General features: G+C 40.8%; 3 protein-coding genes across 8 annotated transcripts; 2 read left to right on the forward strand and 1 right to left on the reverse strand.

Annotated features, from left to right (window-relative positions):
- Positions 1-33,351: 33,351 nt before the first annotated feature.
- AKIRIN2 (akirin 2) lies at positions 33,352-50,282 on the forward strand. Its single transcript, XM_030944576.1, has 5 exons — positions 33,352-34,014; positions 44,542-44,685; positions 45,385-45,534; positions 49,215-49,286; positions 49,599-50,282. Exons 1-5 carry the CDS (start codon positions 33,810-33,812, stop codon positions 49,607-49,609), a joined length of 582 nt encoding a protein of 193 aa, XP_030800436.1. The 5' UTR covers positions 33,352-33,809; the 3' UTR covers positions 49,610-50,282.
- A 4,254-nt stretch (positions 50,283-54,536) lies between these two features.
- On the reverse strand, positions 54,537-90,400 carry ORC3 (origin recognition complex subunit 3). 5 transcript variants are annotated; one of them, XM_030944568.1, is made up of 21 exons: positions 90,320-90,398; positions 89,472-89,589; positions 87,880-87,934; positions 85,447-85,544; positions 81,826-81,970; positions 80,470-80,574; positions 79,566-79,720; positions 78,490-78,626; positions 76,666-76,825; positions 75,749-75,862; positions 74,205-74,338; positions 73,650-73,713; positions 70,595-70,711; positions 69,606-69,685; positions 65,743-65,876; positions 63,248-63,333; positions 62,679-62,776; positions 61,662-61,803; positions 57,369-57,485; positions 56,232-56,311; positions 54,537-55,101 (listed from the first exon to the last, which is right to left on the reverse strand). In XM_030944568.1, the coding sequence occupies exons 5-21, from the start codon at positions 81,863-81,865 to the stop codon at positions 54,996-54,998; spliced, it is 1,869 nt and encodes a 622-aa protein (XP_030800428.1). In that variant the 5' UTR covers positions 81,866-81,970; positions 85,447-85,544; positions 87,880-87,934; positions 89,472-89,589; positions 90,320-90,398; the 3' UTR covers positions 54,537-54,995. The 5 variants fall into 5 exon arrangements, with proteins under 5 accessions (XP_030800428.1, XP_030800427.1, XP_030800426.1 ...); XM_030944567.1 differs by having other exon boundaries at positions 89,435-89,589; XM_030944566.1 differs by lacking the exon at positions 89,472-89,589 and having other exon boundaries at positions 63,248-63,330; positions 90,320-90,400.
- Positions 90,401-90,568: 168 nt separating this feature from the next.
- Positions 90,569-120,467, forward strand: RARS2 (arginyl-tRNA synthetase 2, mitochondrial). Of its 2 annotated transcripts, XM_030944572.1 has the most exons (20): positions 90,569-90,706; positions 91,359-91,432; positions 92,049-92,154; positions 94,973-95,056; positions 96,376-96,473; positions 97,593-97,648; positions 99,196-99,279; positions 102,678-102,754; positions 104,221-104,376; positions 105,823-105,929; positions 106,536-106,631; positions 108,508-108,568; positions 111,983-112,059; positions 113,361-113,485; positions 114,767-114,834; positions 114,930-115,039; positions 116,045-116,140; positions 117,931-118,005; positions 118,913-118,976; positions 120,295-120,467. In XM_030944572.1, the coding sequence occupies exons 1-20, from the start codon at positions 90,668-90,670 to the stop codon at positions 120,379-120,381; spliced, it is 1,740 nt and encodes a 579-aa protein (XP_030800432.1). In that variant the 5' UTR covers positions 90,569-90,667; the 3' UTR covers positions 120,382-120,467. The 2 variants fall into 2 exon arrangements, with proteins under 2 accessions (XP_030800432.1, XP_030800433.1); XM_030944573.1 differs by lacking the exon at positions 99,196-99,279 and having other exon boundaries at positions 120,295-120,433.
- The last annotated feature ends 979 nt before the right edge of the window (positions 120,468-121,446 follow it).

The following is a 121,446-nucleotide window of genomic DNA, read 5'->3' on the forward strand; positions in this document are numbered from 1 at the left end:
GAAGATGGGTCTCGGTGCTTGGCCACAATGCTAGACTGTGTCTCTTAACTGTCCTGTTCCTCATGGTCAGGAAATCCTCTTTTGCAGCTAAAACCAGAAAGAGAGTGCTGTGGTTATCCAGTCTGGTCTCCATAACCTGGTTCATTTGGCCTCCCAGCACTGAACCCTCTTTGAACAAAGATATTATCTTTGAGAAGTATCTTGTTTGAGAAGTGCAGTGTAATAAAGAAAGTCTATCCCTGACACCAAGCACCATAGATGGTAAAATCTCACCAATAGAGCAGAAATTCTATATACAATTGTTGTATTTTGATCTTGAAACAAACAATGCATACTCATTTACAGAACAAAACCACCCACACCTTAGTCATATTTCCTCATTACTGTATTGCAGCATTTCAGATTTTTTTTTTAATTTGAAGTTAGTGATACTTCAGATGGAAAATGCAGAAGCAGATTTACAAATAATTTCTGAGTTTAATCAGACTCTTGGAGATAAGGAAGTGACTACATTAGTTTCTAGGGCTGTCTTTGGCTACAGCATCATTTCCTATTATGAGCTAATCCAGAGTGGCACAATATCAGTGGGAAACAGACTCAGGTTTTGGGGCTCTTTGCAAATCCCTAACCTTCCCAGTAACCATATTTTACAACCCAGCCCTGGAGGCAAGGGTAACTGAGGTTCTTGTTAAGAGATCCCTTGGGGCCGATTAGGGTTAAATGACACTGAATGACCGGTGTTCATATATATGTATATTTGTCGGGTTTATTTTAGAACAATTTAGTTTCAATTGAAAGAAGTTATGTAGCTATTTTCGTTACTATCTGTAAAAATGCAACAATATCAACGTATAAAGATATCACTTGAAAACATTTTTAAGGAAAAGAAAGAACACGAATAAGAGGATAAGAGTAGCAGTGGACAGGAATGATCAGTGGATCAAGCAACAGGACTCAGTTGTTGCAATTGGTCCAAGTGACCATTGGTCATTGATTGCTCAAATCAGTGAGGGTTTTGCAGAGTTAACCCTGGGCAGGAGCAGAGCTAGGGCACGTAGCACTAGCGATCCTCCAGCCAAACATTGGTCCAAGTGATGGTCGCAGTCTTGATCCGTCGGGACATGGGGGAAGCCCACAGAACGTTAAGTTCAAGGGGTTAATTAAAGCTCAGCTTCAGATAGGAACGGCCATGTATCTCCCCTGGAGGGAGGAGTTTTACACTGCGTTGAAACACTGGATAGTGACCAGTCCTCTCCCAAGAGCCCGCCAGAAGTGAGCCTGGGGGCGCCTCGGGCGTCTTTGATGGTTCACGAGTCCCCCCAAGACCTGACTGCTGTTTCTCAGGCCAGCATAGTTCAGCCAGTTGTGCCCCATCAGAAGGGATGAAAACCCTCAGGCCCATGGGAATGTGAATGTCTCTATACTTCCTGGCAGGGCAGATTTACACCTGAACTGCTTGTGTAAGAGAGGACATTGTCATGATAAAAAGCATTATCCCACCTCTGCAGGATGTGTTTCTTATCAGCCTTCCCCTTCATCTGGCTCAAAACCCAGCTCGTTCCTAAACAAAGGTCGGTTCATCTTGGTCATCCTCTGGCGGCGGGAGCGCACCCTCTCCCCACCTGGGCTGTTCTGATGCAGATCAGAGCTTTTGCCACCACACACACAAAAAAATCTCTTCTTCCCCTCGGCTGGGGTGTGCAAACCTGGCCTCAGCAAAGCACCCTGCTGCTTTTGCAACTGCCCGTTGTTCGAGTCATCAACTCCTAACACTTCAGTCCCTCACACCATCATCCTCTTCAAAGCTCCTCCAGCACCGCCTGCCACAGTGTGCTGTCTGTACGCACCATCAGCTGGGCCACACTGAGCTACTTCAGAGGAAGGTTATTAATCCGGCTCAGAAGAGACTATGAAACCCTTCCACTAATACAAGGCAGCAATGGAGATAAATTCATGACCAGACCAAATAAACTGGGACTGGTAGAACAAGAGACTCTCCCTCTTGGGAGGTCTCCAAGGAGGCCCGAAGAACAGGAAGATGTGTATCTGCAAATATTAGAGCCCTTAAAGGATGTGGATGTACTGTATATTCCCCTTTCTTCCCATGAGTCCTTCCAAGACTGAGCCTACCAGACTGGCCATGATATTGGACTACCTTCTCCACTGCTCTGCTCTTCATGCAGCAGGCTCTAGCACCAGAAAGGTACCACTGTGATTATCTTTCCTGATCTCCCTCATAACCTTGTTCAGTGGGCCTTCTGAAGACATCTATCTTTAAGAAAACCACCACAAATGTTAAGTTTCTTAGGAGGGAAAAAACACTTCAACCTTGTTTGAAGTCATTAAAGTCCAATTACTATTATACTTACAATTAAAAAGTGCATCTTATTTTTGCCTGAGTTTCCTTACTTTCAGCTTCCACCCAGTTTTTCCATTCACCTAGAACAAAAAGCATTCGGCCATCAAGTATATGTCCTCATCCAGGCAATGGTAAGCAGTGACCAGTCTTGTTCTCAGGGGTCTAATGAGACCAGATTCTTTCCAATGAACCAGACAGGACCTGGAGACCTTCTTGTGTTCTGCCTCTTCTGTTCCTAGATCTGTGACTTCATGTGAGACACACATTGAAGCGCATGTGGTTTGCCTACACCCAGCTAAACCACTGATCCTCCTGTGACCACAAGCGTTCCCTGTCATCGTCTCCACATGTCATCAGCAGTGGGTCCTTCTTCCATGGCACCAATAATACATTCAGTAAAAAAACAGCTTGTAGATAATGATGTGTACCTGTACTTACAGATTAACCCCCAGCATTATTGAAGAACAATCTAATGATGCTTAGGCAGATGAGAACCAAGAAAATAGATCTTAGATACAGTATGTGTTTGTTGTTTGGAAAGCAGTGATCCCAGAAAAGACATGAGACAAGGAAGGAGGTTGAACACCAGGTCACGGTATGCTGTGACCTTTGCTGGCCCATCTGATCCCTGTCATGATGAGAAATGGAAGATCTTGCTTCCTATGGAGGTAGAAATCTGCTGGGGCCAAGCCTGAAACATGCTTCCCAAACAGCTTTTCCTCAGGACCTTTCCAACAGATTGTAGACCAACTTGCGTGAGGAGACTGTGCCTGGTGAGCTCTCCCCTGGTTTCTGAGGCTGGACACACCATTCCAGATGGATGGCAAGATCATCCAAGTTGCTGAGATGTCTCTCCTTCACCTTGCAGCATGTGGGGAGGCAGGCAGAAAGGGCAAGCAAATCGTGAGGGATGGGGGGAACATAGCAGTGCAACATGATAGGAGTAGAAATCACATTGCACCAAGCTTTGATGTCTCCACTAATAAGCTCTCAGAAAGAGTTTTATGGATTTCCTTCCCAGTACTGTCACACAACTAGACTGGATTTTGCTTACAATCAATCTGACCCAAGGCTTCACCAAAACCAAAGACTCCGAGCAGGATATGCTGGAAGTCTGTTAGTGTGAGTTGCACTTCAGCAAAGCTGAATGTTGCATAAAGCAGCTTTTTTTTTTGACCAGCACTGAATCTGAATGAACTCCTCTTTTGACTGAGTTTTCATTCCCTGGAAACTAAGACCTTTCGCCTGTTTTTTTTAAAGGAACTTATTTCCCATGTCACTGAAAGTGAAATCAGAGCTGATTCTTTCTGCTGACTTGGGTGCTGTGCCGTGAACAGGACATGTCTTTTAATGTAACTCAAACTTCTTTTAAAAGTGTATCTAAGGAATAAAAGTGAATAATGAGATTGTTCTTATGTAGTCTTAGTGTTGCCATGGAAACCATTTCCTGCCTGTATTTATCCCAATTCATCTCTGTTTTTCCAACAAGAGGAGGTAAAACTTCCAAAATAAATAGACAATACTCTGAAATGAAGGTACTTATTAATGAGACAGGGTATCCCCAAGATACACACACAGCATGGGATCTGGTACTCTTCCAGTCAAGGTCACTAGTTGAAATACATCTCAAATCAAGAGCTTCTGGGGAAAAAAAAAATTATATCATGGAGGGACAGTCTGTATGGCGGGTGGTCTCTGTTTAACCCATCTTGGACAGGGCTGTGTCTGGAGGGAAAAAAATGCATTAGTCAGTATCCTGTGCAGCTGGCCCCTGAATTGTATTCACACTTCATAATCCTCTGGGATCTGCTGTTCAGCCAGGTCTTAATCCACCTCACCATCCATTCATCTAATCTCCACTTCTCAAGTTTGCCTATGAGGATATCATGCCATTGTCTTGGTGAGGTTGGCTGCACTTGAGAAAGGGCACCCATCTCATCTTCTTCCCTTTTACCAAGGAGGAGTCCAATACTGAAGGCGGATGGTTAGACCCTAAAGCTCAGCTTCTCACTTTTCTCATCCTCTGTGATTTCAGCCCAAGAGAAATGGGTAATAGCACTTATCTATCTCACAGAGAATTAAAAGACAGAGCATAAAAGAGAGTGTCAAGGAAATACCATCTCTTTGAAGACTAAATGCACACTTTTAGTGGCATGTTGCCCTATGCTATCAAAAATGACAACATTGTAATTATCCTCTTGCCTTCTGCCCCTAACAGACAACACATCACTCCTCTTGCACCTTGTAAATCCCTGGCAGCAAGCAACTCCTTCAAATGGGATCCCCCTTTATGGAGGTCTGGAGATCCACCTGGTCCTGGATTAAAAAAATACCTTGGTCAGCGATTTGAATGCAAGCTCCATGCAAATGTGATGGGCTGGTGCCTGACATTCAGCACATCACAATGTACAGTGAGAAAGAAGAAGCATGAGGACCAGAATGCTGCTGCCCATACTTGTCACACATGCTCCTTAGGACCACTGTGGGACAATTCTGGAAGCCAACACCCATGGTAATGGGGCCAGCAGGAGAGAAAAGGTTGCCCTCTTTGTTCAGGTATTCATATCTCCCTAGTGTCTTCCATTTTGCTGTTTTAAACATTCCTCATCATGTCAGAACAAGAGTTTAGTGGGAAAACCCTCATTGATACGATTATATGCAAATACTTTGAAATTGGAGCATATTGCTAGACATATATGGTGTGGATCCTGTGGGTGTGCTTGGCCTGTAGCTGTTCAACTGGAGAGTGCTGGTTAGGCTGAAACCTAACCCTGTGAAAGCGGGAGGCTTTCATTCTTCCAGTGGGGTGGGGATGAGGCTCCTCAAGTTCAGTGCGTGAGCATCTCCACTGACATGTGAAGGAGGTGACTGGCACGGCAGGCACTGTGCCTGGCTGATGGCTTTTGCAGGACCCTGGGGACAGGGAGTGATAAGGGCAGTGTATGCCATGAAAGTTTGGGTAGGAACTCTGCCACACAGAACATCCTTCCTCCTGGGAAGACAACTGAAGGGGTGTTCTGAAAGACTGGCTCGCTTTGGCAGGAGCTTTATCTGTTTCTGGGAGGGTTTATTTCCTTTGTCTCAATTACCAGCTAACTTAAGACTACTCCTCCTTAGCTAAAAAATGAGTGTCAATGAGGGCATCAAATGGACAGATATTAAACCAACCCAAATGAAGGAGCCCGCTGGAGACAGGCTATCCATCTGTGGGATGTCACAGACTGGGTTAAATTATGCAGCCTCACCACACCCCTGCATCTGAGATAGATCTGAGAGATAGCTAAGCAGATATTTAAACCCAAAACAAAAGCAAACACCTGAAGCTGCTCTAAATTCTGGGCAGAGTAGATGGGCCAAGGGTGGAGTTGCCTACGCATTTTCCAGGAGGATGAGAGTCCCTTTCCATGCCCTTGGCTGGTAATGGTTGCCTCTGTGGCATCAGCCTGGAGGTTTGCCCTGGGAATGAGCTGCCAGGAACAAGGGTGGCAAAGGAATTTCTGGTTCAGACTTCCTACAAAGGCAACATGCAGTGTGCTGAACCCCGCACCTCACCTCGAGTACAGGCAGCAGAAGGGGAAGGAACAGGGAGGCAAGACATGGAAGCAGATCTGTTGGATTCAGATCAGAAAATGGAACAGTCTAGACAGCTGCAATGGCCCAGGGTGACAAAAAAAATCAAGCTTCTCAGTCCACGAAGCCACCTGGGTCAAAACATGGTGAGGATTCAGCAACTTCATCTTATTCTGAAGGAGATAATTGTTGATAGCTACATCACAGCCACCACTTTCGGAGCCCTCAGCTGCACTGCCAGCAAATCACTTCTGCTTAATGCCTAGTACCTGAGGGCAGACCAGAAGTACTTGTCTCCTGGAATGCAGGCTACATGTCAGGCTTACATTCTGAAATGTAAGCAGGGAATGGGGCATGGAGGCATGCCAGCCTGGGCTGCCTCAGCACTACTTGGTGAATTGCAGGCAAGTGCCTCCACAGGTGTCTAGGGGCTTAAGGCCAGGCTGGGACCCTGAGCCAGGCCTAACATCAAGCCAGCATCAGGAGATACACAGGCAGAGAGCAGCAGGGCTCCTGGGGCTGAGTGAGAGGCAGCAAAACACAGGCAGGAGGAGGGCTGGGGGCTGGAGCTGGAGCCAGGCATGTACCAAACATTGCCAGACAGAAGAAAAGCTGCCTCCAAGGATGCATGCAATCCTTGGAGAGGAAGCCTGACACATCCTGAACCCTCACTGTGTCTTAAGCAAAGCCAAGTATTTTTTCATAAGTAAACACAACTGACCAAACTTAATGATAGTTTGCACCTCTTACCTACAACCAGCTGTACAACATCCAGGGCTCTTATCTATTTGGATTCAAAACACTGTTTGTAAAGCTAGGTTTGATCCAGCTATAACACTGATTTTGGTCCCAGCTGTTTACACTAAGGAACTCATTACAGCATAAGCATTTTGAGGATGTAATATTGAACTATTAAAAGGGATTTTGTTTTGTGGTATTTAGAGTAGTTCTTAAATCAAGACCTAGTCTGTCTCTTGACAGTATGATCACTGCAACTTTCTGATGTTCGGTCGATGGAAGGATGGAAGGTTCATTACAGCTTCTTGGCAACATGAAGTATGACACAGTTAATTAAAGAAACATAAAGTTCATATGCAATGCCAAAGATCACCTCTGTGCCTCTGAATGCACACTGGCATTATATCAGTTGAGTAATGATGGGATAATTTAGTTCCCTATTTTAGCTGAGGTTTATACAGTCCATTATAGGATGGAAATGTCATCTTGTGATTTAGCTGAAGGTGATGTCAGACTGTACGGTCTATAATTTATATCAGATTTCCAATAATATTTTGATTACTCTGAAGTATGAACTTGAATAGTCAGACTTCTGGGCGTCCTTAAACTCAGGGTGCTTAAAAAGCCAGAGATGCCAGAGGAGAGGCTCACAATCTTGCTGTCCCTTTGCTGCTCTGGGGAGCATCTGCATCTCTCCAGGGGGACATCTGCACAGGTCCTCAAGACAGCCTCACGCAAGCAAGAACTGAGGAATATAAGACAGGAAGACTTAGAATGGGTGTGTCTCCTGCTCACTTCCATGATGCTGAGAAAACCATCAGGAAAACTGTGGCATTTAAATGAGCAAAGGCACTGTGTTGGTTAGCTCTGATAAACACACATCTACAGAGAGACAGGTGACTATATACAGAGCATCAGTGGCTAAATACAAAATGTTGTAAGAAACAATAAAAAAATGTTCTCTTTTCTTCAGTACAGCAAATGTGAAGTTCTCTCTGAATAATAAGACAACAAAACTCTTTAGATTTCATGTTTACCAGATTTTGTATAATAACAGCAGGAAAGATCAAAACCTGGGCAAGCAAGGCCATGACTGGCTGCCGGATGCTGTGTCAGAGCAAGAATCATTGAAAATGGGAGTGTTTCCAAAAAGGGAATGGGCTGCATCATTCATTCCTGACAGAGTTATGCAGCTGTAACTTAAGCCAGTCCTTGTCATGCCACAGTTCCCTGATAGTATCAGGAACTACATGGACATTTGTCAAAACAGGATGACATCTAAAGATAGCATTGAACTTAAAGGAAAGGAATTTAAAAGAAAACAAATCACCATGGTTACCGTGTAGGGTGAGAAAAGTTCCCTGTGAGTGGAAACATGACTTGGGTGACCTTTGCTGAGACAGACTCCCGAGAGAGCACTAAGCTGTGCAGAGCCAGCAAGAGGAGAACAAGGGAGTCTGAACAACAAGTGAAGATATTTCAGCGTTCAAAGTGGTACAGTGCAGCTGCTGCAGGTCACAGCCCCCTGCAGAGCCCAAGGGCTTGACCCAGGGGGCTCAGTGATTTGTAGCTAAAGCAGTTGGAGCCTACATGCTGCTGTAGCACTGGCTGCAAAGGTGAACATGCCAAAACCTCCACAGCACAGCCAAGCACCACTACCAAGCCATCCAAACACCCTGGCTAAGCCACAGGCCAGAGCTGTGAGCCAGCAACACACTGAAACCAGCACTAAGTTACCTAAAGCCAAATGCCACATGTTGCAAAGCTTTGATTAATCAACTCTGGCTACTCAGGCTTGTTTAAAATCGTTGCTGGGTGAACCTTGTACAAGCTGCTGGGTGCTGGATGAGGCACTGACCGCTCATGCTGCTCTGCCTCTGTGCTGCATCACATCCTCCCAGGAGCCTGAAAAGACAGCATAAGGTCAGTGGCTAATCCAATAGCTAATCTGAGAGCGTGCCTGCTCTCACCCTGCACCTGTGGAATTGCAGCCTGGGTTTATAAAAGAGCTTAGGGCTTCCTGTGGCTTGATCTGAGAAGATGACAAAGGCCAGAGCCTGCTTATGTGTGCACCTGGATGGTGACAAAGAAACTGGGGTAAATTACAACCTCTCTACACCTCTTGAAGCAGCAGCTGGGGTAACCATCTCAACTCTTGTCAAATCCCATGCATTGGCCAGTCTCTATGGAAGAGTGCTGAGCCTTTGCAACAGCTGCACAACAGCCTGTCACTCAGCCCCTGGCTGGCAGAGAGCATTATGGCAGGAGCATGTCATGCCCTTTCACAGAGCACTGTGAAAAGAGCATATCATGCCTTGCACAGTTGCTCTGCTTCCTCCTGCTGCCCCCAGTACCGCAGAGCTGCTCTGGTTTGTGCCTTCTGTGGTGTTTTGCTAACCCCAGGTCTAGCCTGGAGGAGAGTTCCTGCTCCACTGCTCAGCCCGAGAAAAGATGAACATCTTCCTACAGCCCTTTGAGCATCTCAGCTGCCACTAGGCAAACAGCCAGCGCATAAAGGTTTCTGGCACAGGTGCAAGCTGGCGGTGCTATAGGCATAGAAAAAACATAAACCCCTGATTTGTCTACCAAGGCAATCCAAAAGAAGTTCTTGGTCTTCTCTTCCCTTTTCTTGCATGTCTCTGTTTCAAACCTCACAAGCACTCAGGTATTCAGGTATTCACCTTCCTCCACTGTGTGAAATGCTGAGACCCAAACCACGATATTGATGTGGAAACTACTGGTAACACATGTTCCTGAAATTCTTCTGACCAACAAGGCTAAGAAATTGCTGCTTTGGTGACTTCAAAGAGAAAGTGTGCACGAATCCTCTAGCTCCTAAAGTTTTTATCTGATATTTTTGAGTGGAGTGGCCTTCTCTCTCCTAGACACTTTGTGCCAAGCTGTAGTAATATAGAATGGAGTTTCTGACAGTGTTTGAAATACTCAGGAAGGGACAAATTTCCATGAAAGCATCACTTCCCTGCTGAGCTCAAAATAGCGTGACATAAGCAAACCATGATGAAAGTTTGTTCTGATGACGTAATCCCAACAGTGTTAGGCAACACTGAAGGTTGGCAATGCCATGAACACACAGATTTTGCAATCATCCCTCTTCTAGATTACTCGTGTGCTTTAAAGTAAATGCAGCTAAACTGGTCTTTTAATTTTAATTAAAGTCTCATCTTTGTCCACCTACTACAAAGTAACAGTATGTCCTGAAAGTTTCAGTTTTCCTATACTTAGATAACAGATGCAAGAGCAGGATGAATATACAGCAGAGTGATAAAATTACTATATGGCCTAGCAAAGTTTACAATTGTCCCTCACACTCCAGCCAGTAGTGGGTTTTCCTGTGATGTGGAGGAAGATAGCAGAGGTGCTTTAGCCCTCTAAAAAGTACCTCTGTTAACACCAGTCAGTGCTGTGACTTCTCTGGTGTCCCATATTCTTTCATCCAAATACAAAATCAGCATTTCAGCTGATGTAGTCATTAACTCTATTTTTTTTAAATCAACAGTTCAAAGCATCTGCTAAAATTCCCTTCAGCTTTCATTTCCCATTCTTCTGACATCATCCTTTCAGTATCTCTCCAGCCATCACAGAGTCCAGCCAGAGAAGAAAACTGAACAAATGCAGAAGCAGGCAATTAATTTTCCCAGAATCTCATCATCTGTTTCAAATAAATCAGACAGTAAAATGCAATGGGAAAGGACATTTTAAATTCACTACACACCTTCAAGACATGAGTTAAAACTGCAAATGGTTATATTGTGTAGCAGAACCAAATGCATGATTGAGGTTACAAACAGATTTTATTGTTTACATTGGCCACTGTGTAACCTAAAGCAGCTGACTGTTTATTTCCCCGAACCAGTTTACATCAATACATCATAAAGCACTGGGTATTTTGCAGTTGGCTTTCCTTTTTTTTTTTTAGAACTGTGTTGCAATACAGTTTTTAGCATGGAAATTTATCAAAAGTATTTACAGTTGTTTGGGAGTTCAAAGGGGCAAGATAGGAATTCAGATTAACTGGAAATCTAAACAAATGTAAAGGAAAATGAGGATCAGATTCCAAAAACCTACTACTCCACAGTGCAAGCCTAACAAATGGTCTTGATTTGTGTTGGTTGTTAAAGAAGTGTAAATTCCATGATAAATTGATGTAGCTCCTGGGATGAATAAAATCAATAATGTAATAACACTGAGTTAATACCAAGCTGACGTTGATTGAGAATGAGTACACAGAATTTGAGGTCTCCTTCCATGCACAAGGAGATATTAGTAAATCAGAACCAGATTGCCAATTAAACCTTGTTATTTTAGGGCAGATGAATAAAATAATGTGTGATGAATGGAGCAGGCTGAGGGTAAAGCTAGTCAGTTCAAAACTGAGTGTTCAGAAGTCTATGATTCCTGAATGGGAGCATGTGAAGAAGTTAATAATGCCCCCAGAAGGATAGCAGAAGCTGATGGTTTGTGTTGTATTTTTCCATAGTTGTTTCTATACGGACAAAGGCAGGGGAGGCAAAAGATATTTACTCCAATGAATGGCACTCCAGCTCACAAATGAGTTTTTGCAATTTGTCTCCAATTTAGACATGTATTATTGTGTTCCCTTAGCATATAGTGAAAATGGTCAATGAATGGGCCTTCTCCAGCTCCTAACAGACTTGTTCCCTTTGCATGTCCAGTTCCCTGCTACTTAAATTCTACCCCTGTCATGGGTGGAGAGTCAGCACCAGGTGAGCATTAGCCCTTTCCAGATACAATGCAGAGATCAACTGAGGGCTCACTGGAGCAATATTTGATTACTAATATACTAATTTACACTTCAAATCACAAGTAAGGTTCAGGGAATGATGAGTCATGAGAAAGCTAACAGAAGACCCAAAATAAAATGATTATGTGCAACAGAATGAGAAAATGAAGCCTTGTTTCTTATGTCTTTTTCTCTGTCCCTCCATCCCTTTTCCTCTTGGACATCAGGTAAAATTTCTCTCTCAGCAGAAGTGACATTTGAATTAATTCTCCCAATTTCATGAAACTTAATGTAACTTTGATACCACTGAGGCCTCTATACTTATCTGGAGCTGGGTATTAGGGTTGAAGAGGCATATGCACATATGAAGGGTACAAAATGTCATCTAGGTTTAAAAGAAAATATTTCTTTTATTATGATAAATGGAGTGCATTTGTTTTGAAGATGGGAGGGAGGAATGACTGCAGAAGCTCAGGGTGCTGCTGGGTCTCAGCAGTTATCTCTTGGAGTAGATGTGGAGAGACTTCAGGAGCAGAATGGCAGCTGGAGTGACTTGCCCACAGTTATGCAGGACATTACAGAGCCAGATCACAGATTTTTCATTTCCACCCTCCACCCTGAAAAAAATGAAAACAGAAGTGTCCTCTTGTTATGAGACTTATGTATCAGTAGGGTAAATCCTCTGATACAGTATTCAAACATCTGTTCATACAGATCACAATCTCACCTTCTAAACAAAATCTGTTCTGGGCAAAGACTGCGTTGCTGCTGCAATGTGCAATTCCTTTGTTCCTGGGGTTTGCATCAGCCTTGGACTCTCCATAATGGCTGTGCTGGGATCTGTGCTGAATGCACCACTGGTGGTAAATAATTACTTGACCAGTTAGCAGACTCCTCAGACTGTCTTCTGTGCATTTACAGCCTCCCCAGATGTATTAGACCAGAGGATTTCACAGGATGACCACCTGAGCTTGCTTCCACTTGATCCACTGCAAATTTGGTCACCAGCTTTAGAAGAAATGGGAGATGAATCCTACATGTTCCCCAGGGTTTCTGTCAGATACCAGTGTCTCCTAAACCTCCATATATAACTAAAGAGGCTGATAAGTAATGAGGAGGGGAATGTCAGACAGGAATGCCCTTGAAATAAGCTATTCTAACAATACTATTTAAAGATAAGCACATCATCTTCAACTCTGTGTGAATGAACTGGGGCTATTTAGAAGCTCCATAACTCATTCAGCTTTTTTTTTCTTCAAGTAAAGCACCAAGCTCATTCATTATAGTTGGCTTCAGGGCTCTTGGGAATCACCCTGAAAGCTCTCCATCTTCAGGATGGACAGCTAATCTGGACAAATAATTTCAAATAGTTTAAGAAACAGTTTGACCCCCGATGCAATATAACTAAAGGTTAAAGGGACATCTTGGTGTGTATCTTTAGAGAATATAAATGGAGCTGTTTATTCCTTGTCTCTGGAGCCTGTGCAAGGTTCAAATTCAGTTTAAAAGCTTATCACAAAATTCATTTTATAGAGTACCTTAAACTCCCACTCAGTCGGATCAAAGCTTTTCCGACATAAAGTGAATGAGCTACAATGAGTTCCCTTGTTCAGTCAGCCAAGTCAATGTTCTTAATCAGTATAAAAACATCAGGAGTCAAATGGTGGTTTTTATTAAAATGTGTTTGATCAGCTTCCAAGGAGGTGACAGAGGTCTATGGAAAGAAACATTCCTGCCTGCTCGTAGAAATGCATGTGAGCCCTGTAAAGCACTGGGCTCTGAGAGGACCCTGTGGCTTGCTCATGACTGACCTCATTATCCTGGGAGCTGGGCGCACCCTCCCACCCTTCACTCTAATCCTCCTCCAGCCTGACCTCTTTTGAGTTGCCTACTCCTGAAAACTCATTTATCTCAGCTCCTTCCACTGGATAATAATCAAGCCCCTGGGCTTTGCCAGGGATCAAAGAATGATTGCTCCAGTTGGCTCAAAATCTATTGCTTCTTTAGATGCTGTTGCTGCTTATTCCGACAAAGCGACATTATACTGAAAGTCCACAGCAGCTGTGGATTAGACAGGGCAATGCTCAGGAAGTGATGTGTGGGGCACAGCATCCATCTGACTTTCTGGGCACTCACTCAGTTGCTCAAGAGAGAGTGGATGTACACCCAAGAACACCACACAGACATGGCTGGCCCCAAGAGCTGCTTGTTGGTAGCACTCCTACGAGTCTTTTCCAAACACAGGCCCATAAGTGACAGCCTTTGCTCAGCTGTCATACCACATACACCCAGACAGACCCCACATATCAGAACATCTGTCTAGAGGCCAAGTTCCTCTTTTGAACTTAGTGAACATAAAGTTGATTCTTCCAGCAGTAGGGAAGGAGCTCCCTGAAGCTCACATGCCTACAAAGCAGACAGGGAGAAATGCCACATCCTGGGCTGTCTGGTCCAGAGCACTGATCACCATGAGCACACTGGAAAATCAGTTATTTTGCCCAAGGGTTCACTGTGACTTGGGGCTGTCAAACAGCTGGATCTCCCCACATTACAAATTGGAAGAATCAGGACAATACTATCTTGCTATCAGATCCCTGATGGGCTCAAATCTTTCCTAATGTTTCTCTGCTACAAATGATGTTATTTCAAAAATCTCCATGCACTGATTGCCAGAAACCATTTACTACCAAGAATAGCTCAGACATGGACTGAAAGCTCAGACTCTGGCTGAAATAGGGATGATCAAGACATACTCATGACAGCAAGGCTATTATGAAATAGAATTATTCTCCAGAATAGCTCTAGACTTCAAATATTTAGGGCCAGAACATGAATGCTAACTAAATTCTGATCCATGCAATCAAACAACAGCAACAAGGCAGCAGGGCCATTTTAGATCCACGTGCTGGGAAAAAGAAAATGACCTAACTAATGGAGATGCTCTTCTGCATTCGATGTCCTCTCCTCCCTCCAAAAGCCCTCAATAGAAGTTGGCAATAAGACAAATATAACTGAGAAGTTTGAGAAGATAGCTCATCAACAAGACCTATTACACATTCAAGTCATCAACAAACATTTCAGCTGGCAAAACTAACCAAATTTGGCAGGTGAAGCCTTTTTTGCCCTTGGGACTATGCTTGAAACTAATCATTTGCAGTCATAAACCCAGTTGGACACATAACTACCTCAAAAAGTTTAATCAGTGAAGACATAATCTCTGTTTAGGACTATTTGGACAGATTTTTCTCCCCCCAGTGAGCCATTAGGAGGCAGGAAGTATGTGTCCACACACTGACTGGTGTAGGGATCTGACTGATAGGAAGGAAGCTCCAACCAGGAGGTGGGAGCGGAAAGGCATTTAACAGAAAATGTTCATTTTAATTTATTTACATATTGATAGCTTGTGCCTATGCAGAGATTTGATAATTTTAAAGAACTTCAAATAAAGGACAGGAAAAGTAGCTGATTCATCTTATGGTCTCTTATGGATATTCTTCTCTGTGGTGACCAGTGACAGGACCAGAAGGAATGGCCTGTGGAAGTTGAGTCAGGGGAGGTTTAGGTTGCATATCAGGGAAAGGTTCTTCACCCAGACTGTGGCTGGGCACTGGAACAGGCTCCCTGGGGAATTGATCACAGCACCAGGTATGACAGAGTTCAGGAAGCATTTTGACAACACTCAGGCACATGGTGTGATTTTGGGGTGATCCTGTGCAGAGACAGGAATTAGATTTCAGTGATCCTTGTAGGTCCCTCCCTAATCAGATATTCCATTTGATGGTCCTTGTGGGTCCCTTTCCCATGCAGGATAGTCTATGATTGTATCATTATCAATTCAGGGAAGTAGAAAAACTTGCACAAGCCCTGAACAACTGAGCTCTATTTCATTCACAAAATAAAAGCATGAAGAAGAGAGCAAGAGAGCAGCTGAAGTTGTCCATGATTACACACTTTTGAAAATACAAGCAGCTCCAATGGTTCCTAAACACAGACTTATGATAAAAATATTACATCCATTTGCTAAAATTTTTATCTGATGCCCTAGCAACATCCTGTGAGTAATTCCTATCTTCAGGAACTACATGGGTCTTATATTTTTGTCCTGATTTAACTATTTTTTTATAAATGGAGCACAGTCACAGGTTGGTGGGGCTTTTTTCCCCCAAAGCAGGCTGGGTTGGATTTGAGGAGATGAACATGGGAGCACACAAATCTTAAGAAACTCCCCCCAGGCTTCTGGCTACCTGTTGATAGCCCATGCTCTTTCCAATCATATCACACAATGTCTGTAATAGTACACTAACCATAGTGTAAACACACTGTTTCAATGCTGCAGTCATTACTCTCTCTTGCACAAAGTACTCAATCTAAAGGACAAAATAAGCAAATTACTAGTTAAAGAAATAGAAATAAAGCATTGTTTTCTCTCCTTTTTGCCTTGTTAGGTGCCCCCCCAGCTTACCATCCTCCTTTCTTATCACAACACAGTTACAGGTAATTCAGATTTTCCCTCTGCAACCCTGACCACCTTACCCAAATCTCACAGCAATCTCACAGCCCTGATCAGGTGTGACCACCCACCTTGGTACGCACAGAGCCCAAAGCCATCTTGGTGCTGCTGCACAGCTTCTTCCTGTTTACTAGCAGAGGTATGTGTGTGCTCAGTTATAACTGCCATGCTACTGAATCACTGAACGATACAGGACAGTAGTTGAGAGTGGAGATTTCTAGGAATAAGACATCTTTCTTGTGCTGCTGAACTCTCTTTCTGAAATGCTTCTGGATTAGTGATTTGAAGAACACATTTTTTACTGTATTCACTAAGCTAGATGCATGCTGGTTCTGGGTAATGAGATTTCTTCATTCAAATTCCTAAAAGTGTAAAACAAACTACATGTTATTGCATTTTTTTGTAATATAATCAGTTACATATCTGTGTGTGTAAAATATTGTTCACCTGCATTTTTTACCTGTAGTATGCAGTGATAGAAGATGGTTATTCAGAGTAGTTGGAAGATGGTTATTCAGAGTAGTTGCTGCACTCTCATTGAAGAAGGCAGTTGACAACCTGGTTCAGTTCACATCAAGCATGCCAATGAGACTTACAGATGATCATTGTTGACACACTGTTAATGCTTAGTCACGATATTTACTGTGCTCTGTGTGAGATAATGACAGGTTTGAAGCTACACCTTTGCTAATAATATGGGGTTCATCACCTATTTCAGAAGGAACAGGATGAGGAGGGTATCATTCTTTGCTCATTATTGTTTCAGCTAAGTGAGAGGAATCATGTAGGGCATTGACTGGAACAGTTCAGCGTAAAGCCTTCACCCTTCCCAACTCATGATGGTGACTAGTTGTTGACATGATTAACTAGTGACCTAGATATTGTAGGATGACAAGAAATGTCCATGCTGCATGGAAAAATCTTTGTTTTACTACAGCATTTCTTGCATCTCCTCTGGCAGCCAGTGTTCATTATTGTCTGAAGTGGGATACCAGACTTAATCAGCTTGGCTTTGCACAGCAACCTCCATGTTACCACAAACATGGAAAGTACATTTTAGCTTCTCCCTACCAGACTGGATGCAGTGTCTGTGAATACTCACCAGACTGCTCCCTTCTTGCAGCCTCCACAAAACTAATTCCATGCTTCCCATACTTGCAGCACAGTGCTGCAGTCTGTCACCTTCTCCATGATCCCAGGCTTCCAGCAGAGTTGACTGGGCAATCTTCAACCGGCAAAGTGAGTGGCCTGGAAAAGCAGAGTGGTGGAAGTGTGAAAAGAAGTCAAGGAGGTGTAGGGGTTGTCTTATGGAACCAGCTGCAGGATGGCTGTTTATCTCTGCTCTGTCATCCACGAGGCTCAGTGTGGTGTCCCTCCCATCCTGCATGAAGAATGAGTTCTCTAATGCATCAGAGCCAAATAAACTTTGTGTGCCTGTATTTAACATGAACAAAGAGTGACAGTGTCACTTTTGATTGCAGGCTGAAACACAGCTGTTTTCACTAAAGCCCAAATAATTACGTAAGGAGTGAGAGTCACAAGACCTCTGATGAAAAAAGGAAACGGAGGCATAGTCTGAGAATATAAGGCTCAGATCCTAAGAACAGGATGGGGTTGTGTTTATGCATGTAGATAGGTAGTGAGAAATGTGTGATTCAGATGTTTTTATAAGGCAGATCCATATAACTACAAACTGGGTAAAGCTGCCAGATTCCTGTGCGATTCCATTGTGGTTTTGGGAATTATCACACCCCAGATGCTGTACTGGAGAGGAAGAAGTTGACTTCCCTCTCAGGGGAAGTCCAGCTTGTCATGCAACAGCACCCATATTTTCCCAACCAAAAGCTGCACCAGTCACTTTACCAGGAATGGGAGAGCCACACCCCATTTGCAGAAAATAGAGGGTATTGCAACAAACACCTCTTAAAAAATGCACAGCTCATAATGGCTGCAGGCCGCAGCAGGCCAGTCTCTATCCTTCAATTAGTGATCTTCCAAATGACTCACCAGTAAGCATTGCATCAAAGACCTGCAATCTGCAAGGGCCATATCTAAGTATTCATTGACAGGACTGGTAGCACCACTTTTTTGAAGGTTGCCCAACTTCTCTTTATAAGGTCCCATTTTCTGTTTCTCACATCTCTGCCAACCCTTTATCACTTCCAGCTCACAAGTTTCAAGCTTAGTCCTGCCAACAGCTCATTGTCTGCTGGTTGGGTTTGATGATTTGGTTTGGTTGAGTTTGGGGCAGATATCTTATTTTGTGTTTAATCACTTTAGCTGTTTCCAACAGATATTTGTCAAAAATAAAGAAACCAAGAAAGACAGAAGCAAACAAAAACAACAGAAAAAAACGTTATGGATTTCCACCTATAAGTGCTCCTTGTGGCAGACAACTGAAATTTGTCAGGCAGACAGCCCTCAGGTCATGAATCTGCGAGGAAAGCCCATGCTAATGATGTTTTAGCTAATCAGATTGAAAACGTCCTGAAGCTTGGTCTTTCCATACAGCTACTGACTGACTGTGTCACTGACTGTGACAACATCATCAGGAACAGCATTTGACCATCTCAAGAAGGGAGAACTAAACTGAACAGGGCACAAGCATCAGGTATGGGGAAGCAGGCTTGCAGGCAAGAACCTGCTATCAGTGTGTAGTTGCAGTCATTGAGTGATCCACTCATTCCCTGACAAACTAAAAACTACTTGGACCAAATCAAGAGAACAACCTGTGAGTGAGCCTGTTGTTGCTGTCTGTTTCTGTTATCAGTTTTCTGTAAGTACAGCAAAATGAGCCCTGCCAATTTGTACAAACTAATTTAGAAAAGGCCCTAAGAAATTTCTGGAGATTAATACATTATGGATGCTCCAGGTAAATATGTGGAAAGGATAGGTGTGTGGCTGTTGCTTGGGCTTGGGAGACTGTTTAACCAAAGAGCCACCATCAATCAACCAATCAATCAATCAATTAGCATTGATTAATTAAAGGGAAGAAGAATGACAGCAAAGATACTGTAATCCTGTTTTCTGAACAATAAAACTGAGCATGTGTAAACTCCAATCATTACTGAGGCATGGGCACTGCAGTATGAGGTGTCTGGAGCGGGATCAGTGTGTGATGGGAGTAGCCAGGCGGAAGAGAAGCTGTACCTTGGAGGAGGAAGATACAGCAGTGAGACCAGGCAACTATGTGAAGGTAACAGTAATAAAAGAGTATGGATGATAGAAGTTAGAGGCTAAAGCAAGGGAAAGGGAGTAAAGCAAGGGGGATATGCTTGGAAGGGGACCAATCCAAGTGTACAGGGGGATCCTGTACACTTCCCACTCTCCTCCTTCAAGGACAGACATAGGGATAGAGAAGCTTTTTCCTATTTCCCAGGCCTATCCTTCTTGCCCCAAGGCATAATAGAGTGCCCTTGCCACTTCCAGACTGCAGTGGGGAAAAGCCTGGATCCCCATTGGTGTACAGGCTGGCTCCCACAGCTGCGCACGGGTGCAATGGGACGTAGCCTAGACAGGTACTTGCAGCACCAGAGGGCACCAGACAGCAAGGAGCAAGTGTTTACTGGGTCCTTGGGGCTGCAGAGTTACAGGGGTAGGAACAGCGGGCTGAGTTGAAAAAGCAGACAGGAGGGGCCATACATCATGAGTGTATGATGCCAGAGTGGCGATCTCAAAAAGCTTATCTACTTTTTTAATTCACTCTCTGTAACTGACTTGGAGTAAATCTCAAAATACATGGCTTCTGGGATTTCTCTCTCTGCTCTGTCAAATCAAGAAAGTAAGATTACAATATAAATTCAACCTACCCCCCGTACTAACTCTACCTCACTGAACTGGACATGTCCATACCATTTATATCCCAAACGTGGCTTTGCAAAACACTTTAGAGAAGAGGGAACCACCAGAGTTTTTAACTTTGCAAGTGTGGTGAAACTTGTCCTGTTGGTCCGTATGGTCAGCACTGACTTACACCCCTAGAAGCAACGAGACACAGGATAAACTTTTCAGCCATTGCACCACCAGTTGTAGCCCCCTCAGCCTAATGCCAAAGATACCACCTCTACTCCCCTGGCAGCTGTCACTGAAGTCATTGGTCTCAGTTGATTTCCTGCCCTCTGTTAACAACCCTGGTGGCAAGAAGGCCCAGAGGCATTCCCTGTGACACAAATCTCTGCACTAATATGATCATTTGAACCTTGGAAAAATCAGGCTTCCTTTTTTCCTCTGTGTCCTTGTGCTCTGAAATTAGATTTCTTTAGATGTAGGGTAATTAATGTGAGTCCTCTCCTCAAAAAAGGCACACCAGGCTACACACTTGACTCTTCAGCTGCAAGCTGAGAGAAGTATTACAGCCTTCCTACACAGCTGGCTCAAAACCAGTCTCAGGACTCTAATGGACTGTTGAAGAGAAGCAGCTGTGGCCAAAGCAAACTCCCAGCCTGGGAAATACTTGAAGGAAGGGAAAATACCCTACCTGGCATGATGATTTATGGATGTGTTCAGAGTAACACTTTCAATTGTTCCCCAGCTACATAGATATCTTCCTCTTTCTACCCTACAAATTAGATCCTTTAAATCTCCCATGTAAGTTCTTTCCCACTAAACATTTTAGTCAGGCTAAGTGGGGTTTTATCCTTGGGTTTTGTCACAGTAACTGCTCAGAGCAATAGTGGCCTCCTTTGCAAAGGTCATTGCAGGGCCTTCCAGTTAAATTAGCTGCTTTAGGTCTGACAGTCCCTCACGTAAACTCACTTTCCTACTGCTCAGCTTGAGTTTCACAGCAAACTGGGCCACCAAGAGTGAAAGGATGTTATCTACCAATCACACCAGAGATTAGAAACACCTTGCTCTGGAAAGAAAACTAAAAAAAAATATGAGGATGCATATGAATAGAAAAAAGTATTCAGAAAACCTTGATGTGTCATCCTAATCCTCTTCCTATTCATGAATGTACTTGAAGCCTCTTACAAGGTTATGATAAGGAGTTGTTCACCAGTGTTACAAGAAGACAAAACGTTCTGTTTTTTTCCAAGCAGCAAGTTACAACATGAAAGTGAACGTGGTGTGCAGAACACTTTTCACCTCCACGTTCCCATCCAGAACTGTATTTTCCCTTGATAAATGATGAACCACGTCCTAAAGCTGTGCTACATATTTCAGACTAACAAGGGCAGAAGTAAGGTCACACCAATTCTAGAGCACTGTCTATTGAGACAAAGGGGCTCAGGCTTGTGTCATGTGCTCTGTGTTTCATGCAGCATAGATTTAGACTATTTCCCTAATCCCTTGTTTTCCTGAGGACCTGGCAACAGTTTATGTAAGTTAGAGACATGGCCAGCTTATGCATTTTTCCCTTCCTCTACCAAACATTATCTTGTTCCTTTAAACCCAGCTTAACCTTACTTTGCTTCCTGTTTCTTCAGGGCACATACACCAACAAGAGAAGTGAGAGCAGCTATTTCTGTTTCTTTCCACTGCTCTGAGTAGTTCCTGAATGCTTGAAAGTGAATAAGAGCCAGAGACACCTCCAAGAAGATGAGTGAATCTCTAGTTCCAGTTCAAAACAAAAGGGATCCTTGAATTAAACCTGTGGTGCAAAATTTCTCGTCCTCATCTAGTAACAGGAGTTTGATCTGCTGCCAGCAACATATGGCAAGAGCTGAACAGTAAACTTGGGAATCATGTCACTGATCACCTGCTGTCTAAAAAATTCAGATGGTCATCTAGCCCTCCTTAGCATACAATGCAGACAGACAGACAAAGAGAGTACATCATATCCCTTTTATTCCTACTTTGGGCTGGTACAGATTGTTCCTGGAAGGCGTCTCTTTGTCTCCATAGGGCTGTCAAGACTGGTATGAGCTAGATGCTGAGCTATCAGGCTGGGGTTAGGTGAGAGGCACTGAAATCATCTTAACAGCTATGTTTATCTGGGTCTTTTGTCCATCGGGGCATTTATATCTAGGATCTCCTGATGCTGTCAATTCCAAGGCATTCAGAGGACTGATAGTGGTGTCTCCAGTGATCTCATGTCTCTGTTGCTTTCTGCCTGTTTTTGTTTTCAGGAAGTTACTTCCCTTCAACCATGAACATGACTCTAGACTTACAAAGAAGATGGAAGATGATGGAAGAAAAAAAGGGGAGGTTACCTCTCCCCCACTCTTAATGGCATCTGAAAAATGTCCAAAAGCTGCTCTTAAATGAGTAGCTCTATGAGCAATATAACTGGTGACTCCTGATTTCCTATGGATTCCTGTTTACAGTTAAATTCTCTGGCGCTGAATAATGTACAAATGCCAATTACAGCTTCTCTGGCACTTGGAGAGGTCATAATGATCCACTCCCACGTAAAGTGACTGGTGTCACATCTGAGTTCTGCCTGGGGCTTTCCTCCAGTGAAGGCACACACATGATATGTCTCTTCTAGAGAGAGATCTATTTTCCTGACTGGAATTGGGTGTGAGTTCAAAGACCTGAGTGGAATAACAGCAAAACAGACCCAGTCTTCCAGCAAGCAGCAAGCCTCTTGAAAACTCAAAGAGAATCCATTTATACTGTAAGGAAGTAAACTGAGAATGGAAATACTTTTCCCTCTGTACAACTTTCAGTGAAAACTTCTCTTCACCTCTGCCTCTTTTCGTGTTACATCACACCTCTGAAGGCACAGACCTGGCAGATGGCAAAAAAAGAGTAGTTGATTTTGTTATTATTTAGATATAGAGCACCTTCATGTATGCTAGTAACTGCTAAGCTGGGTGGAGAAGCTTCCTGATAGAAAATTGTACCCCGCTTTGGGAAAAAAAAAGAAAGAAAAGAGGTGGTACTTGGAAAGATAAAGGGCAATTCAGTCCTTTGAATGCTCATATCATAAAACTGAATACGAAATAATTACCATAAATGAGGCAACTAGTTCCTACACCCTCTGCAACCTGGATAACATCCTTCTGTGTCATCAAAATTAAAGTTACTTGCAGAAAACACATCACTTACTGCCTTATCTCAGTTACCCAAGCTCACACATGCAAGAGAAGAAGACCAAAGTCTTCTAAATTGGTTCTCTCTACAAAGAAATTTAACTCTGTAAGGATTTTAAGTCTATTTTTTCCTCCAAAACTACTGGCACTAGGAAAGGCGTGATTTTATCCCTAAACAGGGTGTTCCTTAGGCTCTTTGCCAATTTAATTGGCTTATTCATATCCTTCCCTTCCAGATTACCTCAGGGTGATTTACATGTTGGAGGCCTATAAACACTGATGAATCAGTACATGAAAACCAAAAACATTGTTCAGTGTCTGACAGGGTCCTCACTGATTTTTGCCCCCAAATTATTTGTTCTCACTGGAACAACTTAATATATTGTCATCAACCTCTGACATCATTCTATATGCTATACAGAATGCTATACAGAAAAAGTTGCTAAAATACAATGGCACTACTGTAATTTGTTTTTTACCAGTGTTTTCCAGGTACTCTGTAGGAGCAAGCAACAGGTGAGGTTTTCAAATGGGAAGATACAGATGTTCCCAGGCTGGCTTCTTCAGTTGACTGGCCATTTTGAAGACTGTCTCCTTCTCATTTTCCATCAATAAATCGCTGTGACTGAGCTCTAAAGAAATGCAAATACAAAGACAATTTAATTTCCTTTCTCTGAGAAACATAATTTTTGTTGTAGCACTTCAACATCTACATTAACATGGTTTTATTTAGAAAGAGCTGGTGGACTTCCAGTGAATTCAAAACAATTTCCTTCACATGTTAAACATGAGCTACATCTCTAGGAAATATTTTGCAGGCCAATTAAGGACAACTTTACCTCTACCAAATACAGAAACAAGCAAAGATTCGTATTCATGAATAAAGAAAGAGGTGAAAGAGGTTCATTTTGCCTTTTTGTCGATTAAAGTCTTAGACTTGCATGTATCTCCTTTTTGTGACATGAACTCTTTCATAGAATCATAGAATGGTTTGGGTCAGAAGTCACCTTAAAGATCATCTAGTTCCAACTCCACTAGACCCCATCCAACCTGGCCTTGATAAAATGATTTTGATAAAATGCACTAGAAAGCTTTACAGAACATACTTTTCTACAACGTTGGTAACAATTTAATATATTTTGCCTCAGTATTCTCACAAAAAGCAGTCACTCCATCACCCTCTAGGGAATTACTACACCCCATATTCAAACACATTACTTTTCCTCCTTACATTATATGTCCCTGCAGTGCCTCTCCTGAGCAAGCTCCTTGCTTCTAGACCAGGGCTATGACTGACTATACAGCCACTCATGGAAATACAGAACCCTTCCAATAAGTTCCTATTTTGCTGTCGAAAAAAATCTCCACGCCTAACACCATCTCCCTAAGATCATCAACCAGCACTTTTTAATCCATTTTGCAGTAACATTTCCATAATGTCTTTAAAAGCCACAGATTGCTTCATAAGGCAGCCCTCACCATTCTGGTACTTGTTTTCACAAGGACTTTCACATATCAGATGCTAATAAACTCAGTACTCCTAATAACACAGTCCATACACTTAAATACCTGCTGGAGGATGAACACTTCACAACCATTACAGCTGAAATATTTCAAAGCCCAGTACTTTTAAGACAGTGCAAATGCCTTAAAACTAGTTTCCCTGTTTGCACTGGCAGTTGTGGTTACAGGTGTCATGCACTTATTAGCTCTGCTTAGATATTAAAACTTGCACACAAATTCACTCATATTTGCATTCACTGTCTGTGTTTATCTACAAAAAATCTAAAATGCATTTGTCATGCCCACATTGACTCTATACAACATGTTCATACAGAATTTCCAAGCAACATCACAGAATTATTACAGTCCTTATATGTAAATGCAAGTGAGCCACTGCATGAAGCTTTTAATATATAATACAGGAAAGCAAATGTGTAATGAAATGGTGGGAAGAATGAGGGGTGAACTCCCTAGAATTAAAGCACATATATACATAATTTTTATAAATAGCTGGAATGTTTCATTCCTACTGAGTACTTGAAAAACACAAACCAGTAAATAGAATTCAGATCTCACAAGAAGTCCATTTCAGGACTGGATCATCTAGAGTAATAGAGAAGCATTGCCTAATGCGAGGGAAATAAACGGAGCCCACACTCTAGACTCACTGCAGGAAAGTGGAGACCTGGCAGCCCTTTGAATTCCTCCTCTTTGATCCACAATGAAAAAGGATAACGAGGGTGTTCGTACTCCCCCTTGTCTAGTTTTCACTTTCTTCAAGAAAAGGAGCTACGCTGATTCAGGGCTCTAGCTGTGGACCGGGAGAATTTTTGTCCTTATACTCCCCACACATTAAAACCACTTTTTAAAAGTTCTCAAGATTTTCTCTCCCTTTCCTTAATTCAATCAATTCTAGTAACAGACGTTTCTTTGTTGCTTGCCACCAAAGTATTTTAAGCACTTTTGAATCCTGTCTCATTTTAGACTTGTTTCTAAAGGAGTCAGATCTGGCTTTTAGCTCTTTGTTTTTCTTTCAAAACCTTATTGAACCAGTTGTGCTCCTCTGCGTTCACTTCAAGGATACCACATTTTCTTTTGTCATGATAACTCTCACACTGGAATGCCTCAAACAATCAAATGGAAAAATAAAACTATCTTTTCTATTTATTATTTTTAATAGCATCCCTGTGGCTGTCAGTTTCAGATAACCACTCAAAAGGACATGCTGGGGGTCACAATGCAGAAAATGGGGCTAAACCCTTGCAAATTGTAGCCCAGGAAAGAAAAGCAGTGCCTTTTATTCGGGAATGTTCAGTTTATTACTCTCTATTTTACACCTTATGTTGCAACAGGAATTGACAGCTGCAGTAGGTCTGGCCTGCTCATCCACAGTAAGCTCTCTTCCCTATAATATTAAATGTAAGCTTGTGTTTTGTGAGCATGGTTATTGTAGAGAAAACCTGCTCCTGCTTCCACCCAAGCCAACAGGAAAACAAAACAGACTAGGAGTCAGAGCTTTCCTTTCTTTACTTTTATTTAAATGTCAGTGTTTTATGTGGTTGTTTATTAAATAATAATAATACAATAATGCCCAGAGGCTCCAATTAAGACTGGGAAGTCGCTGCAGTGGGATTGTGCAAAGGCGGAGGAAGGGACGGCGGGCTGGGAATTGACGGCTCCCCGGCGGCGGGAGCAGGGGCCGGGAGCCGGGACTGCTCCCAACACTGCCCGCCACCGGCAGCACCCAAGCCTTTTGTTTGCGTGGGAGTTTGATGCTGCTTTGGCTTTGGGGTTTTATTCGTTTGGGGTTTTTTTAATGTCAATACACAGAGCAACCAGGAAGACATACAAAGGGGTTTTCTTCAAAGTAGCTGAGGGAAAAAGAAGAGTGTATGTAGCTGTATATGCTAATTTTTATTAATTAAAACCAGAGTGCTGTGCTGGAGTTGTGCACAGGCTTTATTAGCTAATATTAAAACAAAGGGATGATCGCCTTCCACAGAAATTTCACCTTGGCATAGCTCTGTTTGCTGCAGCAGAGCTACTCCTCACTTCACACCAGTGTGAGCACAGGATCAGGCCAGGAGCCCTCAGGAAGGAATCAAAAGCTGAAAACAAAAGGACAAACAAAAGGCACACGGGGAGAACAATCCAAAGGAGTGGGATAAGAACAAGCATGTTGCTCTTGGCAGAAAGCAACTGCCAAAAATTAGTTGTGTAGTAAGTCTCTTGCTCAGTTCTTTTTGTTTTGTTATGAAACAGGATTTGTTTTTATTACAGAGGAACAGGATATATTTCAGGAGAAGAATCTGAGCTGGATAGGTGTTATGGTAAAAGTACATTTTATGGGGAGATTTGAATGAAGGCAGTGTGGATTTGGCTCACAAGATGGGTGCAGTTGTTTCAGGCTTAAAGAAAAAAGGGCAGCACAAGTTAAAGTCCTCTGAGGAAAGCTGGAGGAGGGAATGAAGAAGGGAAGGAAGTTATTAGAGGAAAGCTGGACTGGACCAGAATGTGTGGGATTGACATAAACCCCAAATTAATGCATCAGCAGAGGAATGCCAGGCCCCAAAGGTGAAGCCTGAAACCGAAGGGATGAATAACCCAAGAACATCCAAGAAGGGGTGCAAAGGTTATAAGATGCTCCTGATTAGTAAGGAAAAAGGGTGAGGAGGGCAGTGAAAACTTTGTCTCCTGAAATGGTGAACAGAGAGACCCTGAACTGTGGGTGGAAAGGAGAAACTAAAGATTCCCTGGGAGAAAGTTCTAGAAAGCTGGTAATTTATGAGCATCTGCAGGCTAGATGTGACCTAAGTCTGGGGAAGAATTTTGGAAACAAGGTCTGAGGTGGGGAAACAGGTCATTGGAAATACTTCACAGAAGAGCAGCCATGACCTAAAATTAGCTTTTATATGAGAGGGAAAAAGGAGCAGATCAGCTTGAAGGATGACAGAATTAGTGGCGGTGGAGAAAGGACAAGGAGTGGGTTTGCCAGCAGAAGATGGGTGCTATCTTTTGTTTTATGAATAGAAAAGATTTGCCAAATGAGAAGTACTGTACAGGATTGGCAGAGGGGAACAGAGGAGTGATTGATCAGAGGTGGAGAAGTAGGTTAAGCCATAGGTGTGTATAGATGGTAGAGCACACATACATAGCACCTTGCCTGGGAGACCAAGGAGCATCCTGGAGGTCAGCTGCAGCAGGCAGGAAGAAGTTTTTGAGAATAAAATGTAGCCAGGTACTATCTGTAAAGAACAGAAGGATGGATAAGACAAGCAAGATAGTGACAGAGAAGTTGAACACTTAGTAAACAACTTGGAAAAATAGGAGTTTTAACTCAAGTCCCCAGTTCTTCATTGCTCGATGCAGAAAATTGAGCTTAATACTAGCAAAATTTCCAAGGAGGCAACAGGGGAAAGTACCTGACCATTTCTTATGTGTTGCAAGTGAACAGAATGAACAGTGTCTCACACCTCCTCCTAGTTCTGAGGAAGTCAATAGGAGATAGTTAATAGATAGCTTAGTTGTCACTATGTCCCATGCTGGCTTGTACACTAACATACTGGTGCAGAAGAAAAACTGACCTTTACCATATCTCAGCTTGACACAGCTGTGTAAGCTCACAGAGGATCCAGGCTCCAGTCCACTGAAAAAGTGGAGAGATGTTCACAGCTCAGCATACTTGACTTCAATGGCTCTTAATTTACATGTTCAGTATTACATTATTAATCCTTGGCCTGTAGTTTTTTTTACCATTCCAGCTCTGTATTTTCAGTTGACTCAATTCTACACTCCAATTAATATGCAATACCATGCTGCTCCTTTACCCTTAGAATCAATTATGAAAAGTTCTTTACAAAGATGTAAGAGAACATTTTTGAAAAAAAAATCTTTTCATAAGAAGTACAGTTTTCCTTTCTGCTAAAGCACTGTACCAGTTTTTGTGGTTTTTTTTTTATTTTAAGATCAATAGCAAAGCAGAGTTTGGTGCAGTGTTTGTCCAAAATCCAGGCAGGGAAAATTATACGTGAAGTTTAAAAATGTGAATTCTTAACAATAGTAAAAGGGAGGTAGAAAACCGATAGGCACAATGTAAAACGTTTGTGTATAAAAATATTTGAAACTGGGGTGTAAGGGTATTCGGGACATGGTGATGTAAGGCAATCTTTCTTTATGTTGCAGCAGCATTTCCAGTACCTTATGACACTGCCCTCCTTTTTTTGGTGATCCTACACAAGGTTGTGACTAACAACAGATAGAAAAGATTACTGATCCATGCTTTGCTAGTTGATGCTTTCCTGAAATCATTGAGGTAATTGCAGTAGTCAGAGCTGCAAAACTTTACTCAGTGCTTCCTAATTATTCTGTATCCAGGTCTGTTAGCACAATTCATGCATATACACCAGTGAGTTTAGCAATTTTCTTTTTATAGCTTCAATATATTATTCTGAATATAGGTGAACTGACTCAAATGGGTTATTCCTGCTTCATATCCTTTCAAACTGTCAAATTTTAACTCCAGCCAGCAACTAAGCACCACACAGCCACTCCCCTGGTGGGATGGGGGAGAGAATTGAAAAGGTAAAAGTGAGAAAACTCATAAGAGTTTTCTGAGATAAAGACACTTTAATAGGGAAAGCAGAAACTGTGCACACACACAATGCAAAGCAAGAAGTCATTCACAGCTTTCCGTGGGCAGGCAGGTGTTCAGACACCCCCAGGAAAACAGGGCCCCATCACACCCAACAGTAACTTGGGAAGGCAAATAGCACAGCCATGAATTTCCACCCCCCACCTCTTGCCCAGCTTTATGTGCTGAGCATGATGCCATGTGATGTGGAATGCCCCTTTCAGCTGTCCTGGCTGTGTCCTCTCCCAGGTCCCTAAGCACCCCCAGCCTCCTCATTGGTGGGATAAGAAGCAGAAAAGACCTTGATGCTATGCGAGCACTGCCTAGCAAAAATGAAAATATCCCTGTACTCTCCACGCTGTTTTGGTCACAAATCCGAAACTTATCCCACATCAGCTACTGAAAAGAAAATCAACTCCATCCCAGCCAAAACCAGCACACCTGTAAAATGTTTAATTCCACTTTGATTTTGTTGCAGTCATTTTGTATTACAAAACTTCCTGGGTTATTCTTAGTAGTGTCACTGAAAACATCAATACCATAGAATCCCTTTTTGTAAAAATACTAAGCCTTACCTAAAGCTCACCCAACCCACAACTAAAGACTGGGATTTATTTTCACCCATTCTGGTGGTACTGGAATAGCCTTCTGGAAACTCATTCCTCTGGCACCTATAAATCTTCCTCTTATTTCCAGTTTGGGTGAGGTAACTGACAGTTCCTGTATCACAACACAGTCTTCATCACTGAAACAGATCTCCTGAACTTATTTTTTCCTTATGCTTTTAGGCAAAAATCACAGATTTCAACAATTAATAGGGGCAATAACATTTAAATAACAACACTTTAATTTCCTGGGGCTAATTTTTTTCCTATACAGATTCTGGTTTTAATTAATCTTTTCTGAATACGTGTAAGTATATACAGTATTTAGAGGAAATAGGTGTTTTGAATGTCTTTTATATTGGGAAATATACTTCTGTACTTCTGTTGGCAATTCCTTGGTAGCTCAGGCCTGAGAAACAGATTTGTCCTATTGAAAGTCATTGCATATTACAGGTTCAAGTCATAATTTTTGGTACCGTTTATCAGCATAAATAAGCATCTAAAGGAGCAGAGCTGAACTTCACTGGTCTCAGGCTTTCATTCCTGTTCCTGTGAATCCTTTCCGTTTGGCCAGCACCATCAACATTCCTATATAGCAAAGCAGACTGAGAAATTTATTCCAGTTTTCTTTCAGCTGTTTTTTCCACCTTACAATTCCTGTACTAACCTCCATTTTTTTTTCAACTTAACTAATCCCTTCTCACTTGGCACCATACAAACACTTCACTGACATAATGGCAGATAACCACCACTGTAATTTGTCTACAAAATTTGCAACCACAGCACGTGCCTAATACATAAGTAAGAAACCTTTGGTACCCATGCCCAAATTCAAGCGGCATGACACCACTTAAAGTGAATTTTGTTCACTTGTGGTGAAATGAACGAGCCCTAAAAACTGTTCAGCCAATCCGTGGTCCTGTGTTGGCAAGCACGACTTGAGGAGAAATGAGCCACAGGTGAAGTGAGAAGATCATGGTTAGATGGTGTAGAAGAAGAGGCCTGTGATGTGGATCCTGCATCAAATGAATAGGATAGCTCAAGAAAAAGGAATAGGAAGCAAAGTCAAAATGGTATAGAAAGAGAATGAGAGGAAGAGATGAAAAAAAAAGGAGAAATGAAGCAATGGAAGGAAGGGGAAGAAAAGAAGAAAATAGACTGCACAAAGCCTAATATTTGGTCACTATAATATTTCCATCACCATCCCAAAGCAATACACTGAAAAGGTTACTTTCCCACCTCAGTCAGGGCTGTACGGAGGTCAAAATACTGTCTTGAGTCAGGACTTGCCTTTTTAACAGGTGTCATGCTCGAAGTACATATTCAATAAAATCTAGCACAATGCCAGTTATGAATCAGCTCTCCCACTCCCAGTATTAATAAAATTTGTGGGTACAATTTATTTTAAAAAGATGCTTATAATACATAATTTTAAAGGCACCCGATGTAGCACATAATGGGGCGCTGCAAATTGGTTATATAATAACTAAGTAGAAGAAAGAACAATATAAACAGTGGTTTGCAGCCCTGACCCTATGGTGTTTCCTGCCACAATGAAAGTAAAAACACATGTTCCCTGACAACCATCAAGCACTTTGTCACTGCTCTTGGACATTTTGACGCCTTAGGGCTTGTCTACATGCAAAGCTATGGTGGTTTGTCTGGGTTTAATTTGCTGCAAAGGGCTATGTGAATTCTTATTTTGACCTAAATCAGACTTGCTTCAGTTTAGTTCAACAAATTAAAGGTCAGATAAAAGCCAAATAACTCTGATTAGGACAATCACTGTTCTAATCAATTGCTTACAATTATAGTGCTGCCTGTGCTGGCAAAAGCTGACTTTCTAGAACCTTATCTTGATGAAGTCTCACCTGATGCCTCAGACTGTCTTAACTGAGTTAAATTGTGCCTGAATGGTCCTTACGATCTAGTGCCACACGGTTATTGTCACCAAGTCTTTGCTTCTGCTGCTAAATGCAGAATATATATCAAAAATAATAATTTCAGTGAGGAAGTACTGGTTACTCTGAAACTTAACTTTTTTTTTTCCACTCCCACACCCAAACACAGGCACTTCTCAGCATACAAATGATGGCAGAAGCAGGGCACAGAGCACTCCAAACTAAACAGGTACACCATACACACACTAAGAAACACTTGGGGTTCCCTTAATTCAAAGCCTGCAAGAGCAATTTTGCCTTAGTCTTGCTGGGTTAAGTGCTTGGTAAGAATATTTAACACTGGTGCCCAAACACAGGGAAAGCGATGTGCTTAGGGAAATATAATGGAAATGAAGAATTAAATGGATGGAAAACCAGCCAGCATTATTCCAAAGAAGAGTGTCCACAGAAGTAGTTATACCAGTACACTAACAGTAGGACAATTTTAACACTGTAATAACATCAGTACATTTCCTGAATCTCGCTGCAGAGAAGCAGAACTTGTCTTAGTTTTAGAAAGGCTTGTCACCATCCTTATTTCCAAGGAAACACTACAAGTACTTCCTCTTCACAGGAACAGCTCACAGCAGAGGTTTCATTTTGCAGTTTTGCAGTATTAATTTTAGGCCAAGGCAACTCAGACAGGCATAAGGTAAACTTCACCTAATTGCACCAACACTGTCACAAACTATCTGTCTCAGAAAACAAATAATTTGTTGAGAAGGAAGGGTCTGCTAGGTCACCCCACCACCTGAAACCTCAGCTACCCCAGAAGCAGCACAATCACAGTGCCAGCACAATCAGATTGGTGTTTTGACTGCCTGGGTGCTGCTTTGGCTGAATTAACAATACATGCCACACACCAAACATGTACAGCAAATCCTGCTTCCAAAGGATGGTAAGGTTTGTGGGGGTTTTTTATGTCATTAGAGAAAGTTGAGCTTACACTTCAGAACACAATCAAAAAACACCAAAGTGTTAAAACTTTATGACAGCATATTCATAATTTTGCCTTTCAAAGACAACATGTCTTTGTGTTTATGGACAAATTACCAAAATTAGACACAGAAAACATAGACATTACATATATTTTGGGGGTTATAAACCTCTGTTAGCTTTCCCGCTGTGGTGACCTGTAACACAGTTTGTTTCAATCAGGAAGCTGCACAGGAAAAAGCTGTACTCTTCCCAGCAGCAGCTTTACAGTTCTTTGAACCTCTTCCCTCGCCACCCTCCTTAAGCAAGAATGTGCTTTATGCAACTGCAAGGAAACCACTCGGTTACGCCGTGACACAGATCCCGACATCGTGAGGCCTTTCCGTGCGTGTCCTTAGGTGCCACCTCGGACTCCCGCACGCTCCCTCCTCTGCCCTCACCATGGAGGCCACTAAGCGCACTTTGCCCCCGATTTCACATGCAGACAAGCGCCACGCGGACGTACATCCGCCGCCCGAGCCGCCCGACACCTCTTCTAACAGGAGGCAGGACAGGCCCATAGCCCCTTTTGTTCCCCGCGTCCCAAGGGGACCGGCCGACCCTTCCCGGGGTCCCGCCGCGCCCTCATCCACACCCCAGCCCGCACCCTCCCAGGGGGGATTTAAACCAGAACCCGGAAGCCTACCCTGCCGGCGCGGTGCACGCCGGGAGCTGTAGTCCCAGCTCCCTAGTGGCCATCCTGCCGTTGAGTGGCGTGAGCTGGGGCGGGGAAACCACGAGTCCCGTGAGCCTCTGCGGCGGGGGGGCTGGCGTTTGAACCGGCGGCGTTGTTGTTGACGCCATATTGCTGGTGCGGGGGTTACGGCCGGGAGCGCCATCGCCGCCGCCATCGCCGCCGCCCGGGCCCTGCCATCGCCATCGCCCCGCATCGGCCGCCCCGCACGGCGCACCTGGGACCGGCACCGCGTCTCTCGGCACTGCTCGTGTCCCGCCACCGGCCGCGGGAGGAATTTGTCCCGGCCGGGCAGGGCGGAGCGGGCGAGGAAAGCGGAGATCCAGCTGGACTGAACCGGGGTTGCTGCTGCCGCTGCCGGGGCCGCTCCCTAGAGAGAGGCCGGCGGGGAGGCGGCGGAGGCGGCCCTGACGCAGCCGCCCCCTCCTTTCCCTTCCCTCCCCCCCAGCCCACTCCAGACAGCGGGGAAGACGCCTCTGGGCAGGGCCGGTTGCTGCTGTCTCCACCGCTGCCCCTCGCTCCGAGCCCCCTTGGCCGCTCTACGCCATGGCTTGCGGCGCCACTTTGAAAAGGACTCTGGATTTCGACCCGCTGCTGAGCCCGGCGTCCCCGAAGCGAAGGCGATGTGCGCCATTGTCAACCCCGGCCTCAGCCGCCTCCTCCTCCTTCGCCGCCGCTGCCTCCTCCCCGCAGAAATACCTGCGCATGGAGCCCTCGCCCTTCGGAGAGGTGTCGTCCCGGCTCACCACAGGTGAGGGACGCGGCACTCCTTGCGCCCGGCAACCCCCCGGGGCAGTTCGGCGGGGAGGGGGCCGGGAAGGCGGCCGGGAAGCGGGGAGGAGGAGGAAGAAGGGGGGGTTGGGTGGGTCTGGCGTCCCCCTCCAGCCATTTTCTGCCTGGCTGTGCTGCTGGCGGCGGCCGGGGCGATCCCTGCTCGGCTTGGCACCGAGAGACACAATAGAAATGGCCGTTTGCAGCAGGAGAGGAGGGGGAGGAGGAGGAGGGACGGGTAGGAAGAAGGGGGGGCGAGTTGAGCCGATGCGGGCGGGTGGCCATAGGAAAGGGGTCGGTGAAGGCGGGGGGATGAGATGAGACTGGAGAAAGGCACCCGAGCGGCGTGGGGGATGGGGGTGCTGTTGGGGGGAAGCTTGATCCTAGGAAAAAAGGAGGCCGGCTCTTTTTTTTTTTTTTTTTTTCTTCCCTTCCTTGTACCACGGGAGCTCGGATGTGGCAAGGAGAGCCGCAGGGGCGAGCCGAGCTCCGGAAACGCTGGGGGCGGCAGGGGTGCTACCGAGGTGGGGCTGGGGTCGGGAGGCGGCGGGGCCCAGTCGATCCCTTCCTCGCAGCCATTATCGGTGGGTCGAGGCGGCGGCACCTCCTCCCGCTGCTCAGACATCGGGGGAGGGCGAGGGGGGCAGGGCGGGGAGGCCGGCCTGTCATCCATCACCCGCAAAACGCCAGTGGGAAAAGGCAAAAGCGAGTAAAACAAAGGGGTAATCCCACTTCCCAGCTCCTTAGTACGGGCTATCGTCCCGGGTAACCCATTCTGTGGTATCCTTAAAAGTTCCCTAGGAAACCCGAGCGTTAAAAGCGCTTGTGTGCAAGGGTGAGAATTGCCTTTAGGGCAGATAAAATGGGGTCGGGCGGTCTCCTGCTCTCGTCTGGGAGACACAGGGCAAGAACGAAACCCTTTTACGTTTTTAAGGTGCGAGAGATGAGTCAACCGGCGGCCCTAAAAGCTCGAGGTCTGCTTGTGTAATGGTTGACAATTAAAAATCAACCGAGTTCTTTTTAGCAGCGAGTAGGGAGAGAAGAAAGGAGCGAATCTTGGTTGGGCACGAAGGATTGATTGGCCCGTGCCGTGCTTAGTCCTGTGGGCAGCTTCCAGCAATGCTCTCAGGGACGGTGCAGCTCGCGGCCATGAGCGGCTGTAGCGCCGAGGTATGGATGTACCCGTATCCTTTGTGTGCAGGGGGAAAAAAAGCCCTCTGCAGTTGTTGCAGCAGAATTCCTTCCGCTGCTGTGTTGGGTACTCCCTTTTACAACACAAGTTGGCTCCAGGTTACCAAGCACTAAGTTTGACTGTTCAAATTGCCATCTACACGTAGAACAGTGCCTTGTTTGGAAAACGGTACCGTACAATACATTTTTTTAGAGCTTTTACTCAAATAATAAAAAAATGCTATGAGGAAATATAGAGGGCATACAGAGTAAAACTTGGCATCAGTGCTTGATATTTTTTTGAACCTCTAGGAAAGGATCTTGAATGAGTCAGCGGTCTGGGATGAGAGTTGTGATGGATGGCACTCCCTGGTACAGCGAGGCATTGCATGTACTTTGAAATAGATATTTAAAATCAGACCTAATTTAATTATTTTCGAGGATAAGTATTGCTTCTTTGCAGTGATTTCTTTTGATTTCTTTGGGGTTTGGAGAGCTTAGGTTTTGAATATTTAATATAAATATTGTCTGGCCAGTAAATACGTATTGCTGAAAGGAGGCAAATCAATAAAATTTTCAGAAGAGACAACCTAGAGCAATTTTTGAGGTAATACGTAAGCTTCTACTGTAACCATTCTAAAGGGCTTAAAAACGGAAATGTTACTGAAATTGAGCAAATACAGGCCTCTTTGTCTCCTGAGAAAATCAGGGGTGCGGGTGGTGGTAATCCATGTGAAAAAGTGATTGGTGTACAGACAAGGGTGTATTTTATGTATTAAAAATGTGTTTAATATAATGAGGAATGAATGACAGTAAATCAAAATGTCTCCTCCAGCACTTGAATACTCCTAAGCAAAACGTGAAGCATTTATAAGTTGTGCACGTTTACATGGGTTTTGCTTAAAAGCTCCCTTTGTGGTTTCTGTTACAGAAAAAAAAATCTTTATACCGTGCTGGTATAAATGCATCTGTTAATCAGCCTGCTTAGCTTTAAATTTCAGTTGAATTTGGTGGTATTATCACATTGTATATATTTCATTTCGACCCTCACTAAGCAAAATAGAACTCATAATTTTCAAAGAGGCCTGTTGAAAGGATGTCTGTGATTAATCTAATTTTGTAAATATACCTGTGAACTAATAGTTAGCATTTTTCCTGGTAGTCACTTGGAAAAATCAGATGGTTTATTCTAGAGCTCTGACTTAGGTTGAGGCCTAGTGTGCTGCAGAAATAAATGTTGCTCTCCATTAACTCTAAAATGAGTTCACATGGCCATTTCTGATGCAGATGTCTGCATTAGGGTCAGATAAATCTTGCAGTATGTGTGAAAAGAATTCCAGTCCGATTTAAAAAGTGTTACCAAGTCACCATTCCGTGTTAGTTTTTGTGTTGGGAAATTTATTAATAACAGCCAGAATTCAGTTGACTAGACTTGGGCTTTTCTCAGCCTGTTACTGTAATCCTTAGATTTCCAGCACTTAAAAAGCGTCTGTCTGAATTTTGTGTCATGAAAATGAACATTAATATGAAGTCAGAGCTCCGGATATAAAGGACCTGATGCTTAGACTTTAAGTTCATGCTTAAACATTTTTCTTCTATCTGATACTCTGACCTGGTAGTGTTTAACTTCACACAGTGGGGACCATATCAGCACCAGGACTTCTTACCACATTGTTCCTCATTTCAAAAATGAATTATCTGGAAGCAGAATGCTACAGATTGATTGAGGGGTGTGTGGGGAACTGAGAATACAGTATGGTAGTCAGATGAGAAAACAGCTGTCTGTATAGAGTGGTCATAGACAAATAACCAATGTCTGTTGGAGAGAGGATAGGCTTATTCAAGATGAAATTTATCTCTCACAAGAGTGTTTTAATATTTTGTGGTTATTTGAACAGCTGTTAGGTCACTTCCAGTTTCTCGGTGAATTTGGCAGCCAAACTGTAATTGTGGCTTTACAGTCTGTACTTTCTGTGGAATTGTGCTTACTGGCTTGAGCCATACTCATGAGTATGTTTGCTAATTTTTGAATAGTATCATTTGCATGTAGAATGATGTTTTTAAAACTGTGTTTGCTATAAGCAGTGCAGAACATACCTGCCTGGCATAAAACTCGTTTAGCTTTGAAAGAGTGGCTGCTCTTAAATATTTTTCTACTGCTGGAATACTACAGATGAGTTTTAGTTTCATGTAAGTTCTAGCTATAAATCAGACTGCCTTGTGTAATCCAAGTAACTGCACCTGGGTGTCAATGCTGCCTATGTGTTATGCATACACTTGTTGGGTTTTCTCTGAAGTCCAGAGGATGCTTTTCTGTTTCAAAGCTGTTAAATGAATTCAAGGGTGAAAGGAGAAAACATTGGCAGTATTATTTCTCTGTTCTCTGTTGGGTGTTTTGGAACCACTGTTTGCAGTTTTACCCGGATGAAAGGTTGTTTGGGAGTGGGGAGAAAAAAAGATAAAACTACACCTAAATTTTTTTTAAATTCATAGTCAGGTTAGTTGTTGAAAAGCTGCATGTCTGGACATTTCTGAGATTGAAGCTACAGCGGGAAATACAGTTGAAAGAAATTGGGGGGACAAGGGAGAAATAATGTTGATCTTGGGGATTTAAATCTCCTAATTCCTGATACATAGAAGCACTGAAGACAGACTGAGATCGCAAGTTTTTTTTTCCACACTTCATCCAAAACCAGAGGTTAACTTGAAAGACCTCTACGCAGTCAAAAAGGATGAAATAATTTGAAAGTCCACCGACTTAAGCAGATGCAGTTTTTCCTCCATCTGAAACATTCATCTGCTTCAACACTTCCCCAGCAAATAACTAGTGTTGCAAACTAAAACCCAGAGTGGGTGGAGCTGTTGAGAACAGGCCTCTTGTGAGGGACTCTTTACAAATAGAAGGTGGATAAATTTGCCTTTAGAATGTCCTTTTTCTTTCACAGAAACGTTTGGAAAGAGGTTGATGTAATTGACACAGGTTTTCAAAGTTAATGCTAGAAAATGTCTTTGACCTTTTTGAATAGGAGGAACTGTTGGTCTTCCCTCCAAGAAGGGCTGTCCTCCTGCGACCTTTGAGTTGCCCTCTTGAGCAAACTGAACTACTTCTGTCTGAAACTTGGTCAGGCAATGGCCGAGCATAGGTTTGGCTTTTAAATGAATAGATCCAGTGGCTTTGGAATGTGACATATTAGTAGTGCTGCATCTCTTTCTGCTTAATTTCTGTTTTGTTAACTTATCCACATGTGTATTTATTGCTAAATTGTCTCGGGAAATGCCAAGTTTCTCATTGCGCTCCAGTATTGCAGAAATCATTAGGATTTTAAAAACCAAAACATTCCCACCCCTTAAAAAAAGTCATGTAATGGCTGCATCTGGACTTCATAATTTAATTTATATGAGAAATTTCTGTATAGATGTCTGTGGTGACTATAAATGTTAAATAGCCTTGGCTGTAGATGTCATAAAATGTTGAAGCCCTTTTTTTTTGTTTCAATGGCAAGTCTGATAAATGCAGTGTGACAATTTTTTATGTGAAGGGAAAGATGTAATTGCTGTGTCTAATACATTTTGCATTGCTTGATTTATTTTTCATTCCTCAATCCCTTGATCAGGAGAACTGGGACTTCCTGAAATAATACATTTGCAGAATGAGCTAATGCATATGTGAGCGTCCAACTTGTGGAAGAACCAGAATTTTTGTCAGCCTGAAACCTGGAGTAACTGGATCTCCTGAGGTGGCCTGCTCTGTGCCTCAGTCTGTGGCAAGCTGCTTCTGTCCCTTCTGTAGCTGTAGCCGGTGGCTGTGAGGTGTCAGCATGTACCCGTTATCAGTGTTTTCTCTCTGGCTTAGAGCATGCTCCTGTGAGGGGGAGCATGGTTTCCAAAAGTATACATTCTGTTACTAACCTCTTAACATGCCTAATTGGGAAGCATGAGTGGAGTGGTTGACATCTGAGACTAAAGCAAGAGAGTAAGAAGAATATTTGGGTTGCTTTAATTTCTGTCTCTACTTAACCAGGGTTCCCTGGTTAAGTAGAAAAAAACGCTGAGGAGTACCTTTATCCATTGCTCTGCTGCAGTGCTGCCTTTAGGGGAATCTGGCGTCTTAAAATTAACATGTCAGTAGTCTGGTGGTGTGACCAAAAGTAGGAATGTGGTAACATCAACTAGGTGTTGAATAAAGTTGAAGGCCTAATGGAAAATGTTAAATGTTAATTTGAACAAGGATAGTGGAGCAGTTTTGCTTTAACAGAAGCTGAAATCCCTAAAGATGTATGCCACTGACATCAGGATAGCATTTGATTGATTACTTAGAAGAAATCTCAGGCATGGTTCAAGTTTGAATGCATATGTTGAATGGTGACATTGCCAACTGAAACCTGAGCTAAAGGTTCCATTTCAGGCTTGGAAGACTGCTACTCTGATTGCAGCACATTGAGTCACCTTCCTGTGTGTTTTGCTGAATTTTCCTTTAGTTAAATGAGAGAAGTCAGGAACTGTGTGATGTGAGATTGATAGTTTAAAAATCAAGCCCAAAGAAGAAAATCCTTCTGGTGAAACAACTAGCACCTTCATAATTGATAAGCAGTTATTAAAATGAAGAAAATAATTGTTTGCCTTTTAAACTTTCTAAGTTGAACTGCCATTTCCTTTGTACATAATTTCTAGGTAATTACAGGTCAGAGTGAAGTGATTAGATGGCAGAATTTTGAAAAATATTAACTTGACTTCTTATCATGAATTAAAGAAAGTAGGAAGACTACATTACTCCTTGGAGATGAATATTTGGCTTTGCAATCCATTAGTGTGACAGTTATATTTCAGATGTCAAACTTTACCCTGTTCATATTTCATCCTCTCTTCATTTGGAAATCTTTGTTCTCCAAATGGCATCTCAAGTTCTGAAAGATCTTAATGCAGAATTTAAAGTACCTGTGTACTCAACTTTATGCTCTCAGTACACAGCTCTGGGAAAAAAAAGTGTCCATGTATTTCATTATATTCGGGTATATTTGACTGAATCCCTGATGCCTTAGGTGGTTATGGTGGGACAATAGCAGTTTTCATTTGTCATTCTTGATCTTAGTCTTGAACGTGAAGGAGAAGGGGAGCATAAAACAGATTGTGTAACTCGTAGAGATTCATAGTCATGTTGAATTTGAAATGCTGTTTATGAAGTACTAATTCATTCTGGTGTGTTAGCAGTGTGGCTTTTTCTTGCTGCTATAGCATATTCACAGGTCTAATTTTCACTTTGAGCACCTCTGCCTGGTGTTTCCTGTTAAATAGCTCTGTGCTTTCAGAGGCATATGTAACCAGTAAAAAACACTGAGCACAGGGGGCAGACTGAGATTATGAAGAAACTGAGGATAGGCCACAGTGATGTGTGTCTCATCATATGAAATATATTCCTTTTGTAATCTCAGATCAAATCATTGTCTGATGTACAATATCTGATTTGAACCTCAGTGTATGTTCAAGATGGATGAAAGCTTTTGTTAAAAATATCTAATAAGTTGTGATATGCGTGATGCAAGTTCTCACTTAAATTTTATAGTGTTAGAGAAGATGATAGTAGATTTTCTTTAATGAGTGTACTTTCAGATTCTAAATTTTTATATATAAAATAATTCGTTAATTAAAATGCATGTCATTGTTTTAAAGGACAATTTGGGCCTCCACATTGAGGCACATTAAAAAACTGTGCTGTTTGACACCAGTTCAGTGCACATTTCATGTCAGTTCTGCACTGCAGAGAGAACAGTCAGAACTAATTGGAAGCTGGAGAAGTTGCAAAACTGAACTTGAAAAAGCAGGAAGGTTTTCTGGAAGCAAAAGTAGGTTGGATTACTGATTCTAAGCTTTGTTTAACTGAGTCAGAGTTTTAAAATTCTTTACAGTTAGATGTCTGCTGTATAGGTGGTGTTCAGAAGTTGTCTGGTTTGAACTACCTTAATATTTCATAGCTTCCTGCAAGTTCTGAGATGCTATAAAAATGTTGTTAATATATTTGCATGGAAATAAAAAACAGAACAGTAAATGGGAGAAGTAACTTGATGCATTTAAGCAATTTTTCTTACGATTATTTTAATTTGGCATTCAGATTTTCATTTAAAATGAGTCATAAATATTTGCAGGCTTACATTTCATTTCACAGTGAAATAGTTTCAAGTGTAAGATTTTATGCTACTGTAGGTTAATAAGAATGTCTACTTAGTCTTTGCTGGTATAAAAATGTGCCTGCTTTATTTGAAATATTCCTGGTCTCATCGTTCATGTGAGATGTCAGTGAAAGTTTGGTGCTATGTTAAACTTGCATTTCTTAACTGTTATTCTCCCTTTTATAAGTGGTGGAAATTGGGAAATGTGAGATGAGTCGGTCTCCTTGCCTGCTATCAGCAAGGTACTGAATATGCCTTGCAGTCCAGTTCTCTGTGCTGAGCAGTTGTGCCTTAAATCTTCTAAGTGAGTCTGAATGGAGGAATCCCATTTACCAAACCAGGTTATGGGCATGCTTAGCAAGTGTTCAGTCAGTGCTTAACATTTCAGGCTTTTTTTCTCCTCCTTGCAGTTTGCAGTGTAGTCAGTGTCATGTTTAAATAGTCCTTTCTCTTAAACTTTGCTTAGTTCTATACCTTCAGCTGAAGTCATAGTAATGCCAACTGTTAAAGTGATTTTGTCAGGATGGGGATCTCCCAGATCTCTCAGTAGTGTTTCTTGAGATTTTTGATTTTCACAACAAGATTTGAAGGTGGCAGTTTAAAAAGTGTTGCCAAATTAGAAGTAGATGAAATTGTTGTAATATCATTGAGACTTCTTGTCCACAATTCAGTATAATTCAGAATAGAGTAATGTATCTTTGGTGTACAAATCTTGATTTTCTATCATAGTTGTTACTGTTTTCCCAAAGTCCACACCTGATTTCTCTGCCTCCTCTCCCTATTTCCCCCACACACCCCTCCTTGCTTTTGCTCCTTCTATCCTAGCTGGTATTTTAACATTTTCTCTAAATTCCTTGTTCAAATTCTAGGTTTTGCTAGCACTGAAGGAGGCATGGCATATGATTATTGATTTAACTCTTGCAGTTTCATCAGTTGACCAGAATCTGTTTACTTTTTTTGTCCTTAATGATTTTGGTGGTTAATGTGCTTTGAGAATGTTTCTGCAAAATGATGAAAGGAGAAGTGTAGAAAATAGTTTTATTCAAGTTGTTACACCTGAAATTTGGCTGATTTTTTTGCAGTTCACATGGAGTTCAGAAAGTATGGCCAGGACAAAGTAGTCACAGTGAAGGATGGTCATGGTCTATTATGTTCTTCAGTTAATACAAATGCAGTGTGAATATGTGCAGTCATGTTTCTCGCAGTGTAAACATGCTTTAGGACAGATGATCATATGACCTAATTTGGTTCCCATTCAGAATTATGCACTATCACTGGAACCAGAACAGCACTTGATTTTGAGGAGAAGTATTGCTCTGCCACCATAATGCCATTGAGTATAAATATTGTTAAACCACTCTCTGAGTAATGTGTGTATGCACATGATCAGCTCTGTATGGGATTCTGTTTAGTTTTGGAAGCTTGGCTGTATCTTGGTTTAAGATTATTTATTTACTTTGGTACTGTACAGGAGTGTTTGTATCTTGTCCTACAGGAAGCATGAATCCTCTATCCCCCTGCACCACTTTCTTGTGGTTTCTTCTCTTAATTTACCTGCTATGATGTTTTAAATTACTGTTTTATTACTCTTTTCTGCATTTGCTGCTTCTTTGAACCATATTACTGGCCTCCCATTAGAGAGTTGAAAATTTTACAGCTGCAGGCTTGGGATTGAAAAGGTATCAAGTCCTTAATCGGTGGACAAAATCCAAGAAGCTCCTTTGCTGACATACACTCCTGTTGACTCAAAACAGTTTTCTCTCTTTTTATAAATTGGAAATCTCTAGACTGACTCATGAAATTCAACCATGACAGTGTTTAAACATCTGAACTGAGAATTGTGTTTGCTTCCACTTGGTGTAGCAGAAACTTCAGTCGCTGACTGAAGGAAGTGGTAGCTGAAGGTACCTGCATCACATGGTTCTGTACTAGAAATGTTCAGATATGGAACTTCAGCAGCATATGGATTACAAACATGAAATTTGGTTTAAGTTTTCAAGCTATTGGCAAAATGTGACAGAAATAGGAAGGGTCTGAGTGGAGTCCTTTGTAACTCTGATGTGATCCTATGAATTTGTACATACCTGAGTTTTGGAAAGTTGTCCTTGCTAAAAAGTCTAGAAGTGTCATTGGAAGCCAGTTGTGCAGGTATTTTTTTCTTGAAGCATTTGAGCATTTAAAAGTAAAAGTTCTCATAAAGGATGAGAATCAGTGGAAATTTCTTTATAGGAAGAATATAAAAAATAGAAAATTCCTTTTTTTTTCTTGAATATTTTACATTGCCAGATGATATGCAGTTAGGCCACTGATGCACCTGAGAGCCATTTGGTATGTGGAATTTCAGAGACAAGGCACACAGGATTGGTAGTTCTGTTGCAAGGATTAGTTTTTCCCTTATGATTCTACAGTGGAGATGAGATTATTAAAAAACTTGCTGTACTTCATTCATTGCAGTCAAAAGCTGTACTACATATTGCCATACTCCTTTGAAAGAGACTGTTGATCCATCCACTGTATTTTATTTGGATAAATTTGAGACTGTCAGAAATGTTGTGGAAGGCTTTTGTATTTTTCCTGTCACTTTCCAACTCATATTTTAAACAGTAAGTGCTTAATGCATGTTGTCTAAATTGTGTTTTCCTCTTCACTGTGCTGCCTGTAGGACAGCCTACAGAGAGGAATGCCATGTCATGTGGCTGTTTTATTCTTGAGTGTCGTGTTACTCTTAATTCTGTGAGTGATAAATGCTGTGTAGGGAATGAAAGATTAAATTAAAAGATTAGGTATATGAAGCGAAGACAATTAATACAAGTATAAGTTTTATAGCCAAATTTTTAGCCATGCACATTTTATCATTCCTAAATTTTAGGATGCTGGGTTTTTTTGTTAGCAGTACTCTGGTGCCAATACTTGACCTCCAATAAGAACATTTTTGCTAGTGTTTTCCTGGTGAAAATAGCCTGGGTTAGCTTTTTAAAATTAGTTTAATGGTTTTATGTCTTAGGTAAGACATTGTTTTTGCAGGTCATGTTTTAAGAGTCTGCCTGTCCTTAATCATCTGCTGTTTATCTACAGCATTTGATATTTGAGTGGAAATCAAGCAAAATGGTGAAATGTAAAGATAATTATTTTAGGGTGTTTTGTTTTTTTTGTTGTTTTTTCCCTCTTTTTAGAACAAATTCTGTACAACATAAAACAGGAGTACAAACGCATGCAGAAGAGAAGACATTTAGAAAATAGTTTCCAGCAGACAGATCCTTGTTGTTCTACTGATGCACAGCCACATGCATTTCTCCTCACTGGACCAGCTTTGCCAGGTACTCAGATAATTCTGCGTAGTTTTCCTATGTTTTCTTAGACTCTGCTTGTGTAAACAACTTTTTCTAGTTACTTGGTGGTTTATGGCACCTTCTCACCAGTTACTGTTGTTTTTTGGCCATAAATTGTGTGTAATTCTGCTGTATTCTGTTATTTTGTCAGATTCCATTTGAGTAAATGGTTCTCCCTGTTACCTGTTGTGTTATGACACATTCCCACTACTTACTGCTGCTTTTTTTGGCAGTAGCACTATTGGTCTGAAAGATGGTAGCTTTGCATTTTAAAAATTGGTCAGACAAAAACCTGGCATTGTTTTCAGGAGACCATCCTGCCTGCTGTCACTGATACTGTAATAGGCTTTTGCAAAGCAGCAGGCACCAATATACTGTACTACAATTTTTATATATAATAGAAGCTTAAATTTCTATGTGGGTAACTGCCATGTAAATGATGTTCACAGTGTTTGCGTGATGTTCCTGGGGTTTTGATGGTTGTGAGTGTTGTCCATTGCAGATGTCTTCCTTTTTGAGCATCCAGTCCTGCTTCAGTAGTAATTACGAGGATCAACTAGCAGAGCAAATCTTCAAATATTTTGTAAAGTTCCTTTAATGTAAAAGGTGTGAAAAAACCTGATTATAAAAAACTGGTTCTGATCTACTTGTAATTGTAAATTGGTATGCCCAAATATTTACTCTTAGGGACTTCATCTGCAGCATCATCACCATTGAAAAAAGAACAGCCCCTGTTTACTCTCAGACAAGTTGGAATGATCTGTGAACGTTTGCTGAAAGAACGTGAAGAGAAAATCCGTGAAGAGTATGAAGAAATTTTGACCACAAAACTTGCAGGTATCTTACAGTTCAGAATAACATAAGTCAGAGTGATTTTGAAAGCTTAAAACTTCTCTTATTTTTGTTATAGAATGTATGTTTTTTTCTGACCTAATCTGATGAAGGAATGGGGTTGCATACATGACAGAAAAAATTATGTTTACTCCCTTTGATAGGTTTTTTCCTTCTGTGCTGCTTTGGATAGAAAGTATGACTCTTAGTTATTACTACTCAGTGAAGACAGTTGTTTTATTTCAGTTAGAACTTTCTCTTGCTACTGTGTCTGAATTGACAATTTCCCTTTCTTTTTTTCCCCCTTCTTCTTCAGAAAGACTGCCTGTAGAGAGCTCTTTTTGAAGGACTGTTTTGTTTTGTTTTGTTTTCTTCCTGCTTGGGAACTGACTTCCTTTTTCTTTTGGCAAGATGACAGTACCTAAGATTTCTCTTTCTCTTCCCACTACTTAGCATTACACTGCTGCCAGCAGTGTTTGGTATCTGCTTGAGAGTCAGTTCAACTGTTTTTCTGATGCTCCATGTTGAATTCTTTTAGAATTCAGCTGAAATTCTTGACACCTGATGCCAGCTTATCTTTCCATCAAGATCATGCTAATGTCAACATTGTAAATATGACCTTTCTTCAGTTTTTGAGGTCCTTTACTTCTAAGCCTCTTGCTAGCATTTGAGCACCTAAATTCTTGTGCATTCAGAGGTAGGTGCTTTCACAGTATGATGTGGAGTCCAGTTTAATATTTAGTGTGATGATAATGAAAATCTGAGCACACTGTTCTGCAGATATGCTTTTGAATACCTACAGCTGTTGTGCTTCCCACCTGAAAACACATCAGAATTAAAGTTGGCAGGTCTCTTCAAGTGGGAATAAAACCTTTTACAGGCATGCACATGCAGAAAGTCACCAGGCTTGTGGGTTGCTTGTGATAGTGTTGTCTCTGCACCCGAGATCCTGTTCATGTTCTGCACCTGCTGATCTGCCATTTCCGTGTGAGAAATTGCTATAGTTCTATGTCCCTCTTAAATCTGTGTCTGTTTAAAACTATAACTAAAGCCATGAATACTTCTGCTGCTTTGAGCCTGGTGTTCCATTTCAGTGTTGTTCTTTTTAACCTGCTTCAGCCTAATGAATTAGGACTCTATAGAACTTTTTCTGCTAATTTATGTATGTTAGGAATTGAGTATTTTCCTGTATTTTCTTAAATTCAGTTCATTTAGCAGGGTTCATAACCATTTGCAGACCAGATAGATTTACATTTCTTCCAGACACTTTTGGCGTACAAGCTTGTAGTTCTTTACAAACAGGAAGCCCCTCTGTCAAGTTTGTTAGATGTGCTCTGTCTCTCAGTCCCACAAGGAGCATTGTTGGGTTTGTTTTTGGGAAAGAGAGGGGATGCATTCTATCTGGGAGTTGTGGTTTAGTGAGATGATTTAGGTTTACTTGTTCTTACCATGGTGCTCACCAAAAGAGCAATTAGGAAGATCATGTTACTGCATCACATATATTAAGCCAGTAATACATTTTCAACATTATATGAGAATTTAAAGACTGGCAAAAGAATTTAGACATTCCCTACATGGAAGGCCAGTTATGGTTGTCTGCTGACAGAATGGTCATATCCTTTTCTAAACTTCATGCAGTAAGGTAATACTCCTTGTTACAAAAGTGAAGTCAAAGGAAATATAATTGGAAATTCCATAATGAATCTCAGTTTAATAGCTTCTTTCAAGTTACTTAACTGAATGTCTGCATCTTGGGTATTTTCTGAATCAGAGTTGTCATGTAGGTAGTTAGCCAGATATTGCCTATTCTTTCCTTCTTCCATGTTCCTTGCAAGCAGAGTTGCTTTTCATGCAGAATAAATGTTGGGTAAATGGAAAACTCAGATCATTGTAATGCCCTGATTTCTGTTTCTGCCTCTGTTACCTGAAACCGCTGTGTTAGCGCAAACTTGATTTTGCAAGAGCCTTAGCAAAACACTAGCTTGAAAGATTTTAAGGAATCTCTGAAGAACAGCCTTTTATAGTATTGTAATTGTATTTGTGTTCATGTCATTTAGCCACCTGACTTAAAATTTAGTTAGTATGTATATGATACAGTGATGTAAGTAATTGTGCAGTGTTCACTTAAATTCTCAAGTAGTTAACTGTAGACTGCTCCTACCTTTGGATTGCTTAACATCTGAATGTCACAAGAACGGGGCTTTTTTAGTAATTGGATTTAAAAAAATTTGCAAAGCCGTAGTTCTAACTAAGATGATGTTACAAAGCAGCTGTGTATGCCAACTTCTACCTTAATTTGCAAGTTTGATCTTGGCCTTTAATACATACTTCTGGGAAAAATTCTAGTTGGTGTTACTTTTTGAAAGGGTTTCTGTGCACTAGATCCTTCAGTCTGCTCTTTGTGTTATTTTGTTGTTTGGCTGAAGTCACATGGCTGCTGAACAGCCGCTGGTCAGAAGTGCAGTGAAGCAGGTCCTGCTTGTGGGCAGAGGGGAGCTGAGCTGTCCACGGTGACCGCAGGCCCCCTTGGTCAGGGATGAATGTCCTTCAACCTTTGAGTCCACTCTGAACTTGGGGCTGCTGCTGCACTGCTTGCTGATTACTGACACCCTGTTTACTTCAAAGGTGAAGCTCATCCCTGCAAGAGGATGGGACTTTATTGGGGCAAACCTGTGGGACTAGGAACCACTACAAATCTAACTGCATTTTTGGTTGAAGATTGCCTTCTTTGACCTTGCCCTTTTCTCAGAACACCCCACATTGCTGCACATGTATTTTTCCACAAGGGAGGAAGGGGAATGGAGAGGAGCGGCATCTGGTAGATATTACTCTCCTTGTTCAATTTCCTAATTCTGAAAGGTGATATCCTGCTGATGAGTGTAGTGTTAAAACTGAATAAAATATTGCAAATGTGTTTGTATGGATGTGTGTATAGAAAGAATAACCTTTCTGGGAAGTAACAGTTCAAACAGTGCTTAGTTCAAAGCCAAGTATGTTTCATATAAAAATTTCATTTCAGATGACACAGTAACTGTTTCCATGCAATCCACAATCAACTATATGTCTCCCATAGCAGCTGCTTCTGTGATTAGAATTACTCAAAAGTTAGTCACTTAACATTTCATCCTTTTAGTTTCTTGTTTGCTTTTGATTTTCTGGCAGTCAGCAAATACAATTTCTAACTCTGTAGCAAATCCCTTTCCTGTACTTTTGTGTTTCCATTTCATTAAATTAATTTTCTTACATCTGGTAGTGGTAGAAGCAGACAAATTATGTTTCCACCCCTAGTACTGACCTTTATGCCATGTTTTCTACTCTGCTCCCATTATGGATCTGTAAAATGGGCACACTTCATTTCTTCAAAATACAGTGTGTGATACTTAGCAAGTGTAAGGTATATTGAGATCTTTGTTACATGCAGCATAATTCTCTTTGAGTTTACTGCCATCTTTCTCATTTACAGAAGTTTGTATGGGAGAGTCTTTTAATTAAGGGGACATTAGCTTAATTGTTCTGGAGGATAAAAAAAGAAATGGCAGCTATGAACTGTATTAAGTTATTTAAAACTACTGCTAGTTTGGGGGTGTGTTTAACTTGTATGACTTTGGTGTATAAAAATTAGCCCTCAGTAATTTTCTGCTGGATTTAAATTTAATACTCATACTTGTAATGTTTCATCCTTGCAGAACAATATGACGCATTTGTGAAGTTCACGCATGATCAGATCATGCGACGATATGGAGAACAGCCTGCCAGTTGTGAGTATCTCTTTCTTCTGGTCTCCGTAGCAGCATTGAATTACCAAGTGTTCAATAATTTAAATGGCCATTGTTTGCTGTTAAGCTGCTAGGCCCCAAGGTAAAATATTCCAAACTGAGAATATGGAGTATTGAGATTGAATGGGAGGTGTGAGAGAAAATGCAGCTTGTGTTTAAAACATCTAGACCTGGTTTCCCATAGCATGCTGGAGTTTAGTTTTGAAACCAGTTTTGATACTACCATAGAAGGTTTGCACAGAGCTGATACTTGTTAGTGCTATCATTAATTCTTCTTTTTTTTTCTCTTTCCAGATGTTTCATGAATCACACTTTCTGCATATGTGGGCTGCCCTATACACCCTGTTATATTGTTGCAAGCTGTCCCCGTAAAGACTTGCAGCAATGCCATATTTTTTCCCCCCTGTGAACACAGGTTATTTCAAGCTTTTGTCAGTGGCAACCACTCTTATGCAGCAACTGGTTTTGGAGTGCTCCCTGATGTCAGTACCACCTGGATGTGGACCTTTGCTACCTGTAATAATACCAGTGGCCTCATTTGCTGTATCATTACGATTTGGCTTCTTATGTTAATAAGTTTGAAAAAGTAAAGGATTAAAGCTGGTGTTCTAGAAGTTGCCCTTCACTGGTTGTGTAAATAAAAATGTAGAATGACACTTCTGACTGAAGTTAGTGTGGTTTTCATAACTGTGCACTACAACAGAACTGTAATCACAGTTAAGTTAGAATGTAATCCCAGGACAATTTTAAGCAAATAGCCCACAGTACTGCCTGTGAAATAGTGAAGGAGGGCATTTCTGTATTCCATGACTTTTTTGGGGGTTAAGAATGGGTTTATATGATTTCTCATTTTTGTAGTTTTTATTTATTCTATCAGTCTTTAACAAATGTTTATTGCTGCAATTTTTCAGTGTATCATTGTTTTACTGCCCTTGTAGTACTGGAATTTAGTTGGAAGAATAAAACATTTACTTCTAATCTGTTTGTTTTTAATATGCAGGTGGAACTTTTGCTGTGTATGAATAAACTTAAATCTGAGTGTTTAAATGAAAACTTTATTTACTAGCAATAGTGGGTGGGTCAGTTTTGGATCAGGAGAAGGAGGTGGATTAAAATCTCAGGTCATTCTTCAGAGACAGAAATCTTTCTTAAATCAGCTGTAGTGTTTTATGTTGAGGAAGCTTGTTTGGTACAGAAGGGACACAAAACTGGTGATGTAACTTGCTGCAGCTGACTCAAACAGCAGCTGCACTTGCCTTCCTTCAGATTTCAGTGACACATTAAAGGAAATCTGTTCATGAGACAGAGCAGGTGCATGTACTGCAAGCTGGAATAGTGTAGCTGTTGCAAGAGCTGAAGGTGTGTAATGCCTGTTGTTGAGAGCCTTGTTGGATACATTCAGCTGTTGACAGACTGCTGTGTTGCTGCTGCTGTCTGGGCAGTGCTGGGTCTCTGAATCACTGCAAATTTCCTACATGGCAAGTCTAGATCTGTGTGTTGTGGCGTGGGAGTATTGCTACCAAAGGCCTTCAGTTACCTGCTCTGGGGACAAGAAAGCAGTTCCAAAATAATAATTTAATTATAAACTGCCGTCTTCTCTAATTTACTGTCAGCTTCTGGTTAAAGGGAAGTCTGCTCTGTGATAGATCTATGTCCCATCTCAGATTAACAGAGGAATTCGAGCTGAAGCTGGTAGATGAACTTGGCAGTTGGCTCATGCTTACTTATGGTATGAGAGAAACCTTGTGATGAGCTCTGCTGCTTGGTGAACTCTGTCACTTAGGAGTGAGATTGAAGGTTCAGAATTGGAACATTGCCACAGTATCAAGTATTTTCTGCTCACTTCCCTGAAACTTGTCTTGCCTAAATATTTGGATTATCTCTATTTTCAGAATCCCAGAAATGAGAAATCTCTGCTAGACTCCCCTCCTCAGGTCTTTGTCACTGAAGATAAAACTGTCAAGGGCTGTAATTTCTGTTGTCTGCCTTGAAGTCCTCAGTCCCTCTCCTTCCTGCTCCTCACTTTTTGACCTCCTTTTATTAAATTGCCCAAGCTAGGAAAATCACTGCTGCTAGCTGGACCACCATGCAAATTTTGGCATCCTCATGCATCTCATGTATTTTCTGTGTTCTTATCTTTTTTTTTGGGATATTAAGATCTATAAATAAGAAGTGATGTCATGCTAGCACCCAGCCACTCCTGTACTGCTCCAAATTTATGCCTAATAAGCAGTCTTGTGGCAGATGAAAAGCATGGCACCGTGGGTGCTGATGTATCACAGCTGTGGTATGCTTAATTTGTGCCTGTTTTGGAAATGAGGTTGCATTCTTTGAAATGTTTCATTTTTTAACCTGCTGCTTGTTCTCTCTTGAACTTCAAACTGGCTCCTTTTCCTAATCTCAGTGCCAGTATCTAGTGTGATGAATCACACATGAAAGACTTGGTCTAACAAGAGTCATACTCTTCAGTAGGAAAATGGCTGGCAGCTTGATGGCTGTTGAAAAAACTAGGGAGGTTGGGGTACTGTGAGGAGCCAGGTGGTGCTTGAAAACCAACCTGCTTTGCAGAACCTTTTCAAAGGCTTTAGAGTCAAGGAGAAATGGGTACAGTTCTGTAACCATGCAGTTCGTGGCACTACACTTTGTGGTGGCCACATGTAGAATATTTCTGTTATGTGTATGTAACTGCAGTCTTACCCAAAAGCCAAGCAAGCTGAGAACAGTTAATTGGAACTTAACAGAGTGAAACCAAAGATCTTGGTTAAGCTGTTTTTAAGGTAGTGATGTATTTCTTTCCAAGCAGATCTCAGTTACTATGTACTTGAAAAGCAGCATGTATGTCGTGTGTGTTGATTTTTGTGTCTAGGTGTGAGACCATATAACCATAAGATCATTCAGCAATTTTCAGGGTTGCAAAGGAAGGAGATTCAAGCAATCTTTGTGTACTGATGTTTAAGATTTGCCTGTGTACACTTGAACAGCATGACCAGTCACAGATTCTGCTTAAAAAACTCTGTTTTGTGAAAGCTCTCTTTGTTCCCGAGTTGGGAATTGGGAAGGATTTAAGCTTTGACTCCACAGTGGGGAGAAAAAATGGAGGCTGGTGAAGTATTAAAAGTTTATGCTCTTGTTAACCAGTGCTTGTGACTTGGAAGTCATTCTCAGTGATGAAATGGCTTTTACAGGCACCTGGGCTGTTCTTATAGTTTATTGCTGTTGTAGGCTTCAGGATAAAAAAAAAATTACAAAGTTTGTGTTTGAAACCAGTAGTGCAGTAGTGTAAAGAAGTGTCAAAGAACAGCATCTGTAACAGTAGAGAAAAAGGGTTGGAAAATTATTTTAGTGAGTGTTAACTTGCATTCAGGTCTGATTTTTGGCAGTAGTTCTGTTGAAAGATGTGGCTACCTAAGAATATGATACAGTTAGTTCAGAGGTGAGGCTTTACACTAGACTTTCAGAACTACTACAGACATTAGCACTTTGGGGTGTTTTTGTCCTGTTTTCTTTAAGTGAACATTGCAGACTGTGAAGATTTTTTGGAATGTCTGCAAAACATGTAATTACTATGCAGACAGTTGTAGAAACTAATTTTTAATTTTCCAGTTGAAATTTGTTTCAGCTAAGGTATATGAGGGTGTCTCAGCTGTTACTGATGTTGGTTCCAGATTCAGTGATGTTAAGCTCTTTCCAGGAAAGTAGGACTGATCGCGAAGTCGAGCTTCTGAAGAAAGAAAGGTGAACTAAATTAAATTTATGACCAGTTTAGTTTGTGTTTTTAACTGTTCAACCTTCTTACCCTCCTTGCTGAAGAAAATGAAGCACCAAGTACAGATTTGATCTGAGAAACCATATGTAGCACAGCAAATGTGACTTTAACCGTACAAATCTGTTATTAGTTCAAGGGAAGAAACAGCCATTAACTATTCATTTTACTGTTTTAATGTCATGTTGCCTGCACATTTGGGGATTAAAGGCCACACACTGTTGAGGCTGGTTTCTCTTTATTTCTGAACATTTTACCCTCTGGGAGTGTGAAAGTTACCTGGGGTGAGTTTAGCGGAGGGGGGTGGCAGGAGACAGCCACACAGCAAAGCACTTGGCTTCTTGTCCTCTTGCACATCATGGAGACATTTGGTGCTGCTCCCTTTCATTTGTCAAGTGTGTTTGTGAGATAAATGGGGTGAGGTTCAGGATGGGGGTGTTGAGCCTTCCCCTCTGCTGAAATGCCTCGCTTTCCTCTCTGCTGCTGGAAAACTGTCTGTGTGTGTTATTGAACCAAGTCCCCGAGCCTGCTCACCAGGGAAGAATGGGAATATTTTACCTGCATCTTGAAACTTTTGCAAGTGCTCCACTGCAATCCTAAAAGTTCATGCTGTTGAGTTTTTTGTCATTGTTTCCAAGTTGTACGTTCTGGCAGTAGAGTCTGATAAGCTCCTCCTCCTCCCCCTTCTGAACTGGCTGGCAGCATTTAGAACCAGACCCCCACTTATACACAGCAGGTCGTGTTGCTGTGACTCTGCAATTCCTGCAGCTGGAAAATACACTCAGAGAGGACAGGAGTTGTGTATTTAAAACAAGCCTGACATCTCTTATATACATTGCTGGGGAAACAGCTGGCTGAGTTACTGGTTCTGTAACAGGACCTCCCCTCCCCAGTACAGATCTGGCTTATGGAAGTGATTGTGGAGGGTTTATCAAAGCACAGCAGATGCACTGCTCTGGAGGGCAATGCAGCTCTTCCCATTTGGTTCCTAAGGCTTTTCCCATGGTTGAAGAACAGGGCACAGACACTGGTATAAACACATCTGCTCCTTAACACAGAGTCAAGGGTAAAGGTTGGTCTGAGAAGGCTTTTTGAAGACTGATTATCAGATGAACAGTGCTGGTACACGCTCAGCCTACATTGCTTTTCACACAGCTGTTTCCTTTGCCTGCATGCAGCACAAACCATTGGCAGAGAGGGAGGTTACAACGTGCTTTAGGTGGGGATTTTCCTACCTTCCACCCGATGCACAACTGCCACGGTCTCAGTCTGCTGCCACAAGTTTTCCTAACAGCAGGAGTCAGCTAGTACCCATCAACTTCAACTAGAAAAAGGATTTCAAACAGTTCACTTTTGCTCTTGCCAAAGGGCAAAACTTGGCATCTTCACAATTATTCTCTCTTCTTCCTCAAGGAGTTTTTAGGGAGTTAGGACCAGTTTGGAAGAACACACAGCAGAGGCTGAACATGGAAGTTCATTGTCTTCTTTAGCATACTTGGTTTATTTATTTTTAAATTGAGTTCGAGGATCAAGGAGGCATTTTATAATAATGACTCAAATCCTATCAGCTTTATAAGGATGTTAATAATACTGCTTCATCACTTTTTGGCTGACACAGCCAGTGTTGTCCTTTTGGCTTGCTAGTCTGAGTTGTATCAGCGGGCTGTTAAATATTACAGATCAAAGAAGACTGGAACCGGCACAACAATACAGTATTTGGAACATGAGCATTAATACAGCAGAACATTACACAGGGAAGATGAGCATTAAAAAACATCTCTATTCAAGCCTGCCCAGGCACTCAGAATGTATCTCACAACATTCAGGCACTGATGACTTTGACTGAGTATGCAAAATTAGCGAGAAGTAGAGTGGTGGGAACAGAGCCCTTGCTCTGTTGGGAAATTTATTAGCACCTTGGTGGCACATTAACAGCCTCCCCATGTCAGCCTTGCCACATGGTCAGTTTTCTGCTTGCTGGGCTTTATGAAGCCCAGGAGCTCCAGTTCAGAAACAGCTCGAATAAAGCGAGCGCTGGACATGTCAGTGAAGGAAAGAAACCAAGTACACTTTTGATGAGACAGTGAGAGACACTGTTCTCTTCTAGGAGGGCAAGATTTCTAAGTCATGGTAAGCACAGATTTCAAAACGTGTTGCACAATAAAATTGTTGGAAATAAGGGCAGAGCACGAGCCGCCTACAGAAACACCAATCTTCAATCTGATCAGTAGTTCTGCCATATGCATATGATGTGACAGCAAAGGAAGAGTTCCTTTTCCCACTGCTAAGAGAAAGCCTACAACCACAGCAAATCTGTCTCAGAAGTGTCTCAGAAGAATTTATACTTTTATGTCCCTTGACAAAAAAATGGATAGATAATTATAGAGATTTTTTCTGAGGTTTCATGGCACCACCTTCTCCTTTTTATTCACTCTGCCTTTGTTGCTTTCTCCTTGACATACAGGTTTATATTCCTGAGTTAGAGATTAAATTTATTGTGAGTGACAATTAACAGTAGAGCTTGTAAAAAAGGAAGGGCCAGGAAAGCCAGGTATAGTATTAGAGCATATAATTATCATTCCTTTAGTTAAGCCTATTTTTGCACAACTATTCATTTCTTCTCTGTGGCAGCACTACTGCTGTAGCCATGAGGTTTGGTTCTAATGCTCATCTATTAAATATTTTTAGACTCAGTTCAGGATCAGGACAAAGTAACAAGCAGAATGGGTGTCCTGTGCAAAGTAAGTTCTTAACTGCAAGGTACTGGAACATAATGAACTACTGCTCTATTTCTCCATGTGCTCTCTAGGTCAGAGCCCTCCTCCCATCTGTTCCCCAGTAATGCTCTACCCCTATCCAGCAGCTATACCAACTCTCTGATGATTTACCCAAACAGTTTCAACTTGTTTTATGGACTTTTGGTTCTGTTTCAGACCCAAACACCTCCTGCAGACCAAAGCTGCTCTCTTACCTCACCCTTCCCAGCCCAACTATTTCAACTGATCTATTTCCTAGACATTTTCAATATATTAAGGCTATTTAAAGTAATTTTTCTGAAATTCATCAGTGCACATGAAACAATAATACAGGGGTATTTTAAAACCCCTGGTTCATAAAGCCTGTAAGCTTTCCATGTCAAACTTGAGAAAAATGAGAAAGGATACTGGATAACATCATCCACCTGGTCTGAGGAAGCTTCATCTGCATTTGGTTCCTCAGCTGCCATCACCACAGTTGAGAAAGCCTAGAGAAAAGCAGCACAGATTTATTCCAGTTCATAGACAGATAGATCTGCATATAAAATAGTGACCTCTGAGCTGAAGGCTATCACTCAGGGGGAATAAGATCTTGGAAGGAGAACTCCAGGAGTGTGTCAGTTCAGCAGCAATCAAAGAGCAAGCAAAGTTACACATTACCATGGCAGGAATACAGAATGCAAGACATCACTCTCTGAACTCCTGTGCCTGCATTTTAAATCTCAAATGGTTCTGGGTCCTGACCCATTCTCAGAGAAACTACAGAACTGAAAAAATATTCTCAAGGTGAGACTGCTTAAATATTTTGGAGAAGTGATAGAGGTAAGTTGGCTGTGAAGAAATCTATAAAACTGAGGGACAGCAAGAGTCTGGGTAGGAATATACAATACACAACCAGCAGCAGCAAACAAAACACAGCTGGAAGAAGTAAAAGGAGTATCCTCTAAACTGCAGGTGGTTAAGCTACAGAGTTTCTTGCAGAGGATGCTGTGGTTGCTAAAATACACTGGTAATGACATCCAGGTAGGTTTACAAAATACAGAAGAACCACTCAAGTTTAGGAAACCTTAGAGCTAAAATGTGATTGTTAGCCAGGGAGACTTTATCATATTAATGTATGTTCTCTTGCTATATTCTCTCTGCTTTTGGCTACAGTATGAGACAGGTTATCAAGCTAGAAGGACCCAGGCTTTTCCTGGCACAAGCATTCTCTCCAAGAGCCCCCCTTGCCTGTTTCCATAAAAGTGTCACAGAATACTTAAAGACAAAAAAAAAAAAAGAAAGGCAATTTTGTTAAGCACAAAATCTGACCTGTGCTGAGCTTAAAATAGAAGCAGAAGAAAAATAGTTTCATCAGAGATTAACAGAGCTGGAAATAAATGATTCACAATAGAGAAAGACTTATTGGAGTTACTGTGGGTTCTTGTGGATAAAGGTATGCAATGATTCAAGCTCTCAGAAAGGGCACTGAAGAAAAGCAGACATGCAGCAAAAAGGTAGATCAGAATACTGAAAGCAGGTGAAGGCACTGTTTGCATCACATACCTCTAACCAATCCACGAGATTGATCAATCTGCCACATTCCAAATGAAGCTTATACACTATGCATATGTCAGGGGCTTTGTTAGAAATGCCTCCTCCATCATATCGCAGAGCTTGGTTCTGATGAAAAAAATTGAAGGCAGTAACTTTGATCAGTGTCTAATCTTGAGCAATTCCAAGGGCTAGACAGAACATCATTTCAGGTAATTCAGATAGTAGGTATTTTATGCAGATGTTTACTGTTTGTGTGTTTAATGGCACGTTGATGGTACAAAGGAAAAAAAAACCAAACCAAAACCAAACAGGAAAATAAGCATACTATTAAAAAAAAACCAACAAACCCCCTCCATAGCTTCTTCACTCCTGGTGTTCCTTCTGTAACACTTATGCAGCATCTGCTGTAATGAGTGATTACCTGATTATTCTTTTATGCATTTTTTCTGCTAGTTCTATTTACATATGAGAGAGAAATACTCCATTTTATGGAGTCAGGAGAAGAAACTAGTCATGATTTGCCATGTAGAAAATAGGAAAGTGTAATTTTTCCCCCAGCCCCCTGAAAGGAAGAGGAAGACTTACTATAGATCTGTCATATGTACTAAAAATAATTGCTTCACTCATCTCAGAGTTTTGTCATTGAAACGTAACAATCATTTATCTCTGTCTTGAAACTCAGCATCTGTAAAGGCAAAAGTCTAATTTCTCACTAAGTATACTATGTTTCAGGAAATTCATGAAATTATTAAGGTTGGAAAAGCCCTTGCAGATCATGTGAGTCCAACGATTACCCCAGCACTGCCAAGGCCACCATTAAACTGTGTTCTTTACTGCCACATCCACATGTCTTTTAAATCTCTCCAGGGATGGTGAGTCCACAACTTCCCTGGGCAGCCTGTTCCAATGCTGATTCTTTCCAGGAAGAAATTTTTCCAAATATCCAACCTAAGCCTCTTTTGGTGCAACTTGAGGCCATTTTCTCTTGTCCTGTTGCAGATTCCCTGGGAGAAGAAGCCAACACCCCCCTGGCTACAGCCTCCTTCAGACAGCTGTAGAGAATGATAAGGTTCCTCCTGAGCCTCATTTTCTCCAGGCTAAACAACCCCATCTCTCTCAGCTGCTCCTCAGAGGACCCTTCCCCAGTTCTTTGTCCTTCTCTGGACATGCTCCAGCACCTCAATGTCTTTTTTAAAGTGAGGGGCCCAGCACTGGACACAGAACTCAAGATGCAGCCTCACCATTGCAGAGTACAGGGGGACAATCACTGCCCTGGTCCTGCTGGCCACACCATTGCTCATCCAGGCCAGGTGCCATTGGCTTTCCTGCCCACCTGGGCACAGCTGGCTCATGTTCAGCCACGCTTGACCAGCACCCCCAGGCCCTTTTCTGCTGGGCAGCTTTCCAGCCTCCTGGATTCAAGGTCATCAGCACTGAACCATGTACTTGGGAAGTTGAGGGCGCTGGAGCCAGAGGCAAAAGTCTCTGCACAGCTGCAGAAATTTACAGCATTTCCTTTCAGTTTCATGCTCTTTAAGTCAGCTGTCTTAACATGAAAACAACCACTGATCATTCCTTTCAGGTCACAGAAGTTTGTTCTAAAACACCTTCATATGCTAGTAAAATATACAAGCAACTTTAGGGAAGTTATAAAGCTGTAGCAATGACAGATATCTTCAAAAGAAAAATGCTTTTCAAGACAGGAAAGAAGCCTAAGCAAAAAAATTTTGCTCAAGAATCTGTAGTTTACCCACAGATCTCAATAACTGCAATTTTTGAGACTCAGTTCTAGTTTGGACTCTGTCACTTATGAGACATTTCACAATTTACAGAACATCTAGCAATTTTCAAGTTTATTTACTCTCCTCTACAAGGAACATAAAAGCTATAGACCTTAGGTTAGTATCTGTCAGTTCATTACAAGAGGGTTTCCAGAAAAATTCAGAGAAATATAGCTAACCCCTCACAGTGTTACAATGCTGACATTAGTTCATCAGGAACTCAGGGGTATTATGGTAAAGTTCTGTAACTCAGGAGTGTACCACAACAGTTTCCAATACTCCTGTGTTAGTACCTGGCACACATGAGGTTACACTTTTGGCTGATCTAGATCTAGAGACTCACCACTGCCCAAAAGGACAACACTACACCCTTCCCTTTCCCCTCTCCTACAGCACCCAGCTCTGTGGTTTTCTACTACTCACCCATGTGCCAACCTGGCAATGCTGGACCTTTTGCATTGCTTTTCTAATTTTAAGGTCAGGACAGTTAACCAAGAGAGGATGCAACTTTCAGAGCAACTGCACACTCCTGGAACAGGCTCATCTGTAGCAGCACCTGAGAGATCCCAGCCTCCCCTGTGGTACCTGGGCCAAGCCTCTGCAGAGCAGTGGAGGGAGCTGGGAGGGAGCTGCAGCTGCCAGTGGGGAAACCTCAGCTCTGAGGCTGCAGCACACGTGTGGTCCTGAGAGGAAATACCCAGGCTGACAAGCAGGAAGCTGCCCTACAACGAGCAGCCAGCTGTGAATCCATCTGTGCAGCACAGAGGGGCTGCTCCCAAAAGAACAGAACAGGAGTGGGAGCAACCCAGAACACAGCTGATGAGGAATTGCTCTTGCCTGACCCTGCCCCAAGGCTAGACAGAGGACACAGCATACCTTGCTCTGGAATCAATGCTGTTATCCCAAGGACCAAATCCTCTTTCCCTGATGTGGGAGCTGGTATCCCAAATTTCAGCTTGTTAAATTTTCAAGGGATCAGGGAAACCAGAATTACACTGGGTTTGATGCAGGTTTTTTTGGGTTCTCTTCTCCCCCCAACCTGATAAATATGACCCTTGGCTCATGCTTTGCTAAATAACTAACTGGACTCCTGTAAGCAGTGCATCACAAATTAATCATTCACTGGTACTCTACTGAACCACTTTTCTGTCCTGGCCTTCTGGAAGGCCTTCCTGGCCTTCTTTAGTTTTGGAGAACTTTGCTCTGGTCACAGTGCAGAAAAACACAAACCATGCAGAAGTCATAGACAGATAATATTTGACTCACTTGGATCAAAATGCTAAGCAAGGTACTCAGCCAATACTGCTACTGTTACAATCTTCTCAGAAAACACTGGAAATATGTTAAAGCATGTCCAAGTACAAAGTACAGGATGACAAAGGGCTTTAAATCTTGTCAACTCATCAAAGAGAACAGAATACTTATTAAAGACATCAGTAGTTAGATTTTCTTGGTTGTCCTAGTCTATATATTTACAGGTTTTCTAAAAATATAAATTACTGAGGTTCATATTAGGCTTTTTTAATGGTAACTTGCTAACTACTGTTCTCACAAATAAACTCTGTAAATGGTTTTAGTAATAACTCCTGCACACAGCAAAACTGATAACCCTCATTCAAATCGAGGACAGTGCCAGCAAACCCAATACAAATCAGATTTCAATACAAATGTAGATTTCAAAGGCTGATCTTTATCAGCCTTTACAGTTCCTGATAAGTGTTAGCTTTGATTCAAGTAGTGCATTACTCAGATACAGCCACAACCAATATTTTCTTCAAAATTATGATCCGTTTTTTAGGAAAAATGTTAGGCAATAAGAACAAGTTCAAGCACCTTCTATAATCAAGTAAAAAGAAATGTATGTTCACTCCTTTTCCAAATCCTAGTCTATGTCTTTCTTTTGGTCATCCTTTCAGTTTGACTTATGAAGGAAGTGGAGAACAGTCTGCTTTTCTCTTATAGAAAAGGAGAGGGTTAAGCTGATCCTTTTCTTGGACTCAGAAAACATAGGATATCAATGTACAACAAGGATTAAAATAAAATTATAGAGGAAATCAAAGGACTTGGTCAAATACGCTGTAATTATGCTATTTTAATGTTATGACTCCACCTGAACAGCCTTTACCTTACAGCTAATCTACATAGTGAGGACTGAGCACCAGCCCTATTAAGAAAGTCTCTGGAAAGAGTAACAGACACTTTATTTTTCCCTGTGGACAGTCATCCTAATTGCAGTGGAGGACAAAATTAGTTTTCTGCTACATCTACAGAAGAAAGAAAATATCATGGCTAGAACACGCTCTGAAAAATGGATTCCTCCTACAGAACTCTTCCCAGAATTACCTTCGCCAGACAGATTCCCCAGCTCCTCGAACAAAGTCCCCAGTTGCTTATCAGCACTTGCTAGTTCTCTGCAAAAACAGCCGAGTATGTGCCAAGATTCATGAAACAGCAAACTCAGCCTTGCACACCATGCTCACAGAGCCTTGCAGCAGAGTCCAGCACTGGAGCAGTTTCTCACCTTGAGGTACCAGTGGGGGCTGTTCAGAGCCGTGTGCAGCGCGGTCCTGGGGGCAGCGTTCAGGTGCCCCCGCAGAACGGCAGCGGCGTTGAAGTACATGATCTCATGCAGGGTCCTTTCATCTGCAGGAACAAGGTATCTTCTGGAAAAGCATGAGGTATGGGGGGTGTGAGGGAGACACAAGCTTCAGCTGAAGGGAAACAACACAAGTCTACTGCTGTCAGACTATAAAAATGTACGTTTTCCATCCAGTACTGAAAAATCTCTGGAAAACAAGATGAACTGCACTGAAATAAATCAACCCTATATCTAATGGATTTAGCACAGAACTCTAGCTGGGACACTGACAAATTCAAAAATAAGGGCAGCAGCTACAATGCTAGCCCAGTCAAGTACTCCACAGATCTTATTTATCCATCTTAAGGCCTCACCATGAGTCTCTGCTCATCTTGGCCTTCCTAGCTGAAGCTTTTTGCTTGGCAGTGATACTTCTGTTAGCTTCTCTGCCTCCCCCCCCACCCTCTATAATTAACAAATGCCTTCATCTCTTCCCCCACCACAACAAGCCTTTCACATTTTCCACTGCAGAGCTGCCTCCAAAACTGCATCTGCTATGGCTTGCTCACCAAAACAGTTCCCAAAATGGACAGGATATCACACTTGACATCTGTACAGTTTTGTAAGCAGAACAGATCAGCAAAGATTAGGGTAAAGACTCTTGACTTTATTTTGCCACTTATACCCACTCCTCCCTCAACACTGTCTCAACAGCCAAAGTAGGTTGGTCCATTTGTATTCTAATTATTTCAACTGATCTCTTGGAAAAGAGGTATGGTTTGTTTGGTTTTGGTTTTTTTTAGTTATTATTTTTAAAGCCCTCAAAGAAAGAATAGGAAGAGAAAAAAAAGTGTGCCACAGGGAGCGAGACACAATTTTGACAAGATTAACATGTTAGTAAAATTTCATTTGCAACTTATAGTGCAAACTAATGCAGGAATATAAAACAGGAAGGCTCACCTTACAAGACTGTCTATATAGTCAACAACTTCAAAACGAAGCATTTCAAACTTTGTCAGTTTCTTAGACCTCCTCGATTCCTTCAACTCCAACAAAGTCTTTAAAAAAAAGTGGTGCATAAGACTACATGGGAGGCAGTTATTCTCTGGAGAACACAATCTATGTGTTTAACATGTATAATTAATTTTTGCTGGCACGTTCTCACTGATGATGTTTGAAATGTAATCATGCAGTTATTTTTATTTAGGCCAATGTATTCAGTTCTCAAACCCGTAGGAGTTTGAGAAATTCAAAGAAATATGTGTTAGGCAGAATGTCTAAATTACAAGTTAAATAAAAACATCTAATTTGCATTTTAAAATCCTGGTTTATGATAGATTATTTTCTATAATTTTCTATGTGTCAGGAAGGCCTGAAATACATAGTTGGTACTTATTCATTCATTTTTAAGATGAGACATTCACACACAACCCTTTACTCAGAGCTCCAGCAAGCTGGGAAGAACTAACCATGAACATTTTAAAACATTAATTTAAGGAACCAGTCAGTAAAGCCTAGGCAGGCCTAACCTTCTGAAGGTGATAAAGGTCTGTCTTCTTCTGGAGCTCCTTTTGTGGCGATACGGACACACCTCGTTCTTGGGAAGCTTCTGCTACTAGAACAAAACTAATGTTTTATATGTGGGGTAGACTTTTCCTACATAAACCTCCTAACCCAAGCAATCTTCAAAGTACTCAGTAGTTCCTTGTTCACACAGACCCAACCACAGGCAGCTTTTGGGTCTTGCATCTTGCAGAAGATTGTTAAAAAAGGAGTCTGCAGTACAGCTTAGCCAACAGTGATTAAGTAACGATACAGCCCTGAGCAAGGGCCCAGCACAAGCCTTGCACATCACTTTAATTCTGTTTAGGTCATCCTAGGTCATACCCTCAACATTTGTTAATTTGACAGATTAGGACTAGGTACTACTCATGCTTTTGGAATATTCAAAAAGGCACATGCTGCATTTTTTTTCCTTCTCATGTGCAGAAAAATAATGAATAAGAAATGAGTTCTCCCTACCTAATGCAGCAACTGCAACCAGAGCAGCAAACAGAAGCATGCTAAGGCACTTCATTGCCCAGTTTTATTCTCACCTTAATTTATAAGAAAATTACATCTTCATGGAAACGTAGTTTGGTGATCAATTACACCAATTATTAGTAATTTTTAGGCAAAAACATAAAAGCAAAACCTCCCAAAGCACAATCAGTGCCAGGATGAGTGATAATCAGAAAAAAAGGAATCTAGATTTCTTGCCTTATTCAAGAAGATGGCAGATGGAGATTCCACCCACACATCACAGGTAAAGCTCTATCAGCAGTGACAATCATGATATTTAAAAGCTTTTTGGTGACCTGCAGAGAACAATTTGGTATCTTCCAGGGTCCCATGGACATTCATCTGAGTGTTGAAGACTTCAAATCAGAAAACTTCCTCTCCACTAGTACACCAATACATTTTTTTTTATTTTCCAAATCCTGCAGCTCAAAATAGACTGAATGTGAAGATATTTTGTTTGTTCAAGCTTCATGATTTTATGTTTTTCAGTTCATTAGGCAGTCAGGACAATGGACTCTGTTGTTGTTATAAATTACAGTATTTTGGACTATCCTTTCACTTTAAGAGCTCTGTGGGCAATTTGGGTACATCACATTTCTGGCAGACATCTGAGAACCCTCACTAAAGATCAACACCATCACATAAAGTAAAAAGTTATCTAACTCAGCAATCTATTCACGTACAGTATATCTTAACTTCCCCTTCTCACTTCTCCTTTGGAGCTTAAATTAAATCCACTTTGAAAAGAAATGAAGATCATTCATGGATTTAGTAGACCTTCTCTATTTTAAACTCATCTTCAAATCCTAAGTAAACATAAATACTGTCTTTTTTGCTTTATAGTTCTGCAAGTTCTGAATCCCCAGAGCTGTTGTTCCTTATTTATTTCCTCAAGGTAAGAATCCAACTACTTAAAAGCCTTTTGCTTGAATTCTTTTTTTCCAAACTAGACAAACCTTTGGTTTTCCATCATAGTTCAGATTCCTCAGTGCTAGTACCAGCAGTGACATACACAGCTTTTTCAAAGTGATGACCTATTTTCTCTACCACAGCTCTGCTCTTACTACAAGTATTAAAAAATACATGGTACAGACAAGAGCTGATTCTTTTGGACAACCCCCAGTTAACTCTACAGTGTGATGTGACTACTTTAATTAATACTGACTGTATTTGGGGGTTGTTGCCTACTTGTCCAAATGCTGTACAGTAACAACACTGGTAATGAGCTTAATTAACATGCATAAAACAGACCAGATTATAACCAATTAATCTTCAAAAGCCAATCTTTGTGGAGTGCTTCTCCATAATGCAGGGAAAGCAACAACATTCCTATTCCAGAAGAATGCTGGGATACATCATACTCGTATTTCAGAGAAAATGCAGCAGTTTCAGTTAACCTGCTTCTGAAAGACAGAATGCTGCTACTCATTTGCCTTGCCAAATTTTGAAATCTGTCCTGGATCATGAACAATCAGTTCTAGGGGCTTGACAGGCCACAGCCTGTCAGCAGAGCTGACAACTGCCACTTGGGGTCCTAAGCTCTGAACGTGCAGGGGAAGGAACCTTACAAACATTTGGATTAAATTCCATGTCATAAGGACTGCTTATGCAGTCCTTGCCTGTCTGCTGCTATTTATCTTTAAAACCAGTTTGTTTTTAGCAACTACAACATCTGCTAAAATGCTCAAAATACATGTATGAGAGATTTAGGGGATAATGTTTGCTGATCTGTCCAATTTCTTATCTTACATCACTCTTCTGTATTATAAAAAACACGAACCACATACCAGTAGAGAATATAAACATTTCCTAAATTCGTGCATGTATTAAAAAAATCCTGCAAATATGATGGTTTAATATGATGACAGGCTATCTCAGGGAAAATGGTCAGATTACTCATTGGTCAGATTACAAAATAGCTTTTATATAATCTGTAAAGGAATACATGATGGTACACACCCACCTTCTAGATTCTGAAACTGGGTCAAGAACTCCTTCAACTTTTCTACAGCCCTATCAAACTCCTTTCCAGAAGATGACATCAAAATTTCCACACACTGTTGGAGCATGGTTACCAAATCAGTCTTATTCAGCATCCTAAAAGACACAATTGTTGGCTGAAGTTGAAATGCAGAATGATGAAACAGCTTTCAATGTTCTTAGTTGAAAAAAGTTTAAGAAAACCCCAACAAATTGAAAAACTCCTTTTAAAAGAAAAAATCTCCAGGATTATAAGCATCCAGTCCAGCAGCAAAGTCAATTTTTTTCCTGCTATCATTAATAGAAAGAAACTACCCAATTAGTTTTGGTGATGATGTCGTTCATGTTTTCTTGCAGAACAGTAATTTTCCTGATTATCCAAAAACACTTGCTGGACACAGGAGTTGCAATTTTTGAAACTGTGAGTCAGACATCAAAACAAAGTTTAAAAAAACCCAACACTCAAACCCAATTCATGGTAGGGTTCAGAATTCATTCCCAAAACCAGTAAATGAAATGGTAAAAAAAAGTTCACTATGTAAACACATCCACAAAATTAATCTCTGTGACTCAGAATGACTCTCAAATGAAATCTGTATGCTTTTTTCTGTATTTAATTGCTGTAAATCTAACCATCACTAGAATCCCAGAACCATTCAAATTGGAAGGGATCTCTTGAGATCTAGCCCAACCTCCAGCTCAGCATTTACTTACTATTTAGTTATTAGGGCCTCTTCCAAGTGACACTGAGCACCACCCAGTCTCGAAATCTTAATGTAAAGATATCAAAGCAGTCATGGTGGTCAGTGTCTCAAGCAGTGGGTTCCCGTATCAGCTACCTAAAAACTGGCTAAGAAATTTAAGGAAGAATTCAGAAGAGGCTGGGGAAGCTCTTTGGATATCTGGAGGGACAATTGCAATTTGAGCTCTAGTTTTTAACTGGCAATGGATACTAAATGCTTAGAAAGGTTAACATTTAAAACTTCAGTTTATCTGCTTCAGGGTTACAGATTTTTGCAAGTCAGATATTGCCTTCAGATGCACTTGTTTTGTACAGAAAAGCATCAGGAGTTAACAACAGAAAGTGTGACCTTGACCACACAAAACATTTTGAAACTGTCTTGTAGTATAATGGGTAAACAAGATAGCCTTGTTCCAGGCCAGACAAAACACTGCAGTTAAAGACCCAATACGGAGAGAAAATAAGCAGATCTGGAGATCTGCGAATGGCAAAGAACAAATTTATTTTCCTACTATTATTCAAAAGGAAACTGCAAGTTCTAGAAAAGCTTATGAACAACAACAACTGGATTACAAGGCCCAAAGAAAAAGCAAGAAGACAGTTATCACATATGAGAAAACAGTAAAGGATCCTTTGCAACATTTTAGGTTTGAGATTACTGCAAGGTATGCCAGGTATCAGTGGGGTTAAGATTTTAATTTGGTGAGGAGTTAGGCTTAAAGCAGGAAGGAAGATCTCAGATTACCAAAAGGCAGCAAATAAATCTAACTCTGATTATTCAGACAAGTTATGCAAAAGAAGAAAGGAAGCTACAATGAAGTCCACAGAAACTCCTTCTGAATGCTGAAGAGGGAAATCACCTGAAGAAGCAATACCACGCTGGTCAGCACCAGTCACAGAAGGGCAGGACTGTGATAACCAGCATGTGAGGAAAAGCCACCCATAATTAGCAGACAAAAACTAGAGTACAATATCTAGACAGAAGACAAGTCCTTGAAGTTTTGCCACCCAAAAGGTTGATGAGATATCCCAGCCAGTTAACTCCACATAACCAATCAAGTGAGACACTCTCCAACCCTCTTGTGATGGAATTAATGCAAAATGAACTTAAGCTCACACATTCTCTGTTACCCCATGGCATCTTTTACACTTTGGAAAACTCAGGTAGAGTAATAACTACTGTCTGGATTGCTTGAGTGAGATTACCTGAAACACCATCTTTGGGAAGAGCACTTGTAGCAGAAAGCATAAAAGCCTGTCCAGGGAAAGGCTGAAGTAGAGAAGCCAATCACAAAAGAAACACAATTCAGAAACTTAAAAACTTACATTCAAACATAATTCATAAAAGGCAAAAGAGGTACTCTGTTAGAAAATGAGAAATAAGCTGATCTAAAGCTTCTCCATTTTTTACTTTCTAAATACAACGAAAAAAAAGATGGATTCCAAAAAAACACTGAAAAGGAGTAAGGGATGGGGAAGGGTGAACATAAGGATACCAACAGGTGATGTGACTCCCAGGAAGGCAGAGATATTAAGGAACAGTGAGTAACTTTTAAACCTGAGCAAAAGGGGAACAAAAAGATTGTGAGTAGAAGGGGAAAGACCATATTTTATAATTTTCTTCTAAAAGATAACAGCAAGATTCTACATAGAAAAAGCAGAGATGAGAGGAATTATTTGTAAAAAGGCAAACAGAAGTTAAAAGCTGAAAAAAGATAATCACAGCTAGAATTCCAAGTACTTGAAGAAGTTCTGTTGGACAACTTTTGCTAGGAAAATGACAGAATTTCTGAATAAAAAAAATATTAAAATCATAGAATCGCCATCTATGAAAGCAGAGACCATAATCACTGTATTTCTATCAGAGGCTCCCACAGCGGGAGCCAGGACCAGAAGAACAACAAGAGGGAGATGAACAGATAAGAATAAAAGGGAAGCAAGCCAGAATCTGATGGCAGCATCAACTTTGAGATAGGAGAAGAGACAGATTAATTCAGAGAGGATGAAAGCAAATTAAACAAAGGAGAAGAAAAAAGAGAGGGAAAAAAGGCCAAGAGTTATTAAGAGATTACAGATAGTAGAGAAAGCAGAATGACACATTTGTGGGCAAGAGCTCAGAGGTGACTGAGTGCTGTCAAGATTCAGGAGAATCAGAGCAGGAACAAAAAGGAAAGACTGCAGAAATGACAACTCAAGGATGTAATCCTTTCAAAGGGATGAGGGTAAAGAAAGAACATAGAAAAGTGGCTATGTGCAAGAACCACTCAGTGTGGCAAAGGTATAGTTTAAAGAGTGTGTTTCCTTGTGTGTGTGTATCAGCCCAGAAAGCTACCCTCCTTCCACCACTGAAATGGTTTTTCTGTGCAGTTTTACTGCCAGACACATCAAACCTGAGAAGCTCAGGGGGTCTGGGAGAGGCAGTTACAGTTACAGGGTTGTGTGACAAAGCCAAGTGATCATTTGAATGAGTGCAGCTATCAGGAGACAGACACTGCCATGTGTCTGTGGAAAGCACATTTAGAAGTCTTTAGCTGCAACATTGCAATTGAAAGGTTTTCTATCAAGAAAAGTGGCTTTGACAACTTTGGCATTTTAAACACTGACAGACAACACAAGTACAGCCTCTCCTAAAGTCCTACGCTCACAGTATCAGAAAAAATTAACTCAGTCCCTGTAAAAACTGTTAAGGCAAATCAGGAAGAGAAGGAAAGCAGTAAAATAAAAAAGAAAGGCCTCAGCTACTATTCATTTGGAAGAGATTCTAATTTTCAGAACAGATTAAATTAAGACAACTAAGACTAATAATTTGATTGATAATATCTACCATAATCATACTTTAAAAGACAAAACTCATTCTCATTCACACAAAGTAATCTCAGTGGTTTCAGCAAAATTACTCAGGGCATATGAGATATGAGAACCCACCTGAACTTCACAGAAATCAGTAGAAAACCAAACTGAAAACAGTAGCCAATTACACTTGCAAACAACCCTAAAACTATCTGTGAACAGGTAATAGCCCCAGCTTTAAGTTCCAGAATAACTGATGACTGATACTTTCCATGTGTACGGTGGTATTAAAACAAAATGGGGAAAAAAATCACCTTGCTAGTTGAAGAGATGACTCATACTCCTCTGTCTCCCACACTCGGTTCTCCAAACAAGCACAGTGCAACTCCCTGATCTGTTATGCAGAAGGTGAAGAAAGGATAAAGTGTTTTACAAAGTAATATGGGAATCTTACAACAAGCTGTTCAAAGCAATATGCAATTCCTTTAGAGCCTGTTTTCCAAAGATGAAGAATGATTGCAAAAGGAATGACAGCTCTTAATATCTTCCAAAACTAAGCTTCTGCTGGAGACTTGCTCTGCACCAGGTTCCAAACAACTAACATTCAGGTAAAGTTAACTGCAGTGAACAGAAAGGAACTCAAATCAAATACCCCAGCTAAAACATCCTTTTATTCTCAAACAGTAGCACAGTTCATGATGCTTTTGTAGTCAGTGACAGATTCTAGTAACAGTATGGAATACACTGAGAACTGAGAGACAGGTGCACGTGCACAGAATATATAATTGCTCTTCCAGCGGAAGAAATTGCTTAGCATGAGAAGGTGGATTAAATGGCATCAGAGCAATAGGACTATTAACAGAGCAATTATCACTGTTCCTCCTACAATTGCTTTTTTCTGTACAGAAGGTTGCTAAAAACAGTCTCTTCATCTGAATTTGACTAGTGAACTAATAGGTGGTAGAAGAGTGTACGCTGTCTGCAATGCATACAGGAAATCTCAGATGTGGGAAAGTCAATGTGTGGATCCTCTTGCTGATCTGTGCACCTGCCTCCTCCTGGAAACTCCTTCCTGTTGACTGACAAGGTATCATCCATTCCAGTAAAGAAACCACCAACTCTCATCCTCTGCCCATAGAAAGAGAGCATCTCTCTCCATTTTAAGAAGCAGGGGGCAAAACAGCACATTAATAAATAAAGAGTAAATATTTATTTAACTGTCATACTTTGAGGGGAAAAAAAACCCCAAACCAAAACCACAATAACAACAACCCAACAAGACCCACATATAACAGAACATCACCTGCTTGCCCAAAGGATACTTCGGAAGAGAAGATGTGAAAACATGAAGACATCTCAGAATTTGAACATAATTTTCATGGTAAACATGTAAGTCCTCCAGCAACTTCTCTGTTTCTTCCTACAGTGATAGAATAATTTTAAAAGTAATTCTGACATCCATTTAAAACTCCCATAAAGCACTTAAAATTACTCTGAACTTTTGATATTGTAGTGTGCTATGATTTAAATCATTAATCTTAAATTGAGACCACTAAGCAAATGAGCTGTATTTCAACAGTTCACTGCATTCTCATTGCATATTGTTACCTTTACTTTCTTCCTCCAGCTCAGTAGAGATTTGCTATTGACTAGCATTAGTATTCTACCATTTTCAACTATATTTAGGCCTTTAGACTTGAAATGTCATCTCACAACAATGAGAGTATACACTATTCTTTTAGCAGGCAATGAGAAGTTACGTAGCTACTTTTACTTGAAAACTTGCATTTTTATACTACAAATGCATTTAAAAATTTATTTCTTATACTGTCGGTGGCTGTTGTTTTTATTAATTGCACGTACATAAAAAGACCAGTTCACAGAAAACAAAGAAATATTTAGTTGATTTTCCTATGTGTTTTTAGTTTGATTTTGCTTATTCATGTGTCGAGAACAACAGAAATAAAAAAATCACATTTAAGAAATAGAAATTATTGACTACTGCTACTGAATTTTCTGGATAGTACCACATTATCACTGGCCTGCCATTTATTGCTTCTGGAAAGCCACACTCAAAAATTCTGGTAACTGTACTGAAGTAATCTAGTCTTTGTGGTCATTACATTTAAGTCTGTGAATCAAAAGATCTTCTTTCCTCTGTCTTCAGTCAAAAATAAAGAGGAAAAACCACAGAATCCTCTATGTACTTAATTACCCTTTTGCCTAACTCTGAGAAAACTATTCCAAATGGAAAGAGAAAAACAAAATAAGCCACTGAAGTTTTCTGGACTGAAAGTGAAACAAAGGGTATTAAAGATAAAAGAAAAGCAAAACCTTGTCTACAGGCAATATAAGAAAGTACAGACGTATGGAAAGGTATTACATTGAAAAGACTGAAAGTAACAAAGACAGTGCTACAGAGAGCTTTCTGATGTTAAAAAAAAGTTTTAAATTATTAAAAACATTAACAATCTTTCTCCCCATTTAAGAGAAATTTAAGAGTCACTGATATAACAACTGTTAAGGCAACCTCTAAAACCTTAGGGCAGACATTCACAAGTCTGTATTTTAATACTAAGTACGATCATTATGAAAAAAATTATCCCCACCACAAAATAAGCTAAGAAAAGAAAACAAGTTCTCTCTAATGCTGCTTCATCAACCTTATTTCCCCACACCCCAAGAATTAACACATCTGTATTTCCCACATCTTGGTCATAGCTCAAGACAGATATAGGTAATATAAGTAAATAGCAATGTATTTTGCCAAATAGTGAAGTGAAAAGGCATAATCCATTTTAGAAGAGTTTGAAAATGTCATTAGAAGTCTATGCAATATTATTTCCAGAACAGAGATAAAAGACAGATTGCCACATTTACATAGTTTCAAATTAAATTTGCCACAAAACATTTCAGACAGATTTGTTAATAATTACGATGTGAAATTGCTTTCAAAACTGATAATTTTAAGTAGGTGAAACTCTTTCCATAGTTATTAAAAAAGTGGTAATAACATGGAATACAAATGAGGCTGATAAAGTGTATTGCAGGTTTAGGGGCTAAGCTGGAAGACTTAAAAGACTAAAGCGGCCTGGTGCTGAAACACAAAGTTCACATGAAAGATTACTATAGTGATTTTGAAAGTGTTTCCAAAGCTGGGCATGACACTGTAGATTAGCATGACATCAGAATAAACAGCACCTCATTAATGCAGCAGTAGGACCTTTTTTCCCCAGGCAGAATATTCTGCCAGCTTGGCAAGGCATTAATGGTCCCACCTCTATTGTGGAGATTAGAACCAATGTCTGCAATTAAAATCTGTGAGAAGCATCATATGCACCTAAGTATGAGAATTCCAGTCTCCTTCCTAAAGTTAAAAGCTGAGGCTCGTGAAATTAGGAGTGTATTATTAAACATGTAAGGTTGAAAACATATAAAGTTTAAGCTGATGGTTATTCAACTTTCAAAGCAGGTGTAAATAAAGGGCAAGGGAACAGCTGTAGCTTATGTTATTTTTGCCAATGAAGACAATGGATCATAAAATGATGTAAAATCATATCTCATCTTGAATACTGTAACTGTACTTGCCATATTGCTTGCTCCTAACTCCCCTCCAGCCATTACCATTGTTCTTCACACTTGAAAAAGCCTTACACACCAGGCAAGTACCATTTGCCTGACAGGTTACAAATACTTGAAATGAAGAGTCAGGAGAAACCCTTTACCTTCAGCAATGCTTCTCCTGGGAGTGGCTCAAATGGTGAAAATACCCACAGATTTTTGTTGGTGAATTCCTAAAGGGCTCACAATAGTAGTAGTCTGACTCCAACCCATTGGCAAAGCTTCAGATAAACATGTAACAAATTAGTTTTAATCCTGTATGAGGTGTAGGGTGAATGTGTGCCTTGGGACACAGACTCTGCCCTACTGAGTTCAATCAGAACTATGCAGAGGCTATGAAGGATTAAAAGGTTATGAAATAACCTCCAAGATAACTTACACATTCTTCAAACACTTAACTGACCTTCCAAGAAAGTCAGTCTGGGCAAGCATGAAAAGACCTGGTCATAAATAAACCTTGTATCCTTCTTTTTAAGCAATTATATTTCTAGACATAGCTAAAAGTTGATGTAAGAAAGTTGGGCAGCTTCATATAAAGGCTGACCTGGCAACCCTAGAGATTTGGAATTTTGATCTGCCAATCCTAATTCCTCATTACTGGTCACAAAGCACAGTATGTTCTGCATGAAAGATATTATACAAAACGATATGTCTTGGTCTTGTATTTTATTATGTTCCATAAAGTGATATATTGGGCAAGTTATTTCTGTTCTCCAAAGACATTCTTAAAATTTTACCTTTAAGAAGCTGTCGTTTGTCAACAGTTCAATCTGTTTCCCTGAGTCTTGCTTTTCCACATACCTTATGGCAGGAAAAAAATAAAACCAACATAAAATTATAATGTAAAGGAAGATCCTCGGGTTAAAAACATTTAAAATGCTTATGCTGCTATAAGAAATATGCATCTTTCTTTGGAAATATTCAAAAGGACTCAAAAATCCAACAAGTTCAAAGGCCACTCCAAAACCCTAGCGATTATGCTTCAAAACAGCTTAACAAGTTCAAAAGTGATTTATGGTTATCTGTCAGAATAATTTGTTTCTGTATTAAGATCGAGAAGAAAAAAAAAATTAAATTCAAGTGATTACACATCACAGAAGCTGTACTCTCTGAACTAGAACGTTAAGGCTTCCTGAAATTATTTAGAAATGTCCTCTGTTTGATCAATTTACCTTTGCTATAGAAAGTGCACAAATGAGCTAGTGTTCACAGAACCACATTTACAGATTCTTTTAATCTTTTTTAAAGCTAATCAATACATGATTGTCCAAGAAATCTATTTCCACCCTTACCTTCTAAAAGAGGGCAGTCTTCGAATGTTTTCACACTGATCATGTGATAAAGAATAAACTCTCTTCTTAATGTCTACCAGGTGGCAACACAGTACACTGAGAGGCTGGGAATAGAAGTGCTCCACAATACAGAGCTGAAAAACAAACCAAGAACTAGGGATGCTAATAAAATTCAATCTCCCTGCTATATCTACCTTTTAATGCTCTCTTACTGCTACATTGCAGATACTACAATGGTAGTAATGGTACTCCTTTAAAAAAATTATTTACAATTCATAAATATTCCACAAGTCACTACAGGACATTGATTATACAGTGGTTCACAGTCACATAATTACCTTCTTTGCTACATGTGCTATTCATTTTCAGTACCTCAGCAGCTTTTCCCCCCTCTTATGTAACATCACACCTAGCTACAATGAATGATTGTGATGTCTTGTATTTATCACTTCAAAAATCTGATCTGAAATTGCTTCATCCTTGAATTCTTTTACACATAAAGACACAGCCATACACTGTCAGGTCTAAAACTTGTATTTGCATGTCAGGCCAATGCAGAAGTACTCAACTTTGATGACTCTTTCAAGTAAGAGGAGCTGAAACCTATGAAAGCCCACAAAGGTCTGTCTTCAGGAAGAGGTACTATGGCCAGGATATTTCTCCCGGCCACATGTAATCATTGAATCTTATATATCAAAAAATCAGAGAAATTCTAAATGTATATGACATTAAAAGGGCATATTTTACTAGCAGGGTCACACATGGAACTAGGTAAGAAAGAAACCATTTCACAATGCTGCATTAAAACAGATGACAGGGCCTACACATTTTTCAGAGAACTCTTGTCTGCAATCCACAAAAACTACAAGCAGACCTAGACACAGAAATACATCTAGATAATGTAACTATCGTGCTTTCTAGACACTCTTTTTGGAAACCCCCTCAGCTCTTCCACTTTGTCTCCTGAGAGAGGGTAACTGTAACTCCCACATTGCTACGCAACTGCTTGGAGCACAGGTATTATCCCCCTCTGAGGCACCAAGTAAATGACCCTGCAGCTGATATTTCCCTGAAAAGGCAGGAAATGTGCGTCCAGAAATTGTGCCAGAGGAGTTCAAGTGGGGAAGAAACTCTGCTGTAGCCTACTCACGCCAAGACAAACCAGAGACCAAGGAGCTAGTACAGATGATCAGAACTGGGGAGTTCTGTCAGGAGTGTGAGAAAGCTACAAATTAATCTACAGCAAAATACAGCTCCTTCTGCCCACTAAGCCAGGTCACCCTTTTAAACCTAACCTTAAAATATCATTGGTTTTGTGGCACAGTAAGCTTTTATTTGCTTCTTCATACAGGTCCTACAAGTTTGCTCTTAAACCCTTATCAGTAAAGATTTTAAAATATCCACCTGTTCACAGATGCAAACTGTTTCAAAAGGATATTTTTTCATGCAATTCAGCAGTATTAGGACCTAAGAAATCTTTCAGTGCTTAGTAATTACTCTTTGTTTTCACAACCATTATTTGAATTCTTGTTACCATTGCCTACCTGAAATCCTTTGATAAAATTCTGTACAGAAAAATCATGGTACAGGAATATGTTGATGAGAACCTGCAGAACTTTTTCTCCCAGTTTAAATGGAAACTGGGATGTCAGAAGCAGCTAAAAGGGAGACAAAAAGAAAAAGTAGCCACAGCAGAAACTCTCTCCTGAATTCAAATCAGTAAAGCTTATATGTGCAACTTGATACAACTATTAGTATGTGTTAACATTCAACTAAATGAGATACTAAATACACTGCCAGCTTCTAATAACAGTATTTCTACTAAAATATCCTTGCAAAGATTGATTTTTAAAGTTTATTATTTTACCACATTTTCCTAAGTATCTTTCACTAATGCAACATTTTAAGTTAATTTTACAAAAATAGCGTTAAGCAAAATTACAAATAGAACAGAGACTGCTGTAATAAACAATGACACCACTACTTTCAGCATATGTAACAAATTTTGGAAATCCTGTGGTCTACCAAGAATCCACAGGCACAACATTTACATGGCTTGAACATATGGATAACTCAGCTAATGTTTGACAGGTGGCAAAACACAGGCTGAACTTTATTTTTCAGAATTTTAGCTAAGTTTCAAAGCTATCTTTTTCTGGAACAAAGTAAAACTGAAATCACAGCTCAATTTTAATGAAGAAGTGTGAATGTCAAAATGTAATTGCACAAGGCTATGCAAATGGAAGATGAAAGCAGGTGCGTGCATGTGTGTCCCAGTATGAGAAGGGAGCTCTCAGTATTACACGACTCTGCACCTGCAAGTAGAAATATCTAAAATCCACAGCTCTCAGGAACAGAGTCCTTTCCAAAACCTTCAGACAAACCTGCATCTAAAGGCTACACAAGTAAACTGTGCTTCAATACACACACACTCCTCATTTCTATTTAGAAATGGAGTTACCTTGTCAATTATAGTAGACAGGTGCTCCTTACAGGAAAGGGACTGGAAAAGCTCTATGCACAGCAGAGAGGACACGGGGTGAGGAAGTAGTCTGTGGATAATCATTGGTGATGTAGCAATTCCAAAAATCAGCACTAGAGGTAATTCATGGATATGCTGACTGGATAATGGGGGAAGAGGGGAAAAAAAAAAGTAATAGTTACATTATAGAAGCTTGTGTAACAAATGCATTATGTTCCTACTACAGCACTGAGTTTCAAAGCAGAAAGGGGTAAATTAAAAGATTTGCTGCTGATAACCAAAAGAAGAATTTGTGTGGAATAATATTAAAAAGAGAGGACGCTATTTAAAGCCCTAAAGTAGATAAGAAAATGAAACTCCATTTTCAGATTCGGATTTCAGAAAGTGGCACAAAAAGCATCATTTCAGTAAACTTTGTGCTGATCCTACCTTCCCAAAAAGTTATATTCAGAGAGCTGTCTTAAAATAGGATTTTTTTAAAGATACAAAGAAAAAATAAGAAGATACATTAAATAGGTAACAGCCAAGAAAATTTACAAGATTTACACAATTTAATAAATTCAAAAGAAATATGAAATATCTCCAATGTCTGCAAATGAGTGACTGTTCCAATCACACTTCAAAAAATTTCCAACTTCTCCAGATTAAACTTCATCTTCAGATAATTTTTTAGTATTTGCTTTAGAACTGAAAATCAGGACTGAATGTGTATTCCTTGAGGACAGCATATAATTTATACAAAATACAATGTTTTCACTGTATTTTCACTGTTTCCAGTTTTAGTGGTTTCAAGGAGATACAAAATATGCTATCTTATATACCTTCTAGGTTAAAATTGTCAATTTATTCCTTTCCTTTGTTTTTGCCACAGCAACTTTTTGACTTTGGATTTTAATTGTTATCCCACAATTACTTTGTTTCTCTAACTCCTCAAAAGAAATTGCTGAAGACAAACATAAAACCAATAAACTTCATACATTACTGTCCACTGTTGATAACCTTAGAGAATCTTAAAAAGGAATCAGAACTTGTGATCAACAAATCAGAGGAATCTCTCACATTTGTCCATTTCACCTTTATTATTAAACATGTTTAAGACTGAGATGAAGATAATAACACAAGCTATACAATTTCTTGCTGGTGGCACAACAAGTGAATTGCTGAGGAATTGCAGCCCCAATTCTATCAGCTCCAACCTGGGGACTTAAGTGCATGGTGCTCTTTTTGGAGAGCAGCATGAGTTTTTGATTAGCCTGCCTGAGATTACATTAAGGAAGACAGAGAAAGAACTACATTAAGGAAGACAGATTACATTAAAGAAGAACAGAAGTACAGGAGCACCTGAAGTAGTCACCTGCTGATTACAGATCCCGGCCAGCTGGGGAAGTTTTATATACACCCCTATTAGTAAGCTAGTGACCTTTAGGAGCAGCATTACCTCAGCAGGCACACAAAAATACACTCTGCAAACGATTTTAAAAGATCTAGATAGCTTGAAAATTTAGTTTCACATTCACAAATTCTTTAACAACTAGTACCAGTAAATGCTACTATGTGAAGAATTAAATCAGCCACCCCTTACCTCAACCTGGCCTTTAGGCACTCTGGCTCACAGTCTGAAGTTTAGCTTTAGTGTAATTTACCCCTAAAACCTAGCAAATAGTTTTTTGCTCAATCACTGCTGCAAAGAAGCAGCACAATATTTGATTCCAATGCTTCACAGGCCTAACTGTTAAATTTCAAAACAGCTGCAAATAGAAAACAGGTAAAGGAGTGGAAGAACTGAAGTTCAAGTCACATTACCTGCTGATGACTATGAAGTCTTGAAGAACTTTTGTGGTGAAACTTTCCATGTCTTTGAATATGACTACAACTGGAGGAGACTGCCAGTGTCTAGAGGAGAAATTTCTTTTTTTGCTTGGAGTTTCAGAATCTGTTTTCTTTAAAGCCATTAATTAAACATTAATACACAGAAGCCAGCAAAATAAAAAAGACTGAATCATATCTATGATATTATAGTACTCCAAATTGACATGACTGACTTTTTGTGAGCTGTATTTATTATTAGCACCCAAAACTGCCATTTTTCTTCCTTCTGTTTGGCACAGCATAAAGTACAAAGCGTAAAGAGATTTTAAACACACAGTCCAACAATGACAAGAATAGCTCTGAGAGACAGAACTGGTGGAACTGTGCTGGGAATGAGGGAGATTTGAATTGTGTACACAGACATTGCTTATTTTCTATATCTTTACCCAGTAATAAAAAGAGCATGCACTCAGTACACATTGGTTTATCATACTGCTCTGATGAAGTCATCAGAAAATCAGCTGTAACTTGTATTCATGATAGAAACAAAACTTAAAACTTAATAGCTTTAGCAAACACAAAGACACAAAAACATTTTGAAAGTTATTTCCTTACTGCTTGCCAATGTAGTGTGGGCTGCAGATGACATCATGGCCCATTAGCACTAATACAGTACCTTTGCCCTGGATGGCTGTTCTTCTGTAAAGTTTTGTTTTAATAAACAAAATAAGTCAGCACTCTTGGGAAAAAGCATCTGGCGTGAAGCTGATACTGCATTTTAAGCTTCCAGCTCCCAATTAAACATATGATAAAAGAGTATTTCTTGCTTTTGTTTCAGAATTCTGCCATTCATACATCATCAGTAACTAACTCCACATTGGTTCTATGTGTCACATATTACATTCAAATCACCTCAATATCATGTTATTTTTTAAAAATTAACCTTTGGCGTTTTCTCACAGAAAGTTGAATTATTAAATTTCTGTTTTAAACACAAAGCTGAGTTATTAATTTTTTTTTAAAGGTCAGGCATTTTGATGAACGGGGGATAAAAAAGGTTAACAACATACCTTTGTTACACTGTCATACCAGCTGATAAGAGAAGGCATTGAACAACGTATTTTATTCTGTGAAACCTGCACACAGTCCTCATCTTCCAGTGAGTCCACATCTATATCACACTTCATCAGCTGTCCCATCAGCTTCTGCATCAGATTTTTTATACCTTCACAAAACATTTTTAGAAATGTAGTAAAGACATTTGGTTATCTGGCAACACTTCTCTGTCTCATACTATAAGAAACCACCCCAAGGTTATTACTCATTATTTTCCACATTTCTAATTATTCTCCTTCTCTCTCCAGAATGCACATCTCATGCTCCTGAAAGCATTAATGCTATGCATACTGTTCATGTAATTTGCCTAGATGGCAACAGCTGAGGTTAAGATGTTGGTCTTCCATCTTACCTGAGCTCCAGCCACATGCTTTAAGAGCGACCTGGAAATAAGAGAGGCAGCCACTCCACAGAACTGAGGATGCTGCCATATGTGATTTTAATCCTTTTACTTAAAAAATAAAAAAGATGCAAGAAGGATGGGACAATTTTATTCTGCCCATTCTCTCACTAAATGATGACTGTAATCATTTAAAAAGTGGAATGCAGACATCCACTGTCCAATTAAACAAAAAGAAAACCAACCTACAACATCAACATGCAATACATTAAGCAGCATGTTCTTAGCTGTTATGCTACAGCTAAGGAGCACTCCAATCTTCAGTGTTTTAAAGTGCACTGGATACCCCTCAACATACAGGAGGCATTACTGCTCTGCTTACATAGGTATGAACAAATCTTTGGAAAGTCTTCAGGATCCCTCTGTCCATTACTCTTGCATTTAGGGGCAAAAGCTAGAATTCCTACTTGATTTGATACCTTATTCAAAAGAAGCAGCTACACTATTGCAGTATTTACCAGGGCAATCTTTGGCTTCCAGCAAGGCTACATAAGGAGTAATGTTATCCTGAAGGACATCTGAGAGACCTCTGAAAGTCAAGTCATGATCTGTAATATTCACACCTAGAAAAAAGACAAAAGGACAAAAATTTTAAGTAATTTTTTCTCATGACTCGTGAGCACAATGATTGGACAATAAACTGAACAGTAGACAAAAAACAGAAGATACCTCAAATATTTAAGGAAAGAATGAAAAGTATCACATCAGCTATGAGGAAAGATGAAAAACTAGCGCAAGATTAGACATACATGTTGACAGTCCCTGATTAAGAGAAACAAGGAGTCACTGTGAATACCCTTCATCATATAGCTTGGTGGGGTTTTTAAAAGAAAGTTTTCCAAAGGTGCAAACCTGCAATAAGGACTGGTTTTCTAACATCCCTCAGAAGCCATCCACAGCCATGTAAGGCCTGCAGACAAGAAGTTAAATTCACCTTCTCTAGAAGAATACTGCATCCATACGTGGATCCTCTCACAGCTCATGTAAACAGCAAAATTACTGTAATTTGCTGTGAAACTCAGTCTGAATTTACTATGAACTACTTAGTATTTATTGCCTTTGTTAATATCCTTAATAAACAGAAAAAAAAAAGAACAAGCCCCTCAAGGAGGCAATTCAGAAATTTGTCCACAGAAATATCTGAAGCAGTAGTTTTTCATTTTCTATTACCTACAAAAGTAGAGTACCATCCAATCTTTGTTAGTGCCTACATGGTAAGTTTGAAGCACTAGCCTGATTTTAATTTCCCTAAAATAATCCACTGAAAATGTAATGAACATGCCTTGAATCAGGTTTAGGATTTATAGGTCCAAACCTCTGAAAAAAAGGAGAATGGAAGAAAAAAAAAAAGACTTCAGAACTTCAATAACTTCATCTCCAGCTATTTTTCCCCCTGTGCTCTTTTCCCAAGACAAAGACACTACTTTCCTTCATGTAAAGTTGCACTGCAAGAACACTTATCAGAAGCTATATAATTCCCATGGTTAAGTAGTAGAAACCACCAAGCATGCTGGTGGCAGAAACAGGGACCTAATCAAAGTTATCTCCAGTGTCTCAAACAAAAAAATCTCAAATCACTCACAGCTGCTTAAGAGAGACCTGTAGGGGAGTTGTTGACCTACTGGACAATTAAACAACATAAACAAAAGGGGAAGGAGGTTTTATCTGACTTCCTTCTCCCTGCCCAAGCTCTTCTGTTGACATGTTTGAGGCTGATATTGCTCACAGTAATTGCTGGGACTCAGTAAGTTTCTTTGATGTGTCTGTGAGATTTAATCAGATGTACGTTACAAAAAATATCTTTAAAAAATTACCTAAGACAAGAGCTGCAGTAGGGATTTCTCTGAACTTCATCCTGCAAGTCCATTCTGTTGTCTTCTCTTGAAAGTCAGAATGAGATCGGCTCAAAAAACTCACCAGATTATCAAGCAACTGCTTATTCAAGTTTTCCTGTATTTGCTGCAAACATACAGAGAGAGAATTACCTATAAAACGTGAAAACACCACTGCATTGTTCTTTTTCTACTCCTTTCCTGCATAATCTTTAACCCTTAAAACCCCAGGGTTTAAAATTCTCCTGTGATCTATAAACCACACTAACTTATTAATTGTGTGGCAAACAGCCATTTCCCATCTTGGAACTTCTGGTCAAGTGCCTCAAGAATAATTTGAAAAGCAAGTGTGTGTGTGTTGTCACAGCACAGGCTTTAAAGAAGGAGAAAAACACCAGCATACTAACAAAGCCTCAGTGATGCAGGCAGAAAAAAACAGTAGAATTAGCTTCTGGAACAATGTTAATGGAAATTCCTATTCTTCCTTCTCACCTTACAAAACACATTTTTCTGAGATATCTAAATGAGAGCAAATATTCTGCTCTTCTGGATCTAATTGGGATGAAAGAAGTAAAAACAGTATTAAAGGAAATAATTAAGTATGTTTTATAGGAAAAATACTAAACCATGTGACTCCAATGTTTGCTACACTGTCTTTTGACATTCAGGACTATTTACACAACACCAATCTGCATAAGCAGGAACACACAACAAGGTGACAGAAAGCGGGGGGAGATAAAACTTTTAAAAGCAAATATATGTCAGTAGTATTTTGTGTTTCTTTTTTTTATCTGTGTGCCTTTGAAAATCTGTCCCTAAACCAAGATATGCCTTATTCTAGAACAGACAAAAAACCCTCCTGTACTCTGAAGTTCAGGATATCAATATATACTCTAGAACATACATGTCAGAAACAAGATTAAACCCTTGCTCCAAACAAAATCATCATCAAGATTTATTAGCAATAAAAATTAACACACACAGTTGTGAACTTGATTTTAAGCAAAGCGGCAAAGGCTGTCTCTGGCAGCATTAAAGAGGTCACTATCAGAGTGACAGTCACATCTCCAGGAGATTGCACATGATGCCTGCTCAATAGCCTGAACTCCATTTCCATAATACAGAAGGGCTTCTGTTGGTCTCCTAAACAACTGATAAAACTGTACACAAAGTAATTTTAGTCTTTTCATCCTCCACTTATTGAAGAATATTCTTCTGGCCTTTCTGATATTGATTGTGCAGCTCTGAACTCCCACCTGATAAATCCTATGCAACCCAGAACAAATTGTAACATGACATTTTGGGAAGAATTTACATCACCAGCATTATAACATCATTGTAATAATTCCTGTATTATCACAGATTCTTTAACAATCCTCCGAGCTTCTGTTTCAGATTCCATCAAACCATATACTTCCTGCGATCACTACGGTTTTTGCTAAGCTGACCTAACAAGAACCTCAAATTTTACTCTGCATGATTACAGCATATATGTATTTCTTACATTGTGCACTTGTGCCAATGGAATTCAGTCTGCCACAGCATTACACATTTACCTAGCTTTCTAAAATACACCAGTCTTTTCTTGGCAAAACAACTTTGTTACTAGCATTGTTTTAATAATGTTCCAGAAAGCTCACCAGGCTGCTCTGCATCTCAAGTGACTAAGTCACTTACTTCCATGGCATTCCCACTCTGGAAGTCACAAGAACTGGAAATTCAGTTACTGCCATGACACCAGGTTTTCTCATGACTATTTGTTATGTAGTCTGAAAACCATTATCTTTATATTAGAGCAAAAATTACTGTATTTTAGCCCTGCACTTGCTTTTTTGTTTCTAGCCCAGATCCTGCTAGAACAAATTCTCGTCTCACAGCAGAAGAATGTTTCTGTAAATCCTTGATGAGATTTATCATAAGAACATTTGCAAGGCCACTTCTGACACCAGGAGTCAAAACTGGGACACATTGCAATACTGAAACCAAAACAAGTCCAAAATTCACCTTCCAAAAACAAGGGGTAGTTCCTGCCACACTTCTGCCAGCTTTTTATTGTTAGAAGCACGAAAGGATGTCATCACCAGATGACAGATGGTGCTGTCACAACCACAGCACAGTTTATGATGGACATACAAAGACCAAGAGTGCTCTACAACAAAGTGCCATGGAGGGCAAATCCTCTTCTGAACACCTCAGGCAGAGAACCAGGAAAACACCAGCGCAAGCACAAGGCCTGCCAAAAAATCATCAGGCAGCAGTGCCCTGGCAAAACCTTCGGAGAAAGTCCTGCTAGGCTCCTTTAGCATGCTACCAGAACCCCTAGAATAAAAGCCCAAGCCAGCAAGCCACATGGTTTACTCTGCCATGGGTCAGATTTGCTACACTAGGGTTTGAAAACACCTAAGAAATGAAATCCTGACTAGCTAAAACCCTCACCTACCTGCTCTGACCTCACAGATGATGCTGCTTTGAGGAGTTCACACTAGAGACTTTCTAAACCTAAATTACCACACTATTTTAGATGTAAGAACAACCACCAGCTCCATGTTTGTCAACAGTAGAATAAAAGGGTGATGATTCAAAACTCAGTAGGAAAGATATCACTGATACACCAGAGGCAGTATGAAAAAAATTCTCTGTGTAGCAGCAGAAATAACTTCAGGTAATCTGCCCTTGAGCAATTCCAACTCTAAAAAAATGCTCATACCAATATGTCGGTATAGGAGGAATTGTCTTCCATCAGGAGGAGTAAGACCAGAAGAAAGTATCTGGAAAACTCCTAACAGCCTCAAAGAAAACAAGGGTAGGAAAAAATTAGAGGAATTTATGAGCTTAGCCCAAGGGTCCAGATGTCATGCTACATCCATCTGGCTTCTACTGCACATCCCAAAACAAACTTTAGGAAAAAAATTCTCCTAACATCTATAGAGCCCAAGGGCAAGCAGAGGAATATGGAGAACCCGCCCAGAATCCATGACACTGAATAGAGGAGGGAAGGAAATCTGCTGTATGGAAGCAATTATTCATACTATAATGCAAGCCAGCTGGCTATAGGGACACAACAACAGCATGCCATGTAACACACAACAGACAGGAGGCCCCAGTTCAGTATGAAATTAATTCTGACTCCATTCACACATCCATACTAATTCAATAGGCCGTATTTGCAGCAATGTCACTCCATATTTGACATCCATGCAGCTATGTTCACATAAATCCATTGTGAATCCTGGGCTGCTGTGTATGAATTTGGAACACTGAGGTCAGGACCAGCCCAAGATCCTCAGAGGGCTGGCAAGCATTAACTGAACTAAAACAGCAGTATGCCAGGACTTAATAAAGAAGACAATTAGTAGGAAGAGAAGCTTAGAAGCAGCAGCTTGAAGCTGCAAAAGTGTACAGTTCTGTGGTTACAAGTAATGTGTACTTGATGCATCTATTATCACTACTTTATATTCTGGACAGTCAATATTTTTGGCCCTCCCATTGCTTTAACTAACTGCCATACACTTTTAAGCACGTCAAAAAGATCCCCAGAAACAAAGAAGCAAGCAGCACTGTTACAAATGAAAGCACCACTTTAGTGTGAGGCACAAGACTCACCTCTGTTTCAGATTTGATCTGGTTCCATAAAGACTGACAGGTGACAAACCGTAGCTCAGTGTCCTCGGAATCATTGCTTGCGCATCTGAAATCATGAGCTGGAAAACACAGAAAGCAAAGATAAGCTCATGAAAACAAAACTTTTTTTCCTGAGAATAAAAAAAGGGCCCAATTGTACATATATATTTCAGCGAGATGACTTTTCTCTTAAGCAATTAATTAATTGCTGGTATTTGGTAGAATAAGCAAGGGAACAAGCAGAATCTATTACCCAAGTATGCAGGCAAAAGGTAAAGAAGAGGCTTCTTTCTCACGTTCTAGATAAGCTAAAGCCTAAATCAGAGCAAACAGCCTTTATTACTAAAGTAAAACAAACATCATCATCATCTTGCTCTTGTTTCAGAAAGCTTTGTGGGTCTGCTTGGCTGCCATTCAATGGAGCACCAGCAATGGCTTGATCTCTGTAAAAGAGCCAGCTGATGAGCATCATCTCCTACAGCACTAAACCCACCAAAACAGGTCTGTAAATGAGAAATGAGAGACATCCCTCCACCTCCATTTTCATTGTCTCCTCTATCACCTCATTTGCACCCCTAAGAAAAATCACTTTGAATGCATAACTGTGAAAAATGCATGTATTTTATGATTGGCTTTTTACAAATATTAAAATGAATATTATATGTGTTGTGTTAGAAAGTAATGCTGTATTAATTCTCTTAAGCACTGTGTTAAATATAGTTTTAGGTTATAAAAATTGTTAAAATAGAAACTATGCTATGCAAGATGCTTTGTTTAGCAGAAAGAACTTGGAGTGAGATAGCAGCCACAGGACACCTAAATCTTTCAGAGAAAAAGAATTTATTGCCTTCTTATCAGAAGAAACAAACTTCTTTCCGCCTCTCAGGCACTGTTAGGATTAGAGGGAAGAAGTTGATGAAGACCAGACAGAATCCTTTGTTTGAATGGAATATGTGCATCATATATGAAGTGTATGAATATGCAACAGGCTATTGCTTTTAAGGGATAATCCTTTGTTAACGGGTGTCCTTTTTCGGTCTCATGATGCCCAGAAAAAGGTACCTGGACGTCCGTAACTCTTTGTTTTTATTGTCTCATATTGTCGTAATTCAATTTGTCCAAATTGTTATTACTGTAATTGTGTTACTATTTTTTTAACCATTTTATTTATTACTATTAAACTTTTAAAAATTTTAAAAACAAGTGATTGGTGTTTTTCACAATAACCAACTCTGATTACACAGATCTTAGACTTTCAGTTGAAGAAAATCCAGCCACCACATTATCTGGTAACATACCAAGGCATAATATCCTTTTTTCACTACCAAAACTCAAACTATAAGCACAGATGTCCTCAAAAGGCCTTTTGTGGGGTGTGACAGTATTATCAACTATTGATGCAGAGGAGTTCCACAACTAAAACTTCTCACTGGACAGGACTGGGCTTCCACACTGGACAGATGCACATCCAAGTACATGTTTTAGACCACCACTCTAACCAACTGCTGTGAAACTGTGTGCTCTGCATCTCTCTTTTAGGGCTACTCTGGTCAAATTTATTTTTCCATCTCAAAGCATTTGCTAACTAGAACAATATGCTTAGTAGTTTATCCAAGCATGTCTAATCTCACAAAAACAAAAACATAATATCCAGTAAGGGGTAAAATTTCAATGTGGTCTAAGTGCACAGGCCTTGGTTGCTGCAATTGACAAAGATCTGACCTCATTACTTTCCATCTTTTTCATATAAATTGTCAACCCTTCTGATAGCTCTAAGGATGATAAAAGTAGTTTAACTTGGGAATAAAAACAGTAAGTTTCCCAACTGAGTCTCAAATAGCAATTATTTAAGATACATTATTTCTGGTTCCAAGAAAAGTCAGTCCTCAAATGAAAACAGACATGCATACACATTTAGAGAAAATGTATAGCAAATATTTGCTATCCACAGTAAATACTAGTGGACAGAAGCCACAAATGGCTTTTCTTCCTTCTTTTCCAAAAGAAACTCAGGCAAAATACCTAATGTATTTTGTATATAAAATACAAAATGTGAGATTTAAAGATGGGATATAATTTCTGACTCCCACAGCTTAGAAATGGCTCATTCAGACCTTCAGGTAAGTTGTTTGCGTTAGCAAAATACTTATGGTAGCATGTTATCTTGTAAAAAAAAAAGTGCAAAGACAAAGATGGCTATACAATCTTGATTGCTGGAGATGAGAAAAACCCAGCATTTACTCTAGTCAATAATTTCCTTGCATTCCTCTGAAGAAATGAGTTTTCAGCAATCAAGCAGTAAGAAAAACCTCACATAACTATCACAGAACTCATGATATGAACTCAATCAGATATGATGAAGCTTTCAGGATTAACCCTTCTCAAAAACAGAAATATAAATGAAAATGTACTAACCTGTTTTATCAGAGAATCTTCTCTTCTTGGTACTTGGTTTAAAAACAAAGCAGCCCTAGAGAACAGCAAAAAAACCCCAAACAGATTTCAATACAAGCATCAATATGACTGGCTCCAGAGGCCACTTCATTGTTCTTTTATTTCAGTGCTCCATTAAACCAATAATTTGCACTGAATTGCCAGCCTCTTAAGAATATCAAGTTACACATTGCCCCTTTGTATTTGTGTTTCAAGCTGGAACACTAGTGGAAGCAGTAACCCAGCACACTTGTTAGGAATTTTTTAATCTTTCCACTATGTTTTGCAATTCAACCATCAACTGGGCCAGCAGCAAATTCTTTAAATGTCTCAAAACCTCCAATAGGTTTAGAATTAAAAGGAAATTATTCCCTAGGGACACATCAGTATGGTTTTCTCAGTACAGTTTCAGCTAAATACAAAATGAAAGGTAAGAGGCAGAGATTAATGGAAAACTCAGTCCAGAACAATGCAATAAGCATTATTAAGTCACTTACAAAAGGAAAGGAAATGACATGCCCAAGCCACACTGAACTGCATCCCAACTCAAAAAAGTAGGTGGTTAGAAGCAGAATGACAAATGGTTGGGAAAAGGTTCATATAAAACCCTCTGTTCCAACAAATTCCTGTAGAGAGAAGTAATCTCGCAGTTAGACCTCTTTCATCACTCAAGTATTGAGCTTTGAGTTCTTGAAGATTTTTTCATTTTCTTCTAGAAAATCTGAAATTTCTTCCCCCATCCTCTCTACAGAATTTGATCTCTTTGAAGAGTTATTGCACTGCCCAATTCTCATGTGAGGTTCCTGTGCTGCAGCAAGGGGGAAGGAAACACCTAAGTGCTGGAAATAAACAGACTGATTCAATCCCGTATTTCTCGATGGAGATGCTTACACAAGGATTGCTGAACTCAACCTAGCCTAGTCCAGCCACTAGAGTAAGAATGATGCAGTGAAAATCAAACACCAGAGGTATGTTCAATTTTGATCACAGTCACCAGTCTGTTGAGTGACTTCAGACATGTTATTTCCTTTCTTCCACAAATAAAAAACTGGAGTAAAACACCAATATTTATATTGACCCTCTCTGAAAAACAGTCTCACGAACTGGAGATGCCTTCAGACACATCCAGTTTTACCACAGGTATTAGGGACCATTTAAAAACAGCTGGACAAAAGTAGTGGCTATTCTACAAGTGCTAAATACTCTGGAACTGCAAAAAGGTGTCCTATGGATTTATTTATGCTGCTGCATGCACAAATGGAATTGGCCACAGGAAGTATAAATCATATACAAAAAAGAAGAGTGGATGCTTAATCAAACCAAACACAAATGCTGCTGAATGCTTTGCAAGCATTGGCTCCTCCACACCACTAAATGCGGCTGAGAGTAAAATAGAATAAAACTAGAATATTAAACTGCAAAGAAGTATTACATATAAGATGTGGGAGGCAAGGTGAAGGGACGTGATTCACTGCCAAACTATCAGGCAACAGCCATTGTCAAAAGTGAAATCCAGCTGTTTCAGATTAACTCTTACGTTTGTTTGGAAGCACTTCACTTCTGGAAGCAATCACCTGCACAGTGCCTTCCACACCAAAGATGCAGCTGCATATCACAACTCAGTGAACAACACGGGAGGGGCAGGAGTCTTCCTGCGCTGATAAACACGCTGCGAACCACTGCTCTTGCTCACTGTATGACCAAACAAGAGATGAAAGAAGTGTTTCAACCCAACATTTCAAGTCTCGCTACTCACTGACGCTCTGATGAAAGCACTCTCCCTACTGCCCGCTCTGAACACAGCCCACATAAAAGCTTTCAACTCGGAAATATTAAGGCAATAACAAGTATTTATCACTACGTGCGGCGGACAGCACTTTTAATTCTACTTCTTCGTTGAATTAGTTTTGGGGCAGGGAAGGAATGAGTATGGCAGCAAGCAAAGCCACCAGACTCCACCTGGAAGTACAAAACCTCCAGCCACAACACCCCAGGCTCTGTTCTGGGTGAGATTTACTCTAGGTAGGAATGGGTTCTGTTGTGGAAGGAAGGCAGGTGACACTGCGGGGTCACTCAGCACTCACGGTGCGACTCTAGGACTGCCCTGCGCAGGGATAAGCGCTGCACTCCATGGTCCCCGTGGCTCCCTTCCAACCCAGGAAACGCCGTGATCCTGTGGGACCGCGCTGAGGACAAGCGAGGCCGGGCAGGGATGAGGAGACAGCAAAGCTTTGGGAAGGGCCGGGCAGCGGAACAAGGTAAGCGGGAGGCTGGGCACCACCAGGGAGGCGGGAAGGGCAGCGGCGGGAGGAGGCGGGAAGAGGAGCAGGCGCAGGAGGCGGCGGAGCCCGGTGCCGCGGGTCCAGCTCCCACAGGCCGCGCTCCTCCTGGGGAGCCCCCCGCGCTCTCTCCCGCTCCTCACCTTGGAGACGGAGCACGTGCTCATGTCGCCCCGCGCCCGCCGGTACCGGAGAGCAGGAGCAGGAGAAGGAGGAGGAGGAGGAGGAGGAGTTCCCGCGCACGCGCGCTCCCGAGGCACCGCCCCCTCCCTGCGCGTCCCCGCGCCGCTGCCCCCCCCTTCCCCTGAGCAGTGGTACAGCCCCCTCTGCGCTGCGCCGCGCGATTCCTCCACCCCCAGCGCAACCAATGGCCTCCTTCTCCCCCTGTGGCCTGAGAATGGTAGGGCCCAGCCCGCCCCTGGGCGGGCGGAAAGGAGCGGGGCGTGGGGGCATGAGGGTTGGCCGTGGAGCTTCCGCCGGGCGGTGTGGCTATGGCAGCTGGTTCCTTCCGGAGGACCATTGCTTCCCAGGTACGCACTGCTTCTTCCTACGGCTGGCGCGGAGCGGGACTGCCCCCTGAGCCAGGTGTCCCCTCCGTGCCCTCACTACGGGTCCCCCCGGCCGGGGGCTCACAGTGGGCGTGACCCGCGGGCGCGGGTGGGGGGCGCTCTGGGGTTCCCGCAGGGATCGGGATGGAGTGAGGGTGTGAGGGATTGGCACCGTCCCTGGAAGTGCTCCAGACCGGAGCGGGCGGGCTCTGACCAGCCTGGCCTGCTGTGCAAAGTGTCCCTGCACATGGCAGGACTTGGAACGAGAAGATCTTTAAGGTCCCTGCTAATCCAAACCATTCTGTCATTCCGTGACTACTTCAGTCCATAAGTATCCTGTGAATTCGATGATCCCATGAGGTTCGATGGGATCCTTCGTGAGGAAAAAAATCAATTTTCTGTGGTGATTTGCCTTGCCTTTTTTCTAAGGCTCCTTTAACACCTCTTAGGTTTCTGTTTTATTGTAGTGTTCATAATAGTTGTGAAGTCTTTGCTGTTTTTTTACCTAGGTGGAAATTAGATTTCAGGTGTAAAAGGTGCATCCCCCGTGGGTATTTAAACAGGGAGCAGTATTTTTTCCTTGGATCTTTGTCTTTTTGCTTAAGTCATTTTTTTTCTTCATTTCTCAATTTAGCTTTCAAAAGTTTTGGATCTGCCACCAGAGAATTTAATAAAGTCCATATCTGCAGTTCCTGTCTCCAAAAAACGGTAGCTGTTTACATTTTTCTTACAATGTTGGTCGTGTTTTATTATTTTATGTCGTGCCTATTATTGCAAAAGCTTAACAAGACTTTAGGGGAAAAATACAGACAAAAACCCCAAACCATTTATACCAATGTAATTATAAGATAGTTCACTGGAATTAAATCCTTGTATTTTTTTTAAAAAAGCTCGAAGTAAATATAATTGCTTACAAGTCTGTATGAATTACTGGCAGTGCATGGATGGCAAATGCTTCAACACTGATGATCTGAATGTGAAACTGCTTAGAGCCAATGTGAAGTTATATGGGGTTTTTTTTCACTGTCCTGCTCAAGAGTTGCAATAATGTTAGCAAGTAAATTTTACTTATTCATGAGCATGGTGTTTGTTTATTCTGATGGTGTTCTCACCATATGTACATATTGATTGTATTAGAGCAAAAGTGATATTTGGCCTTCTCATCCACCTTTCTAAATATACTGAATCTTCAGATATTTGTGGCTGGGTTATGCTTGGCAATTGCACTTGTCATATGCAGAGTTGGGTTGGGTCTGCCAAATGTCCCAAGCATTTCAGCAGGTTTTTTTTTTTTTCTGATTTTCATATGTTTTCTTTTTTTCAGGCATGTTGCTGATTTCCAGCTCTCCATTGCTTCCATAATAGAAAACAGTTCTGGTGATTGCTTACCACAGGACCTGCATCTTCAGGCTCAGCAGCTTGCTGAAAGGGTATGCTGCTCATGAATTCATCACATATGATATGTGTGTAATAATGAACTTACAGACTAGAGGTGTAAGGGGCATAATAAGATTAAAAAGTATTCTTTCTGCTAGCATCGTGTTTGGGTCAGAGTAGTTTGATGGCTGTACTTACTGTAATTGTACACAGCATCTTCACAGAGATTGGAGAAGCAGCTTTGGTTAAAGTTCTTGTGAAATTGTTGTTTTCAAACAGTTTGAAGTAAACAGTGCTGGTGAAGTTAGGTGGGTGTCTAAAGGTATGCCATGGTCTGTGCTGCTGCCCAGCACTTGAGGAAGAAAATGTGTGTGGTAGCTTGGAAAACAGACTGCAAAACCCAGCTCTGGAAAGCCAATGGATAAAGTTGGCCTCTGGGACAAACAGGCCTAACTTTCAAATCCTTATCTGCTTGAAATTGAGTATTCTTGGAGCAGCAGTTATTTCAGGTGTGCCAGTTTGGGAAATGGCAGTAGCTGGGGTGCTAATACTGAAAAAAGGACAAATAAAACCAGTTGTGATACTGCTGAGGAGCTAAACTATTTCTCATGCCATTCTTCACTGCTGAGGTGTTAGAGTTATCCATGTCTTGGGCCTGTTCCAGCAAGATAGATATTCTGACTCGGGTGGAAGAAGACCTGACAATGCACAGATATACAACCAAAAGTTCTGAAACAACTGAAAGATGATCTAGAAACATGAAATAATTCAGGTTGGAAAGGACCTCAGGAAGTTGTCTGTTCCCATATCCTCCCCAGTACAGGTGTTTTGGATGAAGTTGCTGAGGACTTTTGAAATCCAATGAGGTTTTAAAGCCTCCAAGGATTTGACAGGCTCCCTCTCAATCTGTTTCAATGACTGTATCATCACAGTAAGGTGTTTGTTTGTGTTTTTTTTTCCTTGTGTGTCATTTTAAAAACAGCTGCTATTCCCAATGTTTGGGAAGCTGCAAGTTTCCTCCCTTCTTTATTGTCTGTGGCTCAGTAAATAATCCTGAAACATTAACAAACCCCTACAGCTTTACATGGAGGAGTAATTTTAACAGTAAAGAACAGACCATCAATACAAGCCCCCAAACTAAATAGACTATGCCAGCTAGGCAAAGGAAAATAAAAATCCATAATCTCTAAGGAATGATTTTTTTTGTTGGGTGGCGAATAAGTGAGATGCATTTAGTTTAACTTGGTCATGTCATCTCCAAAGAAGGTAAGCAGTGTATAAACTAGCAGAATATAACCATATATCAAAGACTAGCAGAGAGACAGAAAAATGCAGGCAGTTACTGGTTTTTGTCATGATAAACAGTTGGAGTGCCTCAAGGTTCAACAGAATGCTCTTAGTCACTTCTGAGGAAATGGGCTGCAATATTTGAAATACAGGTATTTAGGTTAGACAAAATAGATGGAAGTTTTTCCAGTTGACTTAAATAGTAGAGCCATGAGACAATAGATGAGGCAATGTGCTCTGAAGTACTGAAAATTGTCTTTTAGGAAGTCAGAAGAGTCTTGTTTCCATGGGCTTTTGATTTCATTTGGCTGGCTGATTGCTGTTTCGTTTTTGTACTGTTACTTCTTTGTGGAGGGGACGTTGTGTTGGGTTTTTTAGTGCTGCTGTACTGCACAGTGGCATCCTAGCCCAAGCCTTGGGCACAGGGGCATCTGGCTACTAAAGGACCACAGGCCACTTGGACAAGAGGTGGTTAAAGCTGTGCAGAGGACAAATGAGGACTCTTATTAAAGAGAGATAAAAACTACTGATGTGACAATGACAGATTATGGGGAAAACATTTATCAGAACAAATGTTGTGGAGAAAGTCCAGTGGGTATTTCTGTTTTCTCTCTGCCCCATAAGTAGAAAGTACCAGTAAGGTGGAAAATTCAGTGTCAATACAGTCAATGTTTTTTTGTTGGGTTTTTTTTTTTTTTCACGTAGCTTGGGAGTTAGCATTGGAATTTGTTGTTAGCAGAGCTTGTGAAAATAAAAGAATTTCAAAGCTAGCTATGATTTCTCCTGGACAGGTCACTGTCTAAGCTGGAGACCTAGCATGGGGCTACAATTTCCTCTTCATAGTGATGAGCTTCAGTGGGAGTGTAGCTTGCCTCTCTCATAGATACTGACCGAGTGAGAAGGTGATTGTGTGTCATATTTTTATATGCTTTCCATCCCTCTTCTTCCTTTTTTAGACAACTTCTTGACTATGAAAGACAGCTAGTTTAATAAGAAACTCTCAGACCTGACAGGTTGAGATCCAAACCTCTTGGCCTGTGAAGAGACCCAAATTCCTGTTGACATTAGGTGTTGGTTGGCCAAATATGCCAGGTACAGAATTTTCAAGACATGTACCTTATGGAAATCGTACATGAAATTTTTCATAAATTGGCCTTTAATAGCTTTATTTTGTGACATGAGGTGCCACAGAATGTTGTCACTTAACTTTTTTTTTTTTGTTAAGTGATGGCAGCTACTGTGTAAGTTGTCAAACGTATCTCAGCTTTTGTCTGTACAAAGAGTTCAGCTACTGCTCCCAATCAAAAGGAAGCACAGACTGTGCACAGGCAGGGTCTGAAGTGGAACATATGTGTGGCATTTCAAGCTGACTTGTATTCAGAGCTTATTAACCATGAATGGGAAACAATAAAATTGTCCCTTTTCCAACAGCATTGATGAAATGATCCCTTTATGATTGCTTCAAACAAATAAATAACATTTAATGTTTACAGTGGATTAAATTAATATTCACAGTGGATTGAATGACAGTTTTCCAGTTCACCTGTTTTCATTCCAAGTTCCTGTTTTGTTTTATTCTCTTAGCTAAAATGTGATTCAGTAGTGAGTGCAATCAGCGCTGGTCCAGGAACAGTGAATTTTACAATTAACAGGGAATTATTAGCAAAGGTGAGTAGTGTCTTTCAAGTGCTTTAAGGTAAAAATAACTTTTCTCAGTACAAAACTGTAGAATACCTACTACTTACTGTCTTAGGAAGGTATTTTCTATGTAAAATTGTCTTTCACAAGTCTTTTCCCTGAAGATCCCTGTTGCTGATTTGTTATGTAGACCTAGAATTTGAAATGAGACTTAAAAAAGTTCCCTCCTGTGAGGAAACAATGCATCTACTGTTCACTAATAATCATAACTCTTCATTTTCATCTCTCTGCTTTAAAATGCAGGCTTATTTACATCTACTTTGAGTTTTTACAGTGTACAACTCAAACGTTTTCATCCTGTAAATACTTTTGGTTTTATCTGACATAGAAGTATTTGATAGCAGATCTTTTATTACACACTTTGCTGGAAAAAAAAATCAAGGGGAAAAAAATCCCAAAGGGAAGATGTATTCCTTAATATCCTGACTGAAGTATACATATACATTGTAACCAAGCCAATGGCTATTAGAAAATAGGTCTATAGGTCAATTTTGTGTGTGTGTCTAGCTTGCCTTCTTAGGTGTCATAATAAGAACAGAATTAAAGGCTTTTTTCAGATGCTGTTTCTTAAAAAAATAGCTGTTGCAGAAAAACTTTAAAGTGATTTTCTTGAGTGAGAAAAATGAAAAAAATTTTCCACTGAATGAAGTGAGATTTCCACTTTATTTCACTTTGTTAAAGGCTTCTGTTATCTTCAGGGAGCTTGTCCAGTTCATACAGCTTCATAGATTAGGTCTGTGGTGCATTGGCCTGTGTGACCTTACACATTTCAGTTTATGTAGGGGCTGACTTGGTGCTTTGAGCACATTACTGACAAAACTCACACAAACTGTCTTGAGGAATATTTTAAGGTATTTTACACCACCTCCAGACTTTCAAAGCAGACATATTTTAGTACAGATCATTCATACTGGTCTTGCAGACTTGCAGGTGGGAGAGAGAAAGAAGAGTTGTTTGGACACATTGGGGTGGAAGAGTTGGCTGTCTTTGGCACTAAAAGAGTAGAAAGTTTTCACAAAATCTTGTCTTAATTTTCACCAGAACTTTGCCTACAATTTCTCTTAGATTTTTTTATTTGATCAGATACAGCTTTCTAAAGTTAGCGGCATTTTTATCTGTGTATGAGAGACCTTGTTTGCGTGGCAAACCAAATAATTACTAATGTGAATAAAGGATGTGGGATCAGTTTCCTTGTGGCTGGCAAACAGTTTTCCTGGCAATGCTTTCTGTTGATGAAATTCTTTTGTATGGTTGTGTTGTTTTTTTGGTTTTTTTTATTTGTGCTTTAGACTGTGCTGCAGCAGGTGTGGAAAGATGGCTCAGAGTATGGAGCAAAAAGTGAACTTTTCTCTACAGTTCCCAGACAAAAAGCAGTGGTTGAGTTCAGGTAAGCACATCTGAGGGGTCCTTTGAGACAAGTGCTTTGTTTGCTGATTGGTATTTTCTGTTGATATTCATTGCTGGAAAGCGTGATGCCTGTGGTGTTAAATCATATTAACCAGTATTATATTTAACTGTATTTCACACTCTGATATATTCAACAAGCAGGATTTAAATTATATTCAGGGATTTGAGGCTTTTTTCCAGAACATGTTTTTGGTATTTAAGGAGTTCATGCCTTACACAGCCCTCCATTAAGCATGTTCTCATTTAACACAGAGTAGCATTCAGTTTTTAAGAAAGCTTCGTTTTATTTTGTTATGAAGAAACAAAATCCGAATTTCCAGGCACTAATGAATTTCTTTTTGAACCTTAATACCTTCTTCCCTGACTTGTTAAAGCAGGCAGGTATTTGCTAATTGCAGCCCCCAAAATCTTTTTCCAGTGCAATTTTGTTGATTGTCACATACTCATGGAAAGAAAAGTGATTGACTCAAATTATGTATAAATATTTTTGTTGAGTAATATTCCCTGTGCAGGGAATATTTAATAGTTGTAGAAAGTAAGAATTTGGCTTTAATTTGGAGGTTGAATTTTCATAGCTGAACTTTCTTTCTTGTTATCTGAGCAAACAATTATGTAGAGAGTTGTTTTTTTGTGGTTTTTTGTTGTTGTTGTTGGGTTTGTTTTTTTTTTTGGGGGGGTGGGGGTGGGCATTGCTGGAAAGATGTAATTTTGGTTACTGATCCTTGTACACAAGATCTCTCATCCTGGTTTATCTCTGTAAAAGGTGTGAGGAGAATGATCCATATGTCCAAAACTTATAAGAAGTGAGAAGATAATTTTGGTTCTTTGTCACCAGCACGACTGGGCTTTGGTTAGATTTTTTTTCTTGTTTGTGGGGTGCTTTAACCACAACACTGTCTGTTTACTGATACTGGAGGGAAAACTGGTTGGATGGGAAAACTTGCTGTCTAGGACAGATGCTAATCAGGGAATCTTATGGGAAAATTGAAAATGGAGCTTTTATTTCAGCTCTTCTAGAAGCACAAGTTGGATTCTTTTAACTTGGTGATCTGACAGTTCTGTTCACTGACCAAATGTTATTTGTTAAAATCTGTTACAGCTCCCCTAATATTGCCAAAAAGTTTCACATAGGACACCTGCGTTCCACCATAGTAGGTGAGTGTGCATTTCCTGCCTCCTGGGAGGGCTGCTTTGTCTGCCTGCCTCACTTGGCAGGGGAGCACTGCTAACATCTCCCTGCTCTGGTGTGAGTGGCCCTGTCAGGCTCCACTTGCTAATTAAAACCTTTCTGCTCATTATGCAGGGAAGAAAAGAACGTGGTGTGTTGCTGGCAGATTTATGAAGTCACACATAATATAGTTGTATGACTGTGAATATTAAATGAAGTAGCTTAAAATTGGTCTTCAAAGACACCCAAGGCAGTGTTCATTGAGGTGTTAGGAGAGTCCTTTGAATTTTAAATTCTCAATTTGTACTGGAGTGCAGAGCAGCTCAGATCATTATGTCTTGGTGGCTGTCCTGCTAAAAGCTTGCTTTTATATGCTAATTACTTTATGCCAGTATTACTGAGACAGTTTATGTAATTTCTAATAGAATAATTAATAAATTTCTACTGCAGTGCTCTAATGGTATATGGAAAACTGTATTTGTCTCTCATTTCCTGATGTCACAATAAAAACTAGTAGGTTGTAGCAGAAGATCCTACAAATTCTGTGTATCTAATAATGTATCCGGTTTTAATTATACTTAATTAATAATTTATAGTTATTAATTATGTAAAGTAATTGCTTCTTCCATGGACAGATAGTTGAGTGAAATTATGTATTTTGGGGATTTTTTTATGTTCCATTTCTGGATCCTTTGTTACATGAAAAAAACCTCTTTCAGAAGTAGTTCTGTAGAGCAATGTTTGTCCCAGAGTGAGACAACAAATTAACTATAGAGAATGGAATTGGAAGTAATTGCAAGCTATAATATGGTGTTATAACAATACAATACAAGGAGAGAGCTTTCTGCATCCTTTGCAACAGTATTGTAATTAAAAGGTACCCGTGAAGCACAGGAAAAAAGAGGATGGGATGTGGGTATTTCTTCTTTGTAATTCTAAGGTTATAACTAAGCTCAGGGGAGAGATGAAGGGCTTTTGTTGTAAGAGCACCTGGAACTTCCTTATGCGTCCATATATGATATGACAAGTTTGGAGCATAGTCTGTTAAGTGCAGAGCTCAGAACTGCTCCAGCAGTCTGTAGAGATTCAGGACTTGATGTTCTCTTTTTAGCATCACAATTAACAGCAGTTTGTGAATTTTGAGTGCTTGCCTAACCTGGTGTGAGTGTGCCTGACTGTGATGGAATTATGTGTAATGCCACTTATTTGTGGCATTTGTGATCTTGTACTTTGCAGTATGTGCATGTAAATCCATCCACCTGTGTATATTTCTGTCCCTGCTGTGTGAGACACTTTGTGGCACTGTTGAGATGCACAGCTTTTCTTTTCCTGCTCAGAAAGGAACTTGCTTTTTACAATTACTGCTGCTGCTGCTTTCAGTTGTCAGGTGTTTTAGCAAATCCTGTGGAGTATTCCATCTGATTTCTTTTCCTCTTCATTTTGAATACAGGTGATACAAAACCAGAAAACTGTTCCATAGGGATGAGAGACTACCTACAACTGAATAATAATACCATTTTTGTTTCATTACCAGGGAATTTTATAGCAAATCTCAAAGTAGCGCTGGGACATGAGGTAGTGAGAATAAATTACCTTGGTGACTGGGGCATGCAGTTTGGTATGTTTCAATATTTTTTATGCTGTACCCTTTTCTACTGTATAGTATGGTCTAGGTTTCCAGCTTCAGTTTTTGTAGACCCATTGGATTCACTCTGTGCTCATAAGGAATGATATCTTTTTTTATGGGGGTAATGTATAGTTCATTTCCTTAAAAAATCTGAACAAAACAATCCAGACTGATCCATCAGCAGTATGACCTATACTGATGCTGAAAAAATAACGGGACAAATTTTATCTAACTGTCCCTCAGTAGCTCCTCTCTCAAGCTAAATGTGTAGTTTGGGGGTTATACGTTTTGGGTTTGGATTTTGTTTCTTCGGTTGCTTGGTTTCGAGGTGGTTTGGTTGGCTCGGTTTTTGTTTGTTTGGGGTTTTTTTTTGTTGTTCCTTTTCTCATTATTCATAAAGTGTAATTAATTTCCACAGCAACCACATTTTGGCACATTGGGGCCCAAAGAGTTTGTCTTTAGAGACATCGCTACACTTTCCCCAAAATATTCAGTTTCCCCTTAAAGTGTAGCAGAAGGGAGAGGTGTGTAGATGGAGAATGTGCAAGTGAACAGGGACCGGAAGACTCTCACACATAGGCAACCCCATCTCCTCTGAAATCATCAGATCAGTGGGGACTGACAAGTCCTCTCAAGTGCAGCCTGAGGATGCATGGCTCGATATTTATTGCCGCACCAGAGATCATTTATGTCCCATTGCTGGATCTATAGCTATCTCTGTATTATGGCAACTGACCCATCCATAGCATTCACAACTTTGACTTCTGTTGTTAGTCTTGCATTTCAAATTGATCTACATCTCCTCTCCTTTTCTAATTTCCTCCAAAAAGCTGGTTTTGGCATATCTTTAGGCATTTTAAAAAAGGCAATCATGCCCACTTCTTCATTCTTGAAAGCTGGTACACCTCTGAAAACTAGAAATCTTCGCTTCTTTTGCAGTAGGCTCTGGAAACTGTCCATTTATGGATGTTTAAATGGCAAACACAAAGTGCAGTGGTGACTTTTGATTATTCCAGGCCTTATGCTGCCATCTCCAGTTTCAGTGGTACTGCTGGTTTTGGGGACATCAAGGAATCAATTTCATGAACAGAATCAGGTTAAAAATTTAAAAACAATACCCTGCTTTCATTCCACTTTTATATTCATATTTGTAAGTGTAGATAACTAAAATACATTCAGTTCTACCTGTTGTCATTCTAGACTTAAGTTCCTGGGTTTTAGAGAGTGCAGTGTAACATTCTCAGGACATAAAACATTCTTTATTAAATTATATCCCCTGCAGCTTGTCTTTCCTGATCATGTTTCTTTAGCTGATAGCATGAAACTGTAGCTTAAAGCAGAGCTTTGTTTCACTTATGATTTGTTTCATAAGAACTGAACACAGAATGAGTTCACCAAAAACTGAGTAAATTTCATCCTTGCATATTTCATTCATGTTTGCCCCTTAGACATGATTTTATCACCATGCTATTGTATAATGAATGTGGCAATGACAGTTAAGCAGTGAAATGCTGTGTGGATAAAAGGCTTCTCAGCTGTCCTCATTCAGTCTGCCTTTGAAGCCGCTAAGTAGCACTCTGAAATCTGAATATCAAGAATTTTATGTATTTTAATATAAAGGTTTCTGAAGGTATAATGATCACAGTACCTTTTATTTACATGTGTGTCATTTGTGCAGCACACAACTCCTAGAATCACGTTTTTGACCTAGTAGTTCCAACTATTTTTTTTTTCAAAGTAGGTACTCCCTCCCCTCTTTATTTGGACTAGCTCAGCTCAAATATATGGCAGTATTATAACAAATAATGGTCCTGCTTCACAGAATTATAGCATAGCAGTCTTACTGTAATGGTCCTTTCTCAGAAGCAGTGCTGTAATTAATGATCTGTCAGCTGGTTTTACAACTGCTATTGTCAGAGGCTTTAAAATGTAAGAATTGAAAACATATTTTCCTGAAACACAGCAGAGAGGCCCTCAGCCTTTAAGCAGTTTTGGGGCAGGTTTCTTAAGGTAACAAAGCATATGCAGTAACACTATCTGTCCATCTGTCTTCCTGTCACTCTGCTCCTAATAAATTTTGGCCCCATTGGGCAACTTTAGCTAGGTCTGACAAAGAAAAATATTTCCATGAGAATGTATTTCTGCCCTTACTGGGCTGCCAACTGTCATAATGCCAAAAGAAATTCAATGTGTTTCTCTCTGGGAGAGAAAGTTAACTTCTGTGTTTAACCTGCTGGCTAACCAGTCAGCACCCCTAAGTCAGAATCAGTTCCAACATGGGCTGCATCTTGCCATTAACTGGTGAGTGTAACAAAGTCTGGGGATAATATGGGAAAGACAGAAAATGTGTGGAAGGATGTGTTTGGGTTGAATAAAGACTGACAGTTGTGCTGGAGATTGGAGTGTGAAGTCAGCACTGGATAGTGGAATGTTTAGGTACACTAATATCTAAGAGAGATCATTAGGAAACCCACCTCTGATTGCTCATAGAACAAGCTGTCCTTAATTAAACATCCTTTCAGTAGGATTACTAATAAAATGCTAATTTTATTTCCTAAAACCTGACCTGTTTTTCTTCTTTAAGTCTGCCATGCCTTCTTCTGGTCTTCTGTACTCAGTGTTTCTAAGAGGGAAATTCTTGAGATAGTGCTGTTTGTTTAGTTGCAGAGAGTTTTCCAAAGGGATACCTACATACCTATTCCTGCATCAGTCCTGGTCCTTGTTCAGCTCAGAGGAATAAGCTGGCCTTAAAGTCAGTGTCTGATAATCTAAGAGACAGACTGATTAATATTACTGAAGGAGTCAATGGGGTCTTTTCACTTAGACAAAAAGATGGGGATTTGGATTTCTTTCCCTTTTAGATGGCTTTTGGAAAGTCCTGCAACCGAATTGGATGCTCACAAAAAGCTGCATATTCTGAGCAGGCAGCAAAAATTTCCCTTGAAAACATTGCATGAGTGGTATGACAAATTCTGTGTTGTATCCCAGTTCTTATTGTCCTTAAAATGATAATTCTAATAAGGGTGGAAGCAAAACAAGGATTTTTGAGTATATTCCGTTGCTGGACAGTTTCCACTGTGTGGCTTCTTATTTACATCTTGTTGCTGTGTAAAAGATAATTGTCTGTACAAGTTCAGAAACACAAATTCTCCTTTCATGAGGAATTGAGAAATCAACACAGTATTTCTTACTGTTTTCTAGCTGTTATATTTCTGGTGGGGCGGTGATGGTTATGTAGTGGAATAATAGGATTATGCTTTTGATTTTCTTTTGTAGCATACACCATTATATGCTTTTAAAATGTTCCAGTGTTAAGACTAGACTTAACAAAATAACCTGTCAATATACTCTGGTCTGTTGTCTGACTCTATATGTAATTGTTATTCAAGGCTTATTGGGTGTTGGTTTCCAATCCTTTGGCAACAAAGAAAAACTGAAATCTAGTCCTTTGCAACACCTTTTTGAGGTAAGTTCAGAGAAGACCAACTAGATTTGTCTTTGCAGCATTAAACACGTTATGGTTTGTTGGCTTGCTCCATTCAAACATGCCTGATACCATCTGAGTTAGCATTTACTTTTTGTTGATTTTTTGGTACTCTTAAGTGGTACTTTGTGTGTGATATAGACACAAAACACATAAGGGATTTATGTACTGCCCTGCACAGACCCAGTAACCATGAGGAGAGGATGGCTAATGTTCAAGCCCTCATCCTCTAAAAGATGTCACATGTTAATGGGGCTTAGTCAGTCAGAGTTCCTTTGTGGCACTCTCAGGTGTTTTCTTACCACAGAGCTGAGCTGTGCCTCCTCCTCAGAGCTGGGTATGGGAGCTGTGGCTGATGCTGCTGGTCAGGCAGTGTGCCGCAGGATAGCTGTTCTGTGCAAATCTGTCTCGTGGCAAAGGAACCAACTGTGTTTGAATACTTGGGTACTCAGCAGCTGAAAGCATGTCTGTCAGATTGTTTATATGTCAGGGTAGCTCCTTCTGAGTTTGCCAACTTCTTTGACACAGGTAAACTTTGCTTCTTCCCTCATCCCTGAACCCTGTGGATTTAAGTTGATAGATTCTCAGCACTGAGGAGTTTTAGAACTGTAGGACTGATTTAAAGAGAAAACAAGAAGCAGTCATATTTTTGAGGTTGTGCATCACTGTATATTACTTCATTTTTATTTATAATTTCAGTCTACTCTTAGAATTTTAATTTTTTATGCTTGAATTTTACACTAAAGCTTCAAAATACCAGCTATTGCAGTAGCATGTAGGCTTTATGACCTTAAAAAAATTGCCTTTAAGTGTAGAGAACAGTATTCAATCAAGATGCAAAAGATTCTGAAACAGTAGTTGTTTGAGACCAAATTAGTTTCTGAGTTATTCCCAATTTTTAAGTGTTTGTTCAGCTGTATGCCCGGCTGTATCAAAAACTGAGATGTGTTTTGAAGTGGTGCTTTTTCTGCTGGTGTGTGAAATCAATCTTTCCTATGAATATAAGCTTGTAAAATACTGAGTCTATCTAAGATTTTGCTGCTTCAGCTGCTGTCTCAGTTTTGGGCAGTGCAGTTGCCATAAATGTCAATTTTCTGGTCCTCTGAAGACATGGCTGTGGTTTAAAAGTCCGTGATACGTTCCCTTTCGTGCATAAATTAGTTCTTCCATATTTTGCTGCTGCGGTTGTTTCAAGGTTTTGAAGAGGATGATAGTGGCAGCAGTAAGGAATTAGGGTATTAGTCTTCTTTCAAGATAAGCTGCACATTTTCCTGTTGGGTTTTGGGCTGTTCGTTCTCTCTTTAAATGGGGAATGTGTTGCTTAAACAAGTCTTTTAAAATTTTCATGTTAAAAATATAGTCTTTAAATGCGTTTGTATTGTTCTTGTAGAACTTTTTTTTGGAAGAGAGGATTATACTACTTCAACATTTTCAGTGTTGTATTTTAGGTGTATGTGCAGATTAACAAAGCAGCAGAAGATGAAAACACAAAAAAGCTGGCTAAGGATTTCTTCAGAAAACTGGAGGAACATGATGAGCAGGCATTGTCAATTTGGCAGCAATTTAGAGACCTCAGTATTGAGGAATACATCCGGATTTATAAGGTACAAATCATCCAAATGTTTTTTCTGTGTTGTTGGTAAAAAGATCTCTCTCTCCATTGCTTCATCAACATAATTGACAGTGCACAGCACCTTTTTATGTAGGAGACTGCCAAGCAGTGGACTGACTTGGGATCAGAGATTGCTCTAAGGTTGCCAGTTCATTGCCTTTCCCATAAACTTTAGAATGTTGTGGGGAAGCTCTTTCTCAGTGTGCCAGGCTAAGCCTCATTCTGCTTGGGAAAAAGCACACTAGTTGATTTCTCATCCAAGCAGGCTGTCACTACAGTTGCTGATGTGCTAGATATGTTTTATTTAATATAGTCCAGGTAATTGGCCTTTAGACTAATTCTCCCTTCTCAGAAGTCCTGAAGCTCAAAATGGGGTGCTAAGCAGCAAGGCAAATCAGTGTTGAATAAATATTGCTTGGTTTTGCTTTATCTTTGAAGTCAGCAACAACCCACCAAATTTAAAAGTTTCCATGTAATAAATTTTATTAGAAGATGACTCTGTTTTCACATTTCTGATCTAATGTTGTAGTGGTGCATATTAAATTGGGTGTAAGACATTACAGCAGCAGGAGATCCCTGCAGGTGGAGTTGAGCTAATACACAGCTGTCTGTTGTACACTGTGATCTCATGAGTGGAGCCAGTGTCCACTGTTTCATGGGACATGTTTGTGCCACTAAAAATTAACCTTAAAAATATTGGAACCGTTTGTAATCCAGATAACCTGTCTGTGCTTTAACTTCTTCCCCAAAGCATGTCACTGGAGCCAAGAAGGTACTCTTAGGTTAAGATCTCCTGAGTGAGACACTTGATAATTCTTGTGGAAAGCTGGCCTCTGAAGATAATTAGGTACTAGGCTGTGTATGCAGCTACATCTTGAAGGTCACCCATCACTAATCACATGATGACTGGTACAGCTTGGTCTTTCTCTCCCAATTTCATTTAAACTAAAAAGTATTGAACTGATGAACTGACCAGGTTTGACAGTTAAGGTCATCTTGTCTCCTCTGAATGTACCCTCAGGCTTAATCTCTGTATGCTCAGCAATGTTTGTGAGCAGCTGGTACTTTTTAAAACAGGGTTGGTTTCATGTCCAGGTAGCTCCTCTGCAGCCCACTGGTTTCACCTCCAGCACAGCAAGGAAGAGACTTGCCTCAGAATTGTGTATGAATTGCTCTAACCAGTTTATTCCTGATTTCTCATTAATGTTACATTGAGCACCATATTCGCCTCAGGGAGAGATTGATTCTAATGCAGAAATCAATTAAATCAAAATCCAAGCATCCTTTCCTTTTAACAATGAAGTGATATTTCCTACAATAACATTAATCTTTGCACTGTATCTGATCTGTGACCTATCATCTGACTTAATTTGAAGAAAAATAATTAGCCTTGATCTTAACGCTATTACCCTTCTTTGATATTCTTGTAACTTTTCAGCGTCTTGGAGTGCACTTTGATGAATATTCTGGAGAGTCATTTTACCAAGAGAAGGCCCAGGAAGTTCTGAAGATGTTGGAAGATAAAGGACTCCTTCAGAAAACAATGTATGAGTTCATTCAATCTGTTGGTGCACTTTATTTAACATCTCAGTTGCACTTCAGACAAGATAAGATGAGTGAGGTTTGTACATAATCTGAGGGGAAGAGTTTTCTTTACGTGGTGTTAGTGGCTGTTCTAGTAGAAGACCATGAGGATTTGTGCAGTCACAGCTAAAATTTACATTCTCATTTTCTGTGACTAGCACAAAAGCCTGGCCTTGACAAGTTGGGTACAATGACAGTGTTCAACTCCTAATGGTGTTTTAGGCTGTTGATTGGTTTGGTAGCTCTGTGTGCCATTTAATGAGTAGAATTAGATGAGCTCCTTACCTTGATGAAGGAGGTACCTGGCTGAACTGGGATGGAAGCTGTAATCATGGAATGCATCAAAATGTGGGCAGGCTGCTCCCCTGGCATCAGCCGTGGTGACAGCAAACTTACAGGAACAGTCTTCAAAAAGGTTTAAAGGAGATGGTCATTTAAAGAATGAGACTGTCTAGAGGGAAGGGGGCTTGTGGCAAGAGGCCTTGGTTTTGGCTCTGACTTCAGTCTTACCTGAACTCACCTGTGTAATAGCCTGCAGTGCCATCAGTATTTTCCCTTGACTTACAGAAAAGGGACAGGAATTGTGGATCTCTCGGAGAAGAAAGACCTCTCCACAGTTTCCACCGTCATGCGCAGTGATGGGACATCTCTTTATATAACGAGGCAAGTAAGCCCATCTGTGCTCCCTGCCAGTCATTCTGCCAGGGAACTTTTGAACATCAGCACATTGATAACTGATGGCATGGATTTTGAAGATTTTTATTTCTAGGATGGTTGTAAGTGAAACTAGCAATGTAACTATGATGGGATGAAAATGGCTTTTAAATACTTTTCCTCCCCCTAAGTAATGTTAGTAAATCTCCTCTTTGAATAAATCATAATACTTCCTCCAGCTACTAACTTTGAAAATGAAGCTGGAATCTCTGGATTTCTAATAAATAGTTGCAAAATAATAAAGGTTTTAAAAAGACTTTTGCTTAAAATGTTTATTGATGGTGTGATACAGGAAAAAATTGCTTGTTCAGCCTTGCCTTCATTGACTCAGTGGACCACCAGTGCTGTAACATCAATTTTATTGCTGTTTTCCAGCCATCTCATCAGTATCCTAAAATTCCTCTTGGGTATTTTAATATGGAAGCCTTAACAGTTTCTTTGTGCCAGGAATGTAAATAAATCTAGTGTCTAGCCCTCAGGGTAAACTCTGTACAGCTTTTTCAAGGCAAGGGTATTAGAGAGATGCTACAGTCAATCCTGTGCATTAGGGAGCTGCTGAATCCTGTAGCCAAATGGAGACACAGATGCCACAGCTCCATGCCCACAGGTCAGCCAGGAATAAGCATGAGCACCTGATCTCCACAGGCCCAAAACCACTCAGCACAGTGGGCACTTTGTTCCCCTCTGGATGATTAGGATGAGTATCTATTCCTGTGAAGAAATAGATGTATGTGTATAGATACATATGTGTACATGATACATATTGTGATAGATATACTTGTATTATATATGTCATAAGTGTATTATTGAATAATTTAATCAATATACATATGTATTGTATGTGCACTATGTATCCTCTAATAGCTGGAGGCCCCTGTGGTCTCTCCAGCAGTCAGCCTGGACCCTCTGATGCCAACAGTACAGACTGCTCTGGGTGCTCCATCTCTGCAGGCACATCTGGAGACTTCTGGGATACTTTGCCTGCTTGCTTGGCTATTCAGCTTGCTATTTGCTGTCAGTCATAGGAGAGTGTGTCTGCCCTCTCTCCAGCTGTTGGCTGTGACACCTTGTGAGCCCTGGTCAGGCTCCAGCTGTTACTGCTTCAATTCACTCATGCCCAGTCCCCTCAGTGTCTGACACCACAGATGCACGGCCTACGTGAGCTGTAGTCCCCAGCTGCAGCTGCTGACCCTCCAAACACATTTGCACACAGAAGAGAAAGCCCCCTCACCCCAGGACAGTTTGAAATGGAGTTTCATGGGAAGACAGGACAGACTGTGCTGATGAGGTGCAGGACAGAGCTACACACACATATAACCAGCAATTGACTTACAAGCCACCCATCCCTGTTATCTTCTCCTTCTCTTTTCTTATCTTTGGTTCCTCCCCTCAGCATTCCATAGCAAGTCTTGTGCAATTGCAAATGCTTTTTTCAGGTGGGAATACAAGGTTGATGGTTCTCCTGGGACAGTCCTGTGTGCCTGTGTGTGTAGATGAGCTTTGTACCATTTAAGCTAAGGCTGAACACTGGTTCATTTTCCAGGAAAGGGTTGTTTCTCTCAGGTGCCAGCAGGCAGATAGACACTGGACTTCCTCTGCACCAAAGAACAGTTTCCTCAGTAACTTTCTTAGGTAGTGGTTTAAAAAAAACATTTCAGACATGTCATCAGCAAAGTACACGTCCTTTTTTATGTGTAAGGCATACATGGATCCTTCTCTTCAGGAAGTCCTCTCCCCTCCATTAAAAGCAGGTTATTTTTCTAAGAGGCAAATAGTGAGGTATGTCTGAACAAAAGTCCAAATAGTTTCTCATTATGTCTTTCAGAGATCTTGCAGCTGCTATAGACAGAATGAATAAGCACAGCTGGGATACCATGATTTATGTGGTAAGTAATTCTGGATTCAGCACACACTTTGGTGCTGACTCTCTGCAGTAACCCTGGGCCTCTGGTTTGCAATATGACTTTGGCACAGAGTATTTTTGGCAGTAAAGTGGATGCCCTTACTGCCCAGCAGCTGTGCCTCTGTGTGGCAGTGTTCCTTGCTTCTGTTTCAGTGCATGACCCCCAGAATGGCTGAAAAATACCTTTAAACTGAGAGAGAGTAGGTTTAGATTAGATATTAGGAAAAAATTGTCACTCTGAGGGTGCTGAGGCACAGGAACAGGTTGCCCAGAGAAGCTGTGGATGCCTCATCCCTAGAAGTGTTCAAAGCCAGGCTGGATGGTTCTCTGAGCAAGGTGGTACAGTGGGAGACACGCTTTCCCACAGCAGGGGGGTTGGAACAAGATGATCTAAGGTGCCTTCCAACCCAAGCCTTTATATGATTTTATTGAAATTAGCTCTGAAGTTATTCTCTACTCATTGCAATTAGTTTGAAAGGAGCTCTCTTACTTGATTTGACATTTTATTTTCTTTATAGATGTTGTAATTAATAATTAAACCAGAAAAAGATGTTACTATTATAAAGGGTTTTAAAATGTTAATTTAGAAATTAATGGTCTAGAATGAAACTAAGTCTACTCTGAAGTCCTGATATCTTATCTGAAATGTACATTTTTATGGCTTTGAACAATGCCTTGGTTTCACTATGTAGAAAATGCAGATAAAGTACTACTTAATCAATATGAATGAAGCAGTTGTAGACAGGGAATCTTTTTATATTTATTGGTTTCATTATTTTGTTTTTTCACATTTCTAGCAGTATCAATAATGGATATGAATAGCAGACTGTCTCCTTACTTCTCTGAAACTGTTTTTGATCTCATATTAGCAAGAAAATATCATGTGATGCTTTTAAATCTTCTTTTTCTCAGATTTAGAAAAAAAAATTACAAAAGCCATGTTCTTTTATATCAAGTCCAGAATTAGTAACATATGGGAAAAAATCTGTATGTGGTCATGTTTGGTAATGTCCTTGTACCTTCTTTGTAGAGCTTTTTCAAAAGTCAATATAATGTGACACATAACAAGATGCAGGGAGAGAGATCACTAAGCAAAACATTAAATAGACATTTTAAAGTGCAACTTCTAGTTAAACCACATTCCTCCTTTTAGCTTCAGTTTTCAGGAAGTTTCCTGTAGCTTGCCATTCTTATATGTTGTCATAGAACAGGGACTTTTTGGTTATGGTTATTTTGGGAGGAAATAGTGTGATTTTGGTGGCAGCTCTTCTGCCCCTGCTGGCTGGAACAGTGAGTTCATCAGCATCCCAGGGTAGTGTGGCTGTGAAAGTGCAATGCTTTAGGTGTTAAGGATGCTTCCTGTCTGGTTCACGTGGGTGGGCAGTTATGTGTTTGCTGTTCCAGGAGGTAGCAGGGACCAAGGGAGAAAGAACAGCTAGAAAAAAATGAGTTGTCCACTTTGCACAAATCAGGATGTCAGCTGAACTTTCAGCTAATGGTGTGAGCAAGCATCTGAACAAGAGTCTTGAGCAGACTGCTGCTGTAGCTGAACTCCAGTCACTGTTTAATTCCTTGCCTGGGCTTCCCTGGTCTCCTTTAAGTCCAAAGAGAAACACAGCACAGCCAGACTGTGATGTGACTCATGTCCATCACAGCCAATGTCTCATCCAAGTGGGAAATGACAGATTAGCCTGTCCTGTCCTCTCAGCCTTGCTCAGGTTGCATGATTTTCAGAGGACATGGTTAGTATGTTTATAATTTCTGACTTTCTGAGGGCTGAGAAAGCGGGTCATTAAATAAGAGTGAAACAAACTCTTAAGAGACTTGTGGGACAGACAGCTTGGAGAGGGCACTGGCAGCCTTGCTGAGCTCTGCTGCTGTTTTGTGGCACTGCTTTGTAGTGAGTTAGGACTTTACTCGGTGTTAACAGAGGCAGGAGGACTTCATGGGATTAAATGAGAATGCTAATGATTTTAGTCTTTAATAATTAAATACAAACATATTTCAGAATGCTGATCTTGTTACAAGAAAATTATTTAGAGACTCTAGAGTCTTATTTCACAAGATCGTCTTATTTTCATCAGATCAACTTCTTCAGAAGAACATTAAAAGGGTTTACTACTTGTAATGCTGTAAATCAGTGCATTCACCAGTTTAGGTTTTAAAAAAATCCTACTCATTTCATAAAAAGGCAGTGGTATGAGCCAAATATTCAAAACGTCTTAAAATGTGTGGCATGGTATGAAAGAGGTACTAAGATTCCATTGAATGTTGCACTCAAGAAGGAGATAAAAATGCTTTTAGATATGAAGAATTAAATATAATCCATGCTGTCAGACGGCAGACTTCTACCTTAAAGCCAGCCACTTAATGAGAGAGGTCTGGCTTTGTGCAAAGATGCATCTCATCTGTAAGGTGCATGGAAAAGGACTTGGAAAGCCTTGTTTGAAGCACCAGCCACTGCTGTTCATTTATCAGCTGTCCCTTTATCAGCCTTGCTTGTGAGTCAGCATGGAGAGGTCATTCCCAGGAGCAGAGCAGGTTATGAGGAGCTAGGAGAGAGGAGGCAGGTGCTCATACAGGGGTAGTTGAGAAGGAACACAAGATAAGCATTTCCTCCTTGTCCCAAAACAGCAAACAAATGAGAAATAGTGATTATTTGGTTATCTCTGCACTGTTTCATAAGGAGGGATAAAAAGGAGTCTGAGTGAGGCAGTCAGAACAACTGGGTAGGAAAATGAACCTCATAGCAGCAGCTGTAGCTAGAAACACATGTGAAGGCTGTTGTTAAACATAACCTACAGTCAGAAGTAACTTCAGTTTGTAGGAGAGTGTAACTGAAAGTGCAAGAGAGCACAGGGTGCATCGCTGTCATGAAATTGTGATCATTTATACATTTTTTGAATTATGTACCTGCCTTATGATGTAAAACTACAAATCATGCGGGAGACAATAGAAACTACTGGGTTCTGGAGGCAGACAGCCAAAGAGGGAGTTCTGCTTCTAAGCCAAAGGACCCTTGGAGTTTGGTGATATAACCCCGGGGTATAACAAGAGCAGCAAGGTTCTGAAATAAAAATGGAGATATTTTGTTTGATGGGCAGCTCTCAGATCATGTCAAACTAAAGACCTTTAAGGTTTCCTTTCACTTCATATCTTTGCCTTCATGGTCTGAGAATGATCACTTCTGAAAAGGTGGATTTCTTTTTCTAACATAATTCAAAATCCCATTGCCATAGATTCCAGCCGTCACAATTTTCAAGTCTTGCTTGTCTTCATGAGTCTTAATTTTACTTGCAATGACTTACTGGCATTGTGGTATTGTGTGTTTGTGTGTTAAAGGTACTCCTTATCAGACTTGTAGTGTTTTCTGATATGCATCAATTCTTTTCCTTAGACAGATAAAAGCCAAAGTAATCACTTTCAACATTTATTCCAAATACTGAAGCTCATGGGTTATGACTGGGCAGAAAGGTATGTACTTAAAAATAGTAATTATATACTGGTTTTGGTGGTTAATTTCTTTTTCCTCAAGAATGTATATAATATGTACATAGGAATTTCAGTCAAGTGCTCTTTTGAGGAGAGTCTCCTGCTGGTGTCCGTCCACCACCATGCTACAGCACACATCATGTAGGCATTTTGGATGAAACTAAGCTACAAGATGTGATGCTGGTGTGCAAATAATGGACTCCAGAGTACAAGCAGACATTTTGCCTGTAGAAGCCAACTAGTACTAGTCCAACAGAGAAATAAACCCTTAGAAATATGTGCAGTGTGAGCCTCAGGTCCTTATCAGCAGCCTTTTCATTCTGTGTGTCCACTCCTGCTGGTCTGATTTATTTGTGGATGGAGTCATTGCTGTGTGTTTAGGATGTGAAAAACAGTCCTGTCTCTCATTTAACAGCTTTTTTATAACTGCCTGATGTGAAAAAGGGAAACTATTTTTAAGAGACTTCGTGGCATAGCTTCTGGGATATTGTGTGGTCACATATTAAATTATTACCTCTTAAAGTATTTTATTTTAGCAGAGATCAGAATCTGAGTTTGTGAATCATGCTTCAGGCTCAAAGTATCTATTGCAGGGAAGCGTATCCCTGTTGTTATTCATTGTAATTACCAATACTGTTAGCAATCTGAGCAAAGGTCAGTAATGGATCTCCAGACTAAATCATATTCCTCTCTGCCAGACTGCATGTCTTTTGTGGTTATAGATAGGGTTTTAGCCTTCAGGAATACCAGCCTGCCTCCTTTCACAGTGCTTAAAGTTGTCCTAAAATTACCTTAGATTCTGAATCAAGAATAATGCTTGGGATTATTACGAGCAGAAACAGTGAATGCTTTATTATTAGCAATGATTAATTATACTGTTAGCTTAATGTGGCCACAATAGAATTATTATGACTCCTTTTCTAATTATATTAAGAGATCTCTGTTGCCACAGTAATTTGATCTGTCTACATCCTGCCTCTCCTCAATTTATTGCAAATTATTGCATTGAGCTTCTGTACTAAAGCTACTAGCAAGAGATTCCTGAGAGCACACAAATGACCAGGCTATCATAACTCTGATCATAATTTTCCCATTATATAATAAGTATGGAGCTTAGTTGCTGAAATGAGAGTTACTGATTATATCACTGAGCTTCCCACGTTGGAGTGTTATTTATTCAGCTGTTATTGCTCTTTCCTGGTAGAGAATCCAGCTCTGAACAAACACTGCAAATGTTTCTCTTGATTGAAATATAATTTTGGTCCTGCTGCTTCTCAACACAGGTGCCAGCATGTGTCTTTTGGTCTAGTTCAAGGAATGAAGACTCGGAGAGGAGAAGTAATTTTTCTGGAAGATGTTTTAAATGAAGTTCGCTCAAGGATGTTGCAAAACATGACTTCCACAAAAAGTTAGCTATTTCAGGTCTTATTAGCTTCTTTTGATGTTCTGTGTTGATCACATTGTGTCATCTTTTCCACCCTTCACTTCTCCCTGTATTGCACTGATCACAGTAATATGCTCCTTTTCTTTCTTTTTGTAGTAACCATAATATAAACAACATTACAATAATTCTTTGCAACTCTGTGAACTCCCCCAAATTGCAGATTTGCAAATTCTAACATTCAGTGAAATTATTTTATCATGTACTGAGAAGGAAGGTACCTACCTTTTGGGGACAATTGTTTTTTTCTGGAGGGACAAATTAGTCAGTAGTAGATTTGGGGCTGGAGTTCAGGGATCAGTCAGATTTCATTGAAAGGATTTATAGCTCTGACAACTTTCTCTGGCAAGAGTGACCCTCACTTGCCTGCCACTGCTGCCTTGTCACCCTGCCAGCCTCGTGGCTGTTCCCGAGTGCCAGAGAGGTCACTGCTCTGCCCCAGATTGTGCTGAAGAGGGGGTTTGCCTGCGCCTCACTGGACTGTGGCTCCAGGATCGTTTCCTCCTGATGCACTACAGATCCAAGCAGTTCTCAGTGAAATGCTGCCCCCTCTTGTGCTTCTGGAGTTAGGTGCTGGATTGAGTCAGCGATCTGATCAGCTTAAGTAGTATGCATCTTCCTTGCTCTACCTCCTCAGCTTTTTTGAAACAGATGATTTTCCTTGTAAAATGGACAAGGAGGTGGTGTCCCTGCTCGTGGCAGGGGGTTTGGACTGGATGATCTTTAAAGGTCTCTTCCAACCCAAAGCATTCTGTGATTCTCCCAGTTCAGATTCCCTCAGTATAGTCAGTTTAGATATTTACAGTGGATGGCATGAATACTCCCTAAATGTACATCCAAATGGTCCATTAGCCATTGGAACAACTTTTTTTGTTTATGCATCTTGTATCACTTGGAGCTATTTATCAGTTTTTCACGAAAATCTGCATTTCCCTGATCTTGGAGATTGGCTGTCATATTTGTGAAACGGAATTCAGTGTAGCCTGCATAATCTGTCATAATGGACCCTCCTTACTTCAAAATCTGTGCTACACATACAAGGGGAAGTGGGAAAAAGCCCATGTGAAACAGCTGTTTTCAGCTTTTAATAAAGATTTATATCCTGGACTCCTTGTTGCATGCATCCTGACAATTTCCATATTGCTAGTTTACAGTTGTGGAAGGTCTGCTCTTTTTTGGCATCTCCAAGTCTGAGCAGGAGTCATTATGGTGCTACAGACTTAACAATGTTTTTCTGTTTCTCTTCAGCAACCAAAGAGACCCAAGATCCTGTGGAGACAGCGGAGAAGGTTGGTCTTGCAGCACTCATAATTCAGGTGAGTCTGAGCTGCCTCACTGTCTACAGTGTCTGTGAGAAGCTGCAAACTGAGATGAAGAGCCGTGTCTGGGTGACATCAGTTTATTGTTCCAGGACTTCCGGGGCCTTCTGTCATCTGATTACCAGTTCAGCTGGGAGCGAGCTCTCCAGAGCCGGGGAGATACAGGGGTATTCTTGCAGTACACCCATGCCAGACTCCATAGGTAAGAGGAGCATTTCTGCACAACACAGTCTGACGTGAATTTTAACCTTATTAACTCACTGCTTTGCTACGTAGTAATGCTAACTCCTTAAATATGACACATGTTCACTTTTTCAGCAGAAGTGTGAGTTTAAGATAGAAATCATTGAGACTCTCCAGAAGAGCAGGCCTATTAAAATTAATTTTCTGCCTCATTTCCATGGAACTGAACTAACTGTTCATGTAGTTTCTCAGTTCTAGGAACACCTTCTCTGTGGTTTGTGTCACTGATGAGGAATGGTTGCCTAGAACTAAGGAAACTGATGTAAAAGCCAAAATGCCCACACTTGTAAAACACACCACATCACAGAACTTGGTAGTTTTGGCTACCCACAGTAACTAGTGGATTATTTTTAACATTGTTATTTCCCACTGTTGACAGCCGAGATTAAAGGGAGATCCCTTCCTGTTCACTCAGGTCAGACACTTGACATGTTTAATTATTTTTTTTAAGAGTTTCAGAAGAGTCCACTTTGAACAGTTTTATCAATTATACTGAACTGCCAGAGCAGACCTCAATATGTGTTTTCATGTAAGATTCCTTCCTGGGTGAGACCAAAGGTGTGAAGCAGGTTGATGTTGTGAGGCAGTGGTAGCAGGACATGGTGTTCAGGGAGAACGTGCAAGCCTGATCCTTTTTTCTGGTCTGTTCTTCTTGTACTCCCTTGTCATGTATTGGTGGTTCCAGGGTACCATTAGTGGGGGATTGTCTACCTCCCTAGTCCTTTTAGCTTCTGGACCTGTTGCCCATGCATGTCTTTAATCCTGTTGATAATTGAATGGCCAGCACACATTTTTAATTTTTTTTAATCTTAGGTTGAAGTCAGCTAGTCTGTTTCAGTGCTCCATTCAGCTTGAGCTGAGCCTACTCTGTTTTCGTAAAAACACAGATTACTGTGGTTTTTCTGTTCAGCATTGCTAAGAGGTGGTTTTCATCCAACATTTGTTTTCCATTCTTATGTTTTAGTTTAGAACAGATGCATGGGAATGCAGAGCTAACTGATGTGAATGTGTCATGCTTGCAAGAGCCAGATGCCATCTCTGTTCTTCAGCATCTCCTCAGGTTTGTCTAGTTTTCTTTCCAAATTCCTTTTCCCTTCAAATAAATATCTGGATAAGCCACTGAGCTATTGAGAGGGCACAGACTGCATGATTGTAAGAAAAAATGGCTTGTTTGAGGCAATGGCTTGCCTTTTGTGCCACATGGATTGCAGCATTTGAAATGTTCGTGGCTTTAGAAGCCATATGATAGAAAAAGCAGTATTTGGAACATACTTGGTGTACACAAGCCTCCTAATTATTTATTGTCTTCACAAAAGTGTGCTCAGCTCTGTATAAACATTAGCTGCAGATCTGCTTGGTCCCTCATGTTCTGTTTTTGTCATGTGAGGAAAGAGAGAGGCGGTGAGGTACATGAAGTACATGTGTGCACATTTGGGGGCTCAGCATCCTTCAGAGCTACTGAACATGCACAACTGGTACCTGTTAATAACAGTGGTGTTCTTCATTAATTCAGTCTTTAGGTTGAGCAGTTTATGTTTTCACTAGTTCATAGATGTGTAATTAAACTTGGGAGACAAGGGAGTTGTCAGTGTTGCACAGCCTGTGATGGAGTCAGAAACAACCTAAGCTTTCAGAGTTGCTACTGAGAATTCCTACTGAGTATACTGCATTGCATACTGTGCAGTGCCAGCAAGAACTTTTTTGACCCTACTAAGACCTTCCTGAGGCCATCTGTCTAAAATCAGGACTTCCAAAAGTCATGCCAGTGCACCAGGTGGCTCCTTTGACCTGCAGATGTGGGCTGCAGAGCCCTGCCATGAACTGTGACAGCCTCCAGAGGCCTGCCTGCAGCCCATCATTTGCTGCACGCTCTCTTGAGCAACAGCAGGACCAGCCAGCTCTCAGCAAGACCAGTAGTGTCTTATTTATGCAGTGCCATTGTATTTCACAGAAAACATGTGAGCTGTTCCTTGGGACTTTTTTATACTCTTACATATCTGCTGAGCTGTTGTTACCACTGTGTGCTCCCCAGTTCTGCAGCTTGTGTTAAAGAATGGAAGATTCCATGGCAGTTCAGCTTGGACATGCTGGCAGGGATGGGCCTGGGATCTGAGCAGAGATCAGGAAGTCCAGTCCCCACTCTGAATTTGAAATCTCTTCAGCCCTGCAGGTGTTGGTACCTTCTTGCAGGCTGTGAAAAAGGACAGCAAAACACACGAAAAAAAAACATAGCTATCATGACTGCCTGTCTACCCTGTCTAATACTGTCTTACAAAGTCAAGTGTATTGTGTAAGTTATGTAGGATGACCCTGCTTGAGCAGGGAGGTTGGACCAGATCACCCGTTTTGGTCTTTTCCAACTTTAACCATTCTGTGTGATTCTGTATTCCAGGATTTGTCTTTTTCTAATGTTACAAGATTCCTTTTATCTACTTAAAATGCTAAGCTGCATTTACTAAAGGCAATGTCCTCTAAGGGACTATTTTGACTTCCTTGGTTATTTAACACGTTTTTTGTTCCTAGAAACGTACAATTAGTGTTGAGATGTAAAACCAGACATAATGTTCCAGGAACAAATATAGCTCTTGTGTTCTCTTTGCTATAGCCTGCCTCCCTGAGCTGTTTGCATGATGAGGAGCAAAAGCAATCTCCTTCAATAATAAGTGAACAAGGAAGGAATAATCATTGTGTGCTGATGACATGGCTTAGGTCTGCTTCAGAAGATTAGTTTTGCTAATTCTACAGCTGTGGTTGTGTGCCTGTTCTGACTTCAGCAAGTCTGATGAGCCTTCTATCTGAGTACATCTTGTACCACTTCAGCACCAAACAATCGTTTTGCTTCCTTCACAGGTATGATGAGGTCCTGTACAGATCTTCTCAGGATCTGCAACCCAAGCACATTGTCAGCTACCTCCTCACACTGAGGTAAGGTGTTTGCTGATACTGGCCGTGTCTCCAGTGAGGACAGGTCTTCTTGAGCTGGCTCTGCAGCCCTCACATCTGCACTGCTTTGAAGAGTAAAAATAGTGGGAAGATGCAAATTTGTGGCACAGTTTCCCTGAAGCAGGAAATATATAAAGTAGGATAGCAAATAATGTAATAAATAGTTGAGATTAAGGCTGGAGCCAGGACCCTCCTGACAAACTTAACAGCTTTTAAGAAAAAATAATCATTTGGCTGAAACACAGTATCTGAACCCAAAATCATGCTGGACTAATGATGTCTTAAGGAGCAGATTTTAGCTGATAACATCCTCTCAATATCAACATTTCAGCTAGGAAATTTTATCCAAACCACTTTTAACCACTATCTCAGCCCATGAACAAAGCTTGTTATTAGTGTAAGTCATACTGTGGATCTGACTCCCAGAGGGAGTGGACAGCACCATGAAATGCTGTAGTAGGCTTGGTGGAGGAAGCTGTAGAGCCTGTGTATGGGGAAGGCTTTAACAAGTTAAGGAAATTGTGCAAAGAATCATGCATCTTGGGAATGATACGCTCTCAAGGATCTTCCCAGATCAGTCTTGAGACTGTTCTGTGGGTTTTTTGGGGGGAGAGAGGGCAGGGAGTGGGAAGGTATGTGTGAAGCAGGGAAATGATTTGGGGGTTATTTTAGGAGAATGAAATTGTCAGGGCATGCCATCAGCACCATGCAGGCTACAGAAAACCATGCCCTCCTTCAGCCAGGTGAGCAGGCTGTTGGAAATCAGCCTGTAGCATGCTGCAGTTGTGGGTGGCTCTTCCAGTTCTGCTGCTTTCTGTAGCCCACAGCACTGCTGCGTTTGTCAAGTGACTTGCTCCTTCTCACCGTTCTCCTGTATTTTCCCTTGCAGCCACCTGGCAGCTGTGGCACACAAAACCCTCCCTGTGAAAGGCAGCGCCCCCACCGTGGCACAGGTGCGGCACTGCGGGGTTGGGGGCTGGAGCCTGGAGGAAGGATCCATCAGGGCTTTGCCAGCCCAGCCGTGTCACCACTGGGGAGAATACATGAGCCCGCAGGCGGAGGAGCCAACAGCCAGGCTCTCCCGTGGGCGGAACCGCTTAGGGAAGGCAGGGATTGCTGTTCACAGCTGTGCCTTCCGGAAAGGGCTGCTCTGCTTGATCCTCCAAAAACACAATGCTCCCTAAGGACAACTGCTCCAGACCCAGTCAAACACCTTGTCATCACCTTTCCTTCTAAATGTTTAAAGAGTAAACATTTGAGCATTTAACTTGCTCGTTGACTTTTGATGGTTTCCTTTAGTGGTTATGTGGGAAGATAAAGAATTAGGAGAGAACTGAATCTGTCTCCTCCCTCTTGCCACCTACATATCCCAAGTTGTCGGTATTGCCTTTCTAGCTAAAGCACAGAGGCTGACAACTGTTAATGTGCCATTCCAAATAAAGGTAAATTCTTTTTACTGATCTCCCAGGCAATGTTTGACCCCCTAACAACTCAGTAAATGATGTATTAATTACACTGCCTCTCTTATTTTCTTTCATCTATTTCAAAAGGAATTACCTATTTGATTTTGGTAGGAAATCACATTTAAGTGTTGAGCTGTGCTGTGGGGGGAAAACATTCAGTGGAATTGGTGGAGCTGCAGTCTGTATTTGAGCTTTGATACTGTAGGCATTCATTCCTTTGACTGCATCAAACTTCAAGGAAAACCTCAGTTCCTTATCCTGTAAATAAAAATAAGTATCTTGCAATGTGACAGCTTTCAAGAGCTATGATTTTTGGAGCAAGCTTGATAGAGCCCTTCCCAAACAGGCAGCTGTGTAACAGCTGAATGAGGGAGAGTGAAATTTCAAAGCAGCCCATAGTTGCTTGACAGCCTGTCACCCAGGCACAGCGAGGGGAGGGATTCCAGAGGTATCCTCTGGCTGTACTTGCCCCTGGTGCATGAAACATTTTCAGCTTTTAGTCATTGCATTCTTGTTCATGCATCTCTGCTTGCTGTGCCTCGAGGGCTGGGCTTTCCACGTTCCTTTGTTTGACAAAGTGTCCCTCTGTTGACAGTGCAATGGGCTGCAACAGCTGGTGTGAATTCTGGCAGCATTGGCGAGTTCCTTAATACTCAGGTTTTGTGTAGATCCGAGTCCCAGTGGGGGCTGAGACTGCACAGGAACAGGCTGCATGCAGTGTTCTCACCTCTGCATCTAACTGCTGTCCCAAGAACCACACCCTATTCTCTAGCACTACCCTAAAATGACTTTTTTCCTTGTTTTCCAGGCACGGCTCTGTCTCTTCCACGCAGCGCGCTCAGTTCTAGCCAACGGAATGAAACTTCTTGGCATTACACCAGTAACTCAAATGTAACGAGGCCATGTCCCATGTCAAGTCATATGTCATAGTAAAATGATTTTTTCCACAATAATATGCATCCTCTCCTGTGTGTCACTGCTGCTGCAGGCTGGAAACTCCATCTGTGCTGGCAGGTTTGTGTTCTCCATGCTACCAGCAGATGTGGCACAGTCATTTGCAGGGGCAAGGCTATCACAATCATTCTCTTCAGACATTTAGTGGCAGCAGTGTATTTAAGAGACTACTCTACCTGGAATTTCCCATGAAAGAGAACTGCTGTGTATTTGCCATGTAAATATCACATCCTTTTAGTAGAGGAAGTGGTGTTAACTGTGCTGCCCTAAGCAAAGTTCTCCACTCCTGCGGTTGCCACTGTGTACCAAGGCCTAATGGCACAATGGCTTCAAGTTCTGTCTGTTGTAATAAAAGGAGTTACTCAGAGCAGGCAGAGACCTTTTCCTGGGTGTTGTGCTGCACTCCTCCTTCAGAAACCTCAGCCAAGCCCAACTGCCAGCTGTCACACCCTGCTCCTCAGCCCTTCCTCAGACCCACTGACGCGATGGCTGGCAAGAAGAGACTGCTGCCCAGCTGGTGGAACAGGAAGCACAGTGTTCCCTCAGCCCTGTGCACACAGGCAGACGTGGCAGGTGCTGCTTAGCACCCCTCAGCCTCACATTGCTGTAGGGAGGTGGAGCAGCACCTGTGAGCTCCTGCAGGTGCCTGGCAATACCTTCCAACATGGAAGCCTCGACTCCGAAGAGCAACACTGTGGTGGAACAGTTGGCAAAAGGCAGAGGGGACCATCCTCTCCCACTGGCAGAGAATTTAGGCATGTTTGTTACTGCTGTGTTTAACATGCCCCACTTTCAAGTAAAACAATTCATGTTTAAAGAAATGTAGCCAAGAGTATGAAATTGGTCACATTTCAACTCCACTGTGAATGTCAGTGAGTTGCCCAGATGCGCCAGGGTCAGTTCTCCTCAATGTAGAGTTGAAATATCTGGAAGGCCTCAGAAGATGAGGAAGGACATTGAAGTTGTACAGTTGGCACTGATAAATTAAAGGTGAACATGCATTACA

This window comes from Camarhynchus parvulus, chromosome 3 (genome assembly GCF_901933205.1).
Source record: "Camarhynchus parvulus chromosome 3, STF_HiC, whole genome shotgun sequence".
Classification (NCBI taxonomy): Eukaryota; Metazoa; Chordata; class Aves; order Passeriformes; family Thraupidae; genus Camarhynchus; species Camarhynchus parvulus.

Excerpts from the sequence above, each read along its gene's own strand:
- RARS2 (XM_030944572.1), top strand. The coding sequence starts at position 90,668 with ATGGCAGCTGGTTCCTTCCGGAGGACCATTGCTTCCCAG. Across the intron at positions 90,707-91,358 it reads GGAGGACCATTGCTTCCCAG|CTTTCAAAAGTTTTGGATCT; the intron begins GTACGCACTGCT and ends TTCTCAATTTAG. Across the intron at positions 118,977-120,294 it reads GCGCCCCCACCGTGGCACAG|GCACGGCTCTGTCTCTTCCA; the intron begins GTGCGGCACTGC and ends CTTGTTTTCCAG.
- AKIRIN2 (XM_030944576.1), top strand. The coding sequence starts at position 33,810 with ATGGCTTGCGGCGCCACTTTGAAAAGGACTCTGGATTTCGACCCGCTG. Across the intron at positions 34,015-44,541 it reads GTCGTCCCGGCTCACCACAG|AACAAATTCTGTACAACATA; the intron begins GTGAGGGACGCG and ends CCCTCTTTTTAG. Across the intron at positions 44,686-45,384 it reads CACTGGACCAGCTTTGCCAG|GGACTTCATCTGCAGCATCA; the intron begins GTACTCAGATAA and ends ATTTACTCTTAG.
- ORC3 (XM_030944565.1), bottom strand. The coding sequence starts at position 90,343 with ATGAGCACGTGCTCCGTCTCCAAG. Across the intron at positions 62,777-63,247 it reads ACCTTTATCACCTTCAGAAG|ACTTTGTTGGAGTTGAAGGA; the intron begins GTTAGGCCTGCC and ends TTTTTTTTAAAG. Across the intron at positions 56,312-57,368 it reads ATCTCGTGGATTGGTTAGAG|GCTTTCTCAACTGTGGTGAT; the intron begins GTATGTGATGCA and ends GCTTTTCTCTAG.